At 50.1% G+C, this 138,814-nt stretch overlaps 5 protein-coding genes and 1 long non-coding RNA gene across 13 annotated transcripts in view; 2 read left to right on the top strand and 4 right to left on the bottom strand.

The window, feature by feature from the left end:
- Positions 1–5,008, bottom strand: part of SNRPA1 (small nuclear ribonucleoprotein polypeptide A') — a 6,120-nt gene extending 1,112 nt beyond the window's left edge. The window contains exons 1-7 of the mRNA XM_052807743.1: positions 4,837–5,008; positions 4,082–4,229; positions 3,473–3,551; positions 3,049–3,095; positions 2,285–2,387; positions 1,657–1,736; positions 285–360 (exon numbers count right to left, since the gene is read on the bottom strand). Of these exons, the coding sequence (XP_052663703.1) occupies positions 285–360; positions 1,657–1,736; positions 2,285–2,387; positions 3,049–3,095; positions 3,473–3,551; positions 4,082–4,229; positions 4,837–4,918 (615 nt within the window). The 5' untranslated portion in view covers positions 4,919–5,008. The remainder of the gene's footprint in view (positions 1–284; positions 361–1,656; positions 1,737–2,284; positions 2,388–3,048; positions 3,096–3,472; positions 3,552–4,081; positions 4,230–4,836) is intronic.
- A 3,930-nt stretch (positions 5,009–8,938) lies between these two features.
- On the bottom strand, positions 8,939–45,923 carry PCSK6 (proprotein convertase subtilisin/kexin type 6). Of its 4 annotated transcripts, XM_052807944.1 has the most exons (21): positions 45,682–45,923; positions 39,216–39,320; positions 34,687–34,797; positions 33,895–34,038; positions 33,226–33,302; positions 32,432–32,520; positions 28,932–29,104; positions 24,860–25,072; positions 23,290–23,390; positions 21,577–21,680; positions 20,904–21,021; positions 19,644–19,832; positions 19,264–19,400; positions 17,078–17,257; positions 16,368–16,470; positions 15,597–15,793; positions 15,072–15,159; positions 13,672–13,763; positions 12,255–12,384; positions 11,090–11,202; positions 8,939–10,648 (listed from the first exon to the last, which is right to left on the bottom strand). In XM_052807944.1, the coding sequence occupies exons 1-21, from the start codon at positions 45,904–45,906 to the stop codon at positions 10,551–10,553; spliced, it is 2,787 nt and encodes a 928-aa protein (XP_052663904.1). In that variant the 5' UTR covers positions 45,907–45,923; the 3' UTR covers positions 8,939–10,550. The 4 variants fall into 4 exon arrangements, 3 of the variants coding, with proteins under 3 accessions (XP_052663904.1, XP_052663906.1, XP_052663905.1); XR_008238258.1 differs by lacking the exons at positions 8,939–10,648; positions 11,090–11,202; positions 12,255–12,384; ... (2 more) ...; positions 15,597–15,793; positions 16,368–16,470 and having other exon boundaries at positions 20,904–21,017; XM_052807946.1 differs by lacking the exons at positions 8,939–10,648; positions 11,090–11,202; positions 12,255–12,384; ... (5 more) ...; positions 19,264–19,400; positions 19,644–19,832 and adding an exon at positions 19,860–20,552 and having other exon boundaries at positions 20,904–21,017.
- A 22,491-nt stretch (positions 45,924–68,414) lies between these two features.
- PLEKHO2 (pleckstrin homology domain containing O2) lies at positions 68,415–97,657 on the top strand. 2 transcript variants are annotated; one of them, XM_052807554.1, is made up of 6 exons: positions 68,416–68,576; positions 73,685–73,837; positions 80,457–80,573; positions 87,657–87,761; positions 90,355–90,453; positions 92,905–97,657. In XM_052807554.1, exons 1-6 carry the CDS (start codon positions 68,568–68,570, stop codon positions 94,141–94,143), a joined length of 1,722 nt encoding a protein of 573 aa, XP_052663514.1. In that variant the 5' UTR covers positions 68,416–68,567; the 3' UTR covers positions 94,144–97,657. The 2 variants fall into 2 exon arrangements, with proteins under 2 accessions (XP_052663515.1, XP_052663514.1); XM_052807555.1 differs by lacking the exon at positions 87,657–87,761 and having other exon boundaries at positions 68,415–68,576.
- LOC128150862 (uncharacterized) lies at positions 75,481–111,085 on the bottom strand. The gene is made up of 3 exons (XR_008238213.1): positions 111,018–111,085; positions 88,185–88,373; positions 75,481–76,140 (listed from the first exon to the last, which is right to left on the bottom strand). It is a non-coding gene; the product is annotated as an uncharacterized LOC128150862 (long non-coding RNA).
- An 817-nt stretch (positions 111,086–111,902) lies between these two features.
- Positions 111,903–126,012, top strand: ANKDD1A (ankyrin repeat and death domain containing 1A). Of its 3 annotated transcripts, none has more exons than XM_052808704.1 (15): positions 111,903–112,008; positions 114,416–114,519; positions 115,194–115,292; positions 115,872–115,970; positions 116,437–116,541; positions 117,396–117,494; positions 117,910–118,008; positions 119,161–119,259; positions 119,614–119,709; positions 119,960–120,058; positions 121,006–121,104; positions 122,482–122,577; positions 123,779–123,980; positions 124,726–124,857; positions 125,097–126,012. In XM_052808704.1, exons 1-15 carry the CDS (start codon positions 111,975–111,977, stop codon positions 125,156–125,158), a joined length of 1,524 nt encoding a protein of 507 aa, XP_052664664.1. In that variant the 5' UTR covers positions 111,903–111,974; the 3' UTR covers positions 125,159–126,012. The 3 variants fall into 3 exon arrangements, with proteins under 3 accessions (XP_052664664.1, XP_052664663.1, XP_052664665.1); XM_052808703.1 differs by having other exon boundaries at positions 119,611–119,709; XM_052808705.1 differs by lacking the exon at positions 111,903–112,008 and having other exon boundaries at positions 115,198–115,292; positions 119,611–119,709.
- A 221-nt stretch (positions 126,013–126,233) lies between these two features.
- Positions 126,234–138,184, bottom strand: SPG21 (SPG21 abhydrolase domain containing, maspardin). 2 transcript variants are annotated; one of them, XM_052808288.1, is made up of 9 exons: positions 138,045–138,184; positions 134,606–134,699; positions 130,545–130,706; positions 129,712–129,792; positions 128,950–129,095; positions 128,329–128,437; positions 127,740–127,847; positions 127,211–127,351; positions 126,234–126,876 (listed from the first exon to the last, which is right to left on the bottom strand). In XM_052808288.1, exons 2-9 carry the CDS (start codon positions 134,666–134,668, stop codon positions 126,754–126,756), a joined length of 933 nt encoding a protein of 310 aa, XP_052664248.1. In that variant the 5' UTR covers positions 134,669–134,699; positions 138,045–138,184; the 3' UTR covers positions 126,234–126,753. The 2 variants fall into 2 exon arrangements, with proteins under 2 accessions (XP_052664248.1, XP_052664249.1); XM_052808289.1 differs by lacking the exon at positions 138,045–138,184 and adding an exon at positions 137,915–137,937.
- Positions 138,185–138,814: the final 630 nt, after the last annotated feature.

Below are 138,814 nucleotides of genomic sequence, written 5' to 3'. Positions count from 1 at the left end.
CAAAGCACAATCTTACTCCCCCCCCGCCTTATTAAACAAGCTGCTGTATCCTGGGAGAATTCTTAAGCTAAGACCAATGTTACATTTAAACTCTCAAAAACCAGATATGTCATAACAGAAGAAAAATGACAGAAAAAGCTCCTAAACCAAAGTTAGGACACACCGCTCTGTTCGTCTGAACAGAGTCAGCGGTAGCCAGGAGGAAGCAAACATTTGTTCAGTTTGGATCCATGACTGTTTTTCTCCTCCAGTTTTGCCTGCACGTGCTGTCCTGACATATTTACCTTAATTGCCTCAACGTCCCCTGGGGAGGGCCCAGCTTTCTTTTTGTCAGCTGGCAGACCAGCACCTGGATTGAAGCTTCAAAGGAAAAATAAAGGCCCATTACACCCTTTGAAGAGTATGTGCTTCTCTAACTTCCAAACTAGGTTTGGAAGCATTTCATTCAATCAAGTGTAGTATCTTATCTTTGTTAACAAACTGATACAGTGAAGAATTACCTCCTTCAGAAACACCAGCAACTTGTCCTTGCTGTCCCATTTCCCACCCCCCTTTTCATCTGCTCATAAAGAGAGGCAGACCTTAACTTTATAAATTAAGCCATTGACAAAAGCTGTTCAATTTGGATGTTGTTGAACACTCAGGTGGTCTGTTGCCTCTACAAAAGCAGGGTGGATAAATACAGAGTAACTGAAATAGGGTTTCCTGTTCTTGTATGTCTAGTATGATATTACAACAGCCTATATTAAAGCCTACACTAGACTGGATGTAATCTTAACACTCAAAAGAAAAAGGTTAGCTGCTGCTGCTTTAAGAAAAAAAAAAAAAGAAAAAAGAAAAATCTGTAGTCTGTGAAAATGGATGTAATCAACTGGAAAGAATTTCCTGAAGTGCTGACCCAGCATCAGAGTACTGCAACCTCTTCTGCAGCTATAGAAAGATTTTCTTCATATCTGTTTATTGAGCTATTTAGTTCAATCACCTACTTGTTCTAAAAACTATCACAGACCTGAACTCCTTTCTACTCATAAACTAGAGCTAGAGTCCATCTGTTACAGTTTTAAATGCTAAATACCTTCAAGGGTTTTTTTTATTTAACTATGAATTTGGAAATGCTGTTGCTATACATGATCCGAATTCTGATTTCCAAACGGGTTGATGAAAGATTAAACAAAACATATGATGTACCACTTAAGAATTACACTAAATAAACATATATTTGTAATAGCTTAACTAAAGATTTTCATCTGCATTTATCCTCCTAACTACATCAGATTTTACAGTTTGTATGTCCTGGCAAAACAAAAAATTTTAGTTACCAATCATCTAGGGGGAAAAAAACTCCACAACCAACCCAAAATAAACAATGGCCACCTCTCTACAGTTAAATAACAAAAAGAAAAAGTCAAATTAAGGTTTCCTGCTTGCTGACTTAAATCAATCCACCCTGACCAAATATCTCTTTCAAAAATATTTCTGAGATGTATTCACCACCATCCAAAAATCGGGATGCTTGGACAAGGTACTTCTGGCTACCAAAGCTTTTAAGGCATCCTGCCAGTAGCTGATATTTCAGTTTGCTGCCTAATACCGCACACAAAGAAAGTGGTGTTTCTGAAGGAGAATGCCAGTGTAAATTTGTTTTTTTTATCTTACGTTTTTGATCTCCTGGCAATATCCTTTGCAAGCTGTGCACCCCGTTTGCCCTTGAACATTTTCTCTGCCTCCTGTCGCTCCTACAGCGATACCACACACACAAAGTTAATTTAAGAACATTGCATTTTGCAAAGCTTCTGTCTTTGCAAAGAAAGATGCTTTGGCTCATCTTCATCAGTGAACATTGGTATGTGGAGACCAGATGTAAGAACAAGCACATAAACATTGCCCAAAGGCTCAGACTCAAGACGTATCAACCTAGTGCTCTTAAAAGTAAGAACTCTTTCCCACACTCATCTTCACTGAAAGCAGAGGGCTCTGTTGCGATTGCTCATTCCTTTCTCTAGAGGTCTGTCTTTCTACCAACACCAGAGGGCCAGAAAAAAATCAGACTAAACAAGCAAAGGTAGTAAAACTTAATTAAATGTAATTAAACAGACTATATCCTTAACAGAATGAAACCATGAAACAAAACAAACAGCGTGTTTTAGAGCCACTTATGATATATAGTTTCAATAAAATTCACAACTATGGCAAAAAGCTCACTGTTACCACTGAATTTTCAAGAATGTAACAAGAAAAAAAAAAGGTATTCATCTTGTGCTGAATCAAAAGAAAGTAGACTTACTTTGAGTTTCACTTTTTGAAAATCCAGCACTCTGACCTGGGGAACTTTGTGGATTACATACAATCTGTAATGCTTCTTATTTGTTACAGGATTCCTTAAAATGCTACAAAGTAAATAAAGGTTATAAAGAGGTTCTGCACACTTGAAGTATATTTTAAAAATGCATTCCTGTGCCTCCTGCTATAACAGAAACACCATTAAATAAGCCTAGTGACAGTGTTCTTTCATATTTTGAAAATTATAGTAAAAACTTGCACTTTATTTTATCAGTTAAGTAGATTTTACTGAAGAAGAACATAAAGAATAACATCAAAATATTTAAAAAAAAACCCCAAATAACTAAACCATCACATTTCCTACCTGGACACTGATCAACTGAAAAATCACAGGACAAATTGCTTTTCTTTTTTTGTCCCTCACATGGAATGTAACATTACTGAAAAGTCATTGTTTACATGTATTTTAAAGTATTTTGTGACAACAGTTTAAACCTTTGGGTTTTAGGTTTTTAAAGCTTAAGGTTACTTCAACGCTTGCGTATTGGTTTATAGAGATTTTACATCTCATTGGTCTGTCTGTCAGTAATATAAAGCCTCACCCCTTAAATACCAGGTATTTCTGAAGTGTAGTGGAAACATTGTTTATCGATTCAATTTTTAGACATAAAGAATCTGTCACAGCTGATAAAAAGGAGAGCATTCCAGATCAAAGCAAAGAGCCAGGCCAGCAGAAAAAGAGTAGCTTTTCTCTTCACAATTACATACCTCAGGTAAGTCAGTGATTTAATAGTTGATAACGGATCCAGTTCACCCTACGTAATGGGAACACAGTAAGAAATCCTAAGTCCATTTAGTGAAAATCAAACATTTGAAAACAAAGTTCCTGAACTCATATCTATTTTAGAGACCGATTAGAATTACTAATTGGTACTAATTAGAATTACTGCAATTAGTTTAACAGGAAACCTACTAAGACTTTGTGACTGCTGTTCCACTGCATGCTGTAAATAACGTTCATTAAAATATGTACACCATTAACTACTACCTAAACCATATGATAATACTCTAAAGAAAAAGAATGAACTATTACCAAAAGCATATGACACTACTCTCAGGGAAAAGGTTAATTAGAAAGATGACAAACACAAAATTTAAGCTTGTTTAGATTTATCCTGCATTGATAGCTTACCAATTCAGCAATGTTGTTGTTGGTAAGAATGAGCTCCGTCAGGCTGGGCAGAGCCTGTTCAAGGCTTTCACCAATCCGACTAAAGAAGAACAAAAACGAAAGGTTTAACTTAGGCCAGAAATTACTAACGGTGACAAGACATGCAGAAATATGGTAACATAGAGGATCCTCCTGTAAAACAACCCAGTCTGACACTGTCAGAAGTTTGGGTTAGCATCCATTACAATACTTTTCCTAATAAAGCTGGCAATAAATGCCAGCCACCACTGTAAGAGTATTAGATGCAATACAAGATTTATGTTCATTCACTTGCAGATATCCCTGTTTTCTTGTCTTTATGGGAATCATTACTGAAATCCAAAGTTCTGGCCAAATTCCAAACTTTGCATCTCATTGTCCTGTCTGAAAAACAAAGGCTGACTTTTGTGCCAAACAAGGCAGGAAACTCAAAGAGGACCTATACAGTGCTCAGTGCCGATTTTTTTTTTTTTTTTTCATAAACCAAACACTTCTACACCTACCCAGCACTGAAAGATGCACGCACACTTCTCTCCCAAGAGCACTTTCCTCCGTGCAAGGGTCCCATCTAGCCAAAATACAACCGCTTACCAAATCCTATTGTTATTCATCAGAAGAGTTTTCAGCCTTCTCAATAGAGGGAATCCATCCAGTTTACGGATCTCATTGTCAGAGAAATCAATTGCATCAAATTGGTCCAGAGTGGCACCCAAGTTCTCAATAACAGGGATCTTATAGCCTGGGGAGAGAGTGCAAGACAGGAATTAGATGGTGCCTACAAGAGAGCAGCACAAAGCAAGAGACAGAGTGCGTAGGGGGACTATCTGGACGGACTGAGAATGCAGATAGCCTCACTCAAAACACCTCCAGAACGACTCTGCTCCACATCGTTCACAGGCCAAACTCTCCCCCTCAAAGCCAACCGCCCCCGCAGCCTTTTCAAAGCATCCCTCTTCCCCCCTCTCAGCAAACACCCCAGGTCCCTCCCTGTATGTGTTCCCCTCAGCCCAAACCCGCCTTTGTGGAACAACCCTTGTGTGCCCCGCCCCACCCCACCACTGCAGGTTCCTCCTACATCTCCCCCAAATTCCCGTTCCACCACCCCCCCATTCCCCTGCCACTGGAGCCTCTTTAACAACCCCCAAGCCCCCCGGCCATTGCAGGTCCCTCCAGCAACCTCTCCCCGGCTTCCCCCGTCCTAGGGCAGCCCCTCCTCCCGTTGCAAGCCCCAGGTCCCATCACGGGCACCACAGGCCTCAGCCCCCCCGCAGGCCCCTTCCCGGCACAGGCCGCACCGCCTCCCCCCACTCCCCCGCCCCCGCCAAAGCCCCGCCGAGCCCGCGCACCGCGCAGGTCGAGCTCGCGGTCGCGGACGGCGTTGGTGTACTGCGCCGCCTGCTCGATCAACTCCGCCGTCAGCTTCACCATCCCGCCGGGCTCCGCCGGGCCCCGCCGCGCCGTCCGCTCCGCGCCGCACCGCACCGCACCGCCGCCAGGCCGCGCCGCGCCAGGCCAGGCCAATTCGCCGAGCGCCGAGCCGCGCCAGGCCGATCAGCCGAGCGCCGAGGCAGCGAGAGGCAGGCACCGCCCCGCGGCCCGCCCTCTCCTCCCCGCCTCCTCCCCGGGCTGAGGGGAGCGGGGCGGCAGCCGCGGCCTACCCCCGCCCCACGCCGGGCAGCCTCGGCTCCTCCACCTGCCCCACCTCCCCCGGCAGCCCGGTGCCGGCAGGCCCAGGCCGTGCCTGGTCAGAGGGTCCCGAGGGCGCTGCGCCCTGACGGGGAGCAGGGGCAATCCTGCAGCTCCCCGCCCCAGCCAGGCCGTTCTCCTCCGTCCTCGGTCCCCTCATCAATCTCACCCCTTTCGAGCTCTTTTCACGGTAATTTTCCGTGCGGTTGAAACCTCACGGCTGCAGGGAGGGCCGGGGCCGGGGCCGGGGCCGTGCAGCTCTCCTCTGGTAATGGCAGCGGCAGCGCTGCGGCAGCTCGTCGGCAGAGGGACCCGGTGTCCTGCGAACGCCTCTGCCCTTAGCAAAACCGGCCCCGGGGTGCCTCCCCGGCACCCCCGTCCGCCAGAGCCGACTGGTCTGACTGCAGCAGTACCGGGGAGGAGGGCGGCCATCCCTCCTGGGAGTCCGCTGGCTGCACAACCTCTCCTTGCTGAGGTGAGGTTCCTCCACGCTCCCCAACCCCTGCCCTGGGGAGACGCGCTGCCCTTGGCCACCCCAGGCCTCCCTGCAGCCCACAGCTGGGCAGGGGCCGGCACCCAGCCCTCTGCCTGAGCACATCGACCAACAAACTAAGTAGGGGCTTGGCTTTGCTATCACTAGTACCCTAAAGCAGCACAAAGATGTTGCCAGAGGTTCCCTCTCAGCCGAGCGCAGGCTAAGTCTGGAGAAATCCAGGCAGAGCAGGCTGGGAATCCGCTTCACGCAGATAACTGGCAGCAAGCAAGCTGCTTTCCTTTGGACAGAGTTGGCTCTTGTGCGCTTAGCTTAGCCGGTGGGACTGTGCTTGTTCAAACACATGCTGCTCCCTTCCTGCTATGCAGCCAGAACGGCTTCCCACAACAATTACAGCTCTTGGTGCTTTCTTTCCATCCAAGCAGCAGCTCAGCCTTTGCTCCTGGACACAGGGTTGCCCATAAACACCTTCCTCCTGCAGCATTTGAGACAGTTGCCCTGGCACTTCCACATGCGTTCCTGGTCTCAGAGAAGCCATCATGGGCTGGGAACACGGCACAGGCTGCGGCGTGATATTCACCGTTTGCCTGCAAGATAAAATGCACTTTCAAGTGTCACTACATCCCCTCTTAACCGCTTTAGGAATTAGGAGAACAGCAAGGAAGAGCTGGGGGTAGCACTGGGGGAGCTGAGGTGGCTTGGACTGCTGTGTCTGGCCAGGCACCTCCACTTCAACGTAAAGCGGGTCGCTAGGTCCAAGGCTGGCGTGCTGCCTGGTATCAGTGCTGGGCTGCTGCGGCTGAGGTGCTTGGCCCCACTGACAGGGCTCAACTGGCAGCAGGAGGGCTTTTTAGGGGGTGGAACGACAGTGCAGATGATGTGGACTGAAGGTGGCATGTGAAGGGAAGCAGTTTACCACCCCCAGGTCCCAAATCCTGCTGAATGTCACCAAGCACCACTTCTGCGGCCCTGGAGAAATACTTCCCCAGCCCTCAAGGCCCCCTGAGCAAGATGAGGCAGAATGATTTCTGGATCCACTGCTATCGAGGGAAGGATTTTTTCGTGAGCTGTGACATTTCTGTGAACCCAGAGGATGTGATAATAAGTTAAATGCTGCAGCCATGTTTGGCACTGCACAGCGATGGCTCATGCTTTTCTTTTGGGAGCATCTAGCAGCATCACCCTGAGAGTGATGCCTGGCTCGTTCCCCAAGACCACAGCGTCAGAGCTGGCTCTGTTCTGGCTGGAGATCCCTGCGGAGGTGTCAGCTGGGGTCAAGCAGCTCCTGTGCTCCCTACTTAAAAAAACACCCTCACCAAAGCTGTATATGAAAGCACGTAGCCAGGTTTTTTTATAACATCTGCATTTGTTTAAAAGCAGTTAGGAGAGAGCAAGAAAAAGAGAGCGCACTGTCATAAGCAAAAATGAAGAATTAGCAGCACTGCTGTACCTGACTCAGAAATCATGTGGTGGTAAAGACAACACAGTCTTTAGTCATCTCAGGCAGTCATTAAGAGGAGACCCTCTTCAGCCTCCTGGAAAGCAGGTCCTATCTCTGACAAGGCCAAATAAAACATGGACCTTTCTCCCTTAGCACAGCACAGCTGTATGCCTCAGCTCTACAGCCGTAATAGAATTGTAATTGAGAGCAGACAGATTCTTGGTCTCAGATGCTGTACACGAGCTCTTAAAAGCCCTTTCTTTGTAATGGAAAGTCAAAGCAACGATTTTTAAGATGTGTGTTCCCCACCTGCCAACTACGAAATGGCAGATGGCCGTGGATGCAACCTCACAGCCAAACAGAAAACGAGGAGTCAGGCTGCTCTAAGAAGATTTTCCAGAAAACAGCTATTATAGATTTGGCTTTGGTGCCAAGAGACAATGGAGAAATGGGCTTTAATAAATTGCCTAAATATGCATTTATCTTGAAGACACAGCCACTTTGATCCTCTGAATGTACCAGTGTCAGAGAGACTTTAATAGCTCCAAGCAAGCATTGCAATAGCTGGATAAATTATCTGAATTTTATTACTTTCCAAGAATGATTTCTGAAGGAGTTAGTGCCCTGGGAAACACTGGAAGCTGATGTTGTTGCATGAACTTGATGTGTAGAATTTGTTTCTCTTTCCCTGGCAGGCTGGAGGGCAGCAGAAAGCAGGATAAAGCTGGGACTGCTGGGGATTGGTCATCTTAAATTACATTGCTTCACCCAGTGTGTATTTTAAGTTATCCCAAGGATGTAAGGGTAAACATATTTCCTTTTTTTTTAGCATTTCAGTACATCTAAATATACCAGTGAGCAGTATTTAGAGGCAGGCCACTGTGAGCCAGAGAACTGAAAGGCAGAGCTGACGCAGTACTCCTTATTCACAGCTCCCAGTTTTTGACTGCGTGACACAGCAACAGAAGTGAAAGTTTGTTATTTTACAACCAAAGGGGCAGAAGCCAGGAGGATTTCACCCCACCCAGTTCTGACCTTCGGTTTGGCCTGAGACCAAAAGGGGAATCCTGGAGCAACAGAACGAATCACTGTACGTGATAAATCATCTGCTTAATTCACATTTATCATCTGATAAATGTGAAGACCTGTAAGATGCAGGAGCCCACAGCAGCACAGCTCTGAGAAAGCATCTTCCTTCGTGGGAGGCCTCTGTTCTTTTCTTTTTTTCACACTTAAAAAGCTCAGTTCCTGATACCCAGGCACTACCCTGGGCACCTGGCCCATGGTTAAACATTGCAAAACCAATGTGACAAACAAAAGGTTCCACAGCTCCCTCTGCTCCCCAATGCACCAGCTGCTCCTCCCCTTCCCCAGCCAGCAGAAATGGGAAGGTGGACCTGTGATTCCCAGCTGCTGTGAACTGCGGTGGGGCACTGGGGCTGCAGGATGCTCCTTGTATGGGTGGGAAAGGGGAGCAATCCCTCCTGCCAGCTCATCTGGGATTTCCCACAACCAGAGAATACACCCAGCCATGCCCAAGCACAGCCCCAAACCCCAGCCAGATGGCCCTGGGTGCACCAGAGATGCCAGCCCAGCCTGGCACAGGGCAGGTATTCAGCATACGAGTTTCCTCTGAACCTAAAAGACCTTTATGAGAACAAAGTGAGGTTTTTGCAGATGCAGTTCATCTGCTCCTGAGCCGTTTCTCCCTCAGGTGCTCTGGCCAGGACAGCTGCTTTGTCCAGCAAAATAATGACGTGTGGTGCATCGCTGCCTTGCCCTGCCTCTGGTCAGGATGGCGGCTGCATGAATTTGGAAAAAGCACAGATTCATTTGTCAGGGGAGATCAATAGTTTATTAACTTAAAGGTCAGTTCACCAAAGCTCCATCTTTCCTTGGGTTTGGTCCAGGCAGGTGAGGACCGGTGACGGTGAGGCTCTCCCCTCTTCACCTGGCTGAGGTAAGCTCTAGCGGGCAAGCCCAGGCAGGGCGCATGTCGTTGCAACCGAAACCAAGCAGGGATTATCCCAGCTCCGTGAGGAACTGGTGACAATTCGTACTGTGAATTTCATTGGCAAAACGTTTAACTCATTAAAACTATTAAAAATGAAAATCAGAACATGCAGTGTAGGAAAGAGTGTTTACATATGTCTGGTGCAAAGAGCGGCTCTGCAAGGTCAGAGAGGAGAAAAGGAGAAGGACATAAGACACAAAAAGATTCCCCACTCCCATATAAAAAATAGTCCACAGAGAAAAAACAAGGATTGTATAAGTTATTTTTTTTAAATCTGTAAAACAACATAGCCAAGGATATTTTAAACACAATTATATAAACACCACGTGACTTACTATTAAGAGAGAGCATGAAAAGGTTTGTTTCGGGGAAGGGTTTTGTAGAATCAAGAGTTTCCTGGCCGGATCCCTGGAACGTCTTTTTGGGAAACAGATGCCCAAGAAAAATCACTGCTGTGAACAGGAAGATTTTGTGAGAGAGAGAGAGGGGTATACCCAGTGAAACAGGGGAAGGATCGTAACACAAAATGCTGGAAGAGATTAATTGGGACACCATCTCATTTAGAGGAAGGATCTAGCTCGTTCCAGAACTGAATTAATCAGCAACATACTAGCAGTTCCAGGAGGGAAATACATTTCATGGTAAGGCTGTGACCCCACAGGCTGGTCCGTGCGGACAAACACCTGAGCCCCTAGGACTCCCTTGTAGACACACAGGTTTTGCCTGCCTGCATTTACCTGCAGGGCAAAGCCCTGCTGGACTCGCTGGGCTTACATGCCTGCAGAGCCACGTGGATCAGCTCTCGCTTTGGTCCTCAAATCTCCAGTTATTGCCACAGCCAGAGTGAAACAGCTACCGACCGAATCTGAACAGGAGTGCCAGAGCAGGCTTTAGGGCACTGCTCCAGGAACCACCTAATTCATCGTTTTACATATGTACAGAGCACAGCGCCGGCCGTTTGCAATGCAGGTTTATATCAGCCGTCACCTAGCAGAAAAGGGTACCAAAAATTGAGCCAGAAACAGCTCTTTCTTCGCAGATGTGTGAAGTCCTGCATCCTTTGCAGCGAGGGCTCCCGCCAGCCGCTCAGGGCAGGCAGATCAGTAGGATTTCTGCAAAGAACCAAGCGTGTGTACATGGATCGTGCATCGGTCCCTGCTCACGAGGAGTGTTTGAGAGTATTAATATCACCGCTTGTCCGCTGCCTTTCAGGACTTGATCATTCAGGGTATGATCCAATCTCTGCTTAACGTATTGCTATAGAAACCTGCTGACAGTGATATTAAAGCTATCAAACTTACGAGCAAATGCTTGACAGCACCATGTAAACTCTCCCAAAGCTGAAAAAATAAACTTTTGTCCTAAACATTTGGCAAAACTGGGCTGGCAGTTGGTGGAAGTCCTGGATGGATGCAGCTGCTGAATTTTACCCGGCCATAAGACACGTCTGACAGCAGAACTGTACAAACAGCTTCTTTTCACAGAGCTTGTTTGATTTCACCATCTCACAGAAAGTCTTGTCAGCTGGGAGGCCGAGGCGAGGAACAAGAGAAAATGAGAGCAGATTAACATTTTAAATAAACAAACATTGCACGTAACAGGCGGTGCAATTCGTTCCAGTGTTGGAGGAGAGAGAATTGAACAGGAGTCGCTTTTTAAGGGCATCTTTCACACGGTTTTAAAGTAGGAATAAAGCAGCTTTGCAGTGAGTGGGAGAATTAGCCCCAAGACTAAACTATAACAAAATACAAACGCTTGGATGCATTTGAGCAACAGGCAGATATCCAGCAGCTCTGCCAGGTAACCTGCCTGCCCACCACAGCCGGAGCCCAGCTCGCTGTAGCCATGCCCCAGCAAGCCCAGGAGCTGCTTTCGGCTTTTCTGCTCTGAAGGGAATCCCCAAAACCCCTCATTTTTGATACCGGGGAAGAACTACAGGCCAGCAATTCTGCCACAACTACTTACCGTTGGTGCAGGTTTCATTTGTTACACAGGAGCCACCGAGGAGGCTGAAACCTTCTTTACACTTGAGGCAGTTTCCACTGGAGCCCTCGCAGGCTGAGCAGTGGTCATCGCACCTGGGGACAGAGACCCTGCCGCGGTCTGAACCAGCACCGACACCCCAACCCCAGCCATCTAAAATGGGCTGTCAGCCAGAAAACGTATCTGCCGGCACTGTGACATCCAGACTGAACTGGAGGATGTGGAAAATGGTGAATCTTAAGCTTGAAAAGTTATGGAAGCCCTGGGAAAAATGGGCTCGGTGGTGCCAGCTCGATGCCCAGTGACAGCTAGTGACATCCCAAAAGCGCTCACCTGCTGGGAAGGGTCAGCAGGACACGTACCTGTCCTCCCAGCAATCCCAGTTAGAAAAAGGTTTGTGAGGGGATGCTGTGCTGCTCCCATCTGTTTGCTCAGGGAAAAGAGCCCAGCAGCTCTGCATCCTGCCTGGGGACAGTGGCCTGTGGAGACTGTACCTGAAATTCCTGGGAAGGGATGCTGGTCCCTTGTTCCTCCCTGCTGGAGAGCCAACGCGGGTGAGTGAAACCTTGGGCAGGCAGGGACTGTGTTGTGCATTCCCAAGTCACCTTTAATCCTTCCCTTTCATGTTCGCTTTTACGAGGCTGAATCCACTCCCACTCCCCACTTAAAGCGCAGAGTGCCTGAGAGTGGGAGCAAATTGCTGCCTCCCGGCAACTCCCCATCTCCTGCACGCAGCCCCCATGCTGGGCCAAGGAGCAGGCGAACGTTCCTCCAACATGGCCAAGGGGCAAACGGAGCAGGTTTGATTGAAAGCTAGAATATTTACCTAAACATTACTGTTCCTCCCACACCTCCTCCAAAGGGCCTGGGGCCGGGCCTGAGCCCCTTCCACTGTAGCCCTAAGACATCTTGGCTGGCTGGCTCTGGTGGGGGAGCATGCAGCTTTGCTGCTCTTAAATCTATAGGGCAGGGGTGTGTGAGGTCCAGCCCCATGACTGCCCTGGCTCCCTCATCCCTATTTTAATTTCCCTGGTAAACAGCTCCAGCTGTGAGCTGTTTTCAGCATTTTTTTTTTTTTTTATCATCCCTGCCAGTGCTCCCCATCGGTCCTGGCTTTGCTCCGGTCACAACTGGGGAGGCAACATACCTCTTGCAGACTTTGTTGGGCAGCCCGTGGCTGTCGGCGGGGTAGAAGCCCTCGCGGCAGGCGGGGACACAGCGCCAGTGGGGTGCAGAGGCCTCGGGGGCACAGGGTGCACAGTCCTCCTCGCCCAGCCCTGCGGGGACAGGGGAGAGTGTAGATGACGTGGGTGGTTTTGGAGACAGGAGCCACGTCGCACCAGCGTGGCCGCAGCCCCACATGAGATGGGGGGCACCAGCTCGGCTCTGCCCCATTCGTGCCTGGGAGTAAACAAGCTGCTTGTTATGCCACCAGGGTCCTGTGCAGTTGCTTGGCTCCTACACCAAAAAACCCAGCTCCCATCCCAAAAAACCCAGCCATGACCCAGTGTCCTGCCCCTCTGCAGAGCCAAGAGCTGCCCGTAGGGGCTCAGCAGGGGACAGCACATCAAAATCCCCTCCGGGGCATCAGCCACTGCTCCCAAGCATGCACAGGTTTAGCTTTCCCATCCTACGCAGAGTAAAATGTGGAAAAAGAGATGCTAAATTGGGCTGCGGAATAGCTGGAGGAGGGAAGGGCTCGGGAGAGGAGCTGGGAAAGCAGAGGGCCCCACTCTGATGCCAGCGCATTGCAGCTGGACAGCAAACCTCAGTGATGGAGGTGGTATTATTAGAGGCCTTCCACGCACCAGGCTTGAGAAATGGCTATGCAGGAAAAGGAGACAAGAAAAGGCTTGAAAAATAATTGTGGTGAAGTACATTTACACTGACTGGAATAAGAATTAGAAGGGAAGTAATTTTCTTAAGGGATTAAGAGCCCATTCCCTTCCACGTTTGCCAACAAGATCAATAAATATTTTGGATTTAGTCTTAGGAAATTGCCCATGTATGATAGATGAGACTCACGCCACTGAACATGAATTGTCTAGAGATCATATTATCATCAGATCTATGACGATTTCGAGGGCAGACACAAACATTAACAATGGAAAATAATTGGACTTTCAAGAAGTGAAAAAGGCAGGATTTGAAGGGAACACCAAGTGACTTCGGGCGGTGGGGGGAAGCCAGCAGCGGCCAGCCTGGCCCCGCAGGGCAGCTGGGATAATGCGCCTTGGCTGCCTGACATTTTTATACACTGCAAAGCCATCTTCCATCACTCCAAGAGGGTTTTACGGCCTCCCCTGCAACCTTATTAAGCTAAAACACCTGGCTTCAGAGGGATTGGGAAATAAAGAATGGCTCTAATAAAAATGTAAAAACTCCCTAAAAACCTTTCTAATATGAATATATTCCCAGCACCTCGCAGGATGTGCTGGAGAGCTGGGATTGCTTCCCCTCTGGCACACTCTGCCTTGGCTCGGGATGGGTACGGTGGGCATCGGCTCTTGATGCATGACGGTTTTGGGGTTTTGCATGGGGATGCTGTGGGGTGAAGGACGTACCTGTGCCGGCGGGGCAGGTCTCACACCGCTGGGGCTCCCGGCTGAGGTACATGGCGGGCTGGCACTCCGGCACACAGCTCTCTCCTGCCAGGCTGCCGGGAAAGCAGAGAGGACATTTGCACCTAAAACTACCGGCTCTGGGAACTCAACACAGCCTGTCCCCATCTCCACATCCCCCAGTGTCCTACAGCCTGCAGCGCAGGAGGTGTTGGAAAGCCAGCCAGTGCTTCAGGAGAAATTAAGTCCTGCCTGGACCAAAGGGATGGGACGGCTGCAGGTTCCTTAATTAAGTGTCCCGGAGGAAATAAATTATTTTTTCCCATGGGCAGCCAGCCAGGCTCTCCCAAAGACCTTTTGCACCAGGAGGCTCCCCAGAATAAAAGGAAATTGGTTCAGTGCTGCGGCGGGGCTGGTGCTGCTTCACGGGGACGATTTGAAGTCCCGGCTTAAAAGGATATTGGACAATAAAAAGCAAGTGCTGTGCGGATTACGTCTGACAAGTGCTTCCACTTTTGCTTTTCTGAGGGAGTAGATAATCTTTTGACAGCAGCAACTTCTTTGTCTGAGAGAGCCCCGCTGCTACACAGTGGCTCTGGCTCACTTACAGCCCCTGAATGATACAAACTGCTACAGGATCATACTTCCACGTGCACTTTGGGATGGAAAAGAGCTTCTCCCCAGTGCTGACGCTGCTCGTCAGCACAGCCGGGCTCTGCATCCCACAGGAGCTGCAGGGACAGCAGCAAGGGCACCTGGTGCTCCTCACGGGGTCAGGGCTGCTCTGCCTGCACCCGCATTGCTGGAAAACCACTATCCTACACTAGCCCCACTCAACAGGTACATCGGATAAAATTTTCCTGTGTGGATGAAGCTGAAGGAAAAGTTTCTGCACTTGCAGGGAGCATTTTCAGCCTGCCTGGAGCAGCCTAGCCTGGTACCGGCTCTGCCAGGTGAGCAAAACCAAGCACCCAGTTTGGCTGGGATGTCTCTGACAGAGCCACCTGAGACTTGGGAGGAAATGTGCGCTTTGCAATGTGCAGTGTAAACGTTTTCATTGCTTTTTTCCCCACATTTGAGATGCTGTGATGCCGGGAGCTGCTCTGGTTGCAGGCCACCAAATTTGGATGAGCACTTCTGAGCCCGCAGCACAGCACTTACCCTGGCAAGAGCTGGAGAAAAGCAAATTAAATTTCAGTCGTGCTTTTCAGCTAAGAAAGGGACACGAATCACCACCTTTAAATTCCCAGACCTCCAGCACTCTGTGCCACAGCTGTCATACCATGGAATCAGGATCTCAGGTCTTTAACTAATTGACTTTCTAATTTCCCATTGGTTTTCCCAAATTTAAACCATAGGTACCAATGCTGCAGGTATAAACTCCTCCCGTGCTGGCGTTTTACCTGAATCCATCTTTGCATGCAGTACATTTGTCTGCTTCACCGACACATTTTTTACAGCTTTGATGACATTTCAGACAGCGTTTCTGACCTTTCAAAAAACAAAGTGAGGCAGGGAGAATAAAATCTGGACAGTGATTTGCAAGCTGCAGTCAGAGCTGCAAAGCCCCGCTGCACCCCAGTGCCAGCTCCCCGGGGCAGAGAAGCACGTCCTCCACCCCTATGAGTCCCTGCTATTGCAGATGACCTTACCTGTCATTGCTTGCTAAGAAGAAATATGCTTTGCAGGCAGCTAGGATCATTAATTACAGACTTCTAATTAAGAGCTGAGTTGAGCACCTCAGCTTTTTACCACCCTCTGAACACCGAGAGGTTTTCCTCCTCCCTTCACTGTGCAAAGCAGGTTGAGGGGGGAAATTCAAAGCCAATACTCAAAAATCAAGGTGTTTTCTCCACCCATAGCACTTAAAATAGAAGCAACCCCTGCATATCCTCATGCTACAGCTTGCAAGTGATAAGCATCCTTACGTTCCTCGGCGTAAAACCCAGGTGGACACAGCACCACACAGGTGCTCATCTCCTGGTGATGGTAGAGGCTCCGCTTGCATGCTGTGCACTGGGTAGGTCCCCTCCCGATGCAGCGCTCACAGCCCTTGTAGCACCGGCGGCACCTCCGGGCACCTTTGTCGCCGAAAAACCCCGCAGGGCACGAGCTCACGCACATCCTGAGGAAGGAACCGAGAGCACCCAGGCTTTGGTGCCAACAGCCAGATGCCTCCCAGCAGTCAGGCACCCACTGCTGTCCCCTTGCCTGCAGTGTTCGGGTTGTCCCCTAGCCTTGGTGGCATTTACTTCTTATTCTTAAGATTTAGGGTGTCTTGAACGTCATGGCTCTGTAATAAAGAGCCAGGGACTCTCTTGGCCAGCAACCCCGACTATGGGTAAACTTTCCCTGTGCCAGCCCAAGAGATTGAGGAGTGGAAACGCCAACTCCAGAAGTGATTTGGCACCTCAGCTAGCTGTCCCTTGGGCATGGGTGACCCCAGCCAGTGAAACCAATGCTTCTTCCCCAGCATGATTATATGGCCAAGGTCCATCAGGGCTCTCCAGCTCTGTGTCCCCCACCTCACCATACCCTAGTCCAGGGCAGGGATCCCCACACCTCCTCCTCCCTCCATTTTATCTCTCATACGCTTCTTTCTCTGTGCAAACATCTATCACCCATGATGCGGTGCGAGCCCTGGGGAAAGGTGCTGCCACCGCCCGGGGACCCTGCAGGGACACCCCACCACCCCTCACCTGCCGGTTTTCATGCTGCCCAGGCTGTAGTGGATGCAGTTCAAGCACTGGTCGGCGTTAGGGCCGTCGCAGCCCTGGTCGCCGCACTCAGGGTGGCACAGACCTGGGAAGGGAGAGACCAGCTCAGTGAGGGGAGAGGCTGAGCATCCCCCAGACCCCGCTGCCAGGGTGCTCTGAGCATACCCTCCCTGGACCGATGGACGTGGGGAAGGGGCTGGGGACCCTCCGCCTATCTTATCCTATATCTATTATCTTATAGATCTTATATATCTTATCTATCCTATGGAGCGGCGTGGCTCTGGGTTCTTGGCTCTCCTCCAGCTCATCCTCCCCAGTGTGAATCTTACCTGGCCATCCTCTGGCTGAACACCCTGGTGCAGGAGCAGCTTTGAAAGAGGGGCCGGACCCACTCCTCGGGGACCATCAGGGACGCCCGCCCGTGCCCGTGCTGGGGCGGAAGATGGGCAGAGGAGCTTTTTTTACTCCTCAGACGGCTGCACCACCAATTTGTGGTGGGAGTGTTGGGATGGGGTGTTTTGCTACCTTCTAATTTCACCATCCTACTGCCCCGTGCAGGCCACAGGCACTGCTCCTCCCAGCCCGCCTTGGCCCCGGGCAGGATCAGGCCTTGTGGTTCCCCCAGTTTATCTGGGTTTGCGTTTTCCCAGATACTTTGAGGGGGACAACACGGCAGCCCGGCTGGCACTTACCTGTGTACTCCTCCTCCTCCTCTGCCACCTCCACGTGGCTCTGCAGGAAGGCAGCTCTCGATGGCTCCATCTCTGATGCCGACACCTCCAGCGTCCTCCCGCGGGACTGGGGGCTGCCCAGCGTGGTGTAGGGGTGCTCGGCCGTCCCGTAGAAGAGGAGGCTCCATTCCTTCAGCTTCCCTGTGGGGCAGGCACAATGTCACTATCCCGCTCCCTGTGCCGCTCCTCCCCAGGGGACCTGGCTTTGGGGGAAGCAGGAGGATGATGGACTGGACCATCAGGGCTTCACCACTGGCTCGGCAATGCAGAAGCAAACAACAAACACCCAGAAATGTTCATGACCCTCTGAGCTCCCAGGCCGCATGAATGCAGCCATTTAAGGCACCTACAAGGGGTTTTTTTATTCTATAACTCATCTGACGAACCACAGCATCACCATAGCCTTCATGCTCAACGTGCGGAGAGAACCATTAACTTTAAAAGCTCCATAATGGAGGATTATTTCTGCCTGATAAAAGCTGCCCAGCACACGCTGGATTATTTCTTGCTTCTGTTGTTCCAGCCACCCCCCTATCCTACATGTCAGAGGTCTGAGCTTGGTGTCCCCTGAAACACTGCGGGGCCCACCGGAGCCTGTGCTGCACCAGGGGGCTGGGGACCGCCCATGGCCTTACACCCATGCTGGGGTCCTCCCCAACCCACACTGCTTTGGGGAGGGGGTCCAAAAAACACTGCTGCTTCTTTCCAGCACTGTTTTTCTTTCAATTCCCCATCAACACAAGTCACTTCACACCCATGGCACGCTCAGCTTTAACTACTAATCCCTGCATTTCCAGGAAGGGCTTAAAATTTCCAACACCCAAATCTCTTGGCTCTCTGAAAGGGCTAAGAGGACCCACCTGCTGCAAGCGAGCAGTGCCGGTGTGGAGCCTGTGAAGGGGCAAGCTTGGGCAGCATCAGCCAGGGAAGAGCTCAGCCATGTGCCTCCACCAAAATAATTAAATTTGCTGTAAATCTAAAATGTCCTGCGTGAGGAAAGCCCAGGTTGCATAGCACTGATGCTGGGGATGCAGCAGTGCCAGCGACAGGACACGCATAGTATTTAATTGGTATTAAATTAACCAATTTAATTGGTTTAATTTAATGGTCTTAAATTAACATTTAATACCTGTTTCTGCCGTGGGCTGGGAACATCGTCCCTCTTTTTCCTCCCGCTTTGCCCTCTCTGCTTCAAACATGGTGCAGACCCTTTGTGGTGGGTGACTTAATGCACTCATTTTCATTTCGTTTTGCAAAGCCAGGTAAAGCCCTGACGCCTGTGAGGGGTTCAGAAACACCCACCGCAAACCGTAAATACAGGGGGAAAAGCAGCTCCGTGGGCGCTTCGCTGCTGCTCCCCAAGTTCAAAAGATTTTGGGTGAAGGCAGCAAACAGAAACACTTTCTGCACAATGAACCCCCACGTGCGCCTCCCGCCAGAAAGTTGTGTGGGAGAGGTTTTTTAATATACTCCTGGCTTTCTGTCAGTGAGCGTGTGGATTTTAACACCCCCGCAACGCACGCCAGCCCCAGGCAGGGTGCTTCATGCCCCGCTGCCACCAGCCGGCAAGGCGGCTGCCCCTTCCTGGCGGGGCTGGATCCCGCCAGCCCGGCTCCTTTGCTGGGAAGGGGTCAGGCAGCAGGTGGCCAAGCCGGGGAGGGGGGAATACGGTGGGGTTGGGGACATGCAGGGGGCCAGGCTGAGCCCAGCCACCCCCCGCCAGTGCAGTGGCAGCCCAGGGAGGATGTCCGTCCGTCTGCAGCCGGAGGGGCATCGTCCCCTTGTGCTGTTGCACAACCAGCCCACGCGCCAGATGTCCCAGCAGCGAAGCAAAACAAACAAACAACAATTACAGCTCTTGGGTTTCCTCGTTTTGACTCATTATGGTTTAATTTTGGAAACCTGGCTCTCGGTTGCAACGAGTTTGCTGGTGGGAGAAAACCCGCTCCTGGCTCAGCCAGACTGGCAGCCTCCTGCACTCAGGGCTGAGTTTTATTCCCGTTTTTGAAAAATTTGGGCAATACAATTTTGCTGAAGACCGTAAAACTCACAGCTAAAGTTATGGCCAAGTGAAGCAGCCTGCAAAGAGCCTTGGGGGCGAGGGGGACCAGCAGGCACTGGGGACATGGGTGCTGGGGGACCCTTACCTTGCACTGCAGGGTTGCGCACTTGGGATGGTGTGTCGTGGATCTCCAGGGTCCACTCCCCTGCTGCCCGCTCCCCCCAGCAGTGGACGGTCATGAACTCCCAGCCCTTGAACCCCTCGTTGGAGTGGTCGAACACCCTGCAACGGTAATGCTGTGCATCAAGAAGTGTGACTTCGAATGTCTTATTTAATCGGAAAAGGTAGATAGGTAATTAAGGACTTTAGGGATCCTTGCATGCACCCACCCTTGCATGGAACCCTCCTGCAGCTGAGACCTGAGCATGCCCCCCACCTTCCCAAAAAACCCGAGCAAACTTGCAGCAACCCCCTAAACGAGGATGCTGCCCAGCCTAGGCACATGCTGGCTCCAGCTGCTCTTACCTCCTGGCAAGGAGCTGTGACCTGGTCCCTGCTGGAGAGATGAGGCTGATCTGGAGGTCACCTCGGCGCGGGTGCGAGATGCTAAGCCGCACCACAACGTGCTCCAAGTAGAGCACGTGCTGGTCGCGGTGCTCAGCGCAGGCACTGCTGAGGGTGCTGGTGCGCAGCACATGGTCCACACGGATGTACCTGCCAGGGATGGGCAAAGCATCACGCTGGGGACAACAGTGCTCCCCAGCTCCCAGCAGCATGGACACCCAGTTGTATTTGAATCCAGTCTCCTACTGTTTCATGGCAAAAATTATCTCATCCTCCATTGCAACACAGTGTCCTAGCATGGGAATTTGCTGAATTGCTTGATGGTAATGAGATGGGTTTGAACTGCCTCTAAGATCTATGCCTTATGGGCTGCAAGGGCGCTGCTTTATTATAATTATCAGCGCAACGTTCCTCTTTGGGTTGTAATTAGTGTCTCTATCAGATAAATAGTTTCATGAACACACTTGGCTCCAAATTCATTCCTGCTTTGCATACGCAAGTCTTTCCGAAGGAACTGCTTTTCTGATGAACAACTCAGCTTGCTTTACAGCCAGGCAGTGGTAAACCAGGAGGGTCCATTTGGTCAGATCCCTGATCCCACCCTTTAACATAGCAGGGACAGACCTACCGGGGATGAGATGTGAACCTAAGCTGGTTTGAAGCTGAAGCCAAATTCAAAGCGACCCCAGGCACTGGATATTTGGGAACCCTTGCAACAAAGCACCAGTTTTTGGTGTCTTCCATCAAGACAAGGTGTTCGGTGGAAGAGGGAAGAGAGCCCAACACATCACCACTCATGTAGGACCCAGCGGGCAAGTTGGTTTTGGTCTCTCACTGTCAGCCCTCAAAAATTCCCTGCTGATCACCCGCCTGGGAAGCAAAAGCATGGAAAGGGCAAAAATAAATCACCCACCATCAAAGCTGGTCCCAGAGAGCCCCCACGGGACCTGCCCCAAGCTGAGCCGTAGGCACAGACCCTAGGTGGGCACTTCTGGGTCAATAAGTAGACCTTGGGGCGACAGTGAAGGTTGCTCTGACTGTAAAATCCATGAACAACACCTCGCCTGCACATGGGCTTGCCCTGGCCACCGGGACTCCTAATTTCCCTTTCCAAATGCTGGGACAGCAGCTGAGCCTTTGCATCACAAGAACCAGCTCCACCAAAGCTCCTTCCAAGTGGCCGTGTGCCCCAGGAGAGCCCCTCCACCTCACAACACTCACTTGGGCACCCTGTCCAGGCTTGCCACGCAGATGTGCTGGGGAGGGACTGCCTTCCACTTCTTGGCTTCCACCACAATAGCGTCTGCATCCACCAGACCAAAGCCATATAGATGGCTAACTGGAAAGAGAGAAGACTCAGAAACCCACTGCCTTCCAAGCAGGGGCCAGCAGCAACACCTCAGAGCTTGGTGGAGCATCTTCCACTCATCGGGGAAGGCACAGAGTTGATCCTGTTGGATACAAGGCACTCCAACACATGGAGCTCATCATCCTGCCCGAGTTACACCCCAAATCCACATTGTCACCATGGAAAACCCATTGCCAGGAGCAGCCCACAAAAAGCAGCAGTCAACACTGCAGCTCAGGAGAGCCTCCACCAAGCAAGGCTTCCAAACCTCCACCAAGCAAGGCTTCCAAGCTTCCACCAAGCAAAGCTTCCAAGCCTCTACCAAGCAAGGCCTCCAAGCCTCCACCAAGAAATGCTTCCAAGCATCTCGCCCCACGAATTACTGCCCTCTCCTCTCTCCACTCAACCGCCTGATGGTAGGAGCACCCAAGCCAGCTGGGAGTGGACATCCAGGGTGAATGCTCCCATGAGCGAAGCTCTGGGGACCTTTACTTTCCCTTTCATGGCCATTTTCACTATGCTGCCTCCAGCCCCGCGGCCACTCACCTTTATGCCCCGCGCCGTTGGTCTTCCAGTCGGCCGCTCGCAGGTGCACGGGCCGTGAGGTTTTGACCAGCAGATGCTGGACGTCCCTCCAGGTGAGCAGGGGGCTGCAACAACACATGGCTCATGCGATGGCTCTGCTGCTCCCAGTCTTCTCAGCAGCAGCAAGGACCCCCATTAGGTTAACCCCCTCTGCAAAACCTCTTTCTTTCTCCAAAAGACCATGAATCAATGATTTAAATGCTGATGCCCTGCCTGGAGGTTGGCCATCATTTGGGGCACCCCAGCAGAGGGGAGTGTCCCAGGGAGGGATGCCATGTGCCCACGGGCATTGCAGGATTTATTCCTGGTCAAGGGTATTTAGCTCTCGTGCTCCAGGGTATAACTGGACCAAATCAGGAAGGTTTTCCCCATTTTCTTGTAGGAGACTGGGAACAAAGCAGATCCTGAGGCAGGGTACCGGGCTCAGCAGCTTGCTGACACACGATGCCGAGCAAACCTTCCCTCTATAGGAATAACAGCAAAAATTGCTGGAAGAAAACCTGGCTTGCTCATTTAACAGAAAAATGAAACCCAAAGTGTTTCCAATCCCCCCCCAGGCTGGGTTTGCATGAGATTTGTGTGTTCAGGGTGCTGCACGCTGAGTGCTGTGTGCTTTTGAGCCTCCCCCAAGACCCCAGCCCAGGGATATTGCTGAAGAATTTTCCATGCTTTTCTTACAGTCAGTTCTTCAGCATCTCGAGCTAGGATGTATATTGCTCTCGAGCAACATTTAAGAAAAGAAATTCAATTTATTCCTTCTCATCATAATGGAGTGTCTGAGCACCAAGCTCTGGTACTTAATGTTGCGTTTTATGCCTCAGCTAAACAATTCAAAAATTACATCTAAAGCTCTTAATATATTTGTAATGAAAACAGCATCTCCGGAAACATGCTCACCCGACCTGGGCACTGGGATTAAACCAGAGGAGAGGGACTGGAGCTGACACGCCATGATCGCCATCCCTGGACGTGAATGTAGCACTCCCCTGCAGCTTATTCCCAGCCTTATTTTTATTTCCAACACATAAAACCAATAATAATAATAGTGAGAAGCTCAAGAGAAGATGCTCCACGGAGCAACATGGGGATGCCCAAGGGGTGAGCCTGGTCCACCACGGAGGCTGCTCCTGGCCTGGGGGACCATGATGGGACCAGGACGGGACCAGGATGGGGACAAGAGGCAAAGAGTGGCTCATTTGAACCAGGGAGCATGTCACTGCTGGTCACACCATGTGGGTTTTTGACATTATGCAAAAGTAGTCCGTTTCCCCCAGAAATGAAACACTTGCTGAAAACCATCACTTCTACAGACATTTTCCATTTTCTGTGATGTTTTCTGACATTGTTTTTTTCAGGAAGTATTTATAAAACTCCTGTTGGAGCCAGCTGTCAGTGGCTTCAATGCACCAAATGAAAAGCCTGACTTATCTCACCAAACCCAACTTTTCAACAGATGGCAACAAGTGAAGAATTAGCTCAATAAAACACCTGCAGGAAGATTAGATGCAAAACAACAATGCTGTATCAAACCTTGCCAAAAAGGAGCAATTTAGAATAACTTTGCCCCATTTTGAGTTGCTCCAGAGTTAAAAGAAAACACCTTTCTTCTTTTGCTTGCCAGGTACTAAATGTGGAAGCATTTTCCCCTTAAGCCAGCGGCAAGGTTACACTTACTTTGCCTCCAAAGCCAAGGCGATGATGCCTGCGACCATGGGGGCAGACACAGAGGTGCCGGTGTGGCCATCCGTGCAACGGTGCCGGAGGTCCGTGGTGACCTGCAGAGAGAGGAGCTGCAGCCCCTGCGCTGCCGGAGATGCTGCCGGCGCAGGTGCTACCCCATCGAGCACTCCAGGTTTGCTTGGGATGCTGCCAGCGGGGAGCAGAGCCTGCAGGTACCCAAGCCCTGCCATGGCTCCCATGCCATTGGGGTGCTCTGAGGCCCCCCCAAATGGGCTGCAGATACATTTGGTGCATGAGAAAACACGCCTGCTTACATTTTCCTTTGTTCAAAGGTGCAAAAACTATTTAAAGGGGGAAAAAAAGGTAATTTTGCTGTGGGTCAGCTGGAGGAAAAGCCATGGATGGAGTGGTGTGAGCAGGGCAGGGTTGGCATGGGTATGCACCCATGGGTGCATATTGAGCTGTGCCACGTTAAACACTTTCCTTAAAAGCTCCAGTTCCTGGTGTCAGGCAAGAATTTCCATTTGGATGGGGGAAAAAAAAGAAAAAAAAAAAAAGTGCCATTTTCAGCTTTTTTGTTTCAGGGGAGAGCATGATGCTTGGGTACCAAAAGCTTGGAGAGAGGAGCTGGGCAAAGACATGCTTTGTCAGTTACATTTTTAAAAGGCTTCTGGGTTTTGAATTAATCTGATAATTTTGGGAGGTCGGGGGGGACAGGACATGCCACCCCATTTCTCCCCGAGGTGCCCCTGGAAGCTGCTTTTTTGCCCAGTGATGCTCCAGCAGCCCCGGGCTGGTGCTGGCCTCAGCCATGCAAACGCTCCTGAGTGCCATGAAAATGGCCCCAAGGAGGCACTTGGATTCTGGAAATCAGTCTTTTAGGGGCCAAACAAATCACTCTTGAATTAAAAAAAAAAATTGACTTGTAAAAAACCATTTTTGTCAAAAAACTAATTTGGGTGGAAAACTCCCTCCCAGCTTGGGTAAGGTGCCACGCTGGTGGGGGATGTTTTACTGCCCGAGGTTCGGATGATGCACAAGGATATCATTAACAAAAGGCCTTGCTGTGATGAGTCCACAGCAGCTGTTGGGACAGGGCAAATACAGCCTGGGCGGCAGGGAAAACCAGGCTGATCCACACGTGCACATACTTTCAGGCAATTCCTGGGGTGTGAAAAGTCTCTGCTCCCTGTTTGGGGTTGCCATATCCCTGCCAAACACCTCCATCCTCCCTCTTTTCTTTCCATCTCACACTAAAAATGCTCAAAATTCCCTTTTTATAAGCACAGGACAGCAAACAGGACCTTTGGGGGACAGGTAAATATTTGCATGGGTATTTATGCAAATCTCCAGCCCTTTCACCTATTTACCAGGGAAAATGCCACATCCCTGAGCTCTTCCCAAGGACCAGAGCAATTTTGGCCCCACCATAAAAAAGCACAAGCAAAACCCACTGCAGGGCTAAGGGCAAAGCCCGGCTCTTACAACTGAGCCATCATCCAGCCCAGCCATGCAGAAAACATCCAGGGCATGCTGCCTCACTTGGCGTCAGGGTAAAACTTACTATTTTCCGCTCATAAAAAGCCCCGCTGCTGTAGGTGGTGGCGAGGGTGGAGGCACACTCCTCCAGGTACCAGGGCTTGTAGCCATTCTCAGTGGTGCTGCTGATGGAGATGGTGTAGATGCTGTTGGTGTAGCCGTCGCAGGAGCAGTAGTCACCTTCTCTGCCGCCGTTCCCCGATGCCCAGACGAAAATGGACCCCAGGCCCCTGCGGCCCTGTGGGGAGAGAGCGGACAGGGGGTGAGAGGAGGCATTTGTTTGTCCAGGGTGAGAGGCTATCTCGGCACAGGGAGGAGGGGGCAGCCTTCCCTGGCATTGGGATGCTGTTGGTAAGCCTGATTTTTGGGACTGGATGTAGGGTTTGGTGAGGGTGGAAGGATGGGTCCCATCCTGTCCAGTGCTCAGCCCCCACAAACGTGCCCCTTGGCTCAGCCAGCCCCAGTTTTACAGGCAGCGACTCCCCGCGAGGATGGGAGAGCCTCCGGCGACAGGGATTTTAGCATCTTCTGTGGGGTCTCCTGGGGGAAAACATCTGGGGTGCTCAGAGCGAGGCAGTAACACCACTATGGCACTTTCTGGGGTGCAGGGATGGCCCCGTGGGAGGAACTGACAGGCAGCCCCCCGAAACCCATGTCTCCCTCTCCCTGAGCCTGCAAAGCCCTTCATGAACCCCCCCAAACCATCAGAAACTTTCCCCCAGCCTATCTGCTAGTTTCCTTTTGTTTGTTTTCTATTTTTTAATCCCATCCTTTTCTCCCCCCTCCATTGTTTGGCAGGAACATCTGATGGAGCCATCCCCACCAGGTACAGCTGCGGGAGCCCACCGGGAATTGGGGGGGCGGGAGGAGTGCGCCAGCCACACAGACCTCCCCAGAGCCGGGGAAAAATCCCGCCCAGCAGCGGCGGCCGTGCTGCCAATGAGGGGCCCCTAACGAAGCTGATGGCGTGGGGGCGAACCGCTCCATCCTCCATCCAAACCACTGCCAGGGCACCAGGGTGCCTGCACCCCCAGGAATAACCCAGCCCCATGGGGGTTCACAAACAGGGTGCCGTGGTCCCAACAGAGGATTTTTGGTGACCCAAGGGGGTTCAGGGCAGGAAATGAAGTGGCTGGTTCGCTTCCCTGCCCCATAAGGCAGGGCTCTCCGAGGAGGGCGGCACGCTGCCGGGCTTGGCAGGCGATGGAAGCACACGATGGTGGAGCAGCCCCATCCTCCCCGCAGCTACTCCTGCCACGGAGAGATTTCGGCACTAGCCTGGGCAGATCTGGTGTTTACCTCCCTCCCACTGCTCTGCGGCGGCTTCCTCCACAAAAAATAATAATAATAAAAAAAGCAGCTTTGCTCCGGAGGAATTCACTGGGATTTATTGTGGGTTTTAAGCGCCAGGGGGAGAGGGATGGTTTATTACCTGTCTCGCCCTCCTCCTGGGGCAGAGGCTCTCTGAGCTGACCCTGCCTCTGGATACACAGGCTAAGTCAGGCTCTTTCCTTACTTTATGAAAGTTTTCATTATCTGGGCTGCCTCCCAGCCAAACTGGGTGGGTATTTCCCTAGCAAAGATTTAATAGAGCTGTCTAGAGCTCTGCAAGAAAAAGTGCAATTGCAAAGGGAATTATTGCCCTGCCCCACATCACGCGGAGCTCGACCCAGCTCGCCAGCCCACCAAGTCTGCTGCTGGCATCTCCAGTCCTCTTTCCAGGGTTTCCTGGATCTCCGAGGTGGCAGCATCCCAGCCCACATGCTCAGCGCAGGCAGCGACCGTCCGGCTCTCCAACACTAAAATCCACCCGTCTCCAAGGACCAGCCCTGCTGCCTGCAACCCAGGCTTTCCTAAATAGCTAATCGGAGGAATAAACCCAGGCACCGATTGCCGAAGGTGTGTTGAGACGTAGCAATGATTTCGATTGGGATATGTAGACAGGGAGTCCAGACCTCCCTTGCATCCTGCACCCCCGGCATCGCAGCCGTGGGTGCCAAGAAAGGCTGCTTGGTCCTGATCCAAATCCACAGCACCGGGATGCCTGGGCAGGGCTGCACTGGAGGAAAGTGGGTTCGGAACAAGCACAGTTGCACGAGGACACAAACAGGCACATAAGTGACACTACAGCAATGCACATCTAACACCTGACAGCGTTTCCCAGTGGAACGAGAGCTCACCGTGTATTGCAACTCCCTGGGACTGGAAAAAAACCCATGCTTTTGCTTTGCTCTCAAACAAGCAACTACCAAGGTTTCCGCGAGCAGACCCCAAACACCCAACTTCTTTATTTGCCATCCTCCTAAGCCAACGCCATGCTGGCAAGGGGCTCCTGGCCACTACAAAACCTGGATCTGGGCATCATTTAAACCAGGGAAACCCTCCCTGGCCAAGGCTGGGGATGATCTGGCTCACCCCAGCAGCACATCGGTCAGATACAAGATGCACAGCATCTCGCCACAGCGCTGCCGGGGCTTGGGTGTTTGCCCAGCAGCACTCCATGAGAGCCTAGGATAAATATCCCTCGTTAGCTCGGAAACTAATAAGATGTGGCTGGAGGTGCAAGAAACAAGATGATAAATTAGCCCAGCGCAGTCCTATCGCTAATAGATAAAGTTTATTTTAATGTTTCCATTAAAAAGTCAATTTTAAGGATTTATAACTCGGTTACAGCTGTTTGCTTGGGCTAAAGGTGGCGGCCAACTATCTGCTTGCAGCTTTCCTCGTTATTTAAGAAGAAGTCGGCAATTAAGAGTTGTGCATGCGGGATAGTGGGTGCCGCAAACACGGGTGGCAGCGGAGGGTCTAATGTCCCCTGGGAGACAGAAGCGAGCATCCCAAAACAGCGGGGCTGTGCTGGTCAAGTACCCTGCTGCCACCCATTTGCTTCCGCATGCAAAAATAAGGTCTAAAAAGCAGCTTGTTCCCCCGTATTTACACGACATGAACTCCCCGGCACTTCAATGGATTCCTCGGCAGGCTCACCGCCCCGGCAGGAAATCAAGTAAATAGTGGGAAAAACACTCCACCCTATTTTTAGATAACAGGCAGGCTGCGTCGCCCCGGCCCGCAGCTGCCCCAAATCCCAGTGCGCTGCGAGAAGAGGCAGTAGAAGCAGGAGTGGAGGCAGGGAGCGAAGCGGGGTGAGTTTCAAAGCCCAGCCTGGGACTGCCGGCGGAAAAACCCCAACCCCAAATTTGCCAAAGAACCTGGGGGACACCCACTGAAGAGCCCCGAGCCACCGCGACACTTACCCGCGGCGCCTGCCAAGCTGCCAAGAAAAGTCTTTTTCCCGATGCTTTTAGCCAATATTGGGGATTTTTTAAAAGCACTCAAAAAGAGAAGGGGCGCAGGAAGGCCAGGGCATCTCCACTGGGAATTGACAGCTGTCAATCATGTGTGACGCCAGCTGAACCCTCTCACTGGAGGACTTCAGAGAGAATAACCTGAATTTTTTCTGTGCCCCCATGGCCGGATCCTGTGGCGGCACCCGCGTCCCCCCGCCAGCCATGACACAGCCACTCATTCCGGGCGGAAAACCAGGGAAATGCTTAATGTGATGGAGACCCCCAGGAAAGGATACTGGGGGCCTGGGGAGGGTGAAGGAGGGGGGATGGAGATGCCAGGGGTGGCCACTTCCCTCTGCGCCGGCACCCGGGGGGACATTTTGAGGTGCAAAGTCAACCCCCCAAGAACCGCTTTGGGTTTCTCAGCCCGGCAGAGCTTCACAACTCAACCTGGGGCCTGCCTGCTCTGCCGGAGCTCTGCCCGGCGGCCAGCGCTGCCGGATGCTCCCGCTGGGGCCGGCCGTGCCGAGGGGTCCCACCAGGGCCGCGCCATCGCCGGGCACCTCCCGCCGTCACCGCCCTCAGCCGCAAAATCCACCGGAGCTCTTAGGGACGCCGGGGAAAACTAGGAAAAATTAGAGATGATTCGCCCCCCTCCCCCCCCGCCCCAGCCCTAGTGTTGGCATCGCCTCGGGGGGGCCGGGCTGCCCGTCCCCGCACCAGACCCCGGGCCAGCCGTGGCCCCGGCACACGTTCCCCACAGGGCAGGAGGAGGAGGGCGAGCGCATCTGGGCACTGCGGGATCCACACCTTTTTAATGCCATGCTCAAAAGCCTGTTTGGCCAATAGACCAGGTCCATCAACTGTCTTCCCATCATCATCTGGCCCCCAGCTCGCGCTGTAAATGTCAATGTAATCGGGTCTGATGCCAAGCGACTTCGCTTCAACAACATCTGTTACATCGCCATCTAACATACGAATGCCTAAAAGCACAAAAACATCAGACATTAGGGCTTAATGGCTTGGATGAAAGTGTGAGGATTGCAATCAAAGGGCTTTGTTAACGGCGGCGGAAACCACACGGCTCAGGCAACGCCTGGAATAGCTTCAATCCGCGGCCCCGCGCACTAACGAGCCCAGCAGCGGGATGCTGGGGAGCTATTTTGGAAAGTTTCCTGTGTTGCTGGCTTCATGGCAAGTGATGGAGAGGTGGGGGTTAAAATTTGCTTCCCCTCCATCGGTAGGGATCAGGTGGTGGGAGCAGTGCCACACTCCCTGGCAGCAAAATCCCCCCACTAAAAACCTTCTCCCCCCACCGGCTTTTAATTAGTTAGCTACCTCATTTCTCTACCTGGAAGATATTGGTGTTTCCTGAACGCTCACGGCCCCCTGGCTTCAGGCACACCAGCGGGATAAAGCCTCTCCCCACGAGTGGGGACAACTGTGACCGTCCATGAACGCCGTCACTGCCCAACGGATGCCAGTGGTGCCCAGGATGGGGAGAGGCCCCAGGAGAAGCCCCAGGCTGCGGTTTGCATGGCCAAAATCAGAACCAGGACCCCAACCCATGGCAGGATGACGATGCCGCCTGGGATAACCTCACTTCCAGCCAGGAATGCCAGCAGGCACCGGCTGGGGTGGTTCACAGGCAGAGCCCACCAGCCATGGCGGGACGGGCTGGGGGATTGGTGCACACCCCCAGCCTCCAACTGCTGCAATATGAGGGTTACAACCCCCTCTGCTCCTCATCGCCCTTTCCGTGCCAGATTTCACCTTCTGCATGGCGGGCAGAGGGTGCCAGGCACCCCAAAGGACTGCGCAGAAACAGCCCTTGCGGGATAAGAGATGCTGGAAATTTCAGCATGGTATTTTGCCAACCAGGGAGAGTCCGGTTTATAAAAATGCATTTCCCCTTCCACATGTATTTTTCCTTAAAGCAAACAAATGCAGGCAGATGTCATTACAGCTGCAGCTGTGCTCTGGACACCAGTCAACTCAAATATCTCTTTCTGACGCTGTCCCCTACCAGCCAAAAACAAGCCTGGAAATATAAAATCAGGGAGCAGAGCAGTTCCCAAAAACTTCCTCTCTTTGTTGTGTTAACAAGAAAACACAAGCAGAAGGGGTGAAAAGCCAAGCCTGGTGTCCAAACCATGCTCGGCTGCGGCGCAGCAAACAAAACCAGCCAAGGGATGTTTTTTTGTGCTTGCTAAATGCGGGCATGTTCATCAGCAAGCTCAAAGTCAGCTCAAAGTCAACCCAAAGCCAACCCAAATTTAGCTTAAAGTCAGCCCAAAACAGCTCAAAGCCAGCTCAAAGCCAACCCAGAGTCAGCCCAGAGCCAGCCCAGAGAGAACTCAAAGCCAACCCAAAGCCAACCCAGAGACAACCACCCATGATGCGGGAACCCCCCAGTTAAATAATGGGGCAGGAGGGAGCAGGGAAGGATGCTGCAAAATAAATGAGCTCTTTGCCACGCAGGGAGCAATACTGGCCTCCGAAGTGAGTGTTCGAGAAGACGGGAAAGGAGGAGGAATAGCAAGAGCCCTTTTTGTTTCTTGAGCAGCAATGTATTTTGCCCGGAGCAAATGAAAAGCAACGCAAGAGCGCTGAAGAGCAGCCAGTAAAATTAGATGGTAGCTCTCTGAGTGTGACAAATAGGCTTCCCCAACAAGTTGTGCTCATTAATCGCTGCTTTATTTGTGTAATCCATCTAAAATCACTCTCACTGCAGCTATAGCGCATTTTCCTCCACAATCCCAAACTTGATATGGCTACAAACTTTATTTTTCCCCTTTGCCTGTTCACGCTGTGGGAAGCCCATGGCCTCTACCCTCTGCCAGGTGCCTCGCATCACTCCATGCCTCCCCAGCACACCCCCAAGCCAAGGCGTTAAAGGAAGGAAATTAAAATGAGACCCATAGGTCATTATAAAGTCAACAAATAACGCTCATCTCCATGGCTGCTGCGGAGATATGGACTCAAAAAGGAACATAAAGGCAACAACCTGATCCTGCATGATGCAAAACTGCCTTAAACCCCACCAGGAGCTTTGCCTGGCTCTGCTGCTGCTTGGAGATGGTTTTTTAGGGGCAAGAAACCTCTAAGAAGCAAGAAGTCATCCCATGTGCAGGGGGCACAGGGGATGGGATGGGATGGAATAGGATGGGATGGGATGGGATGGGGGGATGTGCCACAGCCTTTACAGCCCCTGCCACTCCCCCATTCACCCTCCCTGGGGTTATTTCTTCCATTGGGGGATTTTCCCGGCATAGGGAACCACTGATGGTGTTTGGCCAGGAGCAGGACTCCCTGTGGGCACCACTCCCATGCAGACACAACCCTAATGAAACTTCTTCTTGCATGGCCAGCATGAACAAGCCAAGAGAAGGAATTAAGCCCCAAATACACCCATGAGTGCTTGGGTCTGTGCTCCCGACAGTGACTTCTCCTGGCACTGAGGTGGTAGGATGGGTTGCAGTAAAAGCCCCTCTCCCGTTCCAGCTGTGCCAAGGACGGGGCTAAAACCCCCGGCAAGGACCCAGCTCCAGGCATTTGTCCCCTGCATGGTCGCACCAGCCACACAGATGGGACACGGCTCTCCCACCCCAGCCCTGACACCCCCATCTCCCCAGTGGGTGCTATACCAGCCCAGGCTGGCCAGAGCAGCTCCAGCTCAAACCAGCCTCCAAACCAGCTAGGCTAATGCAAATGAACTCTGTGAGGCTAATTACCATCAGGATCCAATTTGGTGATAAAGATTCATTTGCTTCCCGCGCATTGTGTTATTTGAGGGACTGTGTAAAGGTTCCCCCACTCTGCCCAGCTCCAGCCCCCTCAGTGTTTTCCCCATGAGGGCATTTTCGGGATTCCCCCAGGCCCCCCCCTCCGACCGGCTCATCTGCAGACATTAACCTTGCAAGCGAACAGTTTTAGCTCTGAAGCTAAACTGGCGTCACCGACCATAGCAAACGTGGCCCCCCCTGAGAGCAGCTGTGGGCTTTTGGGGTGAAAACGCCACATCCTCGATCCACATGCATCCTCACGGCAAGGATGCAGCTCAAGCAGAAGGCTTCGCCCCAAAATACAGGAAGTGGGAGTCCCCTGCACCCCGTGTCACCTCTCCTCGGCCAAGCCCCCCTGGGACTTCCTGCAGCCAGGGTACCAAGGAGGAGACTCTCTCCTGGCAATATCTGGGGGGCCAGCATCCCACTACCCACCCTGGGAGCCCATGGGCACGGCCAGGGTGGCCGCAGTCCCTCAGGGGGATGGCGAAGGGCAAGGAAGCCACAGGCAGGCGCCAGCCTCACCTCCGATGCGCGCGTTGTAGGCAATGCCCACAATGCAGTACGAGTTGTTCGCCGCCGCCGCCACTTCCCCCGCGCAGCGAGTGCCATGCCTGCAAAGAGAAATACCCCGTGAGCTGATGTCCCGTGGCGAAGGATCCCTCCAGCCAACCCCCACCCAGCACCCAAAAACCAGCTCTGAGGCCAGAGCAGTGGAAGAAAGTGCCCCAAGAGCTGGACAGCCCTTATTCAAAACCCACAGCAAGGACTGGGGGATGGAGGAAATTAATGCAGAAAGCAATCTGCTGTTTGCGTTTTGCACCTAGATGCAATTTGCTCTTTGCTTTTTGCACCTCGATGCAACTTGCTCTTTGCATTTTGCACCTAAGTGCAATTTGCTTTTTGCATCTTGCACTTAAATGCAATCTGCTCTTTGCATTCCCATTTCATTTCCACACATGCCATCATGTGCCCGTCCCGCTTTAATTGAAGCCCAGAAAGTGCATCCAAGCTTTGACATCTAAGCCACCCAGACCGACTCACGTGGTTTAATGCCCGACCATGGTGAGGAAACCCCCCAGTGCATCATTCGATGGCTCAAGGGTTCATCAGCAATTAGCGTGATTGCCACAGTCTGGATTTGCATTAAAACACAATGACTCTATGCAAAGCCTGTAACGCAGCATCCTCTGCAGCGCTGGGCATGGGGAAAGGCCACAAACCTGGAAGACACCCCAGGGGGCAAAAACCTAGCCCCGGGGACCCCCACACACCCCGGCCACATGGACACCAGCTCCATGGCAATTAGTATCACGTACTTATTCTCATTGCTGGCATCGTAGCGTGGAGTCGGGTCATGGTCGTTCCCATTGACATCGTAGCTTGCAAGAGGGTCCTGAAAACACATTGCCACCATTAGATTCAACTTACCAGCACAGCATGGGACTAAATGGCCTCAGCAGCAGCATGGTCCTGCTTCACCCGCAGCTGGTGTGGTGGCTAACGGGGCCGAGCCAGGCAGAAAATGCCATTTTCCCCTTAGTTTCTGACTATTTGCTCAAGAGAAATAGTTTTGGGTTGCAGCCCTGTGTGTCTCCCATGGGAAACAACCCGCTACCAAGGGGACAGCTCCTCCAAACCCCAAATCCTGCTGGCTCCACACCACCACCACCACCCCCCGCATCCATCTGGGGTTTGAGCTGGGGCTAAGCAGGTTCATGAAGGTTTTTGGCTCTGCCCTGGCAAGCCAGAGGGAGGCAGCCGCTTCCCAGGCAGCTGCAAAGGGAGTTTCCCCCAAACCCTCTTGTCTAAAAACCGTGTTTCCTTCTTAAAAACATCTCGAGCTTTTTTTTAAAAAAACATTTTCTTCTAATCTGCCAATGCACAGACTTAAGCTGTGTTTATACGCTGAAATTCTCCATAAATCAATTCACTATGAGGACCAGCCCCAGTGCGTCCAGCCCCAGCCCGTCCAGCTCCCAGCTCACATAGTTTTGCAGGAGGTCGGGGTGGTTCTTCTCTATGCCGTCATCGAGGATGGTGACCACCACGTTTTTGCCGGTGTAGCCCCTCTGCCAGGCTGCCAGGATGTTCATCTCTGACCTGCAGCGACTGCTTTTATCACCGCAGTGCTACGGGGGGAAACACAGCTGCAAAAGGGCTGCAACCCCATTTCAGCCCATCTAAGCAAGCAGCCAGGCTGGGAGCCCATTTAATCAACCAGAAAATATATTTACATCCCACCCCCTGCCATATAACTCGTAGATTTGTTATAACTTCACTCCACTAATCAAAGCCATCCAGCAGCAGTTAATCCAGGCAACACTATCTCCCTATTATTCTTTTCCTCTTCCATTTCAAATACTGCAGGCTCTTCGGTTTTGAAGCGCTCATTTCCTTTCTGTGCTTAATTTTCAATGAATTTCCCTGTCAAATACAGATCGATGAAGCAGGCAGGAGAAAAAATGATATTGTAAATAGATGGTTGCAGCTCTTGGATAGGTAAAATGCATCGGCACTGCAGCTGCGCTGCTCCAAAGCCTTCGCTGCGCAGACCATAACGAGGGGCTGCTAATGAGGGGGAAACACTTTAAACTATTCTCTCTAGTATATCAATTTACAATTTTAAAATCTTGCTGCCAAGCACATTTGCTGATATTAAGGTGTTTCACTACTGGCCAGGCTCAGCAAAGATTGATGATGCGTTTGATTAAAAATAAATTAACCCCCCCCTGTAAAGGAGTGGGTTCCTCGCAGGGCGGCGGAGGGGAGATACCCACCAGGTACCACATGTTGGGCCACACTGGGTCGTTGAAGGGCAGGGCGTGCGGCTCGCCTCGGACCTGCCTCTTCACCCGCCGCTTCACCTCCTGCTGCTGCAGCCAGTCCACCTGCAAGCAGAGCTGTGGGTCAGCATCGCCCATGGGCACAAAGCCCGGCATCGCCTGTGGGCACAGAGCCCGGCATCGCCCACTGAAATGGGATGCGGGAGCCGTGTGAACCGCTGCCTGGACCCAGCCCAGCATCACCAGCAAACCCCCATCTCCTTGGCCAGAGCTGCTGCAGAGATAGAAGCTCCATTTTGGGGGAGAAAGGGTGAACGGACAGATGGACATGGCAAGCTCAGCTCTTTGTGGTCCCCAAGCCAGGGACCAGATTCCTCTCCTGGCACAGTAAAACCCTTGAGCATAAATAAAGTCGCCTCCAAGCGCGAGCCTAAACCCCCCCGGCTTAACGAAGCACTGAAGCACGTGCTGAAGTCCCACTGGAGATGAACCACATATTTCAGCGTTTAGTCAAAGTGTTGGAGAAGACTCAGGTGCTTGGCTTAATTTTGGGGCTGATCTTCCCCCCCGGCCGGGAGGCAGCAGCAGCAGCAGCTCAGCCCTGAGACTTCACCACCTGGCTCCAGGGCTGCTCATCCTTCGAGCTCCTCTCCTCCTGATAAAATAATAAAATCGGGGGCTTTACCCAAGCACAACACGTGTTTCCCAAAAATATGGGACAACCACAGACAGCCATGGCAGGTCTCAGGGAACACAGCTGGCTCCGGAGAGGCGTTTTTGGCACCAGCCGTGGGTGAGGTGGCCTTGGGGCCGACCGCTCTAATGTTTGTTTGCTTTTCAGTGGGACGTGACATGCAAAGACATCAAACGGGAAATGAGCTGGAAAAGGCCAGGATTGGGAAATGCCGGTGTTTGCCCGTGCCACTGCGGTGGGACCTAAGGTGCTGGTTGGGGAGCAGCCTCATCCCATCCCTGGTGAGTGTTTCCCCCCCCAGACATTTATTGCCCACAAAAAGGGCTCTCTTGCCTTCAGCATGGAGACAAAACCCAGGTTGATTGAAAATAGGTTGTAAAAATAATTTTTAGACCAAATCTTTACACGTGCTCATGCTGGGGGCAGAAGGGAGGCACCAGTTGATGAGCTGGGAGGGCTCTGTGGCACATCCCTCCTCGCCGGACATTGTCTTCTTGATGTCTTGGGATCTTTTGGGAATGGCAGAGCTGCTCATGGGGATGTCTTTATTCTTGTGACTAAGGTTTTGTAATGAAAAGAATAAAAATCCAAAGCGCAAGTTTTTGCTGGGCTCATTTATGTGAAACTGTCAGCTGAACCGAGTTCTTCGTGCATGGTTTATAGCTTTCTGACTTGGATGGATGTGGATGGGCAGCTGTGCATATCAGAAACCTGACAGTTTACAGCCTAGAGCTTGGTTTTTAAACATATATACTTTGAAGAAAAAAACTGTTGAAAGGAAAAAAATATATATTTCATAGAAAAATGAGTTTCCATGCTGCCTTGGCTGACGACAGCATGCTGCTTTGCCTATACGACAATGGATTTAAGCATTGGAAGCAAAAATACAACCTCATGGTCTAGTTAAAAAAAAATTAAAAATACATTAAATAGAGGATATGGCCCAAATACCCGGCTTTTCTCCTTAAAGCTGCTCTCCTTGGCAGCATTACTGTGGGTCTTGCTATCACCTTTCCCTGCAGCTTTGCCGGATGCAGGAATGACGGGAAGATGTGGAATTTTGCAGGTTTTGCCAGGAGCTGTGGTGCCTCGCAGAGATGTCTTCACCTTAAAAATGCTCCTGATCGACCCAAGCACTGCCAGTCAGGAGTCGATGGAGAAGTCTTGTGTGGACACAGAGAAATCAGCAGTTTAACAACATTGGTTTCAAGGGGTCGTTGCTAAATTGATGCGGCTGGTGTGGGAAGACAACAGGCGAGCGGGAAGGAGCCCGGGGCATCCCTGCAATGGCTCCCACCGCTTGTGAAACTCTGGTCGCCTTCCACCACACATCCAGGGTGGGGGAAAAGCTTCTCGGAAATTAAAAAAAAAGACTTTTTGCTACTAGCGATGGCAAAAACTGTTACAACACGCTCCTGATCCTGGGGGGCAGGGGGGCAGCTCCATCCCTGCAAACCCTAATTAGTAATAATGAGGTGACCCTGAGTGGCACCAAAGGACCCTGTGAGGAGGCACAGGTATCACTGAGCTGAACCCTTCGCCCTTGCTGGAAACAGAGGGACAGCTTTTCATTTCCCCCCTTACTTTAAGATTTTCAGCGGCTGATGCTCGGATCCAGTAATCCAGGGTAGCTCCACCAAACACAGGCTAGGATGCAACTCCCTTTGCAGCTCCAGAAAAACAATAGCTTGACTTATTCCAGTGGATGTGCAGGAATTAAAGCGGAGATCCAGGACAAACAAGATGGCTCCAGCATGTGTTTGCCATAAAGCATGGCAGAAATAATTTACGTAGGGTTGATTTTGCTACGGTGCGTGGCCAGATGCACAGAGACTGAGGCCGTGACATCCTCCGATGAGGATGAAGAGACTGGAGCAGTGAGGCTGCAGGCTCAAGCACTGTGAAGACCAACAGGAGCATCCCAGCGAGCTGGGAAAGTTTATGGCGACAAGAGCTGCAAGTGGAGCCCGTAAGAGGGGTGGCAAAGCACAACGTGACCCTGCTCTGCATCCCACTGCCCCTCCACACCTCTTACTCTTGCCACCATGACCTGCCCCCAAAATTGCTGGATTTGCTACATCCCTCCTCCCTTTCCATCACCTGCCACATCGCTTGGCTCATATCAGCCCCAAAAGGAGCAGCCGCCGGTCACAGGGATGTCTTGGGGCAAGAGGGGAGCTCAGCAGCAGGGTGGGCCCACGGGGACCAGAACCCTGGGTGCTGCCCCGTGTTTGCTGGGTCTCCCCCTGCCCAGCCACCCACGTCCTTGGGACGGAGGGCTTGGCCATGGTCCTCTTGCCAGGACCTGGCCCTTGTGCCATCGACCCCCACGGCAGAGCAAACCGATAAATAACGGTGCTGGAAACAATAGCCCCCAGAAGGCACGAACCACCCAACATCTGCAAATGATTGGATTTGCTGGTTCTTCGGGATTTCTGCAAGATTTGTTTCCATCTTTTCCATCTTTGCTATTCCAGCTCGCGTTTCCTCATGCCTCGCGGTGATGTTTTCCTGCCTCGCGCACGCTAAGCTGTGCCGTCCAAATGCTGAGACATCTCCAAAACGATTTGCAAATGTGCATGGGAGAGGAGGAGAGACAACACATGTCAAGAGGTCTTGAACTCCGAGTGATAACGAAGGATTAAGAGAATGGGACCTAATTGCTCTAACTTGCAGTCCATAGAGCAAGGTAAGGTAAATGTTAATAAGACTGAAAGCCAATTGATTTGGTTTGCATTATAACTAGACCCATTTAAATGGAGATATTTCAATTGCAGAGCTGAATTCATCATTTGCTGGGGTGCCTGTACACCTCCCCAAGGGCGAACAGCTTTAATTAGAGCCCAGCACACTTCCGGGGCACTGACGCTTCCCTCGCTGAGGTTTTACCCGCCGGCAATGCAGCCATGCGTGTGCCTCCTCAGAAACGTGCTACAAACCCTGTCCAAATATTTAACAGCAAACCTCTCCAGAAAGCCTGCTGGCTGGGGAAAGCAGGATTGCTGTGTGGGTCTGGAGAGATGCGGATGGGATGTGTTGTGCTGAGTGAGTTGGAAATGTCTCAGGAAAGAGCACCCCAAGGGTGGCTGGGAGCACCCCAAGGTGCCAGGCACCGGTGCAAGCACCAGCAGCTTGCTGCAGCATGGCTACCTTCACCGCAATGCCTTTTTCTGCATTTATTTCCCCCTCTCCCCAAAACCAGACCCTCCCTGCACATTAACCTTTCACCTGCTCTGCAGAAGGAGCATCTATCTCACAGGGCTCGGGTGCCGGGTGGAGCTGAGGGAGGAGGAAAGCCGAGGCAGAGCGGCAGCCCTTCCCCACCACCCCGAGCCCAGCTCACCCTGGTCCCGCCTGTCCCTCCTTGCCGCCTTACCCCCCTCCCCATTACTTTTGTCAATTCAGCTGTGCTGAAAATCCCTTTGGATGCTTGCTCTAGGAAAAAGCAATGCAGAGCTATTGCCAAGGATTTCACACATAGCAACCATTGAGGCAGCAAGTGTTGTGGCAACTGGATCAACACCCCAAGCATGCAACAGCCTTTCTATCCTGGAAGGCTTTTTCCCCCCTTTTCTTCCTCCCGGCTTTCAGACAGATGTTAGTGTTTAGTCACTTCTAAGTATTTTTCATCACCGATCCACATACCCATGTCCAATGAGTCACCCCGTGCATGCACAGGGCTGCGGTTCAAGCATAACATGTCATTGCAAGATGCTTGGGCTCACGCTTGACCCAGACCAAGACAACAGGCTCCTCCAGGGGAAATGGGGACCCCCATCCCACCAGCCCCGCCAGAGGCTGGGGGATCCCAGGCTGCCCAGCCCCGTACCTTGGGGTCCATGCGGAGGAAGTTGTGTGGTCCCCGGCTGCTTAGTGTCGAGCGCTTAAAAGTCTTGCTGTGGTGAAAGTGGTAGTAGTTTTCCAAGCTCCCAATCTGCAAAAAGAGAGGGTTTGTTTTTTTTTTTAAAAAAAAGATTTTCCCATGGTTGCCCCCCATTTCAGTGCTGGCAGCATCCCTTTGTGCATCAGGGCAGCCACGCCCTGCACTGCAAATCCCTTGCTTACACAAAGCTCCCTGGCAAAGCCAGGGTTAAGGGAGGGGATGCAGGATGCTGGCACTAACCCCAGTGCCACTGCCGTGGCAAACAGCGCTGGTGGCCGGACACTGCACTGACACAACAGAGCCCGGAAAACATTTTTATGAATTTTCACCCATTAAATGCATATTTGCAAACTGCCTTCCATCAGCTCCCAAGCACAAATAACGAGCTAAAAATGAGCTCAGCAGCTGCAGCGGAGCTGGGGGAGCTGTGCCTCATCATGCTGCTTTTCCCCACCCGACACTCTGGCTTCGCCCCGGCAGCAAGAACAGCCCCTTAAGGAGAGATGAATGCAATCCCTGCTCGCCCTGGGATGCTCCTGGGAAGCACGGGATATAAGCGTGCTTAGCCTGGAGTCAGGGACGGCAGCAGGAGTCGTCAAAAAAAAAAAATTTATCTCCAAGCAAACCAACCATCCCTCCCAAGGAATGCGTAACACATGCCCCAGCCTAGAGTCCCTCCCCAGCAGTAAGTGCAGCCCGGGAGCGAAGGCGAGCTGGGAAAGGCAGCCTCACTGGCTCCCTTCAGCTCGGGGAAGCCCCACGCTCCTCTTTTACAAGTTTTTGCCATTTTTTTTCTTGCACGGAGCTGAAATGTCCCACATTTGCGGGAAAACACCATGCCAGCCACACCACCCTGTCAAGCACTGAGGTAGCTGCACTGCCTCCAGCCCTCTCATCCTGGCAGCTGGAGATGCCGCAACTCCTCTTTTTCCATCCCAAAAGCACGGATAAAGTCCCCGGGCTACGCAATGAACTGGGCAATCTCAGCCAGGCACTGTGTGATGAGCATCCCGCTCGGATTCACAGCCATAGGGATGGGAATGACCCAAAAGCTGCACTCACTAGCATGCGGCTCCCAGGCCAGACAATTTTGGTACAAATTGGCTCCTTGCTATAAATTCCCTTTTCCCTGAGGCTCTTCAGTTTTTTCTTCCCCAAAAAACCTCTCCCATGGCCTGGAGCTGGATGCTGCAGGGAGGTGGTGGCAGTCCCTGTGCCTGGCTCACAGGACCAGGGCGAGCCATGCTAATGAGCCTCCATCTGCAACCCAGGAGCCTGGGTGACATCCCTGAGGCCATGTGTGACACAGGAGCCAGGGTGACGTCCCTGAGGCCAGACCAAGACTGGCTGCAACAGGACAGGGGCGAGCAAACAGGTTTGTCCAGACCATATGCTGAAGCAGATGATGACAACTACTTATATCTTTTTCACACTTAATACCTTGAGATATGCCCGTGCCTCTTAGGATCATTAAATATTTAATTAGTTTTGCTCTACCTTTTATGCCAGAATGTCATTTCACTGACTTTACTGCTGTTAAGTGTGATTTTTGCAATTTGTTTCCACTCAAGTTCGTTTAAACCCTCCCACCCCCCACCTTTTTCTTTGCATTACAGCATCGCTGTGCATTTTCCTTACCATCTACATGCAAAGTGGTTGCTCCCTGCAATCTGCATTTGGCTTTTAAAACCCATTCTTCAAATCGTCTTGTACTTAGGTAAGGGAAGGAGGATGCTCCAACCTCCCCATATTTTAGGGAAACGTACGAGGCCACCCTGCCTCTTGCTCACTCTGCCTGGAAATCCCGATCCCACAGCCCGGGTGGTTCAGCTCCGCATCCGCTGGCTCAGCCTGCAGTTTGCAGGTTTATAATATTCAGTTTATTCTCATCTCCGGTCCCTCTGGCACTCATTGTAACAGGATCACACTCTATAAACAAGCATCGGCTGAAGAAGCGCTTCTGTTCCCCACTGGAGCGGGCATGAGGCTTTTTGGAAATAAATGTGAAATTACCACGCAATGCAAAGCAGCAAGAGGACGGGAAGGGAGATGACGCCCTCCCAGGCCTTGGGGATATGTGGCCAGAGCAGAAGGAAAAGCCCCCTGTGCCCCAGGTTCTTTATCCTCCTGGGATTTATGGCAGGAAAAATTAAGAAAAAACTTCTCATGTTGGGGCTAACTTGAAAGCCGGCCCTGCTCTGAGCAGAGGTTGGACCTGGTGACCTCCAGAGGCCCCCTTCTACCTAAGCTATTATAAGGAGAAAAATTTTTAAATGCCTTTTATTTTAATGGAAAAGTATTTATTCTCCCCCTTGAGGTCAGTCAGCTCAGTGAGAGTTCTGCAATGCAGCCCTGGGGATGGGAGATGCCCAAGAGAGTTGGGTTTTCTCCTGCATACAGCACCAGCGAGGCCACAGCCGCATGGCCACAGCGATGGGGATGCCAGAAAACCCAGCGGAGCACCCGAAAGGCATGTAGCAGGACTTTACCAAGGGCCGATCCTTCCTGCCTACCTAGACAAGCAAGCGTACCCATCAGCTCCCGACCAGCCAGAAGACAGCTGCCCGCACTGAAAGGTCCCAGCTCCACCGCAGAGCAGATAGTCCAGGTTGCCGTCAACTGTGGTTACAAAGCCAGCCCACCCACCCACAGCCCAGGAGACCACGCCAGCTCCAGGCACGCTCGTTCCCTCCCCAAGTGCATTTACAACTCTCAACCTTGATTGTTTAGACATCTAACTTTTGCTGAGAATGTGCACGGGAGGTCAACCCCGCAAGGGTTGATTTTAATTTTCCCAATTGATTCGCAGTTTTGGGCTGAAGTTTCAAAGGAAACTTGAGATTTTTTTGAGGCAACTTGAATATGTACGTCAACAAAAACAAAGAGGTTTTCTTCCCCACTGTTAACTGAGGCAGAGAAAGCCCTGGCTGGTGCTGCCCAGCTCAGCTGGGCTGCAGGTGGAGCAAGCCAGAAGCAATGGGAACACGTTTTCCACCCTGCAAAGCCATCGTCACTATGCCGAGGGTGTCAATGGCTCTGCTTCCAAAAAAACCACATGCTTGCCATGTCATCTGACCAAATGGGGAAGAGTTTGAAGCTGAAGGAGTTACTCATGGCCCCGATGGGACCCAGGCGCTTATAGAGATGTGGAGATGCACAGCAAAATGATGAGAAACACGTTGCAAGGGGATAAATCCTAATTGGGTATAAAGAGAGTAATTCTTTGGGCAGGGTGGTGACACACAGGCCTGGGGAGGTGGTGGGATCTCCATCCTTGGAGAGCTTCACATCTCACCTGGCTGAGGCTCTGCACAGCCTGATTCAGCCTCAAAGTTAATTTGGGGGGTTGGACCAGAGACCTCCAGAGGACCTTGCCAACAGGAATTACTCTACAAATACGGTCCTTAACAGGGTTAAAAAGAGGTATGATCGCAAGGGGTTTGGCCACCTCCTGATCTCCTTTTCCATTCCCCTTTTCCCCTTCTCCTCCAAATCCCAGTCCCACCTGTGAGCCCCCACAAGCAGCACCGGGGCAGGGAGAGGCACCCAGAAGATGCTCCTGCAGCACCCAGCTCTCCCCATGCGTTGCCAGACAGATATGAGCGCAGCGCCCGCCCTGCCTCATTAGCAGCCATTAGTATTTTGAGCAGGTTCAAGATCCCTTGTAGCTAACGAGAAATGGCAAAGGAGAGCTTTTTGGGAGCTGGACACCACCAAGGGCAGCACTAGAGCCACTCAGGGCATTGCTGAGCCTGTTTCTTCCCTCCCCATCACAATGAAGTCCTCCAGCATCTTGGCCAAACCAGCTCATTTCTGCAAAATGCAGCTGCATCAGCACTGGTGTCCTCCAGGAGGACGGATCCAGCTGGGGAGGCCGTGCCTGCTGCCCTCCTGGGGATACCACCTGTCCCCACTGGGGACAAAGACTCCAGCTGCTGAGCTCCTGCCTTCAGGAATGTCATTCTCAGATGGTCATGGCCCGATTCAGCCCAGTAAGGACCAAGCCCAGGGCTGAAAGGACACCATCGCTCCAGCGTCCCCCAGATGGAATCCACGAAAGCTCCAATTCCAGCCCAAAATGAATCCTCTCCTCCTCCTGCACTGCAGGTGAGACTGCTGAGCCCTCCCAAAACTTACAGTGTTGGACACAGCACAAGGAAAAATTCATATTTTTATGAATTTTTTACTGGGATAGGAACAGGCTCATCACCACCCCCAGGACAGCGGCAGAGGCGCTGCCCAGGGCACCGGCACCACACAGCCCTCGGCCAGGGCCTGTCCCAGCTCGCCCCTGCACGGCACAGCAAACAAAGACTGGCGGGGAGGAATGAGCAGGCGTTTGGGGGTGTAAAGACTTTTCCTTTTGTTTAATTGTTTGCTTCACTTAAATAGAACTTGATGCAAGTGATTCCCAATGGGAAATGTCACTCTGCCATGACCCAGAAGGGTTTCAGAGTGTCTTGGTGCACTTGTTGGGCACAGGAACACGTGGGGACAGCTCAGAGACAGGGCAGACACCTGTGTGTGCAAACCCCAGCATGCCCTTCCCAGCCAGGAGCATGTCAGGAGCCCCCAGGATTGCAGCTCGGAGGAAAAGAGGTCACCAGCCACCAACGCAGGGCTGAGCCTCCCTTGCACCCAGCTGGGTCACTCCGTGACCATCACCTCTCCTCCTCCCTCACCATGGTGGACTCCACCACTTTTCTCCACCCAAACATCTCCCCTGGGCAGGGTGATATACCCTTGGCAGGGTTTTCCAGCAAGTTTTGTGCAGGATCAGGCCCCCCAGGAGGGCACATCTCACTGGGGATGGTGCCATCCCTGGCAGCTACACAAGCAGAGGAAGCTGGAGACGCCCAGGTCCCCACGGGGCTCGGCACACCATGAACCCCGGGCACAACGCAGCAAATGTCACCCACGAGCGCACACGCACAGGGAAAGTGGTTCCTCAGGGTTTGGCCCCGGGCAAGCTCCCGTGGGAAAAGCCCAAGGGGCTCGGGGAGCTGAAGGCAGGGCATTGAGAGCAGCTGGGGAAGCCCCAGAGGTGCACGAGCTCCCAGTGTCTGCGGGAAAGGCGGGAGCCAGGAACACCCTGATGCAACCACAGAACTATTTCCCTTGCTCTCCAGCCTGCGCCTGGGCTGCCCCGGGGAAAGGGCTCAGGGGGAGGGAGGGATGGATGCTCTGGCAGGGCCATGTGCCCGTGGGCCAAATGCCTCCAGCATCGTGGGGACAAGCTCGGGAAAGCCAGAATGCCGGGGGGGGGGGGGGGGGGGAGCACATGCTCCAGTGGGGAAGGGACACAGCAGAACCCCAGACCAGGAGCTGACGTTAGGCTGATGCAAATCAGGAGAGTGGGAAGCTCAATCAAGATATTCCCTGGCTGAACAGGGATAAACACCGAAAAGCCCTTTGGGTTGCACAACCACATTTGCCCAGCCCTGTGATAGAAGCATTTGAATAATAAAAGTGATTTTCTCCTTGGCGGGACAAAAGCACGGCAGGTAGGAGACAGAGGGTGGGCTGTGAGAGGTTATCCCCCACGGGAGGTCACAGACACCAGTGCGGGAGACAGTGTCCCCAGTTCAGCCCCCCCCCCCGACCCGAAAATCTGTTTTACTCAGCACCCCGTGACTTTAATTATACTTAAAAGCAGGGTTGCAATATAAAGCAAGGTTATAATTTATAGTCCAGGAGACACCTTGGGCAGGAAGACAACCTGAAGTGCCACCCAGCCAGAAAAGTGCTGAGCAGCCGGGCGGTGGGGGAGGCGATAAACTCCGGAGGAAACTCTTGAGGACATCAGCCCACATCTGGGTTGACAGAGAGGATGAAGAAACTGAGAGGAAAAGGAGCTGTCGTGATGAAAGTCGCCTTTAAGCCATCCGTGTGCTGCAGGGGACTGAAAGCAAGAGTTCTCCGTGTTCCCAAAATCTCCGATAAACCCGGGCCAGAGAGTCCGAAGTTTGTTAAATCCACAAATGTAACTTTCCGGGATGGGAGGAACTTGTGCAATCCCCCAGCCGCTGTGGGAGCGGGCAGTGCGGGGCGAGGGCACCCCGAGGAGCGGCCGCCCGGTTCTACGGGGGCCGGAGCACGGCGCCGCGCCGGGGGAGGCGGAGGGGGCGGGGGGGAGCGGGACCGGGGCTGCCCGGCCACTCCGCCCCGGGGCCAAAGCGCTCCGCCAGCATGGCTGCATCGTCCTCATCCCGACCGCTCCGCCGGGGGGGGCTCCCGGGGCCCATCTCCCGGTCCTGGAACCGCCGGTATCACCCCGGTCCCGGGAGACCGGGCAGCTCCGCGGGACCCCCAGCGCCTCTCCGGTCCGGGGATCCCCCCCAAGGTCCCGGTGCAAGCCCCCCCGCCCCCCCCCCTCTCCCGGTACCCCGGCATCTGCCCTCCCCCCCCTTACCTGCCCCAGGCTGATGTACCCGTAGGCGGCGGCGAGGCGGGCGGCCTCGGCGGGCCCCCCCCGCACCCGCACGGCCCAGTGGTTAGTGTAGACGGTGCGGGAGGGCTCGGCCGCGGCCCCGCGCCCGGTCAGCGCCAGCGGCAGCGCCAGGGCCAGCAGGCAGAGGCGGGCGGGCGGCGGCGGGGGGGCCGCTCTCCCCGGGCCGGGGCCGGCTGCGGCGGGCATGGTGCGCTCCGCGGTGCCGAGCTGGGCGGAGCGGGGAGCTGCGCCTTTTAAAGCGGCCCCGGAGCCCGGCGGGGGCGGGGGGATGCTCCCGCGGGGGGGGGGGGGGGGGGAAGCGGGGCGGGGGGGGGCAGGCGGAGGCGGCGGCGGGGAGGGCCCGGCCGGGCGGCAGCGCCGGGAAAACGGGCGGACGGGGCGACTCCCGGGCACTCCCCCTGCGCCCCCCCTGCCTGCCGCCGGGCATCCCTCCTGCAGCACCCTGCGTGCCTCGGTGCTGCTCCCCGACCCCCCCACACACACACCTCTGCGTCCCCCAAAGCGTGCCTCGGTGCAGCTCCCCGGACAACTCCTTGCATGTCCCCTGCACGTCCCTGGACAACCTCCTCTGTCCCCCTGCATCTCCCCCACATGTCTCCGGACAACCCCCTGTACCCCCCTGCATCCCCCCTGCATGCCGCGGTGCAGCTCCCTGGTAAATCCCCTGCATCCCTCTGCATCCCCCCTGCATGTCCCGGTGCTGGTCCCCAGAAACCCCCCTGCATCCCCTGCATGTCCTCGGACAATCTCCTGTACCCCCCTGCCTCCTCCCTGCGTGCCCCGGTGCTGCTCCCCAGACAGCCCCCTGCATCCCTCTGCATGCCCTGGGCACTGCCCTCCAGGTTTCCCCCTGTGCCCCCCTGCATCGTCCTTTGTGTCCCTGCATCCCCCCGCGCATCCCCCTAGGCAGCCCCTCATGCGTCCTCCCAGCTCTGCTCCCCAGGTGGCCCCCTGCACCCCCCTGGGCAGAACCCCCACAGGCCCCCAGCATACCCTCAGCCAACCCCTCATGCATCCCCTGGCTCTGCCCCCCGGGTAGCCCCCTGCACACCCCTGGGTAGCCAACCTGAACCCCCCCACCACTGCCCCCCTACAATCCCCTGGCACTGACCCCAGACCATCCTGCCTGCGTTCCCCCCACCCCCCATTCTCCCTGCATCCCCCCAGGCATCCCCCCCACATCCCTCTGCACTACCCCCGCAGGCATCTCCCACTGCACCTCCCCCTTGCATCCCTCCACCACTGCCCCCCATATCCCCTGGGCATCTCCCCTGCAGCACCCCCCCCCCCATAGCCCCAGGCATCCCTTCTGCACCCGCAGGCAAACCGCAGCCAGCTCCTTATGGGCTTGGAGGGGAAAGGCCAGGAGGGGCTGGCTGATGGGGAGGATTTCAGGGCAGGACTCTCCTGGCCGTGGTAGGCACAAAGGGCACCACAGGGAGCTGTGGGCACAGGCAGAAGGGCTGGAGCGCTGTCTTTGCCTCCCACGGATGCCATTCAGGGGACGGCAGAAAGCTCGTGGGATATTAGAAAATAGGCTTTGTTAGGGAGAAGGCGGTGGCACATACAAAGGATGGGCTCAGGAGCGGGTCAATGATGCTCTGTTCCATAGCCCTCCCTACCAGCACAGACAGAGGCCCGCAGAAAGCTGACAACTGCCCAAAATGAAGCGGTGTTTCACTTGCATCACATCAAAACTTCACTCGCATCACATCAGAGCTTCACCTGCATCACATCAGAGCTTCAGAAATGACCCCGCACAGCCCCCGGGGCTCGCAGGGCCCCTGCGATGAGCTGATGAGCCCTGCCAGGTGCTGCGGCTGCAACCACAGGCTCCGGCCGGGACAGCCTTGGGGCAGCTGTGATTCCCGGAGCGGGTGTCATCTATTTTCCAGGCCCTGAACAGATTTGAGAGGTATTTGGGGCACAAGCCCTGCCTGCCAACCAAAGCACTTACAAGATGCCCTTGCAGCTGCCCCCAGCCCCATCCATCTGAATGCAAACACCTTCCCAAGCCCCAAACAGCTTTGCAAAACCCACCTAGGTGCAGCCTCCAGGCGAGGGGCATCTGGAAAGCGATGCCAGCGGTGGGGAGGCGGCATGGGGTGGATGGAGGGGGGCACCGAGCGCATCCTGCATCCCATTGCCAGAGCTGGAGGGGAAAATCATGGTCTCATTGCCATCGGTTTGTACCAGCCCTGCCAGCAGGCAGGCGAGCTAGTGACAGCCAGAGTTAATAGAAAAGTCCCCCCAGCTCAGCAGCGAGATTAAACCACAGGAAATTTATGGGGAGCCTGTTCTGCATTAGACAGGGCCAAAATCCTCTGGCAGCTCCCGCGCTGGGCTGGGTCTGGCCCATTCGCAGGCAGCAAATACATGGAGAGGGGCAGACGGAGGTGAGCCCCTGCGCCAGCGGCAGGCTCGTCCCATGCAATTAGAAATATCAGCAAAATGGGCATTTGGAGGGTTTCTGTGTGCAAACAGAGTGCGTTGCACTGGCACCGGGGATGGGACAATTTGCTGTCACAGGCAAAGTGGAGTTTGGTGACTCTCTGCACCCACCATAAGCCGTTGCTTGTGGAAATCACTGAGGGTATCAGTCATGGCATGTGGCGATGCTGGAGCCACGTGCTCATGTTAGGGTTCATCATCCCAGGCATCCTCACAAGGCCACCCCGTGTGCTGCCTGGGCAGAAACGATGGATTTGTGCATGGCCGTTTCTTCTGATTAAGCAGTAAAGGATGGTTTCTGTTAGTACAAGCATGCTGCAAATCGAGTCCTTGTTTCCTATCTGGTTTATGGGCTTTTCCTTGAGTTTCCCGTTGGTTAAGGTGTGTGAGATGGATGAGCAGGGCTGGCAGGTGCTATGTGTGCTATGTGTACAATGCACGTCAAGAAAGACGCGGAGCCAGAGGAAGGGTGAGAATAGATGAAACAAACCCCATTCCTTTGGTCTTGCAATATCAACCTTGCTCTGCTGGGCAAGGTCTGCGGGGGCTGCCCGCTGTTGGCGGGGGCTGCCCGCTGTTGGCGGGGGCTGCCCGCTGTTGGCAGGGGCTGCAAAGGAGGGAAGAAATATCGCCATGGGGAGCAGAGAAGGAGGAACGGGCTCCAGTGGCGGCAGGGAGGGCTTAGGGTTTGGTGCTGGGAAAAGCCTTCTGACAGCAAAGAGAGTGAAGATGAGAAAGAGTTTGTCTGGGGGGGATGCAAAACCCCATCACCTCCATCTCAGGTGATAAAATATGGGCAAACCCCGGAAGCACCTTTGCATCTTGCTGCAACAGCCCCGCAGGCAACGAAACCCAGCAGCATCCTGCATTCCAAACCTTCCATCCTGGGGCCATCGCCCACAGCTCCTGACATATCAGCCCTGGGGATAGTTATTGTCACCAGTAAAACCTTGTGCCCCATCGTGGGTCCAGCGGTGCCCAGCTCAGCCTGCAATAGTGGGCAAAGGGGGTCAGAGCCTTGCCTGAGCGCTGACTGCAATGCTTGGACCTGCATTTTGGTGCCCCCCGGTCCCCACAGCCCTCCTGCTCCCTCTCCGGCTGGCATGATTTCGAAATTCGGAGTGTATCCCCTTATGTCCCGGATGGCGATTCTCCTGGCCGAGCCTGCAGGATTTACCAGGGGTGTCAGGAAAACCAGACTTTGGCCCCAAGTGCTTTGCAATGACTAAGGCAGAGGCTCCGTTTTAACTCTTTTCCTGGGATTATTTGAAAACCTGGAGAGTTACTGCGAGATGCGGGTGATGCAATAAATTTTGCCAGCTGAGCTGTTGAACAGAAGCCGCTGTAAAGACAGCACTGAAAGAGGCACTGCTGAACCAGTAACGTTCAAACCCTGCCGAATTAAATTTATAATAACCCTGGCAGTTTTATATCTATCCATGAATTACAGTTAAAACCCCAGCACGTACCACGCACATCGCTTCATCCGGCAATAAGAATACAGTGAAGAGTTTTAGTAGGATGGAGCTGGACGAGCAGGGAAGAATGTCATTTTAAACCCTGGTTCTTTGAAAACCGAGCCCTTCTGTGTCTTTTTAAGGCAAGTTCAGAAAAGGAAAGTGCAAATAAAGCACCCAAAAGCTGCTATTTTTTGCAGGAGTGGGATGGCAGGGCTGGTGCTGGGCTGCCCGCCCTGGGCAGCGGGACCGTCACCCTGTCCCTGCCTGCGGCCGTGGGGCAGGCGGAGGGAGCAGGGCAGTGGGAGCTGTGCCTCTGCGTGCTGAAGTGCAAGAAGTTAAGCAAACAGAAGCCGTTTTGCAAACACACTCGGGCTAGAGGTGCCCCTGGGGTGCTGGTACAGGGCAGCCACTCAGCTCAGGGGCATCAGCCAGCCGGACCCCCAGCGTGGCCAGCGGGAGCTGCCTGGTGAAACCCCACAGGGCTCCGGCCGCAGGAGCTGGAGTTTTATCCTTTGCGTGATGAGGGCCTGTCAACGTGGAGATTACAGCAAAAATCAGGTTAAAACCCATTTATCTGACCCGAGCGGAGCCCGTGTACGTGTCCCAGGGGTGTGCAGAGGCGTGAGCGGGGCCATCACAGTGCTGGTGGCTGCAAACCTGCCCTGGCCGGAGAGCCCGGCAAACCCTGGCCACGCGGCTGTGTGCAATGGTTAATAAAGGGCATGCCATAATTAAACCAGCGCACCTGGAAATAGCTCTTTTTGTAGCTCCCAGGCTTAACCAAATGAATGAAATTTGCACTGGCATAATTAAAGCGATGTGGTTCACGATCTTGTCTGCACCGGGGAGTTACTGTGCAGCTTGACTCTTCACTCTCCGGCGAAAGCCCACACAGAAAAAACCTGGCCAGCTCTGGCTCTGGCCCCTGCCTGGCTCCAGTGCTGCCTAACCCAACCTCTCACCATCACGGTGCCCGTTAACACCAGCCCATTAACACCAGTACATTAACATCAGCCTTCAAACCTGTCCAGCAGCCCAATGCCTTTGGCATCCTCCCACAGCCCCCCAGGCTCATTCCCGGCACGCGTGGCAGCGATGGCAAAGCACGGGGCTCTTGGCCACTGTCACTGCTCCCCTCCAGGGACCTGTAAATCTGAAGGAGAAGTCAGTATTTTTGCATTTATATTCACACCTCTCAAACAATCTCTTTTTCTCTCTGCTTGTCCTTTTAGGCGTTAAAATAACCCCTGACTCCCTAGCAACCAGATGGTTTGGTTTCGGTCGTATTAACGGTAAAATCCTGCATGCAAGTAAGCTGCCCGTGAAGCTTGCCAATGGAAAATAAGATTTGAAGCCACCGTGGAGTGGCATCCCCACGGCTGATGTGTCATGGCAGCACATGGCCTCTGGCAATGCCACCACCGCTGCCACCACTCAGCAGCCACCGGCTTTGCGGCTGGGAAACTCCTGGGTGAATTCCAGGAAGGCCTCTGCCTTTTTCCTTTCCTTCCTAAATCTGGATTAAACAGTTTTCAGACCAAAGAGGTGATGTCAAATGTGATGGAGAGGAAGGAGGGGATGCAGTGGAGGAAGGTCCGGGGAGGTGGGGGACGAGTGCCAGCTCCGGGCTGGTACCCAGCCCTGGCTGCGGCAACCCAGGCACGGGGAAACCCATTTCAAAGTGCCTGAAACACCCGTTTTAGAAATCTCTGAGCCCTGGCACTTCTTGGTGAGAAATGGGGAGAATTATGGAGCAAAAAGGGCACCTGCAGGGGTGGAAGAGCTCAAAACCATGGGGATGACCAAGGAGGGATGTGCTAATGGTTTTCTACCATCCAGCATCTCTTCCAAACAGCAAAGACAGCTGCAAAAGGGATTTAAATTGGAGATTAGAGAGGCTGCCCGACTGTGATGATACACTCAGGGTACGGAGAGTGGAGCATCCCCAGCGCCAGAGGTTTTCGCTGTAATTAGACCAACATCTGTCCTGCAACGGTCAGGGCTTGCGCAGTCGCTGCACTGCTCCAGGTTGGGTTAGAGATTTCCTGCAGGCTCCTCCTGTTCAGCTTTCCTGCAATTTCAGAGAAATCTGGATTTTTTTTTTTCTATCTGATGCATTCTTCCTCTCCAGAAAGACTAAATCTTGATTGTCAGGAACTGGTGTAGTGGCCAAGAAGATTTCCCAGACTAGTCAAAATGTCTTCCTGGTAAAAATGCTAGTAATAAAAAATAAAAAGAAATGGCCCACTATGGACTCAGGCCTGTAAAAATATCCAAAAGATGAATCTGGAAGTTTAGAAACAATTGAAGCTCAGCGGCAAAAGGGCACTCTGGGGACTGCCAGGCCCAGCACAGACATTCATAGGGGGGGAAAAATCAATAAGTTAAAAACAATTGCCTGTGTGCTTGGTCTTGAATTAAAAGGGAACAAACCCAGACTTTTTTACCCATCTCAAATAGTTCTTGGGCTTATTGTTATTTTGGAAATTAGGGCAAGGAAGGAAATGCCCAAGCGAGGGGTGGTGGGATGGGGAGATGCTCCAGCTCCTGCTGCATCCCTGTGGAGCTGCACCAGGGCTGTCCTGGCTCCCACCTGTTGTGTTTTGGGATACTTGGGGTGCGAGAGGGCTTATCCCAAGGAGAGGGTGCTGGGCCAGCGAAGGGACCCTGAGGCACCCATCCCGCATGACACTGCCTGCACATGGGGTAGGAATACTTCCTCCTCCGCTCCCAGTCCCCGCCGCCATCCCGCTTCATCCGAGAGCACCGTACCGGGAAAAGCATCAGAGCCAAGAGGGAGCTGGTAATAAACCCGGGCCAACACAACCCCACCCCTGGAATAGCAGGTCTTGGAAAAGCCAGTTACGCTGGCGCCATGGCCATGTCGTCACCGTGTGGGGGGAGGATATTTTGGGTCCGTCCTGCCCGCCCCAAAAGGAAGCATGGCCACCGCTGTTAGGGTGGCGGCTCCAGGGCTGAAATTGGGTCAAAAATTGGACTCGCGTGGGGGGTGGGGGTCACCAGGCAGGGATGGCCGCTGTCTGCTCGCTGTGATGGCTTCGTCACATCGAATGCAACTCTTTTACTTCATCCCCAGGTCGGGTGATATCCCCAAGGACCCGGCTGTGACTGGCACAGGATGAGACCCCCCCCACTGCATTTTCGCTCCCCAGCAAACCCCGTTGCACTGGAGCAAGCGCCTGGAGCAGGAACGCGCAGGGAGAGAGACAAGCCTGGGGGTGGAGAGATGCAAAGATCAAACCAGCAGCGATTTCAAAATAAAATCCAACAGTCCAGGGAAAACATGGCGTGTCCTTGCTGAGGCTATCATTTATGCCAATTAAAAAAAAAAAAAAATTGGCATGGCACTAAGGAGAGCTGCGTGGTATTTCCTGAAAAGGGTGTGGGGAGCATCCTTGGAAAGCCTTCCCTGCACAATGTGCTTGCTGTTTCCAGAAAAATAAAGTTTGCTGTGACCCACCTGTCCCCAAAAAACAACTATTTAGGTCTGTAACATGGTCAGCCAGTGGCTGGGTCTGTCCCGACTGCAGAGCAGCTGGCACCTTCACCAGGCGCTGGGGTTTGGCTATTTACCTGCAGCTCTTTAATTGCTGCAAAATGCTTTGGGAAAAGATGCAGGAGAGCTGCCCAAGCACCAAGCACTCCCAATTAAAGGTGTTTCCCCCCCAGCTTTCGGCTGGTGGCCATTAAACCCTCGTGCCAGCCCCCAGAGCCATGCCTGGCAGTGCGAGGACAGGCCAGGAGGCTTTTTTTCTGCTTCACCATCTTGGCTTTGGGGAGCATTTTGACCCAGTTGGGAATTTGGGGGTTCAGAGCCTGGCGGGCAGCAGTTTCGGGGTTTGCCGGAGAAGCGGCTTGTGAGAGTGATGGGTGGGTGCCTTCCCGCAGGGCTGCAGAGGGGTTCTGCTGCCTCTCCCTTGGGAAGGGACAGTTTTTGGCAGAGAAGAGGGTGTCCTGTGAGTTAGTGTCACACATGTCCCCACATCCCCCGGCAAGCCGAGGCCAGGACTCGCTCCCCATCCCAGCAGCAGGGTACGCTCGGGGCTCACTAAGGGCGTTCCTGGAGGTTTCAGCAGCGTAACAAGACTTGCCAAAGCCTGATCTCCAAGAAAGCTTACCTTTGGCATGGTATTTCAAAGGGGGAGCGTGGAAAACAAACACAAACCCATAGCTTGGGTGGGTTTTCTTTTGCCTGAGCTCTGCTCAGAAGCTGCAGCCAGGCAGTATTTGGGAGATCAGAGCAAATCCAGTGTTTTCTGGCCGGACGCGATGCTAAAGAGAAGCAGCTCCACCTAGGCAGGCGCTGGTGCTAAAACAGAGCCGACCTCAACACCAGTTCAACCATCAACCATCGACCATTAACCATCAACCACCATCTGTGCCGGCGACTGCACTGGCAGTGTCTGCTTTAACCTGCAGCCGGGCTTTGAACCAACACCAGGGTCCCAAGTCTTGGGGTCAGTTTGGGGCTGAGAATTCAAAGTTTCCCTTTTGCACATTTAAAAAAAACATGATGTTTATTTTCTTTCCCAACAAGGCTGGAAAATTGGGGGCAAAGCCACCTGTTTTCAGCAAATCACTACCTGCATCTTGCAAAAGCACCCCAAGACCCACAGAGTGGGGAAATCCTGCAAGAAACAAAACTCCACAGCAGTAAAAACCCATCCTAGGTGGAAAAAGACCCTTAAAAAAAAAGCAGTCAAAGGCAAAGCAGGGTTTTATGGAGCCCTGGATGTGTCTGGATTAGTCCCATAAAAATCAGCATCAGCAGCTAGTGGGGAATATCAGCTTCCCTGGAGGAGACAGCAGGAAAGACGCTAACCTGGCCTCATTTTGAAAGCTGCTTATTAGTCCTCATCAAACATAATTATACTTCAAACCAAAGTGAAATGCCCAACTGAATTTTGAATACACATTAATGTTTTTAAATGGAGGAAAAAAAAAAATCCCAGCCAGGCTCTGAGTGTTAAAATAGACACTGCTAATTGCACTGGGAAGGGGGGGGCTGCAGCTTCTTTGCAGCTTTGTCAATTAAATGCTTATTACCGATCAATTAGGCAGAAATCAACCTGGGTTTAAGTGATATCCGATTAAGCAGGTCCTGCAGATCAGCCTCAGTTGTTAACCAGGGGAAAGAAACACCTTCCCCCTGCCAGCCCCCCCCGGGATGCTCAGACCGGGCAGGGTTTCTGCCCACCCTGCCTATGAAAAAATCCCCTTTTCTTTCAGCACTGCAACTCTCCTGGGGGAAACACATCCCAAAGACCCACCCAGACACAGCAAAACCTTTTGGAGCCAGGAAGGAAATGGGAAGGAAATGAGGGAAAAGGGGGAAATGAGCCACCCACAGAGGGTGGCTTCTCCCCCCCACCAGCTCAGCAGGTTGCTGCTGCCCAGCGCATGCTGGGCCATGCCCGTTCACAGGCTTTTCCAAATATTATCCCAATATTTTCTTTCAGTTCCCAGATAAATGGGCCTCTTCAGCAGGCTTTAAGCCTGCTCTGTTCCAACATTTTCTTTAAGGCAGCAGAGGAAACGTTTGGGTTGTGCCGAGCTGCTAAATCCTGCTTTCAGGGCTGAGCTGCAAGGCGTTTTCCAAGACAAAATAGGGGCAGTGTTGGGTGTTTTCCTTGTTTCATCAGGAAATATGAAGGAGGCCACATCGCCCCTTAATCTTCCTTTCTTTCTGCCTCCTCTCCCATGCCGCGGTCCTTCTTTCCCATGCTTTCCTGTGGTTTTTACAGATTTCTGAACATGTTTCCAGCTTTCCAGCTCCATGCGGGGAAGGCACTTTGCAGTCTCTACCCAAGATGCACTTCCTCCGCAGCTGTAATTGGTGTCTGAAGTTAAACAACACAAATAAAACCCTCAAAATCCCCCTTGAAACATTAATGCAAAGGGTCTTTCCTTGAAGTTGCTTTTGTTCTGGCGTCTCCACCAAGCTCTGAATTTTATGCTGCAGCCAGGATGAGAGGGAGGAGGTTTTCCAGCCCGGTGGGACATGACTCATGGCCACCAACCCGCTCCCAGCCCGGTTTGTCATTGCAAGCGGCAGATCACGCTGCAGTGACCAGCAGCGGGCAGAGGGGCACAGCTGGCCGTGATGCCCCACAGCACCCCGTGGGCTACAGAGTGTCCCCCAGCAAGCATCCCCTGGGCTATGGGGAAGCTCCAGGGGACCCTGCATCCCTCCCGTGGGGCCGGGGCAGCAAAGCCACAGCACCCAAGGGAGCCGAGGAAAGTACCCATGCAACAGCCTGAGGGTGATGAAGCCAGAGAAAAGATAGAAAAGGACAAGAAAGAGCCAAATTTTGGAAAATTTCAGTGCCAAGAGCCAATTCCCTCTGAGGACGGGGTGCAGCGACTGGCAGAGGCTCCATCCAACCAAAATTATTCCGGATGGAGGATGTTGCAAGCCCAGGGAGCCTGGTGTGGGTGAGCAGGGGATGATTGCTCACCACCTTGTCCCAGGAGAGGCGTAGGTGCCTCCAGATGACCCGGGTGGCTCAGCCAGCCCAAGGGAGGTGGGCTTCGCTCAGCACCCTGAGCAGAGCAAACAGCCCTTGGCCACAGGGACGTGATGGGGGTGAAGCTGTACATGGCTCTGGGGAGCAATGGGGTGAAGGAGTGGAAGGAAAATTAAAAGACATTGCAGCTCTGGGAGTCCCCGATGGACTGGAGGGGGGGCAAGGGAAGACTTGGTATGGGGGGGCATCGCTGAAGACTTTTCCTGGCCTCATACTCTGCCCTAGACATCTACAACTGGTACTTACTGGGTCTGAGGGGGCTGAGGGAGGTGATGCTCTCCCGGTGCTGAGGCACGTGGGGTCCATGGGGCCGTGTCCTTGGGAAATGCCACTGGTAAGGACCCCAAACCTGCGTTGTGCAGAAGCATCCCCAGAGGGACATCCGAGGGGGTCCAGCCCCGGTGCTGGGACAAGCTCGGTGACCGGGGACGGGACATGGCAAGGTCCCTCGTCCCCAGCTGGGCTCCCGGTGCTGGGGGGGGGGGGGGGGGCGTCTCTTTTTCTGGAGCTGCGGGATGGGGCATGAAGAGGCAAACAGCCCCAGGAGGTCCCTGCCCGCACCCATCCTCCGGAGCGTCGTGGGAGCTGCATCAGCACGTTTCCTCCCACCGTTCATTTACCCCGGAGCATCCCCCGGGACCAGGGCAGGAAAATCCCCCGCGGGGCCGTGCCACGGGTGTCCGGATGCAGCCGGGAGCGGGTGGGGGGGTCGAGGAGGTGTCACGGCACCCTGAGCCCGGGGAGCCCGTGGGGTGCTGCAGCCCTGCCCGCACCCCGCCAGCCGCCCGGCAGCCTGTGCGCCGGGCCGGCACTAGGTGGGGATGGCAGCACACTGCCGGGCTGCTGCGGCCCGCACCCGGGGAGGAAGGGCGGGAGGAAGGCCGGGGCCTGGGCTGCAGGCAGGGCTGCTGCTGGTGGCTCTGCCCGGGGAGCAGAGGGGTCTCAGGGCTGCGGAGGACCGATGGGCTGGGCTGAAAGGGGCCGAAGGGAAGGAATGCCGGGGAGGGATGAGGCGCGGGATGCGGGTGGCGGCGTGGCAGAGATGTGGGCAGCAGCGTGGCAGGGATGTAGGCAGCGGCATGGCAGGGATTATGGAGGCAGCGTGGCAGGGATGTAGGCAGCGTCGTGGCAGGGATGTAGGCAGCGGCATGGCAGGGATGTGGGCAGCAGCATGGCAGGGAGGCACGCGGCGGAGTGGCAGGGATGCAGGCAGTGGCGTGGCAGGGATGCTGGAGGTGGCACGGCAGAGATGCAGGTAGCAGCATGGCAGGAATGCTGGAGGCAGCAAGTGACCCAGTAGCAAGTCAGGCTGCTGAGACGGGCGTTACTGCAAAAGCTGCAGCTGTCAGAAAGTCTGAGCCTCTCTGCTTGTCCCTCACAGGTTCATAAATGCCCCAAGCCAGGGCAGAATTGGCCTCTGCACCTGCTCCAGCCAGCGTAGCCAAGGAAGGGCACAAGCACAGTCCGGGGGGGCTGCGCTGAGCCCCCCAACCTGCCCTTGCAGGTAAATGCACCCCCAGGACATCTCTGCCAAAGACTGGTGTGGGGTGAGCACCAGGCTCCCAGCTGGGCTCAGCCAAACGTTGACAGATGCTGCAGCACCCAGGTCCTGCAGGCAGCCAGGGGGTCTAAAAAGTATTTGAAATTTTGGTGTTTTCTCCTCTTGAATGGTACCATTTGCCCTCCCAAAGAGCCTTGCTGGAAGGGGATGCTACCCAGGTTTTGGGTCAGTCGGTGCCACACAGAGATCAGCCCCAAACAGTACTGGGAGGGATTCACATACCCAAAGGGTTCCCAGGGAGAAACACCATAATAAAAGGAAAATAATCCTTTCTTCTGGACAGCAAGAGCCTGGTCCAGGCTGCAGAAAGGCATTAGCAAATGTCACTTGACTTACCAAGCTGGTGTCCCTGAGCCCATACCTTGGAGGGATGCAAATGCCCATAAACCACCTGAAAAAGGGGGAAAAATATAAAACAGCCCAATTCTACATAGAGCAGAAATTAATTTGCAAAGTTCACAGCCTGGACATCGCAGCCTTTTCCCTGAAAAATAGCCAGAGCCAGTTGATGGCTCCCATGGGCCTGCTCCTGCCCAAGGGCCCTGCTCTTCAGCTCTCTGCACCGTGGGCTTGGTGGGTATTTTGGGACTGATTGGGACAGATGTGGGCCCTTTGGTGTTGCCTCACCAGTATCTCCTGGTGCCAAGATGCTTCCCCAGAGAGAGGTGGAGGGGATTTGGTTTATATTTGATGGTATCTGGACCCTTCAAGGAGATCCTGCCTGTGGTGCCACCCTCCTCATCGTCACAACCAAGGGATGAAGGCAGGGAATGGGCTTGCCCCACCCCGCTGGCCCTCATTCGGAAGAGACTGCAGCACCGAGGCTGCCATTAGCCAGGGAGAGCCCAGTCCAGCCGCAAAGCTAACGAGTATCCACGTTTATTACCGGCATTAATTACATTTTGCAATTTCAGAAAGGAAATATTTCCCATGAGTACTTTTCGGCCAGACATTCTTCCAGGCCCACAGCTTGTTTCATCCATGTGTCTGCGCTGGATTATCACTAAGGGGAAACACGGGCACGGCTGCAAGCCGGGCGGTCAGCCACCAACCTCCTGGCCTCACTGGAAAGGCTGTGGGGAGGTGGCGGCAGCGCCGGGAGAGGGATGCAAAGCACTTGTAGTCCCGGTGCCACCTCGCTGCAGTTTTACGGAGGGATGAGCATGTGGCAGGAGGAAAACCTCATTGCAGGAGAGCATTTCACACTCCCTGCTTCACCTTGGCTGCTCAGCCACGGCCAATACCTCCAAAAGTGAGGTGGGTACTGGTCTCTTCTATCAAGTAACTAGGATGAGAGAAAGTGGCCTCAAGTCGCACCAGGGGAGGTTTAGATTGGATATTAGAGAAAATTTCTTTACTGAAAGGGTTGTCAGGCATTGGAACAGGCTGCCCAGGGAAGTGGAGGAGTCACCATCCCTGGAGGTGTTCAAAAAATGTGTAGACAAGGCACCTCAGGACATGGTTTAGTGGGCATGGTGGTGTTGGGTTGACGGTTGGACTTGATGATCTTAGAGGTCTTTTCCAAACTTAATGATTTGATTTTATTTGAAACCTATCTTGGACACAATGGGCCAATGTGATAAGCCCTTCACGTGAAAGGGTTTACTTGCTTTAAATCTCTCCGGAATCCACTTGATCCAATCCTACCTCCTGAGTCACCACCAAAACCAGAGCACAGCCAGAAATCTCACCCCCTCCCTCCTCATACCAAGGGTCAGCTCATGTCTGCGACCTCTGCACAAGGCATCTTCAGGGGAAGCATTGCCCCAAAGCCCAGATCCAAGAGCCAGAGGATTTTCCCAGCCTCCTCCTGCAGGGACCCGAGCACTGGCAGCAGGGACTGAGGATGCTCTTGGCCATCAGCATCCTCAGGGAAACCCGGAGGCAGCTCTGACAAGGCATGGATGGGCAGATTGCACCCATGTCCCACATTTCCCTAGATAATAAACCTGCAGGTTGCTTCTCTGTGCAATCACTGGGGATGCTGGGCTCCCCTGCTGCAGCCTTTCCCCAGCAGCAGGACGTGGGTTTCCTGCTCGCTGTAGTTTTCAAAGCTATTTACTGATTTCAGGCAAATTTGGAAAATATTTGGAGGTTTTAACCTCCAAGAAGCTGGTTTGGAAATGTCAAAATGTTCTGGAGTTCCCAAAATGAAGTGCCTCAGAAATACCCAGCCTCTGATCTTGAAGCTTTTTCAGAAATGGTGGAGTTTGACTTTTTATTTGGAAATGTCTGCTTTTTTTTTTTTTTTAAGTTTTAGAAAGGGGCTAATTGATCTGCAAACACAAACTTTGCATTTCTTGTCAGACTGACTATTCTGGGATGATCTAAAACCAGAATGTTTGAGGGATTTTTTTTTAAATCAGGTTGTTTCAGTTTAAGCTGAATTGATTTTTTCCCCCTTCCCTCCCCCTTATATTTTCCAGATCCACCACTAAATGAAAAATCCCTCTTTTAACCCTGCAGCACACAGCCTTCCCAGGCCATTCCATGCGCTCAGATACAAGACAAAACCAAACCTGAGCCAAACAAGCTTCCCACGATGCTCCCTGCAAACCCAGCCACAAATAACCAACCGCGTCTCTGCCAAATTCATGCACCAGCATCAATTTGCAGCTAAATCCACACACAAGCATTGTTACCATCAACTGGGCAGCAGCCAGACATTCCTCGAGCTGCCTCTGGGAAGCCGGAGCATCACCCTGGATCTGCTACTGCCTTTGAGATGCATCTGCCCCGATTTATTACTGCAAATTTCTCAGACTTGGGGCATCACTGCCTGAGCCTGCTCCCACCTCAGAGCTGACACACCGACTTAGTGATCCAGCTAAAACGAAGCATCCAAAAGCCAGAGCTCGGATGCTGCGGCTTGGATGACCTATAACCATAGAAAGAGAAAAAAAATGCAATGACCACAAACTATTTGCATTTCAAAATTGGAACGTTTACTTCCTTTGGTATTTTTGCGAGAGTGCTGAAGGCAGCGTGGGCGATGCTGGTGGCCAAGGGCCACTGAGGCTTTGAGTGGCTTGTGTGAAAACACTTTTTGCCACAGAGACTTCACTTGGGTTTTTTCGTGACATGCAGTAGCTTAAACAACTGCATTTGGATGGTATCAGTGGAAGGGCCTCTGTATTTCTGTATTTCGCTCCCAGCACACAGGATTTTTGCATTGTTGGCCTCAGCTGACGCCACATGGAGTGGCACAAGGTGGGGTCACCCTGCTTGACCACGTGCCCTTCAAGTGACCCCAAAAATCTATCCTACGTGAGAACAAATCTCAAACATAAATTTACACAAATAGAGCATTTCCAGATATTTGAGAGCTCTAAAGCCCACACACAGGTGTGAGCTGCAAGGGTACACTGGGAAATCATGGTTCAGCCTGTGCCAGGAGCACCACATCCCTCCATGGTGGGGAGGTTCTGGAGACGAGCAGGTTTCTCAGATGATATTGGCGTAGCAAGCCCCTTGGGGAAGGAATAAGAGAGGCCAGAGGGCTGCAGGGATGGGGAGCTGCCCACTTTGTGGGTCAATCCCCCAAAGTTGTGGGGTGAGCCTTAGACTGAGCTGGGGTCACACCCAGGAGTCTAGCTCCAGCCCCAAAACCTCACATTAGCTGCTGAAAGCATCTCTCCAGCCCTGGGGCAGCAGCTCTGCTCCCTCCTCACCCTGCTGCAGAGGGCTCAGAAGCACCAGGTCCCTCCTGTGCCTGTGTGTCCCCAGGGAGAGGACACGGACCCGTCAGGTCAGCGAGCTGGGTCCATCCCAGCATTCGGGATCAAACTCCCCAAACCTCACCCTTTCCCGTCCCCGCTACGCCTCCCAAGAAGCCATGGCAGCACCTGTGGAGGATTAGAGCCCTCCTAATTTCCAGTCTCTATTTATTCCTGTCCACTTTTAGTCTCATTTGTTCTGGTGCCAACATTGTCTTTCAGCTTAAAATAACTCTTCCCCTTTCCTGGTGCTCCCCCTCTGAGGTACCAGCAAATGCCTCCTCTCCCAGCCTTGGTCTCGCACACCTGAACCACACACATCAGGAGAGGGGATTTTCCTTTCCTCAGACAAGGATCTAAGAAAACACAGTAGCAGCAGCTGCAACCGTGCAGAGCTGGCCGGGCTGAGCAAGCCCCAGCCACGTGGAGCTCAAAACCTGTTGAAAGCACCAGCCAGGGTCAGATTCAGCAACCGATGGTGCTCGGGTGAAGCCACTCTGCCACTGCAGGGACCTTGATGTGCTCCATCGCCCACTTGTCTCTGTTCAAATGGGGTGAGATTTTGGAAGTGCGCAGTCAGCTCACCAGGAAACGTGATATTGGAACCCTCCCCAAAAAAGCAGCGGTGGGAGGTCAGCCTGTATCAACCATCGGGCTTTCCTCTGGGCACAGGGCAGAGGACCAGGACCCCCACAGCAGCTGGTGGGAAGGTGGTGATTCAGCTGGAGATTCCTGCCTGCACACGAGGAGCTGGTAGGACTGGGGTGGGTTGAGGGCAAGGAGCAGGGACCAGGGACAGAGGCAGGGATGAGGGATGGAGGAGGACCTTGCAGAAGGGCTAAGGCAGGGAGGTGGTCCGAGGCTGGCTACTGTCCACCCCGTGGCATGGCAGGAGCACATTCTGCATCTCAGAGCCAAACATCCCAGCACAGGGTCCAGGCTGCACCCAAATGACCAAGGCTGGGAACTAAGGAGCAAGGACTAAGCCTTGGGCCCAAACGGTCCTGGGAAAGGCAGAAGCGAGAGGCAAGGCCAGGAAAGAGCATCCTGCGACCCCCAAAAAAGTGAGCAGTGAGGATCAACAACCGAGACTCCTTTTTACACCGAATTTCAGGGAGCTGGTCTCATCAGCTTGCTCGGTGCACAGACCACAGCCATGGACAGGTTGTTGCTTCATTTTTGCTTTTTTTTTTTCTCTCCCCCCCGCCAAAAGTCAGCCCAAATCCTGCAGCATGCCTGCCAAAATCCACGTTCACAACAGAAATGGTGGCTCAGACTCTGCCACTGGGGTCCATGCCCTCCAACCAGGGGGCAAAGGAAGGCAGCATTGCTAAGACAGGAGCATAAATCAGAATATTGATTTAAACATAAGTATTGATTTAACCCCTTCTGCTGCTTCGCTGCATTCCCCACGTGCTCGTCCAAATGACAGAGAACATCACTTTAGACAAAGTCCATGGTCGCTCTCAGTGCAAGTCCTCGGTCCCCAAAACCCATGGGTTCCTGTGTGCTCAGGGACAGTTGGTGTGTCCCCAGCTGCTCCCCCGCCAGCATACACAGAGGGCACCTGCCAGCCTCAGAGGTAGTGCTGGGCACAACTGGGAGCAGGATTTGGTCCTGGGAATCAGACAGGGCGGCAGGTAGGGGTGGCAGAATCAGGATGGCGCTGAGAGCAAGAGTGCCCAGCAACATCACCTTACCTGGGGTCATCAGTGCTGCCAGTGCCAGGTTACACTTCTCTGAGGGTTTGCTTCTCACCATAGCAAACAAAATCAGGTTCTGAGGGTATTATCACATTTTTTTTTTTATATATATATATCTATCTATCTCCCAGCAGCTCCAGGAGGACCCCGCTGGCTGCACGCATTGCACAGAGGAAAGCTGGTGGCCGCAATGCACCCAGAGATGCTGCCTTACCTTAAACTCACCCAGAAAAATCCCTCCAGCACGTCTGGGGCTGCAGCCTCTCTGTCTCGAAGAGGTGCGCGCAGGGCAGAGGTGCTTTGGGGAGCTCTCCTGCCTAGACGGAGCGGGGAGCCAGAGGGAGATCAGGGCTGGGGTGCAGTAAGCTATCTCCCCAAACCCAGCCCAGCTTGAAAGCCCAGCAAGAACTAACATTAACAAACAGTCAGTGTGTTTATATCCCACCTTCCTGCTGAAGTAGCAAAGGGGGGGGGGTATTTTTGGCATATTTTTTCACTGCTGGAGACATCGGTGAAGGCCAGGAATGGCACAGAGCTGTCAGGAAAGCCCAGAGACAACTGTCCCAGGCATGGGGCAATGCAGTGAGAGATGCGGGAAGCTGCTCTGAGCCCATTTACACAGGGATTGGGTTTAGCCTGCAGGACATGGGGCACGTCCCTGTCTTTGAAAACCCTGGGGATTAAAAGCAGCATGGACTAGGATAGCCCGTCCAAGCCACCTCCTATTCCAGCCCCGTGCTGCTCCCCTTCACCCCGTGCAGCAATGGAGCAGAAGAGCTGCCCTGAGCCCTTGCCCACCAGGTGCTTCACCCCTTCCCACCCGTCCTGCCCATGCAGTGACATGGCCATCACGTGGACACCGGCAGCGATGTTCCGGCATCATCGGGCACCTCTTCCAGCCCACACCCACTGCCTTTCAGCAGGGCTTAATGCTAACGGTGAGTTAAAACAGAAACGAAGAAGAAAGCACAAAGCAGCATTGCTCATTCCCCACTTGCCATCATGCCACAGAGCTTGGCCACGTTACACCAATTCACTGCTGGTTTTAAGATAATTTAAACCGCCCCCCCCCCCCCCGCCCTTGCCCCAGCAAGCAACCTCCTCGCCCAAGGTTTTGGATCTTCTTTGTGCCCCCTGTGAGCCCAGGCTGAAATCCCTGGTCTGTGGTGGCACATCCTGATGTCCTCTGCGGCAAGGACTTATTTTCCTTACAAGATCAGCAAGATCAGCAAGGAGAGCACATGAGTTCTTGCAAGCGCTCGCAGGCTGATGGCTTTGGCAGATAGCTGGGTCTTCTCTTTCAAGCATATGAGTAAAATACAGAGCACGAGTGACAGGAAAGTCCAGGTTTGATTTGGGCAGAAGCTCGGATTGCTATCAGCCAAGAGGAAAACAGGTAAAACCAGGACCTCGGTAGGTCAGGAGCTACTGGCCAAACCCCAAACCAGGTGTGCTAATTCCAATGGCCCCACCACAGCAGGGAGTGTGGCTGGTAACACCATCTTTTCACAGGGCTTGTCTATAAAACATAAGAATTAAGCCCAGAAAGCAGGTGGGGAGGTGGGTAGGTGAGGAGAGCCCTTCTTCCACACTAGCCCCCTGTCTGTGGTCTCCCATCTCCCCCAGCCTTTGCTGCTGCTAATTCCCAGTGCATCACCTGAGGATGGGGACACCTGCACATTTCTTGTCTAGCACAGGTAGTTTAGAGGAATGCACTCCACCTGAGAAGTGGTTTATCCCCACAAACATGCTACAGCTGTGAGGAGAAGGTGCCATGGGCTCTACTTGGCATCAAGAGCCTGAATTCAGCCCTACCCTAGGGGAACCATTCAGACCCAGCGCTTTCTCTGGGCCTCTTTATTTTAGCCCCATCTGGACAGATTAAATTAAGAACATCCACATTAATTTGCTGTGCACGTGAAGGGGCTGAGGATTTCTCCTCCAGCTGAGGGCAGGAGTCCCGTGGCTTCCCCAAGCCCAGCACTGGTTCCCAGCCTTGCTGGCATGTCCACCTCCTCCTCCCCACTGCTGAGCAGATAACAGGGCAATTGCAATAATGAGCCTCTGCCCTTCCAGCCCTGCTCAGAGCATTTAACGAAGCCAGGCGCTAATGAACTCGGCTTCACGGCACCTTGGAGATGGGTTATTACCATTTCAGGTGGAGGGGAAACCCAGGTGGGAGCAGGTGGAGTGGCTGACCCTGGTCACAAGGTACCTCAGGCTGGATGCAGGAGCCAGAGCTCCCTGCCTGGAGCAGAGAAAGGATGGCAGGCAGACGTGAGGGCGACCACAGCTCTCTCATGTGGTGCCTGTGGCTGGAGAGACAGGTTTGCCCACGTCTGGGAGGATAGGAGGGACTCTCCGCCCATCCTGGTCCCAAATCAGCCCCAAGCAGCTTCGAGGCAGCTGTGTCTCTGTGGCCGGAGCTCCTGACCCCCGGCACCGCTGTCCTCCTCTGCATCCTGCCCCCCAAGTTTTGCAAGACCCCAAACGAGGCGATCGAGGCACAGAGCAGGAGGACTCATGGGTCCCCTTGCAAACAAGCTTCCTTGGTTTTGTGACTCACCAGCCCAACCTCCTCAGTGTCACTCGTGACTCCGTTTCATTTTGCTGGAGCAGCATTGCACCACCCCTTAACAATGAAGAAGACAACGGTCTGGCAGCATGTCCCACCCCAAAGGAACAGCCCAACCCCAGCTGCAGACATGTGCCCGACCCCTCTCTCCACAGCATTTTTGGACCAGCCTCCATGTTCTCGTGCAATGAGCATCCTCTTGCAGACAACAGGTCCCATTGCAGTGGCTGCTCCTGTGTTCCTGCCAGCGGGGTCACGGTGGCTCTCTCCAGATCTGCCTGCAAGGGTGAGGATAGCTGATAAATCACAAGGATGCAGCCTCCGTGTCGCATGCTCTTACAACACACACGTCCTCACATGCACGTTGACGGCATGCTAAAAATATTCTTCACTTTTTCACCGATTAAAATTTTCCAGGAGAGTCGGAACCACAGCCCATACCCTATCTGTAAAGCCAGAGGTTTCCCCTCACCTCCCCCAGCCCTGCCAGGAAAACAGAGAATACTGAACAACATTTCTGGTACTTTGGGCTGGGTTTTTTTCGGTCATTTTAAAAGCCTGGCTAAAATATCACCTTTTTTCAATAGTTCATTTTGTGATGGCCGGCACCTTCTTGGAGCCAAACTCAGCACTGCCGCACCCTGCCTTGCTCTCATGCACCCACCAGAGAAGGCTGTAGGTGACCTGGGATGCTCCCACTCCCCACCCGAAGCCCCATTTTGATGGCTCGGAAAATTAAACAAAGAAAATACATTTTAAAATCAGCTCCCACCTGGTGTTAGGCAGCAGAGAGCTAACCCTGCCTTGGCGACAGCTCTGAATGACAATGGCCAGCCACGATTTTCTGGTTAAATCTTTCAGAGGTGCCTGTTGTGCCAGGTAAAGGAGAAATCTGAAGGATGCTCACAACCCCCTGGCCACTGGCCAGGCCCCTCCGTGCCATCGCTGGTGCTCATAGCAGCATTTTCTTTGCCCAGTTGGGCGCTCAGCCCCAGAGGAGGAGCAGGAGAGGCCACAGAAGATGTTTACACAACAAGAGGATCATCTCGACGAGACCGGAGCCTTTGCCAAACCCGGAGCTAAGCTGATACGAAGGAGATGCCATCAGCGTGTTTTTGCTAATTATCGCTAATAATTATTTGTGTGTAGTTGCTCATAGGAGCTCTGGTCCTAGCTCAGCCCCTGCTGCTCTTGCAGCCCTGTGCAAGTGGAACAAACAGGGGAGTCCTGCCCCAAAACCCTGCAGGAGAGAGGAGAGGGAGGGCGAGTGCGGTGCCTGGGCAATGCCCCGACCAAGGCAGTGAGCATGATGCATCCCCCTGTCCCCGTGCTGTCCTCTCCCCGCTCACACCAGTGATGGCCAGTTAGACCACATCTGTCCTCCTTTCGCTTTTCTGAGTGCGTTTGGTACCTCAGCCTCTTGTCAAAACCCAGATTCATCACAGCATGTCTATTAGCGGCTTCCTCCCCCCTCCCCGTGCGGGTTGTCTTTCTGCTGACATGGCAATCGTTTCCCTGTCAACATGCCTTGACAGCACCAGGATTTCTCACTTCAAAGCCTGGTGTGTCCCAGGGTCATTCCCAGCTCCTCCATTAACCCCTGGCCCTGCAGGATGGGGGTAGCCAGCCCTGATGGGTGCTCTGTTATCTCTTCCACCTCTGGTTAGCAAAAGCTGTCTCCTGTTTTTCTTCCCAGCGCTTGCCATACCTATGCAGAAGAGCGTTTAACCTGGAGGTAAGGGGTGTCAAGACTTTTCTTCTCCTTTCTTCTTATCTTCTCTGCTGAGAACAATGGAAGCAAGGTTTGCAGAGGGAGGTAATATCTTTTTTTAGACTGACTGAAATAATTAGAAGAAAAAACAGGCAGGCTGTTGGGTACATGAGCCCTCCAGCAGGCCTGAAATAGAAGCAGAAGTCTGCAAAGCTGAATACCAGTGGAGAACAATAGCTCTGAGCATGACTAGTTGCGTTAACCAGTTCTGCCACCAAAGACCATTCCCCAGCTGTTTCCCTTGGGCTAATGAACCGCATCACCCCTCTGCCAAAACCCGCTGTCCTGAGACTACCCCAGTGCCAGGAGCCGCCGCTGTGGCCGAGGGAGCCAGGCTGCCACGTGGACCTGAGCCCCCGGCGTTGCTCCACATGGGCTTCATGATGCCGGGAGTGCCAAGGTAGCATGCCTCACCTCTCTGCACCCTGTGCCCTGTCCTGCTGCTCCTGGGGCCCTACCCGACCCCAGCACCAGGGATACTGTCCCACCCTGGGCCCTGTCTGACCCCAGGGACCCTGCCTGACCCTGGGGATCTCTCTCACCCCAGGCACCCTGTCCCACCCCCGGGTACCCCGTCCCACCCCACGGTCCATGCCCCACCCTGCAGCCACCGTCTGACCCCAGGGACCCTGTTCATCCCACGGACCCCCTCCCTTGGGCTCAGTCCCACCCCCACCCCCCTTTCCCTCAGACCCAGCCCATCTCGGGGGGTCCCAGGCCCAGGCCCGCGGCGGGTGGGGCAGGGGCCGGGGCCGGGGCCGGGCCAGGCGGGGGGGGGCTGGGGCTGGCGGCGGGGGCATCTCCGCCTCCTCGCTCGCAGCGCCGGAGCCGCCGGAAACCCGGCGTTGCTTCTGCTGCTGCTGCTGCTGCTGCTGCTCCCTCTCCCTGAGAAGTTGGTGCGGAGGCGAGAGTCGCGGGGCCCGGCCCGGCTCGGCTCGGCTCGGCCCGGCTCGGCTCGGCTCGGCCCGGCATGCCCGCCCGCCCGCCGGGAGCCGAGCGGTGCAGCGGGGCGGTGGCGGAGCCCCTGAGGGGGCGGTGAGGAGCGACCGGCCCCGGCCCGCCATGGAGCAAGTGAGTCCCACCGGGACCGGACCGGACCGGACCGGACGGGGAGAGGAGGGGAAGCCCCGGGACGGGGGCTGTACGGGACCCCCGGGGCGGGACAGGAGCCCCTCGCTGCCGCTGCCGGCCGGGAACGGGGGCGGAGAACGGCACCGACCGCTTTGGGCTTTTTTTGGGTCTCCACCGGCGCTGGAACATCCCCGGCCCCGCTTCGCCCGGGTCCGGTAGCGGGAGGCGGCGGGGGCAGCACGGGGGTGGGGTGGGGGGCAGAAATGGAGAGCCAGAGGATGGGGGTCCCTCCTCCCAAGCCGCCCCACGTTGCCCTCCGCGCTCGCCTGGGTGCGTTGGAGCTGCCGGCCGGCGCTGGGACAGAGCATCCCCCGAGCTCTTCGGCTTTTAAACTTTCTGAGCGGCCGGGTGAGGCTGACGGGCAAACGTCGGAGCTGCTGGAGGACGAGTGCTGGCAGAGTCGGGCTTGTTCAAATGCCACGCTTGCTCAGGCCACCTTGTGCTGACTCTTGCTGGGGTGTTGTACTTCCGTACTGGAGCTGGGCCTGGGTCAGACCGCAAGCTTGGCCATGTCCACATACCTAGCAGCCTTCCCCAAGTCTGTCCTCCTCCTCCGTCTCTGCCCGGGACAGGTTTAACTCAGAGAAGGGCAGCAGTGCTTTTCTTTCACATGTAGGTTTTCATGTCCGTGAGATCACACCCCAATAATCCATCCCTGTGCAGATTGATTAAGATACCACAAATTTATTAGCAAGTTAAACAGGTTGTTTTCTCCCCTCATCTGGCCGCGCAATTATTCCTGCTTCCTTTCCTTAAATGAGGTTTTGCTGCTCGTGCACAAAGCAAGCTCCTGGTAGGGCGGACCGCCGGAGGACTTGTGATGCCGGTAGCTGTGGCTTGTCTCTCCCCACCCCCTTATTTCAGCTCCCAACATTTGGTGGCAAGAATGAAAGCTTTTTTTAAAACAGCGGGGAGATGGCAAAGCAGCCCAAGTTGGTAGCGACTGAAAGTTGTTATTATCCGCCGGCATCCATGAAATTAATCCACAGCAGAGAAACTGCTTCCAGCTGGCAGCCGCCGGCCAAAGGGGCTTCACACCCACCCTGGCATTGACTGACCGGCTCACTGGCCGCTCTTCGTTAACAATAAATGAATCCTCCAGTGATCGCTTGCGGGTGGGGGCATCAGATGCAGTTCCCCAAGTTTCACGTGGATCTGAGCAGTTTATTTCCAGTAAGATGGTTTTGCTCCTGCGGGTCAGGAAGAAGTGGAAGTGCTGACAGCCAGGCTCAGAAGATAATGTGGAAAGGGAGAAAAAGAGCGGAGGTCTGGAGATGCAGGTTGTCTCCTGGGAGGTGTTCATCCGTGCCCTGCTAGAGAAGAGTATGCGATAAATGAGCCACTTGCTTTAAGTGAAGTTACTGTAATTGGGCAAGAGACTTCTGTGCACTATATGTAGTTTGTAAAAGCACCACCGCGATTCAGCTGTTGGGGTTTTTTTGTGTTGGAAGACATGAAAAGTACGTGGGCTTGTGGGCCCTTAAAATACAGGGGCAGGGAAGGGGAGAAATAACCGTCTAATTGTTAAGTAAAAAGCTGTCCTGTCCCCCTAATTTGGCATCTCTGCTGAGCTGTGAAATGTGTGTCTAAACCAGGCTGGAAGAGTGAAACTCATGTTTCACTTCTAATGCCACTGTGATATAAATTGCAAAAATGACTCGTATGGATTGGTTTTGGGAGCGATGCCTTTGGCATGAGCCAGCAACGGGATAACTCAGTTCTTCCCTCATTTATGCTGGCTTGCTTGGCTGATGCCAGTGGGTTTCTTCTCATGGATTTACACCCGCATCAGGAATGAATCCAGGCCAAGAACACCCCGGAAAGCATATCTTAGTATTTCTTGCAAAAGGAATACCCACATAAAGCTGAATTAACAACAGCAACTCATCTCTTTGTGCTGTGCTCCGGTTTTAGTTGTAGAATCGCAGGCAGAGAGCGCAGGACAGACACAAAGCCCTGCTTTCGGTGCCCTGCCCTGGCCAACCTCCCCTTGCTGATTTGGTGCAGGGGTGGTATAAAAATAATCCGCAAAAATGTCAGGCACCATCTCCGAGACTTTTCTTGCTTTTGCAGGAACAAATGGTCAAGTTGCATCATCTAGTTTTTTATGCCCTTAACCTGCAGGCAAGGGATTAGGGCAGCTGCACCCCCATCTTGCGATGTGCTGTGTGCGTGCGAGGGGGGAGCTGCTGACCCAGAGTCCGGGCAGCTCAGCAGCCCCTGGCACCCGCAGAGAGCAGGATCGCACCGGCCACCCATCACATCTGTCTTGTATAGCGGGGACCGGAGGAGGCACCAGGCAGCTCAGGTTCAGGTGACTCCTGCGCAGTGCAGTGCTGGGGGCAGAGCCCTTTGCTCGTGGCTGCTGTCATCTGCTGAGACCAGCACTCTCCATCTCATCTCACCTTCCCTCTCCTGGGCCGCTCAGCTGGGGCAGGCGGGGGCTCGGTGACACGGATCCTCTCTGCGGATGCTCCCGGGTGCTGGCACAGCTGTGAAGTCCTGCCTGGTGTGGAGGGAACCCCATGCATGGCTCCCTCCAGCTGGGTGGCTCCAACCAGGGCTCCCGAGTGGCCTGGGGAGAGGGTGAGCTGCAAAGCCGGGGCAGGTGCCATCCCCAGAAGGCCGGAGAGCTGCTGAGCTCGGGGGGAGCAGGTAGCCGAGCAGGCAGTATGGGCTGCCAGACCAGCTCTGCCCTAGCTTTGCAGCTCTGCCTTGCGCAGAAGGGCAGACATGAGCCCCAACTCCAACGAAAAAGGTTACTGGGGCAGGTTGTTTTTTCAGAGGTAGATGTTAAGTGCTGTATCTTCACAGGGAGTACTTTTATTTTAAAACCAGAGGAGACAGGGTAGTTTTCATTGTGCAGAGCACCGGGAGAGGCCACGGATAGACCTATTTGCCATGTGGTTTCAGATAGCCTTTCTGCCAGGTGGGGAAAAAGAACAGCAAAAACTCATCTGTAAAGCAAAAAAAAAAAAACCTTAAGGAGTAGAAACATTTTGGCAGCTGTTGGTCTGGAGTCACTCGAATAAACTCTTCGTACAGCTACATCCATGCAAAACTGCTACAAGGGAGGTTAAAGTCCGTGCCTGATTATCTAAAAATGACATCAAAAGGGTGCTCAATCAGGAAACGAGCAGGTCTATATTTGTGCAGCAGTTGATGTTTGCTGAAGTCGCAGATCACAACTGAATACAACTTCCTGGCAACCTAAAAAGTCAAGTTAAAAAAAACCCCAGGCAGTACCCCTCGTTTCCCGGAAAACTTTTTCATGCTCTGTCATCCTGTATTGTGGCCGTTTCAAACGCGGCTCGGTACAATTGAAATAACTTCTACAAAGGGCGCCAAGGATGTTACAGGTTTCCGCCTGATTTTCTTTTATTTGAGGTTTATTTGAGTTTCTTGTTCCCAGTCTGCACCTGAGCCTACCTGCAAAGCCAAGCCTCTTCCCGACCTTTGCGGGGATCAGAATAAATGTGGGTACATGGGGTATTTAATCTGTTTTTCTTCTTTTTATGGGTGTGAGCTCCCTCTTTAGAGTAACAGCTCACCCTGATGGCAGCTGCTGTCCAAGGGCGCGTTCATTGGGAGTCTGGTGCATGAAAACAGATTTGTTAGCAAGGCTTTCCTCTGAATTTTTGGAGCTCATCTGTACGCACTCGCTCTGTCCTGGCCACAGGAGTGTCCAGCTCTGATTCCTTTCCATACATGTGGGATTTCCTCATGTTATGAAACATGATGTCTGAGCTCCAGCCGCCCCGGTTTGTTTTGTTTGGGGTTTTTTTCCTACGAGAAAAGGTTTCATTCAGCAGCTAGCGAGAGCCGTTTGGGGATGGTTGGGGCTCTGCCTTTGTTGTGCGTCCTCTTTTTGTGCAAATGTGCTGGCTTTCTGCAGCAGGATTGCTGGTATTACAGACAGGGATGTGGAGGAAACTGAGTCTGGGGGGGAGAGTAGGGTTCCTGGGTGGAGGCTGGAGGATTTGGGGTTGGCCTCTCCGAGTTGTTTGTGTAAGGGGATTTGGCTCAGTGAGGGATTCCCCTCGCCTTGCTCTCGGGAAAGAGGCTTACTGAGGGGTCCATGGGGTGTTGGGAGCAGCAGGGCACTCCAAGGGAGGGGAAACAGGGATCCTGGCTTTGCAAAGGCTCTTCCAGTGCACCGGAGAGGAGGAAAATTCTCATCTGTAACCAAGTCTGCTGGTGAAGGCAGTCAGCTAATAAGCCTGACTGCCCCCGCTCCCCGTCTTAGGTTTCCTGTCTCCGTTTGACGAGAATATTGATATTGGATATTTCTGATGGTTTTTTCAAAGCAGGGAAGTTATGCATCTCCTGGTTTTTACCAGGCCTGGAAAGCCAGCAGCCTCCCAGTGCAGGATGCTGGGGCTCCCCATGCTGCTGTGGGTGGGCAAGAGCAGGCTGTGACAAACAGCAAGGACCTAAAGGCAGGACAAAAAAAACCCCACCCGCTCTTGGTGCTGTCTTCTCTGCCGGTCCTTCTCTCTGCCTACAAACCACACAGGAGCCTGCTGGGAACATTTTAGTGCGGTTATGATGAAATCCTGGCCCTCGTGCTGTGGATTTGCCCATGGGAGTTGGTTTGGGGGCAATGACCAAACATAGAGACCTAGAGGAGAAGCTTGCAGAAGTGGCCAGGGGCTAAAATATGAGTGTTGCTACTGATGCCAGGAGGATCCGTCCCACTGGGACTCATTGGAAAGCATAAGGAGCAAAGTGGAGAGGAGGGTGCTTGTTTTCAAGGAGCACTTGGTGCACAAGCGAGCAGGGAGTACCTCCACAGAGAGGAGGAGGTGGACTTGCTGCCATTCCAGCAGTGTCCCTAGGGGTAGCCAGGGTCCATGCCCACTCCCTGGTTCTGTGGGAGCTGGTTGAGTTTTCCTCTGGAAGATGCCAGTCTTTTGCCTTGGGATGTGGTGGGGAGGGACCACGTTTGGTGGGTGCTGAGGTCTTCTCTGGGCAGGCTTTCTGACAACCCTCATTAAACGGATAGAAAGTGCTTTTGATGTAATTCCTTCTCCCTTCTGTCCTTGCAGGATACAAAGGAGGAGGTCTCAGAGAAACCAAAGTCTGCTCCGACCGCAGAGAAATACGGCTGGATTAAGAAAAGCAGTGGGGGACTCCTGGGATTGTGGAAGGATCGTTACATCCAGCTACGGAAAACACAGCTCGTGGTCTATGAGGATGAGGTATGGTCACAGCTAATGGCCGTGAATGAGGGGCAGGATCAGGCCCTTGGTGATGCACGTTCCTGCGTTTTTCACTCTTTCCTCCAGCCCATGCCTTTCAAAAGGGCTTCTCCAGCTATCTCCAGGAAGGGTAAATGCTATAAAGAAGAGACAGCAGCTGCATTTTAGAGTATATTATGTATTATAAATATTTTAGCCAGTAAATATTTTGACAGTGCCACTGCCAAAATAAAAAAATGGGGGCAGGACATCCTGTGAGAAGGCGAACGGAGTAAAGCTTTGGGCAGAAGCAGGATATGTGCTATGCCTTTTTGGTGTTTAAAGGATAAAACTGGATTGTAGCAGGCTGACTTCCCACCTGCCACTTGAGGGAAAGGCAGGCAACCCTGCAGCTGTTTGGCACCCCTCAAGCAGCTCAAACTGTTGCTAGTCAGACTCTTCAGGGTTTTGTTTAGGCACTGGTGGATGCAGGGTGAAATTGTGAGTGCTTGCTGTCCTCCTTAAGCAGGGACACAGTCCGGATTTGGCTCATCTTTTCCCTTTACTTGAGCCAGTACTGAGCAAAGGACCCCTGGGAGCCTTGTCCTGGACTTCCCTAGATAAATTGCATGCCTTAAGTTCATGGCCTCATTTAGAGCTGTTTCCAATGAAATGAGAAATAAGAGCCGAGCCAAATCTGTCCTGCATCTTCATGCGAGAAGGATGAGAAGTACATGGCTGGTTCTGCCGGGCTGCAAAGGTGGCTCTTGCCTGAGTCAGGCCCTCGGTTCCTGGGCTGGAGGGGGCTTCTGCAAGAGCAGAGTTTGCCCCAAAAGTTAGCAATTACGGTGCAGAGGACAAGCTACAACCAAGAGAGGTTTGAGATTAGGGGTGGGTAAGTCATAAGCCCTGCTGGTATATGGTGGCTAGAAGTTCATGTGTGCATCAGGGTGGAGGAGCATTTCTCATCGCCTGGTCTGCACGAGGACCACGTGCTTGTGCGGTGGTCTGACAGAAGGGGATCTGGGTCATTCGTGGGCATCAGGATGACATAAAACCAAAATCATGTAAAGCCTCTGTGCAGTGTATCAAGGGAAGAATGGGGAAATGTTTCAGCAGCTGCATTGCTGCAATGGTTTCAGGAACAACAGGACTGACAAATGAGTTTGGTTCTCTTTTTTTTAAAAACATACTATTGCCTAATAAAGAAGTTTTGTTATAAACGGTTTAGGTTAAAGGGTATTACCTCCTCCCATATGCTGAACCCTCCTGCTCTTCCTGAATCCCAAAGCTTTTTGGAGGCCTTTGTTCTTAGTTTTGAAACGTCATGAAGAGTGCGAGAGTAATGAAAGAAGTCAATGTCAGGTGATGAGCCACTTGGAAGGTAGGCAAAGCGGTGGGGCTTTCTCTTAGGCAGAGAGATGCAGCCTGGTCCTGCAAATGGTTGACTCCTGCAGGTTGCTTCCCAGTGCCCTGGACACCTGTTGACTCCAGATGAAGCTTCAGGAGCTCGCAGATTCAAAATCTATAAACATGACGTAGGTTTTTTTAAAGGGCATGCCTTTAAAAACAAGATATATGGAGGCTCTCATTACCACAAGGGAAAAGGAGGCTTTTAAAGTAAGATTAATATTCACAGATGTTCAGAAGAAGGAAAAGTCTCAATCATTTAAAGGGTTATTTTATTATCTCAACAAGGAAAATGGCATTTGTAACAACCAGGCATAACGTTTTCTGGTAGCTTGCGGATTGGGGTAACATCCTGTAATAAATTGTGTCTGTAAGCTACAGTAGCTACAAGGTCCCATTATTGTAAATAAGGGATCATGTTAATATCTATAGGCTATTAAACTGGCTTACAGTGAAGTCAAATATCTTAGGAGAGGAAATTGCTACAAAATTATCTGGTAGCACAATAGGATAGCATGCGATTGTGCAGACTTACTACAGGGGAACTAAAGGAAATGGCAATTTTCTGCACTCAGGAGGGGTCCTGTTGCCACAGAATTGAGGCAGTTCATGTTTATTACTGTATTTATCTTCCTTTAACGTGAGTTAGGGCAGTGTTGCTGTCTCCGTCTTACAATTGGAGAACTGAGTTTTTGAGATGAGGAGGGCCTTGCCCAATGTCAAAGGAGAGTCTGTGGTGCAGCGTGCTATGGTGGCTTTTATTTCTGGAGCTCCAGCTGCTGTTTTCCCCACTGTACCTTCTCCACATACCTGCCCTGCTTTGCGTGACCCTGGAGACACACACAGCATCCCAGACGATCCACAAGCTGAGACATTTTAAAATGGGATTGTTCAGTGCTTGCTGAATTGGGGTCCTAGAAAAAGAAAGGAGATAAAGCTTCAGGTAACAGAAATACAAGCATCTTTCCGTATGTATCCTAAGTTAGACCTAAATGGGTTAAATGGGAGGGAGGTCGGCTTCCATGTGGGAGGGCAGGTTTAGAGACTGAGTATTTCAACTGGTCTAAGCCCATCAGATTTCCAGGAACTGAGCTAGCTGTGCTTTTATCGTCCCTCCTGTGTTTCAGCCCTTCACGAAGAGGTGCTAATATTGCCTTTAGCAGTTGTTTCATATGCAGGCACACTTGTTTATGCAATTGCATGAGGCGGGCTGCACTTGTCGCTGAGGTTTGTGTGTGCAAAATAAGAGCAGAGGGGATGGCCAACACAAGATGCAGGCAATAATTTTGTACCGTGTCACCGGAAAGTACAGGCTGAGCAGAACGCAAATACTGTATTTATCATCATCAATAGCAATCTCCTGGAATGTGCTCCCAACCTGCCCACGGAGTGTGTTTCCCATATCGCGTCTGTTAGTCAGGCTTTTGGTTTGGTTTAAAGCGGAGCTACCTCCTGAAGACAAATTGCAAATGGTATTGTATTACCTGGAACAGATGGGGGGTGAAAGTCATCCCACCGGGCTTCAGGTTTCTTTCAGTGGATGTGAAATGAAGGGAGATGGATTTCTTGTTATCTGCTGTGCCTCTGTCTACAGGACCCCACAGCTGTACCCTCATGTAAACTAAGAACCAAGCGGGCAGGTTATTTCCTAACGGGTTTTCTTGTTTTCTTGTCTCTGCATATTCTTGCCAGAATAAAAATTAAGCCTTGCAAAACTACAGAGGGCATCTGAAGAACAGGCAATCCTATGCAGAGAGACTACACAGATCAGTATCATCACTCCATGGATTAGAGAGCATCAGGCTTGGGTTTGGGTTTTTTTTTTCCCTAAAGAGTGCAGCTAGTGGTTAGAGTTGGTTTTTTGTTGTTTTGGGGTTTTCTTAAGTGTATTATTTGACAGGGAAAAAACCTAATAGACAGAGGGTCTTCTAGAGACCAGAGGATCCACTCAGCATTTAACAGTGGTGCAGCTAACATCTGCATTTTGCCCCTGGTAAAGTGATAGCAATGTATACCCAAAAGTGATTTATTAAAATGCTTTGAGATCCTCAGATGGAGAAGTAAATTATTATTCCAGGCAGTCTAGACATTGTACACTGAATGCAGGGGCATAGCCCATGAATGTGTGTCAGTGCAGAGGTCTTCGCTGGAAATTATACCTTCATATAAATAAAAATTTCAGTGGGTCTTTTTCCCCCTTTGTATCAACTTTTTGTTAAGGAAATTGTTTGCCAAGTGTGATTCTTTGGTTAAGCGCGTGCATTACTATGTTTAGGTGTTCAGTAGTTTTCTTCTTAAGGGCCAAGCTTTCAGACACATACATGTTTAAGTTGCAACATCTGCTCCGTGAATAGCTAATGGAATTGGTTTTCTGCATTAAATCATGAATGCAGGGGGTTTCTGTACCAGAATTTTAAATGTCTTATTGATTGTCCCTTACAGCAAGCACAAAAGCAATTTAAAAAACAAGCCCTAAAGTCTGTAGAGGAAAAGAGAAAGGTGGCCTGAAGATAATTCCCTGCCTTGATCGGCAGCGAATGCAGGGCCGTGGGACAACCCTGCAAACTGTGTGCTGCCAGGAGGTGTGACCACTGTGTGCAGACTCAACCTTTGTGTCTCAGGACGATGTAAAAGGATTGCTTTAACTTCTTTGGGACACTAGAGACCAAATGGGGTGGGAGCTTGTCCAGAACACGTGTCTGAGATCTGTGTATGAGGGCAGGACTCTGGAAGTGACCTTGTCTCTGCGTGATGCTGAGTATCCTCCAGGTCCCAGGAGGTTGAAGGGACCTGGAGACCTGCGGCAGGGTCGGGTCTTCTGGTCTTTATCTTAGTGGTGCAGGGCAAACATAAAGGATCTCTTTGTGACCCAGGTAGGCTCACAGAGATGAGATGGCCGTGTGCAAAAGGTAAAAAAGAGAAAAAAGCCCCATTCTGGCACTCCCTGAACTCAGATGCTTTTCCTTTGCTCTCAGACATGAAGTTTTCTTATTTCTGTGGCTGCTTTCTTCCCTGCCTTCCCTGAAGACAATAACTTCCTTGAGAAGTTCAGTTCTCTGAGATGAAGGAGCCATAGCTTGCACAGTCAAGCCAGTGCCCCAGGGTCCTGCAAGTCCCTGTCCTTGCTGCCCTTGTTCCCTGGCCAGGCCATAGTCCCCAGAGCCTCCCCAGGGAGGAGAAGGGCAGCTGGAAGGCAAGAAGCAATGTCACGGCAAAACCTCAGCTCTCCACCCTGCCGAGTCCTTCTTGTCCCCCAGCTCAGTGCTTGGCTGCTCTTAGGAAGCAGAGGACAGCTTGCACAGGATCAAAGGGAAGGTTCCCCTCCAAGGGGCAGGAAGGATGGCGTGGACAAGGAGGGTGACACGGAGCCACTGGGCTATGCTGGGGACAGAGCTGCTCTCGAGAGTGGGGAGGGTGGGCAGGAGTCTTCGTGCTGGTCTCCAGTCGGAGCGCTGCCAAGCTGCCTACATCCTGAGCCCAGCAAACTTTCACGTCGGAGCTGGTAACCGCACCGGCCGTGCAGCAGTGCTGTGATGTGGGCGGTCGTCCACCAAAGGCCAGGATGAGATCACCCATCCCCGAGGCATGTATTCCTGACCTCACCCTTCTCTGTCATTTGTTGGCCGCTGAGGGGTTATTATTTCCATCCCTGTCCTTTTGCAGTGACATTGCGATACCAGGATTGCAGCAGGAGCCTTGTGCCTTCAAAGGGCTCCGTAACATCAGCAGGATTTTATCTGCTAGGTTTTAGGTTTGGGCAGGATTAATCTCCTCCTCCTAGTATACATTTTCGCAGTTCTCTGGTCACGTTCACCCATTCAGTGTTAAATGAAATAAACAGTAATGTAATTAAAATAATAAACCTAAATTAGATCCACACATCCCTTGGTGGCTGAGAACTTGCTCTGTGTATCAGCATTGGTTCTGCCAGGCCTCCATCCCCAGATAGGAGGGTTAAAAAAACCTAAACACAGCCTCAGCTCTGTACAGCAACTTAAATGTCAAGTGGTAAAGGGAGGAAATTCCCCGCAGCCCACTTCCCTCTGAACTCTCCATTGCCTGCCTCCAGCCACGCAGCAGCTTCCTGGCTACGACACATTTCCTCATCCCACACTCCCTCTCTGCTCAGGAATTGCTAAATACAAACTCATACGGGTATGAGGAGCTGCCTTGGGGATGGTCATGGCCAGCGGTTTTAATTCAGGATGGTAATAGAGAGGTTCATGAGGCGTGCTGACCATAGCTCTGCGATTCTCACTGCTTATTTGTGTAATGCTTAGCGAAAGGAAGCTTTGGTCTCTTCTGGACTACTGAGACACGAAGAATATTATCTGCCTGGTGTTATGCTGCGATTCCTATTAGGGATGGTGCTCCGCAGCTGAACTGAGCCACGCAGCACGTGTGGAATTTTAGTTATGTTACTGGGAGAAATGAGCCAAGATCGTGGCCGGCAGTCATCAGTGGAGATACACCAGAGATAAATATTCCCCACCGAGACGCTGGCCCTGACAGTTTTGCTGGCTGTACGGGACCATATTTCCAGTCCTAAGCATTTTGACAGCTCAGAGCGTGGCTGCAAGAGGAGCACGTCCCAGTCGCACGTGGCTCCCACTGACCTTGCTGAGGCTCAGCACAGTGACAGGGCTGGCCTCTTATCTCCTCTCTGCCTTGGGTTTCTGAGGGGCTGCTGGGACCGTTGTCATGCTTGCGTTGTCTTCCCCGTGAAAAAGCAGAATAACTCCCGCATTCATTGTGGTCGGAGGTAATGTCACCAAGCTACGGCGAAGCATGGGGAACGCTCTGAGATAATGCCAGGAAGGTTTATAAAAGTGCATCATGTTATTCTTCCTTCCTATGCCAGGACCGACAGCACATTCTCAGCCTGTGGCTGGGACCCGATGATGGGCAAAGACCTTCCCACCTTGTTTCTGGCTGCAGATCCCTGGATGAGGCCAAGAGAGATGGCAGAAGCTGGTGTTACTGTCCACAACATGTTATTTGCTCAGCCGCTGTGGACCACTAGCCACAAATTGGCCTGTAGCGTAAAGACTAGGGTGTTTTCTTAGTGAGATGGCAGCCTGATTTATAGGGGCTTGCTGTCTGCATGCAGGTTATTTTTAAGGCAGGAGAGCTTTTAGACAGATGCAAGGGGAAGACTTGCAGAGTTTGATGGTATATGATTGATTTCAGTGCCTCCTGTTCATAATAATGTTTCATTCCCTCTCTGCAGGATGAACAGAACTGCATAGAAACAGTGGAACTGGAGAGTTATGACAAGTGCCAGGAACTGCGTGCGCTACTAAAAAAGAAAAACCGTTTCATTTTAATCCGCTCCCCGGGTAAGAAGGTAGGATTGCCTTTCTCATCACCCTCAAGTCTGCTAACTCCAAAATGAGTTCCCAGGCAGCTGCGCCCAGAGCAGATGAAAGGCTCTGAGATTTAGCTCTTTGGCAGCTGGGAGAAATGACCTATAGCTGTGAATGGTCTACAGTGTGTAAGGAGGAACACTACTTCTAGACTTTCTTCTTGTCAGGGAAAAAGGGTCTTCCTGCGACTCAACTTTTTCCTCTTGATATTTTTCCTGCCTTATCATTTTCTTTCTTCCAGTACTCCCTGAGCAGTGGAGAATGACCGTTCCCTGTGGATTCCCCCATGTGCTCTGGGCGAGGAAGTGTCCCTGTCCCAGCTGTACATGCTGCAGCTTTGCCCAAGTTCCAGTGAAATCAATGATCCTAATCCATGTACTGAGACAGTTGCTGGAGTTGGAACTGTTGATCTGAGAAACTCCAGTGCAAAGTTACTGGCAGCCAAACAGTTCCTAGGAGAAAAGATTTAATTTGCAGAATTCCTGAAACTCTACATCTTTAGCTTCCTGCACAGCATCTGCTTAGATCCAGAACCTAACAACCAGGCTGGTGTTGCAAAGAAGCTATACATCCATCTGAGCACTGCCTGTATGCTTGCCTTACTTCCTATGTAGGTTCATCATCACTACACATCTTTGGAAGTTCTTAGCTCCTACTTACATGCTACCCATTTCAGCATCTTTATGGGCTGGGATGCTTCTGTTGTTGCTTTGAGGCATGACACTTTGACTTACTTCTAATTTCAATGTGATTTTATTGGCCTAAGAGGTCTTACTAAATCTCCCCATGCAAATCTGAGAGGGACAGAACATATTTATTTCCATAAGAATGTGAACAGGCAAAAATACCAACTTGCCTGCATTCCCCCATCTCCATTTTGTTTAAATAAATGGAGATTGTTTAGGCCTTGTTGTCATTGTTGCTTATTCTTTCACTCCAGTCACTTAGTGTTTATTGGTATAATAAGACTCCAGCTGAGTTCAGAGCATCATTGTGCTAAACTTCATTCAAAACAACAAAACAAGGATTGTCGTTCCCCAAAACACTCACATGGACCAGGGTGGGGGTGGAGAGAGAAGGTGAATGATATTTGTTTTGCAAGTAGGCGCAGTCTGTATCGGGGAGAAAAGTGATGTTAAACATCATGCACCAAAGTGATGATAGCCTGGAAATTTGCACCCTGGGCTAATGAGCTCCTGCCCCACACCAGATTCTGGAGCAATGAGTCTCCCCAGTCAAAGTGGAGGTTTAGCGTTTGCTTTGTAACTTGATTAATCAGAAATAATGTCAATTTTAGATCAAAAGTGACTAATCCTGGCAGGCTTGGTGTGTTTTCTAGAGGGTGGCTCAATAACTACAAGTGCACACCTATTCCCAGGGAGGCGAATAAAAGCCTGAGTGCTCAGAGATGGGTGGCACAGTAGGAATTATTATTATCTGCAAGTAAGTTACTTAGAAGTGTGTAATAGCTGCAGATGTCTCTGCACTGCTGCATGAATCAACACAGGGTGTGAGACCTGTTCCTAAACCTTTCATTTCTTGCTAGGAGAACGATATGCCCAAACTGTGTCCCAGAAGGGTAACTTCATCCTTTTGGCATGCTGGCAAGTTTACAGCTCCCCTGTTTTTCATGCCACTGATTAAATGGAGACCTAGATAGAGGCTACTTTTTATAAGGCTCTTTTGGTGAAAGGAAAGGCTTTTATAAATGAAAAGTTCCCTGTTTGTAGCTCCCCTCCCACCCTCCTTTTGGCTGGGAATCTGGTGAGGGTGTTGACACACAACATACTTTGGCAGATGTTAGAACAGGCTTCAATTAGGAAGCCAATATACACAACTGTCCTTCTTCTGTTTTGAAATTGCAGCTGTGGCGATATATATCAGCTAAACATTTTCCATTTGGGAGGCTTGCTGCCATCCACAGTTTAAAATCACCCTGTGAGCTGCCTTACCAAGCCTTGCCAGATCTTGCTAGGGTTTTTTTGCCCCCTCTCCTGAGCACAATGCTGAGGAATGCAGAAAGCCAGTGAGTTTGTGGGACTTATGAACAAGCTAGGAAAGGCCATTTCTGTTGCAGTGCACAAATAGGAGTTTCCCTGTTGAAAACAGGGAGCCCAGTTTAGCTGTAGGGTAATCCTGGTTTAAATCTTGGATGGGATATTCTTGAAGAGCAGAGGGCATGAATCAGTCAGTTAAAACTAATCTGCGACTAGAGTTGCACCCAAATAACTAAGTTGCCTTGCTAAACACTGGTCTTTGATGGATGTAGCCCAGATTCTGCTTGCCCTGTTCACAAGGATGACATTTTTGTTAAGCTGTGACAATATGAGCATGTCACATGCCTGCACTGGTGTGGAGCTGAAACGAAGTGCTGCTGGAAGTGTGCAAAAGACCCCTTCTGCTTAGAAATCTCAAATGCTTCATTCCACCTGCAGCAATTAAATGAAAACTGTTGGATGCAGAGAGCTGAGCGTGTAAGAAAGGGCAGCAGACTTGGCCCAGAGACTTTAAAACATACTCACGATGCAAAAAGCAGTGTAAATGATGCTTGGTGTAAACTGCCTAGAGACTACAGAGATTGGCACAAGTCTGGTATTCAGTGGGTCTGAAAGCCTTCAGCTGCAGAGAAGTCTTAAGAATGGGAAGAAAGAGGGTGGTAGTAAGGGAAAGAGGCCATGAGCAAGCACTGCAGCTCCCCGCACATCCTTTCGTAGCACGGCCAGCCACAAAGTCTGCACCTGTGGTCAGGGGTGGAAACTTCCATTGCTTATTTTTCCTTAGTCGACTTTGGAGGTACCTGCAGCCGCTTGCACCAGGGGCCCTGCCTGGAAACTGCAATAGATTGCAGTGAGGCACCTTTGCCCTGTGCATGGAGGAGTCTGCTCCTGCGGTCTGCCAGTTTGGCAGAGATGCTGCATTATTCCCGGGGTTGAGGTAGCTCTTGGTTCAGCTACAGAAAACCGCAAGAATCCCCTAACTGACAGTCCCTTGGCTTCCACTTTTCCCTCCATGATCTAACCTGACAAAGGCATGTAGAAGAAGGCAGGAGATGACCTCATGTCTGGCAGATAGACTCTGGTGCACTCTTGGTAGTTTAAGATGTTACTGACCCAGCTCTGCTCTGGCTTCTGCTGGAGGTGACCAGCCCGTATGAAAAGTCAGCAGAAGGGAACACATTCCCACACCTAAACCAGCAGTTCACAGTGCAGTTTAGCAAAGCCCCACTGAACTGAAGTCAGTACCAGGCTTTACACTGAAACAGCTGAGGAGCAAGCACAGGTTTCTGTAGCCCACCTCTGTTGCAGATCAGCAGCATCTAGCGGAATTGCTCAGCAAAGAGCTAGTGTTGGTAAAGGTCTTAAACTGCAGCTATGCCGTTCTCCAGAGCTTGTCTGTTAAATCATTTAGTGCAGGTACAACAGACTGACCCCAGGAACACTTCTCTTTCCTGGAAAGCAGGGTCAGCATAGCCATAAGACTGTCACTGCTTGAAGAGACTGATGTCTCCAAGACATGAAGCAATCGAGGAGACTGTGGTCGCTGCTGTCACGGACAGTGACCCTTGTGTGAGCCTCTTGTTCCATGCCATCTAGCCAGTGATTCAGCAGGAGCTGACTGGCCGTGCTGTGCTCTGAGTTAACTGACAGTAAATTGCGTAGTCTGTATTCATGCCTTACAATGGTCACTATCACATTAGGTTTAGCCATGACAGCTTTTCCTGGCACACCAGCCTGTTGTTTATGGCATGACCCAGTCTCAGCTGGCTTAGCAAGAAGGAGAGCAAATGTGTTACCTTGCCTGCTGCCCTTATACTGGTGTCACAACTCTCTACCTTAAATTGCTGCTGGAGAACAGACCCTGCTTAACGTTTTGTGGGAAGTATCCATCTTCAGGTACATCCTTTGATATCTGTGAATACTCAAATGAGTAAAAATACAGACAAGATAAATTCATTTGTTGTTTGTAGAGGACCTGGGCGTCTCAGGCTAGCGTACAGAGCCCCAGTGGCAGGCAGGACTGAGACCAACTCCTCCAGCTCCTTTCTGCCTCTCCTCTGCAGCTGTCTGCTTTATAGAGAGCTTCCATCCCACTTTGGGTTAGCTTCCTCTCCCCAGTGCTGTGGCTGAGGATGCAAGCCAAAGATGAATGCAGACAGACAATGCAACAAATTGGCTGGCAGCATCCTGAGCACCAGCCTCAGAGCCCCAGCAGCCTGACTCTTCCTTGGTATCTGTGGGTATTGTTCTAAAAAGGAGAAAAACGTTTTCAAACAAAGATAACTGGGCATACTGGGAAGAACCTGCTGCGAGCCTCGAGGCTGCCCCTCTGTGTCACAGCCCCAGGGACTTGTGCAAGCAGGGAGCAGGGCTGCAGCAGCATGACTCTGGCATTGCCCATGCTGCCCCATTGCAGGGAGCGGGGTCCCATGCAGAGTGCTGCTTGTCCTCCCTCGCCCAGCCCTTCGGGCAACTGGAGGGCTCTTTCTGCTGCTGCCTTGGGAGCATCTTTCCACGAGTCCCTTTCCCTCACCATCCATTGGGCCTGTGTTTGGTGGCCCCAGTGGTTGGTCAGCATTACACTGTGAGGCAGAGGGTTGTGTGCAGGAGGGACATCTCAGCTTCTCATTAATGATGAACCATCCCCCTGAGGCTTCATTCTGCCCTGCCGCAGGGTTGCTGACACCAGCGCTTAGTCACAGGCTTGGGAGCTTTATTTGGGTGCCGAGAATGAGGCACAGAAAGTGGCATTGGAAGAGGAAGCTTGAAGCGAGGCAGGAATCCTTCCCTTGAACAACATGTACGGAGATTTCTAAACCCTGGTGCAGGCTGCCAGGTCTTTGCCAGGCAGTGCAGCAGCTCAGCTGCTCACAAGTAGAGCTTTCTCATAAGCTTTTATAATCACAAAGCTTTGGGGCAAAATCGTTTCCAAACGAAAAAAGTTTTTAAGCACACACAAAAACAGACCTGCTTGGACTAAAACAAAATCTGGCTGTCGCTCTGTTTTGGAGCTTTGCGTTCCCTTAGGTTCCCTGCTTAGCGTGGCCCTTCTGCGCCCCAGACAAAGGGCTCTTTTTCCAGAGGGCTGTGGTTCAGGCCCTAACCTCTCCTCTGAGTTCTCAGGAAGACATGTGGTCCCGTCACCTTATGTGCAAACTAATTGAATAAATAATCTTTCCCCAAATTGCTTCTTAACTCCCTGCTTGCCACGCTGGTTGTGAAGGTCTGGCACTTTGTCACTGTGACGTGCAGATGTAAAACCATGGCATTGAAGCGAGGAATAAATGCAGAAGGGCAGGGCAGTCGATTTCTACCTAAACAGTAGGAGTGGGTGTAAGGAGATCAGGCTTTAGTTCTGCAGAATTTCTGATGGTACCTTCAGAAGTTGCTGAGACCCAAAACAGTTGCTGCTTTGTTGTGCCATAAATAAAACAGGGAGCTGCTAAGAGCATTCAACTGCCAGTCACCATTAGCTTTGTCACCCTCATTTTATATAGTCCCTGTTTTATATAGACCCTGCTGTGATTTCAGAATGTGAGGCCTCATTTACAAAAAGACTGGGACTACAATTGCTCGTGAAGGCAATGGGAAGGTGGAAAATACCTATAGGATGTTAAATACCCGAAAAGACTATTCCAAACAAGACCCCACTAGTATGTGTTTTGAATGAGCCTCTCTGTAGCTCACTTCCCCACCTGTAAGAGGTGGATAATTTCAGTTGCTCTGAAAAGTAATTTGTGAAGCCCCCAGATAATTGTATTGATAAGCAGCAAAGAAGAGATTGTCAGGGGAATCAGCAATTCTGTTTTCAGGACAGGGCTTGAGCAGAGTGCAATCAATAAGACATATTGACCCATGAGGATAAAACACACGATGGGATAGCTCAGTAAGAAGTGCCGCCCCTGTCATTAGGGATGGTACTGGGAGGAATATGCACAGCAGGCCGAGTTAGGACTGCCCCAGCAATGTTGGGATTGTCTAATTTTTAAGTTCTTGATTTTGCAACTTTGATGATGTTCTTTAGCACAAGAGTATTTCTGTGCAGTCCAGATTAGGGCACTGCATGGAGCTATTTGGATCCAAGCCAGTCTGCCATGGAGTCACCTGTAATGTGATGATGATATTTCTCTCACCTGAAGCGTATGCTAGGGCAAAGCTACATAACACTGGTGAGGTGCTCAGAGAACACAGCAGTGAAATAAGTAACACCTTACCTATTTTCCCTGCTGTGGTCAAGAAGAGAATCAAAACACTGAGCAAAGCCACGGGACTACCCTGGAGGAAGGGGAGAGCTGGCTAGCTGGAGGACAGGCCATACAATCACCCACTGCTCCCTCCTTATTTGTGTCCTGTGCTTCTTGCCAGCTCCCTCTTGTATGGCCGACTCTTCCCTTCTTGTTAGGATAGCTATTCAAACCTCAGAAAGTGTATGTCTGTAGCGTTCACTGCTGTATTTCTTCATTTGAAAACAGAAAAAATATGGTTAATTTTTTCCCATAGATTGCCCTTATGCCTCATCACGTCCGTGCTCAGCTGAATCGGGGTTAGTGCAGCCAAGGTCAGAGCCCCACATTCCCGTATCAGTTCTGTTCTGCAGAGCTGCAGGAACAGGGGAGCAGACAGAGCCCGCTGCATGCAGCCTTCCCGTTGCTTGCAGCCTGGGGGGAAGTTGGAAATAAAGTACTTTATTGCATCTGAACCAGCACAAAGTGACTTGGACTTTCAGTCTGACTCTATACACAATGTGACCATTTGCTGTACAAACAACTTGCTGCTGCTGTAGGAGCTATTCCAAGTGTTCTGCAGAAGGAAGAAACTCTTACTTTCTTACTACTTTAGTTACTAGTTGCAAAAATAAAACTGCAGCAACAAGCTGTTCAGCATAACAAAATCCTGTTCATGGGAGCTATGAAGTGAAGTATTTGCCAAAGCCCAAAGGAATCTGTAGTTTAAACACAGGCTGGAACTGAATGTTATACAGAAAATGAAGTGATACACAGAGAGCAGAGCGCTACCTCTCTTGTCCTGACAAGGAATGCTTAGGCGAAATTGTCTCTGCTCTTGCAGGTCCATGATATCAAATTTCAAGCTCCAACTTTGGAAGAAAAGGAATCGTGGATAAAAGCGCTTAATGAAGGGATCAATAGAGGCAAAAACAAAGTATTTGATGAGGTAAGAGAAACAGTTTTCAAAGTCTTGTATTTCTGTGTCAGTTCTCATCCACTGCTTTTTTAGCTAAAAGCAGAACTTGCCCGAGCCTCCCTGCATCCTGTCCTTCCTGCATGCCAGCCATGGTTGAAGGAAAGAGAAAGATGGTATTGAAGGAAAGAGAAAGATGGTATTCAAGGTAAACCAGGTTGCATCCCCGCAGGCTGGGAGCTTTTAGCCACGTCAGCTCCCAGCCCAAGAAGGTAGAACATGTAGACAGCCCTTTGCACCATCCTACTACATCTTGCTGCCTTTCCCTCTCTCCTGGCCAGGGTTAGATGCAGGGAGGCAGGGGCAGCTGGTTGAGCAGATGTTGTGATGGCGGGATGGTCTGTGCTGCTAAGAGCTAACATCTCATCAAGAGGCCCACAAGACACAAGAGCTCACCAAAGTCAGTGGGAGATGGTCTGGTGGCTTCAGTAGGTTTGGGATCAGCGAATGCAGGGGTGTTCCCCTTTCCTGATAGAAACAGCTGGTGCGGAGAAGCAGCTGCAGCACTGAGTTGTGTAGAGCTGGGGCTGCAGCCTGGAGAGCCTCATCTACCCCACACCACCATGATCCTCAGCACCAAGCAGCCTGGAAATGGAGGTATTTGGTTAGGACATAGCCCAGTCTTCAAGACTGGAAAAATCTAAAGTGACTCAGTCCACCAGCTATCCCGCCTGCAGTCTGGCGAGAAGTCTGGTGGAAAGTTACTCCATGGCACTGGCCAAACCTGCCTGCCTCTCAGCTGGCTCCAGCACACCTGCATTCCCAAATTCTTCTCCCATCCTGCTGCATAGAGGGAGGGATGAAAATTGCACATCCTAGAGCCTGACTAAACCTTGCTCCCTGTTAGCTTGTAAATCAGCCATGAACTAAACCAAAGAAGCAGTATCTATTCTGCAGTTGTTTCAGTAACTGAAAGGAAGTGCACAAAACCACCATCACAGGAATGACACAAGAAGAAATGGGCAGGGTAACGAGGGGACGAAGCAATTGGCAAGATCTGTTTAGCAAAGGAAACCAAAGCAATGAGTAAAAGTTTTGAGAAAAGGGCTAAGCGCTGCAGATACTTTGCTAGAGATGCGAACTGAGAGCTTGGGCTTTGCTTTTATTTAGCAGAGGGCAAAAGCAGGAGGAGAGGCTGGAACATGCTTCTTTTTGCCAAGGCAAATGGCACTCAGTGTCAGGGCTTTGCTGGTAGTGGGGTGTAGCAGTTCCTCAGGCCCTTGGACCAAGTGGGAAGCAGCACGTGGAATTAAAGGGACCAGCTGGGACCAGCAGCAGCCTTAGAAGATAAAGCCTAGCAGCAGAGAGCTTAGCAGCCCGGTCTGCTCTCATGTTTCAGCGGGTGGAAGATGTGATGTCGTACAATGCAATGCTGTCCAGCCCTTGCTGTAGGGACCCCACGCCGGCTCAGAGCTGCCTGGAGTAGCACGGCACATGGCTCTCCCGTGGGCAGTGAACTCTGCACAGCCCCTCAGCAGCACGGCAAGGTGGGATCTCAGGTCAACTCCCTGCCCTGTGGCCTGAGGTTATTGTCCTGAGGAGGACCTGGGTCCTCAGAGGGAGCCAGCCTCTAATTCTCATTCATTCCAGTAAGGATCAAACCTCAGATTTAAAGCGTTTCCGCACAGGCCAGGCACAAGCTAAAGGGTCAAGCCCCCAGCTGGCTTGGATTAGCTGTTCTCCGCTGAAAGAGCTGTAAAACCACTCTGCCATATCAGCCAGGGATTGGTACCCATTTTTTCCCTCTAAATCCCTATTTCACCTGCGCCAGCTTTCCTATTGTACAAACTTGTGGTACAAAGGCCAGCAAACCAAGGACACGCTGACATTTTACCATCTCCAGTCACTGGTGCTGCTCTCTGCATGGAGCAGACTCCAAGCCCTCAGCCACCACGGCATGGGTGGGTGGGCAGTCACAGAGCCAGCACAGAGGAATACCTGCCAGAGGGCTGGGACCTCCCTCCCCATGTGCGGGAGGCAGTGGATTTCTCATCTGATTCCAGGAAATAAATTTGTTAATGCAGCTAGAGTTGCAATTAATCCAGGTCACTGCTCACACCTTCTCTTCAGCATCCTGCAGTTATTAGAGCTGTAGAAGGGAAGGTCTGTAACAAAGCGCTGCTGATACAGTTCACAGTCAGGTCACGGTTATTAATGAGCTTTCACCTCTAAGATGGCAACAGCAATTTCGGCACTGTGCTCTGCCACATGCAGGAGCCAGTCCAAGCCCAGGCTGCAGCAAGGACAACAAAGCTGCCTTGTGTCCTTCCTTCCCTGCCCCTTAGGTAGAGGGGAGGTTAGCCATCACGAACCTCTGAAGGTTCGATGCTTTGCTTTTTTAGATAAACACAGCTCTATATAGGACAGATACCTTAAATATCCATCACGTACATGCAGGGCTTTGCAGGTGGGCTGTAACTAAGGTCTGAGGCAAAGACTGTAGTTGTGAAATATTCATCCAAATGCAGCATCCCTTCATGTGTGACAGTGAGAACTTTACAGACATATCCTGAGAAATTAATGACCCTCTTCCTTTTTTCTTTCCTTCCTCTTCCCCCTTTCAAAGGTAAAAGTAGACGAGAGCCTTTCCTTGGACCACGTAACTCGGGACAGAGTGAAAATGACCCACGGACGCAGGCCACCCACAAGAAGTCACCTGAAGGAGGTAAGTGCACCCACCCTGGGGTGAGCCATCTCCCCAGCTGGAATCACCAAGAGCTGCTCCTTCCACTTAGGTACAAAACCCCAGGTACAAACAGCCCAGAGAAAGCTGACAAGGGAAACAGCTTCCTCTGGGAAAGACTGTGACAGCACCTCTCTAACAAAGCTCCAGGTTCCCATAGATCTGTAGCTGCTGCAACACATTACAATATATTTAGCTTTCCATGACTCATGAGCTGCTTCACCGTCTGGAGCCATTGTAGTTTCACTTTAATCAGAAGAGACCGAAGCTCCTATATTTATTTTCTAAGAAGTGATGATTTTGTAGCCACAGTGGTCTGAAGGTAGAAGAACTGCATGGTCTGTGGGGAGAAGATGTATTTTTTATTAAGCTAACTGGAAAAAGCAGACAAGCTTTCAAGCTTACAAGCCCTTGCTTAGGTCTGAAACAGAATACATTATTCTCCCAGGCAGTTTTATGGACTAGCCTGTCTACTCTTAACTGATTTTCTGGATCTGTCACTTTAAAAAAAAAAAAAAAGAAAAGAAAGAAAAAGCACCACAAGATAAACCTGCAGTTCATTTCCGTGGAAGAGGTTCTTACTAATGTTTGATTCCTGTGATGTATGAAAAAGTTTCCACAGACAGACTGATATTTTAGCAGAGCATTAATCTCAACCAAGGAAGGTTTTTAAATCAAACCTTCTTTCTTCAAACTTCCAAGACTCTGACTTATGTGTCTGCACAGCACTCAGATGACCCTTGTGCAGAAAATGAGATGCCCCGAGACTTTTTACTTTGCATAGAAATGGAGGGAGAGTGTCTCTTCTATAGAAAAGCATGGGAATGAATCATACATTCCCATCCACTCCTCCAGAAAACTGCAGAAGAAAACATGACAAAAGTCACAGCAGCGATGAAGTGTGGATTCTCTGTTGCCTAATATGGGTTTGGTAAGGTAGGAAGCCCTTCCCTAGGCACTAAAAAGATCTTTCTCCCCTGCTCAGCTCACTATTTTCATGAGATGCCTCCAACAGTAATATCCGTAAGGCCTCTCACCTTCAGCCAAATTCAGGGGAGACTAGCTTACAAATTCAGACACAGGAATGAGGGGAAAGGGAGGGGATACAGCCTGCAGAAAGATGCGTATCACAGCTGCTGGCTGCAGTATCGTGAAGGAAATGGGATGAACAATGATTTTCAGTGCCAAAGCAGGCCAGGTGAGGACGGGTCAGGATGCAGCTTGCCTCTGCCTCTCTGATGGGCTGGAAAGGCAAAGAGAGACTTTAACTAAATTTTCTGCACTGCAGGAGTCTGGCCCTGGCTGCAGCTATGCCTTAGTGTGGTTTTGGGTTCCATCACACAGGAACTGTCACCGCATTACTCCCTCTGGGGCACTGAGCTTACACGCTGCAATGTCTTTACTAAGTCCATCCTTTTTAGGAAACCCCCCCTACTAGAGTGCTTTGCACACAGCCTGTGGTTTGAAGGAGGTTTAACCAGCTGAGGCTTGGCCCCGGTAAGACAGGGATGACATCAGGTTGGAGGAAGCAAGCAGAAGGCAATGGTATTACAATAGTATCCCTGGCCAAGCAATCTAAAGATCAACTTGTTTTATATGTTCAAGTGAAAATACGACAGTTGCAAAAGCAGAAAGCAGGTGTGCTTTGGGTAGGCATGCTGTAAACGAAGGGGTAGAGGGATCCAGCTACCACAGGATAAAGAATTAAATTATGGCAGAGCTGACCGCTTAGCACCCACAAGAAATAAGGTTATTGTGGAACAGGCTTTGAGATGTTCTTCTCAAAGGAAGTAGTAAAATAAGTTCTGTGCTTTTGTCCTAATTCTCGATTGCTTATGGTTATTGGCTTTGATATTCTCGTGCAAGTTGCTGCACTATCAGGCAGAAAATAACTTGGCAGCTAAATGCTCATGACATTCACAGAACGTGTTGGTCTGGGGAAAATGCGGGCCTATATAGGGGGATGGAAGTGCTTCGCTCAATGCATTCAAGATTTGCTGCAATGTACATCATTTGACCCAACTTTCTTGTTTGTTGGGTGAAATGTTTGGGACTCGTGATTATCATAGCTCATTAAATTTTAGCAGAGCAGATCACACTGGGTTTCACTTACCAGATTAACGCTGGTAGAGCTGGCTACTGCTGTTAAAGGGTAGCACAGGGTGATGCTGCATGGAAGAAGTGCAACCTCCATAGATTGCTCTTGAGCTACAGAAAAAGCTGCTCTTAAAAGAGAACCGTTTTTGTTATCAGTCGGATTCTCCTTGCAGTTTCGACAGATTTAAGTATAAATGGGGTGAATGTGTGAAGCAGTAACCCCTTGCTTGCCATGCTGGTTGTAAGGGTCTTGCACTTTACCTTGAAGTTAAAGGATGGAGCACAGGATTGATGATGGGATAGATGATAGTGAAAAAGTTCTCTATTGTATTTCAGGCTGCCAAGTCTACATCAGATGGTATCCTGCGACTAGATCTGGATATAGTAGACAACGGACCGCCAAACTTTGATTCCACTATCAGCGAAAGTGACAATGCACCACCTTGGAAAGAAACTCCAAAGCCACCTATGCCACCTACAAAACCCACTGGTGCAAAAGAAAACCAAGATGCAGAGAACAGCCTTCCTGAGCAGGAACATAAAAAACCTCTGTCTCCTCTGTTGCCTCCAGATAAGAAGCTTAAGGAAGGCATAGCATCAAAGGACAATGTAAATGCCAAGGAAGAGGACTCTGTAGGCCCAGAGGAGAATGTGGAAGGATCCCAAGCACCAAATGAGGAGAACAAAGAGAACCTCCTTGACGTCAGCAACAGGGGCATAGCAAAAGCTCCAATTCCTCCTCCTAAGAGCGTGCCAGACAAGCTAAAAGTAGCTTGGGACCAACCAGTCCCTGAGCCTGAAAACACAGAAGACTTGAAATCGTCAGGAGATAGTAGCAAAGACAACCTTGCTGAGATTGCCACTGCAGATGTTACAAAGCCCCCTGTTCCTCCTAAGGTCCTGTCAGAAAAAATGCTAGCCACAATGAACTCCAGACATGGTGACCTGGAAGCTGACGGCTGGGAAGACCTGGAGTCTGGCAGCTCCAAGCCCCCAGTGAACGGGATCGCAGCCGGTGAGGTAGTAGAGGTCACATCCCCAACAGTTGAAACTGAAGAAGGAAATGGGAGAACCTCTGCTGAGAAGGAAGAGCAAACTTCAGCAGAAGAGACAGAGACTTCCTTAGCTACAGAAACAGGCCATGAGAGTGTCAAAGGAACTATTGAGAAGCAAGGGTCTGTAGAAAGTGCTTCAGGTCTCAAACTTCGCAGTTCTTCTCTGGGAGACTTGCTGTCTGATTCCAAAAATACACAGAGAGCACCTCCAGGCCAAGGTTTCCTGAAGGATTCCTGTCAACACTTAGCTAAAATGGAGGAGAAAGTTGCTAATGAAAGGGAAAAGGCAGAAAAACTTCTGCAGAAGGTTTTACATCAAGGGTTGGAACAGGCCCAGGAGGGGAATGGACCCCCAGTGATGGCAGAGACATTACTGAATGAGGCAGTAGAACAACTTCGGCAAGCTACACAAGTTTTGCAAGAAATTAAAGGTCTTGGAGAACTGAAAAAAGAAGCAACACAGAAACAGAAAGAAAAGCAAAAGGATCTAGTGACTCTTTATAGGAGAAGTGCTCCCTGACATACTCTTCAAAGAGACTTCTTTCTCAAAATGAAAGCTAAACATTTGCCATTTATGATTTGTACCATTGCTAGGCCAGTGTTTAAAAGGTGGTGTTTTGCTGTGCAGACACCACGTTTATGGGACAGAATTGAGCTTTCAATTATAGCATCTTTCTCTCTTTCTTCTTGCTGTACATACCAGTCCAGTTCTAATCCTCTTAGCACAGCAGAAGGTTGTAGGACGTTGAATGGTTTCAAAAATGTGAATGCTCTTTAAGGACTCTGTCCAAAGTCCTTTCAATGGATCAGGCCTTAAAAATTACTGGTAATCAAACCAAGCCAGATTTTTGAGAGGAGCAGAATGGCTATTCTAGCAAAAGCCCCTGTCTGTCTGTATTTACAGACAAGCAGATACCAGATTACACTGGCACCTATCTGGTTTTCCCAGTTAAATCATTTAAGGATGAATGTAGTCAGTGTTTGTTCACTTGCTGGCAAGGTTTCCCAGACCACCTGGCCCAGTGACATCTAGGAATGTAAATAGAAATGGTTTAATCTTCTCCAAAGATACTCATAAAACCACATCCACAGTTAAAAAGTGACCTCACACAGAGGCAAACAAAACTGGCTAACTCCTGACTACAAGTAGTGTCCTCAGATGTGGAGCAGCTCCATGAAGGCACTCTTCTGAGTCTGGCTGTGCAGAGCTTTATGTGTGCTAAGCACTGCATGAGTGAATGCAAGTCTCAATGCATCATTGCCAGGCAAGTATTCATTGTTCCTGTTTCATTAATAAGGAAATTGAGGCAACAAGGTTACACTTGGCCTTTGAAAGAGTGTCTTCTAGCAGCACAACACGTTCATTATTGAGGACCATACCTGTCTGGTAACTCTGAATCCTCTCATCCTAGTTGGGAACAATTAGCCAGGCATTTGGAGAACTTGGGTCCAGGAGATCCCTAGGAGCTTCCTAGGAGAGCTGTCTTTAAGAATCTTTAGGGATGTGTGTTCCCTTAGCTGTAGGCTTGCTCCCTGTTGTCTTGGGATGTTAACTGACAGGAGCATGCACATCAGACAGCAGGTCTGGATGAGATCCCCCTTCCTTTTTAACAGGTCTCTACCTTCTGAGTCCTGGCTAGCCTGAGAGCCGTGGTTTGGCACAGACGTCTGTAATTGGAGTACATGGAGGGAAAGGCATTTTGCACGCACAACTTAGGGGCTGGTCCCAGTGGCTTAAGTATATTAAAATAAAAATGCATTGCTACAGAAGGGTGTGAGGAAGGCATTGCAGAAGTCTCTGGCACAATTCCCATAGCTTCCCTGCCCACCTGCTGAAAGCAACCACAGTTCCTGTGGTCTTTAGTGATTACAGCTGTGATAAAATCATGTCTTTGCACCGCTGCTGTATAGCCCTGTACCCAAGCTGGGTCCCCTCCCCTATTCTCTGTAGTTGCTCTGAGGAGAATCATATAACAGCCCACAGGGCTTCTCCTTTGCTTGAGCCAGACTCTGGAAGCACAGAAAAGGTCGATCTTCCCAGTCTGGCTTTAAGGAGTGACATGGTACCTAAGCTCTCTTCTCTCGTTTGCCAACACTGCCCTCTTAGCTCACCCATTTCTTTTTCTTCTGTTCTTTCTTTTATAATTTCCCAGATTCCACAAGGCTGTAATGGGCTGCAAACACCCCCCATGGCAGCAGCCCAGAAAAGCTTCATCTGAGCCTCTTCTTAGGCTAGGCAGTGGGCATTTCAGGTCTGAGCACAGAAATGTTGGCTTTGGGCTTCCAAATACCCTGTTTTTCACCACCCAGAGCCAGCAAGACAGGTAGTGACTAGAACTGATGCTTCTGCCTCTTTTGATTAAACCAGCCTTGGTTTCAGTGGTCTGTCCCCCTCTCAAGACAGCCATAGACATCGCATGGGAATTCACTCATTATTCTCTCACGTGGAAAGTTCTACACAGTCAAACACTCAGGGCTCAGGTGCCAAAAAGCTTTGCTTTGAGACAAAAAGTTTTCTATGTCCTAAGCCCACTCCCAGGCACACAGCCTGGAGCAAACTCTGGATCTGTGTCATTTGCTGCTGTAGATTCAATGTGAACCATGGGCCTTACTCACCTTCCCAGACATGCTTAGGACAAGGGCTAATAACACAGACAATACTCAGTGCCTATCTGCTATCTAAATGTATTTTTCTGCATGTGCACTTTTGTTTACCGAACACTGTGTAGTATGAATGTGAGCTGTCAGAACCTGGTGTGCACTGGAAGTTGAGGGACATCAGCTTCAGGGAGCAGGCAGGCTTTTGCAAGATGCAGTTCTGTAACAAGAGATAAATTAGATGGGGAAAAAAACAGTTCACACTAACAGGAATATACACAAACCAGGGCAAACTCTGGGTACAGGTTCATATCCCAAAGCTGAAGCCAGTCCTAAACTCCAGGATGGGCAAATCAAAGCCTGGAACTGAAAACCTAGGAGAATGGAAACAGCTCATGGGATAGCTCAGTCACCTAATGTATATACAAATGCTTTTGCTCTCACAGGTGTTTTCTTGTGGCAGTGTGTTCTGTGGATACCCATCTGGCAAAGCGCTAATGAAAATACCCAGACATCCCTATCTGTTACAGCCAAACCTACAGGATGTGCTTATATTTACTGTATATTTTTATATTATACTAAATATTCTAATGAATAAATGTCTGACATTTTACTGAATTCCCATCAGTAGGAATCTTAACAGATAACCCCCCCCCATATCTGTTAGGAAATGGGCAAGTTAAATCATTTTACAAGCAACAGCTAATTACTGTATTTGCTGTACTAACAGAACTTAGTAGATTTGTATTATGTCTTGTAAATACGTATAACTTAAGTAAGTGGAATGTCCGTAGCACCCAGTAACTCTACTGCTGAAAACGCTATGTTAGAGACTCTTTAGTTTTAACTTTTTTTTCTAATAGGGTTAGCAGTTCATCCTAAAATGTCTAGCTTGGCCGTAAGCCTGATTCACCTGGACTTTGCGGGGAACAACGCATCATGTTCCTTCTGCAGTTTTCCCACTTGTTCTTCTCATTCTGGTCATGAGCCAGGCTCTGCCTAGGGCTGGAAACTGCTTTCTGGGGTGTTTTTACATGCTCCTCTGAAAATGGCAGTGCTGGTCAGAGTCACGAGACAGGATCCTGGTCTGCTCTGACTTCATACAGCAACTCCCATCTTCAGTGTACATCCTGCCACCACGCACTTTTTTGTAAGTCTCCCTTTAAACTTTCATTTAAACTTACATCTAATTTCTGGTTGCACTAAGGCTGGTTTTTTGTGCCTGAAAACCCTCTGGGCATGGAGTGCTGGGGTGTGAGTCTGTGTTTTGGGCTGTGCCACCAGGTTACATGTCTGTGACAGGAAGGAAGTGTGTTTGCAAGCAAGCAAATGTGGATGACTATCTGAAAAGCAGCTGCTGCAGCCCATGGAAAGGCAGCATTTTGTCTCCTGCTTGTAAAGAGCTTTGAGATTTGGCAATAAAACCATCTTTTAAATAGCAGCTGTTTAAGAGCCATTTGTCCTAAACAGGAGCAAAGAAGAGCCACCAGGAGTGGCACATTGAGGCTTTGCTCTGGAGGCAGGCGTGCTGCACAGGCTGGGTTGAGCTAGATGCTGTGCTAACCACAAGCCTGGAGGAAGGAGAAGCACTGGGGGCTGTGGCTGGCACTGAGCTGGAGCTGTGCAGTTCCTGAGTCGCTCCTGAGTCATCCCGGCCTGCCAGCTTGGCTGCCCTGGCCAGAAAGCACGGCTGAGGCCAGGATCTGCTCCTGCTCCTTCTGGAAAGCAATGGGAAGCATCCTCATTGCTGGAGACCTCACCAAGTGCAGTCACCAGCAGTGCTGTCTGGGCTGCCCTTAACATCTTCATGTGGACTCTGGTGTCTACAAAATGTTGAACTCACTCTGATGAGCAACACCAGAGCCTCGTTCCTCTGTCCAGATGCCAGTAAGCTACAGGAAGATAAGCTGGTGTCACAGTGACTGTTTCCCTTCTGCAAAAACTGGGTAGAAACTGGTCAGTAGGTTCAAAAGTTACGAGGAAGCAGGGAAAAGAGTGCAAGTATACACGCCATCCTATTGCACAATCTTGGCTTCATTTGGGTAAAAAAATGTGCTTAGCAAACCCTCTAACCCCTTGCTGGGAAGGGGGCTGTTCCTCAAAGGAGTCTCCAAGACACGGGGTTGATTTCTACAGATACACTGTACAGTAAGGCACTCGCTTCCTCTCACACTAAGAAAACAGACATCACATTTTGGCCTTAAATTGATATTGGTAAGGAAGTGTATAGCACTACGTGAAACTTGATTTAAAAACACCCAAATGAAAACATACATAGTATTGGCATATGAACCATTTGCCTGACTGCTTTTAATTCAATGAATAGTTATGGGTTACTGGTTCAAGAGAGTGCGTAATTTGAAATAGATAATGCAGGTCCTAGGTTCCATCCAGTGATCCCACAGAACTCAAGAATTTGCAACTGAAAAAGAGCAGAAAGAGCTCTTCCAGTCCCAGAGTGCCAAAAGATTTACTACAGCATTGGCTAGTCTACTCGGATGACTAATTATTCTTGCTATTAAAAAATGTGTGTTTTATCTTAAGCATGAGTCATCAACAGTGAAGCTCTCCAAGATTTCCCCTTTCCAGCTTAAGAGTTAGAAAATTGCAGTCACAGAAGATATCCATCATCTTAGAGAATGGAGATCCCTGTTTTGTTATGCTATGCAAGTTCACATACTTTAGAAAGCAAGTGCTTAATTTATTCCAGGAAACTTAGTCACCGTGTTCTTCTTGTGCCTTACCTCACAGCTAAGCAACCCACAATATTCCTGTGACAACTGCCAATGTGATGTTAAAAGCATTAACGATTTCATTCTCAGCAGCAATCCTGCTGTCTGAGGTCAACGCGAGGTACTTTAAGCCATGTATTTTCCATCCCTTCCTGGGTATCCGAGACCCAGTCCCACCACCTTCACTTCAGAGAGCAGCTGGAGGCTTAGCCCTCGCATCTCGTGCAGTGCAGCGTTAGTCCCCTCTGCCTGAGCTAGCCCAGCTTGGCAGTTCAGAGGTTGTAAAACACATATGAGGAAATGGTGAAGAAATACTACCTTAGTGCAAAGATGATACATAAAGCACATGTATTCATACCTATAGAAAAAAAAAGAAAATGTGGAATATTGCAAAATGCCATTTGTAAGAAGTTATTACAGGAGGGATGGCCGTCAACAGCTTATCACATAGACTAGTTAAAGGGAAAAACACAAAGTTGGCTTAATTTGCAGCAAAAAAAGATTGAAGACTTCTATTTAGAAGTCTTCCAGGCCCAGGGTAGATGTATTCTAGAATGGGATCCACAGGGAGACCTCCATCACTGGGATTTCTTAAGAGCAGATATGCAGGGAAGGTGGGTATATCTCACCCTCTTCTGCATGGAAAGGTGGATGAAACTGTTGCCTGAGGTCCTTCCCAGCCATATGGTTTCTGTGGGACACTGGCAGAAGCCTCAGCAACCAGACTCAGGGGCTAATAAACCCCACAGGCTATTCAGGTCTTTAACCCTGTTTTCCCTCTCGCTGGGGAGCTGTGGGATGACAAACACAGTGCCCTAGAAATCCCCCGCAGACCCTGCTCACACCTCAGCCTGGCCTGCTCTCCCCAGCTTTCTTCTCTTCTCCTCTTCTGCTCCAGATTTCAGTTCTCATCTCTCCTGACTTTCCCATCTCATGCACCTTCTCTGCCAGAACAAGTGATTCCTAGAAAGCTCAGCGATGTGTTGATAGAAGCTGTCCATAAGTTTTAGTTGTGTCACTGCCAAGAAAACCTCCTTACTCCTCGCCCCTGTTGGATTTACGAGCCAGTTTCTACATCCCCATGGGGTATAAGTTTACGCTTTGGAACGTGGGAATTTTTCAAAGTCAGGAAATTAATTTTAAAATTATTTGCTCAAAATAAATGAATGAATGGAATCAAAATGCTGGGAACCCAAGCTAGAACTACCTCCATTTTTTTGACTAAAAACACTATCGGTGCTTCTTTTATAGCATCTTCCAGTATGAAGACCTGAAGGTGTTTTGTCCATGAATTAATTCCGCCTTGCAGTGCAGCCAGGAGAGACAGTGGAGCTTCTCACTCCGCAGAATGAAGGCGAAGGCAAAGGCACAGAGCATTGAAGAGCTGGGCTCCAAACCCATTCTCCTGCAGCAGATACTTTTCTTTTTAATTGGTGCAGTAGTGACATTTTGCAGCAAACATTAGATGACCTGAACATTAGATGACCAGATGAAATGCTCCTACAAACAGCAAACCAAAAAAAAAAAAGCCAATTCTAAGAAATTGTCCTTTGATGACTTTTCTAGCCCTTAGCAGGGATAGGAATGGACCTCCAAATCCTGCTTTCTTTGGGCAATATGACAGTTAAAGAACTATTAGTCCTAGCCCATAAATGGATAAGACATACTGTGCAAATACTACAGATAGCTGTTAAATCTACCATATTGTTCATTTAAAATAAGAAATAAGAACTTGAAGTATTTTGGAGATGTTCTGGGGGAAAAGACAAAGCTGTCTGGAACAGAGACTGTAAAGGGGGTGTACTGGAGAAGAGATCAGAGGTAGGAAGAGGGCAAGATGTGGGGAGGCAATGCTAAGTATTAGCTCCCATTCATGGGTAAGGATGTGATATATATGCAATGCAAACAGATCCAAACTCTCCTTCCCCTCAGAACTACACAGCAGGGTCATATCCAGAAATGAAGCTGGTTACTGGCTTTCCATTACCCGTTATTGAAACATTGAATTCCTTCTTGGTCTCTAAATAGTTTCAGATGCTCGGTGAAGTTTTTAACTATATTAATATTTTTCCCTCCCACCCCCAAAAATTCAAGTAGTTTTGAAGGAAAATTATTTTTTCCTTCCGGAGAAACCTACCTTGCACAGAAAGAAATGCTTCTTAAAGGAGAAATGCTAATCAGTTTTAGATGCAAGTTATCTAGCAAACCACCACACACTGGGATATTTATCACTGAAACTGATAAAACACTAGAAAATCTCCAAAAGTCCAACAGATATGCAAGCCAGTATGACTAACTGGGTGAGGATCTGTGCAAACAAAACTGCAAGTTCCTCTACTACTTCGTTCACAACAAGAAGTCAGTTTTGAAATACTGGCAAAATATTCCGCGTTTGTTTAGACCACATCACCATGACAGCAAAGCACTGCCCAGCTCTTCATGTATTGTACGTCTTTGCAAGAAACAGTGGTGAAGGGGAAATGAAGCTCAAAGAAAAAAACATGGCCAGATGTCACATGGGAGATCACAGGAAATACAGAATTGAACCTACGTTCTCTGGTGCCAGTCCCCAGCATGTGGATAACCTTTCTGTCCAAGCAACAGAGCCTCTGATCAGCTCTTTCTCTGGAGCAACACTGAATTTTCAACAGCATGGGTTGAATTTCCTGAGCAAGGCAAATAAATGCCACTTGTTTTCAACTGCCAAGAAGTAAGGAACTTCTGAAAGGTCATCGGTTCAAACAATAGTTATATATTCCAATGACAGGATTGCTCTCAGGTTAGCCACGCTTCTCCTTTTTTATCCAGGTGGGTTCAAAATCACCCACCTCCAAGGGTAGAATCAGGGCCTCACGGGAATTGCTGGTGAGAAAATTTCTGGCAAAACATTTTCAGGGCAAACCAGCAACCCAAAGCGTTAATAGAGGACTACAGATGTGGAAAAGTGTCCTGGTTTAAAAAAAATGTACAAAAAAAGCTTTGAAAAGTTGACATTTCAAAAGGGGACAGTTTTGCTCTGCAGCATGAAAACATAATTTCAACACTTAATTTACAATTTTTAAAAGTAGGAAATTACATATTTTCATGCAGCTTGTATGATTGCTTCCTGTCTGTTTAGAGAAGCTTTAAAATTTTTTAATTTTTTTTACTTGCTTTAGATAGGGGAAGAGAATTCAAACCCTTGGGAAGGCTGAGAAGATGGGAAAGCTCTTTCAGTCTGACCTAGGCAGACATAATAGGATTCCTGTGCATTTCACTCAAAATGGGGCACAGAGATCCAGCCTGGCTTCTCTGCTCCTCCAAGGAGCGTTGTTTCATTCTCAGATGATCCAGTCAGGCCACGGGCTGTGGTCCATTTGTTTTGGCTCAAGACAAGACTAGCTGCAGAGGTACAGGGTTGGTTTTTTAAATGAGTATGTCATTGCCCAGAGAGAAAACGCCATTTTCTCAGACAATAACAGTAAACTTACAGATGTCAAAAGAAGCAGTCCCTAGAACTTCTTTAAGGATTCTGGTCTCAGTCCTGTGACAAGTTTGCATTCAAGAGTGTCATGTTCTTCCGGTAAACAGCTCATTTGGAATTAAAGTATTTTCAGTGCTAAAAACAAGAGATGTGAATTTGGGGGCTTGCAGCCAAAGCCACCATTCCTATAGAATAGAAAGAGCACAGGCTGTTCTCTACAGCTCTGCATGCTCCTGCTCTGCTCCTTGTGACAGAAGGCAACCTCCGCAGCAGCCCCGTCCCGGTTAGACATCACCCCCGTGGACTGTGAGACACGTCAGCAGAATAGAAGGAATTTTTTGGCCTCCGAATCAGGACCCTTGGAGGACCCCTCCCATTCACCACAGTGAATAACAGCAAATTGAAATGCAGCCACTGCCTACCCCAGTTTTCTGGCATTTAGCAGACACTTGCATCAGCGAATTACCACCGGTCTTGTACTACCCAGAGCTCCCAAATACTGCAACAAACTTCTTTAGGGAAGAACATGGTGTCTACATACGATGCCATTAATACCATGGGAATAGCATCTGGGTTTGAAGATGTAATGTCCACGGGTTGGTTCTGCACAAATACACTGATGAGGGGAGCCAGCCCTTTGGGTTTTGACCCCAATTTCTAGATTCAGCAAACAACAGGGGCCAACAGAGTTTAATTTTCTTTTTTTTTCAGAGCAGCTAGGTGCCTGACAGAGTTACTGTGGCTGTAACTCTGCTGTGTTACAAGCCATCTCCAGCAAGAAGGCACTGGAGCAGGAGGTAATTGAGGGTTGGCTCCCGGAGGGAATTTTCCCTTAAAAGGATAACTACATTGTCATGATGAAACCAGCTTGCTTCCACTGCCCGCAGAGCTTTTTGCAAACACGGCTGCCAGAGCTGGGGGCGGTGGCGAGTATTAACAGCAGACAGCTAGAACAGCAGGGCAGTAGCTGCTCCTTAAATGCTACAACAGGAACTCCAGCCTCTCTCAGCCATGCTCTCCTGTGATGGGCAGCAGGACATGCAGGCAGCCCCAGAAGGTCGCTTCAGTGCCATGTAACAAGAGGCCAACTCCTACCATCTGCTCAAGGTAAACAGAAACCTAAGTAAGTGAGGGATTGCCACCAAAGAAACCAGCCTCACAAGAAGTGCTTGTGCTCAAAATGAGCAATATTTTCAGAGAGGGACAGGCAGGATGCCAGCTGAAAGCATATCAAAGCCATGCAGGAATTTTTCCAATTAAATATTTTTCCACCAGAAAATAACCGAAACCCCAGCTTTTCATCTGAGAGTCCCTGGAACAATTCTGATCAATGCTCGTTAGATGAGATCAAGGAGAATGACAAGAGAGCAGAAGCCTAGGGTGGCCTCTTGCCCAGCAGCAGGCTGCTGAGAAGGGAGAGCCAGGTTTGAGGCCAAGCCCCCCTCTGCAAGACTTAGACTGGTGATCTGAACCTCAGCTTCCCATAACGCAGAGGAAACTGCTTTAACTCTAACACAGCCCCTGCTCCAGGCCCAAGATACCTTCTTGTCCTCTGAACAGCCCACCCACCTGGAGCTCTGCACTGTGCTCTCCTGTGCAGTGCAGGAAGGGCTGCGCTGTGGTTTTTACATGGAATGAGGCTGAAATGGGAAAGGCTGGGTTTGGCCCAGTTGTAGTGAGTGGCAAGCACTGGTTCCCACCTCACAGCTAAAGCCTTCCTGTGCAGATTTTGGATGAGGTTTTCAAATCTGACTCATGCTCGTGCTGTCTCTAACACAGAATAACCCACCCATCGTGCTGCAAGAGAAGAAACCAGGACCCTGTGTTTCCCTGCACCCTGATGAGCAAACAAAATATGCGCGAGTGAGCAACAAACAGCCAGATCTCAAGTGAGCAGAGACTCCTGAGCTGGCAGCGCAACAAAGGCTTACACAAAGTAAACCACCATCCCTTCCTCTGAGGACTGGCAGCCTGTTACAGAAACCCAAGCAGCTATAGTCCTTATATTACAGTGGGGAGTCAAAGCATGGGACAGAAGCCTAGAGGGCTGGTGAGACAGATTTCTGGTCACCAGCAAGCCATCGTTGCTGGAAGCAGGATCTCCTAGCACTGAGCACCTTTAAGAGACAGACCACCAGCAACTCCGTCCAGACCACAGAGGTCAGCTCAGGAGCTGCAGTAACTGCAGCTGTTCCCAGCTCTGCCTGGTGGTTGCTCCATCTGGTCCCAGCCCGTTGCTACCCCTGTGAAGTGTCCGCTTGAAATAGTCCCATTTCAGGAACTCTACAAGCAGCCACGGAGATTCAGCACACTTCCTCTTAGCTTTAGGGGTAGAAAACTTCATTTTCTAATCAGTCTTTCTCTGTAGAGAGAAGTATTAAAAGCTTCAGCGGGATAAGTGCGTTAGTGCCGATAAACAGAAACTCATCCAGAGATTAACAGCAGAAAGCTGGAGAATTACAGGTGTCTACAGGCACAGACTGGTTGCCATTTGGCTTTCCCTTTCTATGAGTAACAGCATGAAAATGAGTCAGGCTCTATAGCTGAGTCACAGTGAGTGAATATAAACTTCCTCTTCGGATCGGGAGAACCTGGGCAGGTGGAGGAAGAGCTCTGTATATTCTGCCCTAGATAAACACAGCATGGTGCATCCATGGGGCTGTGCAAGTCCTGTTCCAGGGCCTGGGATCTGCAACCCTGTCCCAAAGGAAGACCCTGTGGTGGAAACATATGATAAACATACAACAACATCGGCCTTCTGTTTCCTGTGCTCTGTACAGATTATCTTTCTCTACAGATAACGCGGTCCTTCTCAAAGAGAAAGCTGGGGTTTGTGCTTTTTGAACACCACTGAGACCAGCTACAATGTGAATCAGCTCATTCTATGTCTGTTTTCAGACCACGTGCATCACCACATCTCAGCATCATCTGCTAGACACTAAAGCAATGTGATTACACATCTGCCCAGGATTGTTTGTTCCTTCATCCCTCCTTCTATGAGCACACTGCACGGAAGCCAGAAGCAGGACAGGCAAAGCGCTTTCTGCATTCACGTGTGCTCTCTCCACAAACAGAGCAAAGCTGACGCCCAGCTGAGCTCCCCCACCTCCTCTCCACTGATGTCATTATTTTCCATGTTGCTTGTTGTGCCCAGAAGTGAGGAAGCCCCTGGAATGCAGCAGCCCGTGTAGGAGCTGTTCCTGCACTGATCACCAGCAACTCTAGCAGCAGACTTTAAAGGGAAGCCTGGTGGGCTGCAATAAAATAAAATTCACCAGGCTGCGATTTGACATCAGCAGAGCTCCTTGTAAAGCACATGACTCCGGCTGCTGTCCCAGCCCCCTCCCCCTGTCTCCAATTCCAAGAGCATGAAATTACTCATTAGGCTTGGAACAAAACTCTTTCGGTGCACTTGCATGTGGCTGGAGGCAGAGACAGATGTTTCGGGCTCTGGAAGAAAATTGCTGAGAGAGAGAAATGAAACGCTTCCAAAGCTGCACTGCTGCCTCCTAAGTGTGCTTTCCTGCTCCTGTTGCACCCCATGGTTTACCGTGGGGTCAGAGAAGAAGGGAGCAATGACATCACAGCTTAGCAACCCTTTGCTTCCACTGTGATTTTATTAAATGCTCAAACACAAGATTTTTTGTTTCGCTTCAGGTTTTGCATTGAGTCCTACAGCATGGCATAAGAGCAGCTCCGGGCTGTGCCTCTGGCAGTAGGTTTCAGCACTTCAGGCTTATGGTTCTAAGATCCTACATTTCAGCTGCACTTTTTTGTCCTGAAAAAAGCAGGGAAGAGATTGCCTGTAGGAGCCAGACAGTCCTTAGAGGCCCAGGAAGCAGAGGATCCTCCCTCTTTTTACACATGCAGGAAAGAGAGCATAAAAACATTGCCTGCAGGCATGTCAGCAAGGGGATTAGGATTCAGTGTCCAATTATGGCTTGGTTTATAGGATGCAGCCATTCCCACCTCCCATAACCAAACACTTGCTCAGCTAACCATCACATTTGAACCAGGGAGAGTCAGGACCCCAGCTCCATCACACCATTTCTCTTCTCAAATTCAAGAAGGAAGATTTTCTGCCCTTTTGATCCTTCCCTGCTACACTTGCTTTCCTTCACATAGTAGATGTTTTAAGAGCATACTAGTCTTATATTCCTGGTTTTGAAAGACCAGCCTCCACTCTTCCAGTAAGGTGTACTGTTCAAAGCAAGGCCACAATGACCACTGTGACCTGATCTTCCCTGTGAGATAGAGGTTGTCACACCAGTAATCTCCCAGCTACTGGTCAAACCTGGGACTCATGCATTAAGAGAGTTTGAACACAATGGGCGCATACAGACCTCCTTCAGCAAAGCATCACAGAAATAATGAATTCCCCCCCCCCCCCCCCCCAGTATTCTTCTAAGATATAATTCAGGTACAAATGATACTTAGCAGGTATTTTTTTGCTTCTCATGTATTCCTGCAGGATAGATGTCAGCCCAGTTCTCCACAGCTGGAAGGAGAATATACTGAGTTGGAAGATATAGTGAACCTGTGTCAGTCAGCTCTATGCAAAGGTCAGGGATCAACAGGAGTGACATGATCATCAGGAACAACCCTGGTGACAGTGCTAATTGAGTGTAAGCTTCACTTTCAAAGCTACATAGAAGCTAAGCCCATTTATCTTTTCAAGGGATTTAAAGGTCTATCGGCTCTGGGAAGTGACAGTGACGGGAGAGGGAAGTTCAAAATCACCAGCTGAAACTTCCAGTTGCTGTTAACGTGGATTGAATGGTCTGTGTCAACTCCATGCAGCACCATCTTGCTGGGCAAGCCTTGCTCACCCACCCTCTCTGACATTTCCTGGCTTCCTTGAGACTTTTCCTGAAAAACAAACAACAAACAAACAAACAAACCCTTCAATTTCTCTAACATGTGGTTTCCTCCCAATTCCATAATACTGGATTATTCCTAAGCCTAAAACAGAGAACATCACTTTGTGATACAAGCTGCTTCCTGAACTAGCAGCAACAGCTCTGCAGAAATACCTCATTCTGCGTTGTCTGAAACACTACACAGGATGAGCAGAGTCTGGGAAGACAGGAAAAATGGAATTATAGGCTTGTGAAATGGACACTGACAAAAACCTGAAGTGTTGAGCTCACTCAGATGCCATCTGTGTTTAATCCAGTCATCAGACAGTCTCTGTTTAACTAAATAGTTGACTTCAGAATTGGGCCTGAATTATTATTGGCAAAGCTTCCAAGCTCCACAGGTCCCTCTAACAAGCTGTTCCTCTGTGGAAGCCTTGCAAGGAGATGAATACACCCTTTGAGGAAAGTGCTGGATCCCTTCTCAGGCTTCCAGAGTGGGTTTGTTGAGTCCTGTTAGGTGTCCAGGGTTTCTGAAAGCTTCATATGTTGACTGTTGGAAGCTACAGGGCTGATGTTTGTGTGCATTGCTGGGATGTTCCCAGAGGAGTTTTGGCTTGCATCATGTTACAGCAACAGAGTTATCAAAGAACACACCAAAAATAACCTAGTCTACAGGACAACTAAAAGCCTAGCCCAGACAAAAAATAAATAAGATGGAGCCACACATGATGCCATGTAGCCAGAGCTGTAACGTGTATTCCATTCTAATGGGACATATCTGAAAATGCAGTTTGCAAACCAGGCCACAGAGCTGGTATGGTTAATCCCTTTCATACCCACAGCAGGGACATAAAGCAGCACAAACATACAAGTCCTCACGGCATCAACGGCAGCCGTGTACCACAGTGCCCAAAGGATCTGGTTTAGGTGCTGCCACGCAGAGCCCATTGTTGCTATCTCAGCACAATGCGCTGTTTGACATCCAGTTATGTAAAAAGAGGCCATCAGCACTGAAAGAGGAACGTGGTCATCCCCTCTCCTATGCAATACTCAATTTCCTAACTGTGGCAGCATATGCCAGAAAAGACAATCCTCCAGGGCTGGAGGCTGTTCGCCAGCCAGGCTCCCCCACCATGGGCAGCTCCAGGGAAACAGCGGCTTGGCTTCCTGGACTACAGGCAGCTGCAGGCAGGAGGAGCCACCTTCCAGTTTTGCTTCCAAAGGAAGATTACAAATTAAGTCCAATTTGCTAAACCTTTAGGTAAGCAACTGTTTCTGCATAAACACATACTGGTTTGTGGGCTGTATTACATGGCTAGCTGCAAATCTGACTAACTTTAAAATCACAGTGTATACAACTGAACCAGAGAGCAGAGGCACATTTTAAAATGGCACGGATTTAAGCAGCCTGACTCGTGATTTCTGAATGAAGATTGAATCATTATCCTAAACTAACAGATAAAAATTGTGCATGCAAGGTAAGAGCACAAAATGCTCTGTCAAAAAGCTTCACTACTAAGTGAGAAAGAACACATAGCTGGCTTAGCTAAAATTATTCTTCAAGTGAAATAAAGTTGAAGACTTTACACCTTTCTGAAGATGGGGTCAATATGTGGAATATATTGCAAAAAGAGCTCAAATTACCACCTCCCCCTGTCATTCGTTATGGTACAACATTAGTGGAAAAATCCAAAAGCTCTTTTAGTTCTCTTAGCTAATAAATGGATCACCAGGCAAATGTTCAGTGTTGTTAATAAATTCTTGCAGCATTCTGCACTTAGTATCAGCAGAAAGTCTTTGTCCCTTCCACGTCTGAACACATACCTATTTAGTAAGGACAGAAGAAACTGCCTACGTTGCTTTTTTTCTGCCTGCTGGAAACACCCAATCCCACAAACAGATGTGAACTTTCAGGGCATCTGCGCTAGCTCTTTTCCGAGGTCAGCATTAAGCAGCAGAAGAGCTGTAGGTGATCAGTGCTAGCTGATTCAAACTCTGGAAGAGGTGCAGACAATGACATTAACAGTGGCAGGTTAAATCCAGTGGCTTTCCATCCAAGGATCTCTCACAGCTTAACAAAAGACTAGCAAGAGCCAGTGTGCAAGAGCAAGGCTGGGATGAACAGTACATCCCTACAAGCAGGGATTATTCTCTGCCCTATTCAGGGCTGTTTCCCCAGCCCCTGGGCACTAGGGTACCCAGTGGGAAAGGGCTCAGCCCTTCTCAGTCATTCCTGCTGGCGCCATTCCAATTTGTCTAAAGACACTTAAATATTCATCGAGAGAGAGCAAGACTCTGTCTCGCCGGGTGCACAGACTGCTCTCCAGGGAGACGGGACACCTGCCTTCTCCACTCCCTGCTCCATCAAATCATTAATTATTTAAAATAACAGGAAAGAGCAAGAAAAACTCTCCGCACCAGACATGCTCGCAGCCTGCTGTTTGTGGTACTCTCTGGGGTCTTGTGGTGACCAGGGTTTGCATCTCCCCTCTGCCAGAAGCAAGGATCAAACCTAGCTTTCCCCCTTCCTCGGGGAGGATGCTCTACCCGCTGAGCTATTGTACAAAAGAAGGGCTTCCCCTTTATCCAGACAGACCTTATGTTTGCTTTTCCTACCAGAGAGGGTGTCTTTTTTTAATTCAATTTGAATAAAAGGAAAACAAAACACAAATCCAAAGCTCTGAGACCCGCACCTAGCCACAGACCCCCACACAATCTGTGTTCGCTCAAGAGCTTAGGGTCTACCTCTGCATTTCAAAGCCGGGCAGGCCAAGCCCTGCTCGTGGTCCCTGCAGCGGGTCAGCGGCATTGGTGCAGCGCTTGGCTACAGAGACCCTTGGCAGTGGGCTTCAATGAGATGGAAACCACCGGCTCAGCCCTGCTGCAACCTGCCCTGAAGATAGCTCAGGTGTAGCTGTGCCCACAGCAGGACGTTTCTGAAGTAGCTGAGGGTCTCCACATCTCTGCATCCCCCCGGGACACTGCCTGCCTCCCCGCATCTCCCACCACAAGCGCACGCCCCACGCTCTCTCGCAGGAGCAGCACAGACCCGCATAAGGGTCCCCGGGACAGGGGGGTCCCCCCAAACTGGCCTGAGCCCAGGGAACAGCCCCAACTCCACCCTGGAGTTTCTTGCTTGCTCACTGCAGCAAATCGTGGCAGGTGAACAGCACTGGCACCCTCATGTGGTCGCCGGGACCAGTGTGTGCTCGCAGCCGAAACAAGCGGTACGGCGAGGCTGGAGGGCAAGGGGAGAGGCCTGCCGAGGAGGAGAGAGGGGCCCATGACAAGAACCATGTCTGATACAGGCCTGCAGGCCAGCATGGTACAGGGAGAGAATGCAAAGCTGATGCTGCAGGGACTAAGTCGGGAAATCAGAGGAGAGGGGCTGGAACAGTTCTTGCAAGGTCACCTCTCTATCCTGTGACCAGTAGCAAAGAATCCCCCCCCTTTCTGCAGTCAACTCCCCTTTGCTGTCTTGGCCACTGGGAAGCCATACACAGGAAAAATGAAAGTCCTGCCTACCATGATTTAAGCTTGTGCCTCCCAGTCCTGCCCATCCTGGGTTTGCAGAACAGGTTATTCTTTTCTCCTCGCACCACCTTCCTATGTATTTGAAGGCCAACAAACACCATTTACTCAATCAATCCAAGGCGTCACTCAATGTGTCACCTCATATCCGTGGCAAGACAAACACAGGAAAGGCTAGAAAATGTAAGGAGTACTCATGTGCCACACTTACCCTGACAAATCAGATATGGGGAGAGAGCTGTGGAGGCCAGACCCACGCCAGAGACCTTGCACAGGCTGAACTGAAATGGCTGCGGCAGGAAGAGTGGCCCCCATGTAGGAAAGATTTGCTGCCAGAAGAGCCACTACCTGGTCCTTTGTGAAAAGGCGGCAGCATCTTTCCAGCCTGGAGGCAGACAACACTGCCAGGACCAAGAACCCAGTTTTGTAAATTTTTTGGCTGTTTGGACCTTTTTTTTTCTGCCTACCTCAGACCTCTCTGAAACATATCTGATTCTCCTCCCAGCCTCAGCTCAGCCACTGCCTGGTTCCTTCCACCTCATGCTATCAAAATGGAAAAGGCAATAAAAGACAAAACCAGGCCCAGATGCTGAAACAGAATTAACTAAAACTCTAGGTGAAGAATGCTTTTAACCCCCTCCTGCACCTGCTGCTGTGCCCTGGCCGTGTGGTAGATGAGAGCACCTCATCCCCAGGAAATGCCCAACCCTGAGCCCTGCTTTCAGGAAAAAAACCCCAACAACCCACCCCATATTTCCCACAGAATAGAAATCCCCCTCCTCCCAAATCAGTTTGGAAAACAGAATTAAAGCACCGACAGCCTCCAAATAGCAGCACTTAGCCAAGCCATGCTGAGGTAAAGGGTGGCACAGGTAACAGCCGTGCGGCCCCCTGACTGAAATGGCGGTAGCTGGATTTCCCCCCTCAAGTCATCCCCAAACGGCCCGCAAACACCGTGTTTGTCCGAAAGAGGCTTTATTTTATTTTATCTTCCTTTAAATAAGAGTTAAAGAAGCGCTTTGCGACGGTGGGGCGGCGACTGCCAGCCCGCTCGTGAGGCGGCCGGACCGCCTCTGTCAGCCCGCCCTGAGGCGGCGGCGGCGGGGCCGCCCCTGTCAGCCCGCCCGCAGGCGGGGGCGGTGGGTTGGCGGGGCCGACGGGCCGCGGCATGGGGGACGACCTGGCGTCGGAGGGCGACACCCGTGAGTGGGGGCGAGGCGGGGGCTGCCCCAGCGGGGCGGGGGGCGCCGCGCTGTGAGGGGGGGTTTGTCTGGCGGGAGAGGGCGGGCGCGGCCCCGGTCTCCACCGGCCGCGCGGGGGACTGGGCAGAGCCGAGATGCTTTAAAGAATAGCAAGACGTGTACAGATCCGTTCAGAAACAAAGTAGGCGTATAACCCAGGCGGAGATCGAGGCTGCTTTTGCCCCAAAGCATCCTCTATCTCTAAGATGCTGCATGTAACGCCAGTGCCCCCCACTTCGGCGTTTTGGCCCCCTTTACCGACCAGTCCCCGGCCGTACTGGGTTGTTTTTGTGTCCTGCAGCCTCGGGTAGAGCCCAGCAGACAGTTTCAGTGCATTTCTTTGCATGCCTTTCATCTCCTTTGCTGCTTTTTAAAATCTCTTGCATAATAAAAGGCCCGTGAGTTGGTGCATTGCACTGATGGTAAGTCACTTCAGTTGTTTTCCACACTGTTGGGGATAACTGGATCATACTCAGTACCATAAGGTATGAAATACCCTGGAACCTGAGCTCAGAAGGGAAGGAAAAACTGCTAAATATCTACGGAAATGCTGCTGTTGGATGGGTGCATGCCATAATGAGGAGTGCATTTACATTTACAGGGCTAGCTTCGCCGGTGTGGACTCCATCCACATTCACACCGTCAAATGGTTTCCCATGTGTTGCTGAAAATAAATAAATTGCGGCTTCTACAGCCGTAGCAATGCAAGGTTTGTTACTGCATCTTCACAGGTAGAGGAAGGAATAAGTAAGTCAAGAGGCAGTTTGGCATCTCTTGACAATGATGCTTTGTGCGATCATAAAATGTAGGAACGCACTTCTGTCACATGGAGAGCAGGGGCAGTGACATTTGCTTAACTGAAACATAGGGTTTATTTACTCCACTGAACGGAGATAAGCATGTGCAAGGAGGTAGTATGTGTGTAGCCATTGGTGTTAATAATTAACATAAACTCCACAGGTTTTTCCCAAGTTTTCCTGATATTTCCTCTCAAATGAAGGGTCCATGCAGTCCTGTTAACACACCTGACCAGATGAGAACAGAGTCTGAATATACAGTACAAAAAACCGTGTTCCTGTAGAAATCAGTCTCCAAATCCTACTGCCTTCATTGTAGCAGCAGGTCCAACACTCTTGAATGATCCTGTCTGGTATTAAGATTTGTGTTATTTGTGTTTTTCTTGAGCTAAAGGTTCTTGTTTGAAGGCAAGAGGACCAGAAATGGGAGGATGAGGTTATACTTCCGTTGCCCTAAGAGTCCACAGTAGGGGTGCTTTTCCTCTGTGCCCTCCAGAGAGAAATGGGGCAGTGCTATTTAGACAGCAGGTCTCCTGTGTATCTCCTCAGTGTGGTGGAACGGGAGCAATAATATGGTTTGATGCCTTTGGTATGGCATGTGGTTAGCGTCTAGTTGATACGTTGATACAAACTGAAGTTGCAGGGAGCCCCTGCTACCCTCAAACTGCAGCCTGAGATCTGCAGAAACGTAGAAGAGAGCAGAGCGTTTGCGTTTGAGACAGCTCTCCAGTGGGCTGTGACAGGCTGAGGGTCTGAGTCAAGCACTTCTCGAAAGAATTCCCCAAAAGCACTAGGGCAGAGAGTCCAACAAAAACTGACACCAGCCTTGCCAAAAACCTTGAGAGCCTCCCTGTGGGGCTGTGGCAGGCCCACAGTCACAGCCTTGCTCTCGTTTCTTGGCAGGAAGGTTTGTTCGATCAAGGAGAAGATTGCTGCGGCAAGGCCCAGCATGGCGAGTAAACACCCTTAAATTGTGCCTAACTGTGCAGGACAAATACTGCCGCTTGTGGTAAATTATGCCCAGAAATGCCACGGTCTATTAAGAGATGCAACACTGATCACAGGCCAGGCTAGCAGTTTTGTGCTGCTTGACTGATTCAGGTTGCCCAGAGGAGCACAGCAGGACCATGTGTAAAGGCCTCCTTGTAGAGCAGTGGGATGTAAGTGGAGGGATGGAGGAAAGGGTCTGTATCATCTGCCTTGAGTCCTCACACCGGCTCTGGGCCTTGGAGAATTCCCAGAGGACATGGACCTAATGGATCAAAAAGGTTTTGCAGCTGAAGCAAGCCCATGCAGAGAAAGACACTGAATTAGAAGAGAAGCTGGTAGGACTGGAAGAGCACTGATGTGGCACAGGGGTACTTGGAGAAGGGGAGATAGTGGGAGAAGACAAATCCAGCAAACATGCCAGCATCTGTAGGGCTGGGATTCTTGCTGGAAGAATCTTTCTGCAGTCATCCGTCCTTGAAACCACCAGGGCCGGTGAGATGAAGGGGAGGTTTGTTGGGGCATGCTGCTACATGCTCCTTGCTAGCACTATTTTAATGCCTGCTCTTCTGTCTCTGCTCCAGTGCTTCATTCAGAGAAGGAGTTCCATGATGCGGCAAAGCGTAATGACACGGCCAGGATGGAGGAGCTCATCAGGAGAGGGGTTGACATCAAAGCCAAAAACAATGTAAGTAAGTCCTGGATTTTTCCACCTCTAAGCTGCAGGAAGTGCTGAGGGTGTTTTTTCAGAACTGCAGCTCCTTAACGCTACTCTTCTCGTTAGCTGCTCAATTGGTCAAAGCTTTAAAATACACTGCCCAGTGCTAAGTAGGGCCTGTGGCACCTGAACAGTTTCACAACACACTGAAACCCACAGCACTGTCATCCTGGCCAGACTGGAAAGTTGCAAGCACTGAGGGAGGGTGATAATTTATGGTTCCACTTGGAACCCGTGTGCCAGATATACACGGCTGCAATGAAAGGCTTTCATTTTGCTATCTCTGTACACCAAGGCTGTGGGACTAACTCAGTTCCTGGTGGAGGTCTCCCCTTGTTGACCAGTAGGTTCCTGGAAATACGGGATTGCACCCATCCCTGCTGTTTCAATCTGTCCATTCCATAGTCAGCAATGTTTCTCATTCCTGTGCTATCATTATAGGCCAGAACTGCAGTTTCTGAGTAGAAGGTGGCTAGTACCTGTCTGCCTGAAAAGGGAGCAAAGAGGCAGAGGGCTATGTCCAAAGAAAACCCTGCACAGTGTGAGAAATTCTGGCTCCATGGATGGCAAAGGAGATTTTGGCCTTCAGGAAGGCTGGTGGCTAGCCACACGCTCTGCATACATCAGCCTTCCTTCCCTTCCAGACAGACCGGACTGCCCTGCACTGGGCCGCAGGAGCAGGGAATGTGGATGCTGTGCGACTGCTCCTGGATCACGATGTCCCAGTTGATGACAAAGACAGTGTATGAAGGCGAATCTCTCTTGCTTGTCCTGCAAATGTGTTCTGGGGGGAGAGGGAGCACTGGGGACGGGGTGCTGGGCTGGCACCTTTGCCCTGGGTGGGTGGCACGATGCATTCCAGTGCTTGGGAAGTTGTGGCCTCCCTGCTGAGGCAGGTGCAGTGCCTTTCTGGAGCAAGCCTTGTTTTCAGATGTGCCCATGCTCTGTCTTTTGGCCTTTTCCTTGCATGCACAGTGACCAGGAAGTAGGCCGGTAGAATCTGTGAGGTTTTCTGTGTAGCATGGGGATGCTTGGCTTCTTCTGGTCATGTTGTTGGGGCTTGTGGGAAGACAGTGACAGCCAGCAAGTTCTCTGTCTCCCATAACAACCGGGCTAATACACACCATTGCCTGGGAAGTGGCAGTCAAGAGGCAGGTCCTGCTCAGCTGCTGCGACCATCTGTGGCAGGAGTAATAGTAAAAAAAAGCCCAGAGAGAAACAAAAGTATTTGGAAAACTTCATGAAGTTAGAGGGCAGCTTCCCTCCAGGGTGGGGATGGTGGTGGCTGCAGTTTAGCTGTCTCTCTCTTCTCTTCTGCCCAGTTTGGAATGAATGCGCTTCTCCTGTCTGCCTGGTTTGGCCACCTCCGTGTCTTGCAGATCCTCGTCAATGCTGGGGCCAAGATTAACTGTGTCAACAGGGTGAGAAAGTCTCCCTACGTGGGTCCATCACATGCCTCTAGACAGTGACGGGAGGGGGGGAGAGAAAGGCTTACCTATGAGCTAAGGTAATTGTGTGACAGCATCTGCTACGCAGACTGCCATCTGCACTTCTGCCTTATTCCTAAAATAGGTGTAATAATTGTAGCTATAGAGGTGTACACAGCTTTCACAGCTCACATTTCTGCAGTGGTGATGTGGAAGGTGTTACAGAAATGGGAAATGGGTTTAGTGAATCAGCAGTCCATGTATTTTCAAATAGACCTTGGTTGGGAAAATGAGCATTAATACTTCAGTCATAACTTGCTGTCTGCAGCGCAAGCTAGTTTAGCCCTAGAGGTGCAGGGAGGCATAGAATGGGTCTTTGCTAACAGGAACAGGTTCTTAAAAGATTGACTGTCTGAAGACTTGGACTTGTTAAATGAGTGGTCCTTTATCTCCTTTCCAGAATGGCAGGAACCTGCTCCACTGTGCAGCTCAGAGGGGACACATCCAGGTGATGGAGTTCATCATGGAAGACCTGGAGGACATGTGTGTGGATAAGACAGACAAGGTAGAAAGGCTCTTCACTGCTTTGTTTCACGAGGTCTGATCTTGCTCTGCTGAGCTTAGCAAGAATGTTGCCCTTGATCTTGGGAAGAGACTCAGAGTCAGATGCTACTCCCAGAAGCCCTCCTGTAGAGTGGGGCGTAGGGATGATGGGGATTCTGGCTCTGGTCAAGCTTCGGCAGCCAGGGCTTCCCAATGTAGCCTTTTGCAGAATAAATTCAGGAATTTCAGTGTCCTCCTCTCTTGCAGCTGATGCTCCTTAGTGTATTGTAGGTAAGTAATAACCGAGGGTAACCTTCTCGCACATGTTCCAGCACTGGCTGATCTGTTCCTGAAGACAGTGTAAGAACACACAGGAGCTAGCGCACACTGTTTTCTGCTCCATGGTCTTCATGGTTCCAAGAGTGATCCCCACTCTGATGCTTGGGAGTTAAATGAAGTAACAAGAGATCTGCCTTTCCCCAAAAGGGGTTCTGACTCACTTGATAAATGGGGTCTTAGATATTAATTCCATTTTTTTATCCTTAGTTGCTTTTAGTAAACCATTTATTATCCTCTATTTATATGAAATAAACACTGAAAAGATCTCTATTCCAGTGTTTGGCAAGACTGCAGTGCTTGGAGTTGTTAGCCCCAGTAGGCAGTTCTGTTCACCTTGTTTTGTTAGGGTCATCCCAAATGTAAAGCAGAATAAAAGTTAACAGCAGAATAAAAGATAACTATTTTTGAAGTGCAGCACTTTTTCCCCTGGTGGACTAGGTTATCACCCAAGGCTTTATTATATTGCTTGCAGCAGATGATCTAATCTTGTGCTCTCTGAGCCTTTCTTGGACTGTATTTCTTTGTTTCCTTTTAAAGATGGACAGGACAGCATTTCACCTGGCTGCAGAGTATGGGCGGCTGGAGGTGGTGGAGTTCCTAATTCAACTGGGTTGTTCTCACAGTGCCAAAGACAAGGTATGGGCATAAAACCACATGTGAAGGAGGTAAAGTCCAAGGATTATAGGATGTGAAAGTCAGGGAACAGGATACCAAATGAGGCTCATGATGGCAAGTTGTCAGTAGTTGTAACTATGGCTGTGGTATGGCAGGGCTTTTCTTCCCTAACCACTTGCAAGCCATTTGCACGTCAGTCCATGTTGGATTTCTCTCCAGGACTTTTTAGACAGGATACGCAGCGAGCCTGGTGGGCCATGCTCAAGGTAGCTGGGTTTCTTCCTTTCCTGCTGCACCTATTAGAAGGCTGTTTGAGACTTGTGCCACTGGTTACAACCTCCTTTTCAGTCATGCTGGATATACTCTGTGCAAGATTGTGGTGTATGAACACTCAGTCCTGTGATACATATATGTATGAAGTGATGTTTACTTTCAGGAAGAAGATACAGCATTGCATTTAGCTGCTAAAAACGGACACCTCTCTGTGCTGCAGAAGATTATAGATGTTGGAGTGGACCTTGATGAAAAGAACGTAGTAAGTACTTTTAAATGAAATAAAAACCACATCAGTTTCGCCTTTTCCCTCCCTAGAAATACTGCCACAGTCATGAGGCTGAATAGTCAGTATTGACAGACAGGAGAGGTCTAGAGATAGCTGATTTTATCTAAAGTGTACATGTGTAAATGCAGGTTGCACTTGCAGAGTATCAGTGAAAGGCAACATCCTTCTTGGACCAATATCCAATTCTAAAGTGTTGCCTTTTCTTCCTGCTGTATCTGCTGACCTACCTTATCACTCCATTTAACCTCCCTTTTTCTCCCTGACCCTTGTATATTCAACTGCCTAAATGGTTATTAAGTGTGTTTTAAACTAAACTTCACTATGCTTTATTATATTGACTTAGTCACTGAACATATGGACCTTCTGTTTGAGATCTCTCTTTGACAGACCTGCTTTGGAAAATTATGTGGCTGGAACACAGTTAATGATTTAGATAGCAAATATTGACTTAGTAATGCTGTTATTTATTCCAGGGCACACTCCCAATTAAGTTTATCAGCAATTTTTTTAGTCTTATTTGATTACTGTCTTTGAAAAGTATATTTGATTGTGATTAAGATTTGAAAGAAAGGGGAAACCACTTTCTGTGGTAACTCTGGTAGCATTTTTCTTCCCCCAGGTGAGCTGCCCTTTGTGCAAAGAGCAATAATAAAACCAGATTAAATCACTTTTAGGAATTCTGCTTGTTTCTGTTTTCTTGTAAAGAAATGAGCTGCAGCCCTCAGAACGGAGAACCAGTGGTTGAGGGCCATGGGTTTCCAGTTCTGCCTATGGCTGTCTCTGGGCTACTCCAGGAAAATGGTTTGTCTTCATTGTCCACATGAAATCCTTTTTTGCTTGCTAATGGGCTGAAGGGGAGAAAAGATGGTGAACACAATGCCTGTCTTGTGGCCCGTGGGCCAGCTGTTTCCAGTGGCATAAGGACAGAGCAGCACTCTGATATGTTGGTGGCAGATAACTGTGTCCTTTATTTTCCTAACAGTTGATTGGAGATCCCTGGCTGTCAGAATTGGTATTTTAACATGTCATGGATTCAGGAGATGGGGCAGAGGCTTGTTCATGATGCTGCTCTGTCTTGGCCTTGTCTACAGAAATGCTGCTTGTCTCCTTTTTTGCCTTGTCCAGGAAGGACTTACAGCTCTGCACCTGGCTGCTGAGGGGGGTCACAGCGACTGTGTGAAGCTGCTCTTGGAAGCAGGTGCCGATGTCAATGCCCAAACCCAGGTTAGCTTCATGGAGGTGATTCCATTTCCAAACACTACTTTGTGGACTTCTGCCCAGACCTGTGGCCTCCCAGGGAGGGCACCCATTATCGGGTAAGGCTATGCGGAGCCCAGCACTTAAGAAATAGCGCAGGGAGACCAGAGGAAAGTACACATGGCTTTGTACAAAGAGGCGGGTGAAGCTGCCTGGGACTGGTTTAGCTGTTGAGACAATCTCTACGAATTTGTCAGTATGGGGGCATGGGGCTCTTGCAGGAGGGAAGCAGAGAGATCTCTGTGGATAGTCTATAACAACTGCAGCCTCTGAGAAGAAGCCCTGACTAATACCCATCTCTTCTGACGTGTCTCTCAGAAGAAGATGAATTGCCTTCATTACGCAGCACTGCATGGCTATGAGGAGATAGCCAGGATCCTCATGAATGCAGGAATCCACATAGATGCTGTTAATCATGTAAGTCCTGCTCAATGCTCTCATCACTTACAAAAAGGCAAAGCCAGCTTGTGGAGCTGTTAAAGAGCACTAAGCAGCTCTGCAATGACCAGTGCTGCTGTGGGGTCTGTGCTTATGGGGCAGTATCCCCAGTCTGCTCCCAGTCCAGGCTGGCAGCTGACATACATAGAATAAGACATGCTGGGCACAGCATGGTCCTTTCAGTGCCATGAGCTAAGCTCTTCCTAAGCACAGGGTCTTTTTGCCACAGCAAAATGCATCAGCAACCCACATTGCGGTACTGCAGAACTTCCCAGGCATGGTGAAGCTCTTCATCGACGCAGAGTGTGACCTTGACATTCCAGATAATGTAAGACTGCAGCTCCTGTTCTTTGTCTTTGAAATGTGAAGCCATTTCATGGGGATTTGATCACCTTGGGGACAGGATTAAAGAGGAGTGCTTTATAAAATGAGGAAAACCTGGAAGTGCAACTTAGGAAACGTGAAACCTGCGAAATGATTCTGAGTGTTGCAGTGAGGTAATCACTTGATGGCATTCAACACATGGGCTGTGCCATGTCCCTGCAACCCGTGCACAGCGACATTGCGTAGTCAGGCTCTCTCTGCCCTGGTGGAAGCAGGCGGGAGACATTTCAGGCTGGAAGATATTCTGCAAAATGTTTGGGGGGGGCTGAGAATGGGAGGCAAGACTGGAGGTAGCTGGTTGTCTCACCAAATTGTAATTTTGTGAATGAGGGTCTTTGTGTAGCTTGTTCACCGTGTTTTGGCTAATGTTCATTCTTGTAGTGGTGTTCTCTCCTGATGACACCATAAAATTGCCACATTTTGTGTTTTAGTTGTTTCCATTAAACAGTCCCAAGGTGTATACATTTTACAATGCATACACATTAACCCAGCCCTGTGTCCCAGGAACAAAGAATTGGCACAGGTCCTTTCCTCCCTTGGCCAAACTATCTGCCGACAGAAATTGTTTAAATAACAGGAAATAATATAGTCCTATACATGACCCTAGGGAGCTTTATGGAACTGAAGAGGTTCCTTCTGAAATGTTATCAGGGAGGCTTCCTAGTGCTGGTGCTGGGACAGGGATAGATCAGTTCTGCTCAGCCTGAGGAACCCAACTCCAGTTTGAGGTAGGAGGGTGTTTGGCCCTCAGTTTAAAAAGGCATAGAGGGGAAAGGAGGGCAGAGCTGACAGCGTTCTTATAGCGCTTTCTCCTGGTGTTGTTCTGTCCTGTCCTTCTAGCCTCACACTTGTGCTTCTCTGAAATTTAGTCCTTTCACTCTCCTTCTACAGAGGCAGCAGACCTCACTCCACATCGCTGCGGAGCATGGCAGGCAGGACATTGCTGAGATGATTCTCATTGCAGGAGTTAATCTGAAGCTAACAGATAAGGTAAATGTCTCCATAGGTTGAATAGATTCTATGGGGATATGGAGGGAAAATATGGATGGTGTTTGCCACTGTTTTTCCTAATTTTCCAGGAAAGCTAGTAATAATATTAAAATCTGGATATTTCCAGGGATGAGGCCTTGAAACACTGCTGAGTAGGTTATTTTGATGTGTTTTCCAGGAAAGAGGTGACTGTTTTTTAGAAAGGTAGAAAACAGTTCACACAATGAGCAAACTTTTTCTTCTCAAAGTTGTTCTGGTTCCTTCTACTTGTGCTATCATGCACATTAATATCAAAAATCTTCTCGAACAATGATAAATAATATACCTCGACAATTACAGCACACATGTTTTAATAGGTTAAAAGTATCTGGTTGGTATAGATCTGGCACCAGTGTCCAGGGCTTTTGCCCTCGAATTAAATCAACGAAAGGAATTCTAGAGGAATCAGGCAAGTTGCATGCAGCCTGAAAGCATGGTATGTACCCAGAAAATGCTGAAGTGGGCTTGGGCAGAGATTAAAATAGTGTCTGCTGTTTGCAGTGGGTTAAAGGACAAACAAACTCGAAGCCACCTGGCTGAGATGGCCTTCAGCTGCAGTGAATGTTTGCCACCTTCCAGCAGTCTGTGGAACCGCAGTGAGACTCAGCACAGGGAACACATTCACACTTTCCCGTGTGAAATTGGGTTTCTGCTCACATCTGAGGCTAGAATCATTCTCAGTGGCATGCTTGATGGCTAGGCTGGCTCAATTTCCTTCATACCACTTTAAAATCTTGCTCCTTTCTCCTATATGCTTTTAGATAAGAATGCAACCCTCGGCCCAATCCAAAATCACGTTCATGTAAGGAGCATAGTTACATTTTCATAGTCCCATCAGCCTGTGCTTCTCCTAGGAGACTGTTTCTAATCATGCATATGTGGAGCCTATAAAATTAATGAGGTTGTATCAATCACTTCAGTTTCAAGTGTCAGCAAACCTGCTGTGCAAAAGGCTGTAAAGTGCCTTGGATTGTAGTGCTGAGCTGGTCCTTTGACAGCTGCACCCATGTTGCTGAGAGCCTGAAAGTACCCTGCCATCCACTGTGGGTTACAGGATGCTTTCCCAACCACCCCTGCTGAACGGGCAGATCCCCTGCAGCAACAGAGGAGATGCTGCAGAGCCTACAAAATGACTCCCCATGCCATGCACGCAGTAGCTCGAAGCTAGCTCACATCTGAGGTGTTTACAGGTGGAGAATAGGCGTCCTTCATCCCAGCTGGGTTCATTGCTCAATAGGCCATGCTGCCTGCTACTACAGACTGACGGGTGGGCATGGAGATTGTACCTCCTAAGCGTGCAAGGTCTTTCCCAACTCATTTTTCCCCTTCTAATTTCAGCAAGGGAAAACATCTCTGGATGTTGCCGCCCGAGGCAATCACATCAATTTGGCGGACATGATTATCAAAGCTGATCGGTTTTACAAATGGGAAAAGGTGAGCAGCTTACACCACCATCCCCGGCGCTTTCCAGGGCAGATGTAGCTTTATCCTCTCCATTGAGACTCTGAATTACCAGCTGTCAAAAGGAAAAGAAATACAGGACATCCTGTGGCAGTCTGACCTCTACTTTCATCACCTTACTTAAGAAAAACAAAAGTCCTCACCATGCCAACAACATCTGCTTGAGGCTTTCCTTATTTAAAAAAACTTACGTTGTTAAAAAGACCAGATTGCGCTGAAGGGAACAGGGGTTTTCAAAGATTCTTTGGCAGCCGTTCCCGAAGCCCTGTAGAAGGGAGTGGGATAGCGTTAGTTCCTCCTCCCAGAAGGAGAAACTGAAGCACTGAGCAGGAAAAGGCTTGGCCCAGGGTCTCCAAATGGGACGTGGGAGTTTTTCAACAGTGGAAGGGAGACACCTCTTGTGAGCAGAGTGATCAGTTCTTGTTGGAGTCATACAACCGATTTCCTTCTCAAACTTCCCCACAGCTGGGGCTGTTCCTCCTGTGTTTCCCAGTGTGGCCCAGCAATCTCTCTCATCCCATGGCCCTGTGTGCAAGGCGCAGCTGCTCAGCCCCAGTCCCCCCTCTGAAACCCTGCCTATCCCAAGCCTGTGCCCAAACCAATCTGAGCAGAGGGTATGCTGAAAGTACAGCCAAACACTGCATCCCTTGCGTCTTCGTAAGACTTTGGGCATCCTCCCATACCAGGGAAGACAGTGCTCTAGCGGGGAAAGAAAAGGAAGGAAAGGAGGGCATATGCCTGTGGCTCAGGTGGAGCTTCAGGAGTAATGCTGTGTATATCAGGCCCTTGCATGGGCTTCCCACGCAGCTCTAGGGAAAGTCATTTACCCTCTTTGCAGTCTGGCAGGTAAAGGGGGCTGAGCAGCTGTGCCTGTGTTGCAGGGGAGCAGGGAGATTTAAGTAATTGATTCTGCATACAAGCCCCAGATAAAAGGCACTGTAGAAATGCAAACTGTGATCCTCGTGGGCTTCCACAGGAAAGCTGCTATTAACAGTGTTTGTCAATGTGCATGATTAGAACAGAGTGAAACAAGAGAATAAAGATAATAATAGAAAAAAAATGTGCTGTGCCAGAATGAACTCACAGCGACCTGCAGAGCTGGGGATGTGGGAGGCTGCAGAATGACAGGTACATCTGCAGCATCCCAACTGAAACCCCTGTTCTGGCTTTGCAGGACAATCTGAACAGCGACTCTGACTCCTGGGTGGCAAAGTACTTGACCTTTAAGCAAGATCACAGGCTGGAAACACAGCACATTCGCTCAGTAATGTGGAGATTAGCTACCAAGTACCTCAAACCTGGTGAATGGAAGAAGCTGGCACATTGCTGGAAATTCACGGATGCCCACATTAGGGCCATTGAGCAACAATGGACAGGTATAAAACACTGCCCAGGTATTTTCCTTCCTTCACTTGGGCTGTGTTTGTAGGAGATAAGTCTGCAGTAACAGCAAAGCATAAACCAGCTGGCTTATTTGAAACAATCAAAAGATTAGGTTAAAAATCCTGTTTTTAATGAATGTGGAGTTACCTATCCATTGGAATTTGTCTGTGAGTAAAGCACACGAGCCTGGGGGTTAGTGGTCCATTGCTTCCTGCTTTTGAGGTACTGCCAGACTTCTTAGTCCTTGCTACAGAAATTAAATGAAAAATTCTTTTTCTCTAGGACAGAAGAAACTTGCTGGTTTTAATTTTTCTTTTAAGGAGCTGAACCAAGGCAGCAGTGAAGTTCCCTTTAGAATTTAAGAGATATGTTAGCAGAAGCAGGTTCTGAGCTCACATCACATCTGAGAACACATCACTGCTGGTTCGGTTACTGAAAGGACTCCTGTAGTTTGCATGATGTGAGCAAGGGGCTAAGCTATGCTGCAAAGACAGAAATTCTATGTTGCCATGAAAGGTTGTCTGATAAGCTCAAGCTCATCCATGGCCAATCCATGAAGTTTAACGTTTATCTAGCAATCACACCACAACCAGGAATTAAGCTAAACTGTACTTTAGAGCCTCCTAGTAAAATCCAAAGGGGAGGCAGGGGTGTCCAACCCCACCAATTCAGCCATTAGCTCTGTGAGGGCTGTGCACTGTTAAGTGCAGGATTTCAGCTGCGGTTTGATCTTGCCAGGCACTAAAAGCTACAGGGAGCACGGCCACAGAATGTTGCTTATCTGGCTCCATGGCGTGATCACGGCAGGAGAAAATCCAGTCAAGGGATTGTATGAAGGCCTTGTGGGGATTGGAAGAAGAGATTTAGCAGGTAATACTTTTGTCTTCCTTCAAGTAATGCACAGCGAGCACTACCTGAATTCTGTGGTTACACAACGTACACTGCGGAAAACTTAAGGGAAGCCAATTCACATAAGCTGGAAGCTACCCTGCCCTGCCCCCTTGCTACCATTACATGTAATTTCTTTCTCTTCCTTTTATTTTGCTAAATTAACCCATCCTGCCACAGCTTTGTACTTTCTGTGCAGCAGAACGTTCTCTCTTTTACAGAAAGCATTCGTAAAAAAGCAAATGCAGACTCTGCCTCTCCACGGAAGTGTATAGCAATGTAACACCGGGAAGGCACCAGTGGTTCCTTCAACTGGTACTGCCTCAGCTTGTCTTGGAGCTACAGGAGAACCACTTGCTCCGCTACTGATCAGAAGGCAGCTGCAACTTAAGGGCTTCTTGTCATAAACAGCTGGCATCGCTGTTGCTTCCTTCTTGGTCTGAAACAACATGGGTATGAGCAAATGCTAACGGTCTAAAATGGTTCTTTACACAGAAGGGAGATTTTAATCAGCTATTGGGTATGGTCTGGGTACTGTAGTAAAGAGTTCAGCGAGTGAGCCTCACTTGTCATACTGTGAGTATCAGGAAATACTACACTATTTTACTGTAACTTGTTTACATCACATTTTTTTATATAAATTTTTAATTGTCAATTTTTTAAGTCATTGAGGGGAAAGCCTTTGCTTTCAGAAATGTTCTTTAGTTACCTTTTTTGGGGGGGGGGGGGGGAAGTGTCTTGTCACTTGTGTCTCAGCTGTGTTCATAACTTCCCTATTAGGGTGGGAATTTAAGAATAGTCAAGGCTACCACTTGGCCCCTTTGGAGCCTAAAGGGATGTGATGTTTAATGTTTAAACTCTTCACAAAAAGTTTCAGAAGAACATTAACATATACTGTTTGTAAATATATGTTAATATACCTGTACTATTTGTAAATCAAGTAGGTAACTTCTTTAATCCCTAGGTTACAGCTTGAAAAGTTAAGATAAGAATGGTCATGGGTTATCTACATAGCCTCTGACAAGGACATACAGTTTTCTTAAATACCAATTTGTGATGTAATACTTCATATTTATTTTTTATGGTGTTTCAAGGAGAAAATAATGTATTTCAATAAATCCAGATTCTACCCTTAAATTTGCAAGTTATGTCTTAATGAAGAATGACTAAAAAATACTACATAATTCTTACTTGGAGCTAAACCAGTGCAACCTTGTAATTCAAGCTGTTCCATGCTCAAGGTGAATTCAAGCAGAAGGTGCTGGTTTTCTTAATTTCTAGAGGTGTCTATGGAGGCAAACCAGGAGTGTGATAAACTACACTGCTGTTCTCTTGTAGGCAAAACAAGAGACACTCACTGAAATTGAACTTTTATTGAAAACCATTTTTGAACAGCAAGGAAGTTAAAAATTCAAATGCTTTATTTCAAATAGAAACTAACTTACAACACACGAAGCAAATAAGTGATGGCAACATTGGCACTTAACATCTTTTAAACCAAATATTCAACAAAAATATATGTCAGCTTATAAGTACATGATCTACATGTGGCAATATATACAGCTGAGTGAAAAATATAAAAAGAATATCGTTCTGCTTAAGAACATGATAGTGAAGACTTTGGTAGCAAAAATGTCTTTGTTTTTAAAACTGTAGTCTTCAAAGATGCTTCCTTGAATTCAAAGACTGAAAATTAAACAGCTCTATCCCATTACACTGCTGGAGGTTACTGTCCATGGGTAGTTCACTAACTATTGATCCTGTTGGAATCACACAGTGATAATCGGCTAACGCAAGGAAAAAGGCAGAGTGGGAACAGTTGATTGTACACAGGAAGACCACCAAACCGATTCCTCATTTTCACTGACACCCCAAAACCTATTGCTCTTCTTGCTCATTGCTGGTGTGAAGACTGATCTTCTGGACTTCCAGCTCTTCTGCACTGACCATGGAGGGATCAATGGCCGCATACCGGGTACCATGGAACTGCAGTAAATGGATCTGTCGGACATGGAAAACAACACTGAGACAGGTGTAGAAGCATAAGGTTTTGGTAAAAGAGAAACATTCCTTTAGAGTAATTTTTGTGAGGACCAAATCATGTCTCTGGAGTACAGGAGTTCAGAGAAAAGACAGAGGAAACGGGGAATAGCCAAGACCCCAAAGCCAACCATCTATGAACATGGCTGCTCCCAGCCCTGCCCTTCTGTATCAGGGATCTGGGAGCCAGAGCAAACAGAGCACAGGCAAGTTAAGAGCAAGCACAGAGAAGGAGTTTCCTACTGCTGTTCAAGCTATATGTGTTAGCAGATTGGGTTTGAATGCAGAGACTCACTTGAATGTATAGGTTGACCTCAGCACTCCTGCAGAGATATGGGAAGTTGCCTCCTGTTTTGAGATGAGCTCTTCTGGCATTAGGATAAAGCTTATACATTTCTTCTTTTGCTTCAGTTGAAAGTGCGCTTTGGTCAAACACCTACATAACAAGTCACAGCAGTTAGTTCTGAATCTGATCAGATATTGCTTATTAAATCAGACTGGATATATGCTGCTCCTAGAAGCAATTCTCAGCTTCTCTGTGGAACAGCATTAATGAAACAGAAAACAAGCAAACACATTAGGCATCGACAGCTAGAAAGCTAACGTTGTGATACGTAAACATATGGCTGTGTTACTGCACAGAGTATCCAAGTCATAATTCAACACAGAAGAGTCACAGTGTTGCCTGGCCAGTAGATAGCTTATCTAAGTATAAAGTTAGATACTACAAATATTTATTAAGTTGCTAACAGAATATCCAGGCCCCACCTGCCAAGGGGAGGAAATGGCGTTTAAAGAAAAGGATTATGTTGAGATTAACTTACATCCATAATGGTCACAGGGATGTCTCGAATTTTATGAGGTTCTACATAGGAGTTCTGGCAGTTGAGGGTAAGTCTTGAAGCGAGCTCGCTCTGGCCCAGACTCTCCAGCTTTCAGTAGAGAGAAACACTGATTAACAACATACTTCACTGCTGGAACTTAATGCAATATTAACAATACAGCCAAAGAGAAGTTAGTTTTAAAGGAAAACATGACTGCACTTCAGATGAAGATTATAGTTCCAACTTAGTATCTCTCTGCATGAGACAAATGCTTAAAACATGTTCCATTAGGTGCTTCTGCCTCCAGAGCATGGCCTACAGACAGATCCCAGCACTTTCTCCTCTTTCATCTCAATTTCTTAACTTCCTCTCTTATGATCTACATAAACAAAAGAACTGTAAGGCAGACGGTCACAGCATCAGTTAAATTGTTGGGGCTGTGAGAGTCAACACGTTCTAAGGATCCATTCCTTACTCTTCCCTTCTGGGCAAGTAAATGAAGAAAGCAGCAGAAATATCTACAACCTCCTGCTAAGTAAATCTTCTACAGAGATTGACATCACAGCCATTATGGTACACAGCCACCTACCCTGTCCACCATGAAATCAATCCCATCAGCCATTTCAGGATCTAGAGGACCAGATGCAAAATTCCCAAGGACAATTTTTTTCAGCATAAAAGCAGGCATCAGCCAAAAGCTAAAACAGAAAGAAGATATAACAATCTTCAAGCACCCAGGACTCCAACATTAAGATGCTTTGTTGTAAGCACTCCCTTTCCTTGCACTGTGCTTTAACTCCAAATGAAATCCTGAAGAAGCTTCAACAGCAGAGAGATGGAAAACCTTGCAGCTAGGTGCTTGAAATGCTCTGGGAAGCTGTTAGTCTTACATCAAGAGTGTATTTTAAACGTGGTGAATAACAGTTCTCTCACTTTAAACAGCTTAGCTAGAAACCAGGCAGAGTTCTTAAATCCAACCACGCATCCACAGAGGATCACGGAATGACTCGTCTGTCAAATTCCACACTCCCAATTGTGAAAATTTCCATTTTCCTCATGGTGTGGATTTAAGAGTCACAATTATTCCATCCTGCACCTCCCTCACCCAGGCTGGAAACAGCTTAGACACATGTCTGACCAGATCAGCATGACATTTCATCGCAAAAAAAATAATGCTATGAATCTGATTGCTTGTCTCAGTCTTCCTTACCTGTTTGCTGTCCATGTCTGATTGAAGATAGAAGTGTCACTAAAGGAATTACATAGGATCAGAGATTGAACTCTGGGAGATTTGTGTGTGTATTCAGCAAATTTTTGAGCCAGAAAGCCTCCCAGAGAAGCTCCAAAAAGGTGAACCTAATTCAAGGAAAAACAGATCATGTTACACTTGTGAAATAAATGACCTCTAAGCACGTTTCATTACAAAAATAAGTCATTCCAGTTTTACCCTGTCATCATACCCCCCCTTTTTTTTTTTTAAAAAGAATCATTCTTCTATTCAGCTTCTGGTTTTATGCACAATATAAATGTGACAAATACTGAAAGAAAGAACTGTTTCCAGATCACAGTTCAAATTTCTGTGTGCTTATCAAGCTTAAGAAAAAAAAAAAAAAATCAAACATTTCCCTTTGTCTTCAATAGCTATTCCAATCCAAGATACTTTATTGTGGTGTTCTGTACTATGTGAGTTAGGAAGGATAACTTCCACAGGATCTCATGAAAAACTGAAGTTAACCAATACAATTTAATAGGCCTAGAACAGCAGTTGAATTTAGGCCAAGTATGACAATTTTCAAGGGTATTCACCTCCAAAAATAAACTAGTTTCAAATGTAAAATTGCAACACAGCCTCTTTATTTATAGGCTACGTTTTTGTGCCATTATTTTATACACTTGCTCTTAATTGAGAGTCTTTCAAACATCAGGTTTTTATTGCAACTGTATGTCCATTTCCCCATCTCAGAGCACTCACTTTATCCAGCTGAAGGTGGTCTAACAGCTTTCTGAATCCATCACAGAACTCAAGGTGATCCCAGTACACCGGATACTGCAACTAAAAAGTCAGAAAAAGCCGGTCTCTGATCAGTACCCATCAGCTGTCGGCTTCAAAGTCATACCAATTCTTATATTAAAGGTTTCAAGACAGCAGCCTGCCTTTCCTGTATCACGAGGCTCACGCTCCTCAGCAAGGTCCCTACAGCCAGAGAATGTGAACACCTCCCCCTTGCTTGCACAAAAATACACAACTGAAATCACCGCAGAGCAAGTTTGTTGGGGAAGGTGCAGTGTTGCTTCATTCTGTAATTGGGGGGTGGAGAGGCTGGAATGATTCTTCAGTGATTCCGTAGCACGTCAAGTTGGCAGGTACAGAAATCATTAACCGCTGCTAGAAAAACAGCAGTACTCCTAAAGCCATACTGTTCAGCAGAACTATGGTTACACAAATCAATCGTTTCAGTTTGATTCAGGAGCTGAAAAGCCACAAACCAGCATGCTGTTAGGATTTTAAGGAGTGACTTAGCATTTGCAGCTAGGCAGGCTAAGAACCAGATTACGCACCATCCCTAAGGCAAACACAGAAACCCTGAACTAACCCAAACACTTGCCTCATGGCTAACAAAGATCCAGCTGGAGGCAAAGATGACTGGTGTCCAAGGCACACAAGGGAGAAAACAGACTGAGAAGTTAATAATGTGTATGCACAAGGCTCTGGTTAAACGCTGCCATAAACGTACAGCAGATTTTTAGCCTGGATCTGCACGCTGCAACAAGTACATTAACTTTGACACAACTGAGAATACTCACAGCGATAACTCTGTAGCCCCATCCAGTCAGTGCCAAAATTTGCTGGAAAAACACATCTGCAGTTCCACTTACAGGAGGAAGAAATATGAGTGGGCACCGAATACTCCTAGGTCCTGCATCATACAGCGACCAGACTTTACTGTCGTCATCATCTACTATTATCTGGAAAGACAGAGGCACAGGAGGGAGAAGAAACACACAAGGCAAATGAGGTTCTTCAGCCAGCTTCCAGGATTGCTTATACAAAACTTCTGTCATCTAGTAAATATTATAATACTCAAGACCCCTTTGAACAAGACCATCTTTTGCTCTTCTTCACAATAGCTTTCTTCTCTAAGGCTGTTTACTAACTGGAATTACAATGTTTGTGTGAACACTGCTGGAAAAAGCCACAGCCATGCATTGTCAGACCAAATGCTTTGTGTGTCCTGACACAAGCTGGACAATGAATACCGCACCTTGGGAAACGAGCCACTGTGCCATGGCCCAGGAGAGACCCAGGAGGTCAGTTCAAGGTATGAGAGCAATAGCTGTAGGCTGGAAGAGCCAGCACTGCCCCCAGGGGCAGCTTTTTAAACAAGCATTGACGTTTGCATTCACTGGACAAAAGCATGTATCCAGACCTGTAACATCAAGCCTACTGAATTAAGCAGCTAACACCACAAATTATTGATCTGAAACAGTTATAGCTGGCTGCCAGAAACAGAGGCGTACACAAGTCCCAAAGCAGCACTGCAAAGCTGACCTGGAAAGAAAAATGCTTCCATCATCTGGCAGCATCTCGGGAACATCTGGATTTCCTAGGACACACAGCTGCCTGAAGCAGATTATTCACACACAAGCTGCTATCCTTAATGAGCAGTTCCTCGTACAGTGCCAATCTCAGGGCAGAAGCTGGAAGTCCTAGCACAATTAGTATCTTTAAAAGTATAAGAATTAGGTAAAGGTCTTCTTTTCTAGCAGTGCTGAGCCTGACTTGTTTTTACAGGGCCTGTTCTACCAGCAAACTGTTTTGTATATTTAGGATGCTCTTTCAATGCTCCACAATTCAGCAAAAGCGTGCAGCTCATACCAGATCAACAAGCACAAACCTCTGGGGAAAGTCCGCGTCACCCAGCGGGAATTCATCTCCTCTGTATCAAGATTTTATAGCTTTTTGAACAGCAATATACAAGCACAATTCACTTTCCCATCACAGCAGTTAAGCTTCTCAGGGAATCAGAGAAGAATAGTGTATCACAAATCAGATTTGCTTGACTAACAAATCTGCTTGTAATAAAGCCAGTATTTCAGGCTCTGGGAGCATGTGAGAAATCACATGATGCTGCTGTTTGTAAAGTCTCTACAAAAGTAAAAGAAAGATTGCATACCAGAGCTTTCAGACCACTGAAACGATTTAAAAATAAGCCCTGTATAAAAGCCCTCCCAGCCCCCCAAAACAACCCTTTGCACACAACTCCAGAGCTCCAGGCCTCGCCGTTCTCAGCTCTTATTCCATCAGTAATGTTGGATCCCTTCAGGGTGGCTGTCAGTGGCTACTACAAAGTTTACCTTTAGAAAAATTTCCAAAGCCAAACCATACTCCTTGAAATCACAAAACCAAAGTTAGTTCACATCAAGAGAGCTGAGGCTCAGAGATAATGTTTCTTTCCTCAAGCCCAGACGATGAATCAATGGGTTTAGACAATTGTTCTATTTGATTTCTAGCCACACACCAGGTACTGTATGTATTACTGTATGTACCTGTATTAACTCCAGCTCCCAAACAAGGCTAAGCGCTGCTTAGGCAGACAGCAGCATGGTTAACTGCTGATTGGTAGGTCACCAGCCTTTTCTTGTTCTGATCAATCAATCAAGATGCCTACAGTTTACATAAAGGGTAAAATCTGTACTGCATTGAAACAAGGGGCAGAACTTCCCCCCTTGAGTTTAGCAGAGCCAGGGTGTCCCCCACTGAAGACTTCTAGGAAGGACTTAGATAAGACAGCAAGCAGTGTACGCAAATGGCGGCTCAGAAGCAAGGCTGAAGACTTAGTTTACAAATGTTCTTTTCTGTGCTGTACTTCCTATATCTGACAAAAGCAGGAAGGGCGATGAAGCTGTGCATTTCCTGCTCCTGTCAGGAGGAACATCTCAGCCTGTTTTCAAACAAACTGCTCTGGCTCTGCTTCCTTAAGTTGATCTGACAGCAGTAACGTGCTCACCAGCAGTAATGATGGTTGGTCATTCCTTCCTCTGTATTGCATGTGCTTTGCCTCTACTTTTGGGGGGATAATGCAAGCAAATGTATCCTAAAGACTGCTTCAAAGATTAATTACATCTTCAAATTGTGCTTTTTTTTTTTTCTCCTTCTCTCTCCAGAAACAGAATTAGTTTGTTTCTTTCTACCTTCTTCATACCTCACATTCATCACTGTGGCATCACTTTACTTTTGAGTAAACTGAATCACTCAAGAGGGTAAGGTATTCCCTAGCCTGAAGGTCAGCAGGTCAACAACAGCTTCAGCTTACACATGTCCTCATTTATGAAATCCTGAGTAGTCAGCAGCAGCTGAAGGCAGTGGCCCCTGGCAGCGAGCTGCAGCATCACACAGCCCCCACAGCAGCAGCAATGCATTCCGTTGTAACCACAACCTCCAGCTCCTTTCATTTACCATACTGCACCCCATAAAGCAGCACCTCAGAGCACCCACATGTCTTTCCACTGAAATACTGCCTCCCAGCTTTGCTGACCTGGTGAGGCATTGCCTGGAGGCAACAGCATGGCACAAACAGACTTAGCAGATCTGGTACTGGCCAGAAACAGAAAGAAGCTGGCCAGCCAGAGCATGCATAGTCAACAGCAATAGATCTTTCTTATTTACAGAAGACACAAACTGGCAAAAATGAATGAGAAATCCTGAATGGAAAATCCTACAGCCCTTAGAGAAAGCTACACATCACTCAGTGGAAATAATGCTAGACACATTTAAGTGTTGTTCCTTAGGTTTGGGGACACAGTCCCTTTTGTGTGGCCCAGCTGCAACCAGCCTGCTGTTGAAAGACGCAATGCTGCTCTTGCCTCTGCTGCCAGCACCATCCCCGTGTTCCCACAGCCCACACAGCCATCCAGATTAGGGAACTGAACCAGCTGGAAGTCAGCTTAGCCCCAAAACAAACTATAAAACACCCCTAAGCTAGACAGGTCACTGACTCTGCTCGACTTGTATGGTTACATGAATGACTGTGCCTGCAGGAGCAGCAGGCTGGGGTCTAAAGGCAAGACCATCCTTCAGTCTGGCAGGAACCTGAGCTGCCGCTGCAGGTTAGTCTGTAACCACAGCCTCAGCAAGCCTTATCTGCACAGGTACGCGTGAGAGCTAGACCGGGTCAGGAGCTACATACTAGTCCTGCACTCCACGCCCTCTGCCACTCAGCACAGAGAGAGCAGAAGTTGGAGCACTGCACACCTCAAACACTCTCTTGTGGTTCAGTGAAAGGAAGTAGAGAAATCCAAGTGAGAGGAGAAAGTGGTTAGACAGTGTGGTTAAGCAGAAGACATCCAAAGGACACGCAGCAGAAGAAACCATTTGTTTTTCTCCATCATGATTAAGGCATCTTTCCACTCTCAGGAATCCTGCGTGCAGCCCAACTGCCGAGAAGTTGCCTTCAGACACTCCGCTGCGGCCTGAGGATGATGGGTAGGAACTGTGGAGGTGGCTCTGGCAGCATGGCTGCAGTGCACACAGGCAGCTCCATGACAGGCCATGCTCATGGTCCCCAGCACATGCTATTTTCTCAGAGTCTCCTCCTCAGGCATGGCTGGCATCAGGATGCCAGGCACTGCTGCCGTGGCTCACAGCTGCGAGCCTCTGCTCCCCACCACCACATGCAGAAATGACCTCCGAGAAGCATGTGAAGATTAAGAGCATGCTTTCACGCACTTGTGGGACAACAGTTCAGGAGATAAGCCAGGTCACTAGCACAGCCACAACTGTTCTGCATTAACCAGACAGCTTAGTCTCCCCCACTACAAAGCAAGAGGAGACATTTCACCCACAAGTCAATTACAGCTGTACATACCTTTTTAAGAGGAACTGTGCTTCTGAACCAGTTATAGTCAGGAGAGACTTTAATCTCTCCCATGATGTTTAGAAAAAACACAGTTTAGGTCAGCCTGAAAAAAGAGAGACACAAAGTTAGAAATCAAGACAACAGTGTTACCTCACGCAGCACTCAAAACTGTGCCCTACACATAAAGCATTTGCAGGGTGAGTTTGCTCTTATCAGTTGATTGTACTACCTCTGATTCACGCCAAGTTTACTTTTCCTCAGTTTTCATCACAAACCATTTAATTATTCTCCCAAGAGGCAGTCATCTGACTGCCTTACTGTACCAGCCTTATTATGAAATGATGATGCTTTTGTAACAGCATTCCTGTGTAACAGTTGTAAAGACAACTGTGTTGCAGGCTGTAAGTGGCGTAAAAAGCCAAAGCACATTTTCAGTTTGTTTTTAATTTATAAAGCACTCCAAATTTATATCTAATAAATATTCATACAATTCACTCCACAGTTCAGACAATAGACTTACATTATTTCACGAACCTACTGCCTAAGTATTCAGACCACGTTCTTCCACCTCAGTATAACTGATGCAAAGGAGTCCCAAAGAGCATTGGGAACATCAGCTGATCTGAGGCTTAATTTACAGAAGAGCCCTGAAGTTTTAATTCTATCCACACAGAAGCTGACTTGTCAGGAGTTACCAACAAAGATACCTTTGAAGCACACCAATTAATACAGAACAAATTGATTCAGAGCTGGGTCCGCACAGGAATGCCACTAATTCACTCTGAAGTCAGAATGTCCTAGCATACATAATGAGTGTCTACTAATACTCCATTAATTAGTAATAAACACTTAGGTAACTTCTAGATTTAACTTTTTTTAAAGCAGCAAGAGACCATTATCTTCCATTTATACAGCAGATGGTATCAAGCAGTTCTGAAGCTTACAGACTCAATAGCTTTACCCTGAAAGCCAACTGCCTCAGCAGATTATTTTCATGCATTCACACACAGCACTGAGCATAATAAAACAAACCAACTTTTGCTCTTGTTACTTAACAGTTGCCAAGTATAAATCAATAGGTTTTGTTTCTTAATTCTTCATAAATTAAGACCTTGGTATGTTCTGCGAGTCACTCCAATTCATTTCTCCCTGCAGGAAAGATGCCGGTGTACAGGCTTAACTAGCTTATTAGGTTACAGCTGGATTAACAGTTATTTACAATTCCTCATCTTTCAGACTTCATTTGCCATTTTCCAAGTACAGAAAACATGAATTTTAAAAGGGAAAGTACTTTCTAAATTGCAAGGCAACACACATCTTCCGCAGAGCAGGTGATACACCTCTCATGTCCAACAAGGGTTTGAGGTAGGAAATTCAGCTGCGTGGCCATTGTTTCAATTTTGTGTAGCTTTGTTTTGGTGCTTGCATCAACTATTCTGCTCTTTGCCATAGTCTGGCAGCAGGTAAAATTACAGCGGAGGTAAAAAGTATCTATTCCAACAACCTGCAAAGCAAAGCAGGCACAAAGATGCATTATGGGACTAAGGGGGACAGCTGGTCATTAGAGAAAGGAAACAGCAGTTCAGACTACTAATTCCTTTCCATAACCACACAACTAGTTTTCAAAAAGCTATTCACCAAATGATGGTGTGACAAAATTATGGCAGAAACAAATTACAGCAAATGCCTTAAAACAACACGTTCTCTTTGAGTATTATATTACAGCAGGATCAAGAAAGACAAGTCACGGTCAGGGCCTCACTACGCTGGGCACCACACAGACAAGGAAGACTTTCTGCTAATAATTCTGGTTGCCATAAAGGGTCAGCAATCTCTTCCTGCTGTGATCACCTCTCTTCTTCTGCCACCTCAGTCTTTCAGCACTGTTAAGCTAATTTTTGTGGGCTGGCACATCACTTGGAAGCACAAAGCTGTCTATCACTAGACTAGGTAAGGAAATGGTATGATGCAGATGAACTTCGTCCTGTCAGCGTACCTCAGCTCACACCACAGCAAGTTAAGAGTTCATCTGAAACCTAAATTTTGAGCTTCCCAGTTCACCTGTTACCACTCGTGGAAGCAAACCGTTGGCCACCAAGGCCTGAACTGATTTTCCCCAGCTCCTTTCTTGTAAAAGTGCATCTGTGACCACCACTCCTAAAGACTGCCCCACTTTTAAAGCTTGAGTAAACAGTTTTTCTTTGATTATAGAAGTTTTTGCTGAAGTTGATGTCCTATTACTGAAATACGCTTTTTCCTTGGCACAGAAACGCAGAATTAAATTCGCTCACACAAATATTCTCATCAACAACAACTATGTGCTCTTCCAGCCACAGAAAAGCTGAACCATGAACTCAAAACAGGGAACCAGCCACCGAAGGCAACTCAAATCACAAAGAACCCGATGCTGTTCATGACTCAGCCTCTAAAGACCCAAGTTTCATTTATAGTAAAACCAAACAATCCGAAGAACTCTAACCTCTTAAAAACAATTCCTCTAAAGGAAGAATCACCTATGGATGTGTTCAGAGCACTTGATAATATCGTCCTTGTGAGTTATCCCCGCTACACTAGTGACTTGCTCCATTCATTATCGATTTAGAAAGACTTTGATCCTGCCCCTAGAGAGGAAACCCCTGTCGAAGTAGTTTAGATGAGCAGCAACTTGCTCCTTTCCCCCGTGCCGTGTCTGTGTGAGCCAGGGCCGCTGCGTAGCTGCTCTCCCACTGCGCTGGCCACACAGCGCCCACTCCCACGGGCCAAGAGACCTGAATCAGCAACACCAGCAGAGATGAGCTGATGTGGGCTGCAGGCAAACACCCGGAGATGCAGGGGAGTCGCCAGGGCTACGGGTGCTTTACGAATGCCAAATGCAAGCAATAGAGAAAAAGAGTTACAGACAATTGGGACACAGCAGCACGCGCCTTCCCCTCTTCCCCAGTGCTGTTCCCACCGACCCCAGCCCCTGCTCCATCCCCCTCCCCAACCACAGCCGGCTGCCCCAGCTTTGCAGGGAGAAGGGGGCAAAACCCTGCTCAACATCCCCAGCCCGGGCTCTCCCCATCGCAGCACAGGCTGAGGCGGCCCCTTCCCCTGAGAGTCCCCCCAGGAAGATGAACCCTCAGAGTAGGGCTGGGCTTTGGGGTTCCTGTGGGGCCGAGTCCCAAGCTCCCCCCCCCATCCCCCCAGCCCGGGGCGCCTCAGGGGTCGTGACAACCCCCCCCTCCACCTCCGGCCCGACAGCCCCTCATAGCCCCCCGACCCCTCAGGCACAGCCTCGTCCAGAGGTAATGCTGTCCCGGCGCCTGAGAGACCCACCTCCCAGTGTCCTCAGGGCCGACCCGGCCCCGCTGAGCCCCCTCCCCGGACCGGGGCCCTGAGGAGAGCGGCAGACCTGTCTCCACAGCGACGACCCCCCACCCTTCCCCCTTCACCGCTCGGCCCTTACCGGCTGGGCAGGGCCCGGGGACGGCGGGCACGCAGGACCGCCGCTCTCCTTCTCGTTCTCCTCCCCCCGTGCACCCAAGCGGGGACACCCGCCGCCGGCCGCTACTTCCGGGTGTTGCTTCCGCGCCGGCCACGTGACGGCGGGGAGGAGCACGGGCGGGGCGGAAAGCGGGGCGGCCGCCATTACTGCCGAGGCGGAAGTAAGCGGTTCCAGCGCCATCGCTACTGAGGTAGAAGTCATGTGCCCGCGCGACGGGGCGGTGATTGGTCGGTGGGCTGTGAGGGGCCGCAGCCGCCATTAGCGTCCCTGCGGCGGGAGCGTCTGAGGAACCGGTCGCTGCCATTGTTTCGCTGCTCGGCCGGTTCTTCACAGAATCGGGTTTTAAGCTAGAAAAAAAGGCGCGGCAGCTCCCTGGTGGTGTTTTATTCCGCTTTCTGCCGCCGCTCCGCTTGGCTCAGGTGTCACTGTGACCTGCTACTGCCATCCAGCAGGAAAGTGCGCCATTTTTTTTATATATGTGAGAAATCCCGAGTGATTTCAGTGAAAGCCTTGGTGAGTGAAAAGGCATGTGTTCAAGTCGGCGTCTTACTTTTAATATAGTAGGTTTTATCCAGCTCTCTTCATCCGGGTGTTGTGCAGTGCTTGTTCGTCTAATACAAAATCTGGATCTTTTCGTCAGCTGGGTCTATTCCAACTAAATTTATTTTTAAAAAAGCTGAATTCAAGGCTATGCTAAAAAGTGAGTTACAAACCACTTTTATTGATGCATG

The sequence above is a fragment of the Harpia harpyja genome, chromosome 14 (assembly GCF_026419915.1).
Source record: "Harpia harpyja isolate bHarHar1 chromosome 14, bHarHar1 primary haplotype, whole genome shotgun sequence".
NCBI classification, from domain to species: Eukaryota; Metazoa; Chordata; class Aves; order Accipitriformes; family Accipitridae; genus Harpia; species Harpia harpyja.
The sequence above is the reverse complement of the archived record's forward strand: the minus strand, read 5'-3'. Positions and strand labels throughout refer to the sequence as shown.

Coding starts and splice junctions, on each gene's coding strand:
- PCSK6 (XM_052807944.1), bottom strand. CDS start 45,906: ATGCCCGCCGCAGCCGGCCCCGGCCCGGGGAGAGCGGCCCCCCCGCCG. Junction 21,681..23,289: donor GCCTTGGCTTTGGAGGCAAA/GTAAGTGTAACC, acceptor GTGTTGTTGCAG/CCCCCTGCTCACCTGGAGGG. Junction 11,203..12,254: donor CCCAACAAAGTCTGCAAGAG/GTATGTTGCCTC, acceptor CTCTGTCCCCAG/GTGCGATGACCACTGCTCAG.
- PLEKHO2 (XM_052807554.1), top strand. Junction 73,838..80,456: donor TCGTGGTCTATGAGGATGAG/GTATGGTCACAG, acceptor CCCTCTCTGCAG/GATGAACAGAACTGCATAGA. Junction 87,762..90,354: donor AAAACAAAGTATTTGATGAG/GTAAGAGAAACA, acceptor CCCCTTTCAAAG/GTAAAAGTAGACGAGAGCCT.
- ANKDD1A (XM_052808703.1), top strand. CDS start 111,975: ATGGGGGACGACCTGGCGTCGGAGGGCGACACCC. Junction 115,971..116,436: donor AGATTAACTGTGTCAACAGG/GTGAGAAAGTCT, acceptor TCTCCTTTCCAG/AATGGCAGGAACCTGCTCCA. Junction 124,858..125,096: donor TGGAAGAAGAGATTTAGCAG/GTAATACTTTTG, acceptor TCTCTTTTACAG/AAAGCATTCGTAAAAAAGCA.
- SPG21 (XM_052808288.1), bottom strand. CDS start 134,668: ATGGGAGAGATTAAAGTCTCTCCTGACTATAACTGGTTCAGAAGCACA. Junction 130,707..134,605: donor GCACAGTTCCTCTTAAAAAG/GTATGTACAGCT, acceptor CTGTCTTTCCAG/ATAATAGTAGATGATGACGA. Junction 129,793..130,544: donor GGGGCTACAGAGTTATCGCT/GTGAGTATTCTC, acceptor CTGACTTTTTAG/TTGCAGTATCCGGTGTACTG.